The sequence below is a fragment of the Saccopteryx leptura genome, chromosome 1 (genome assembly GCF_036850995.1).
Source record: "Saccopteryx leptura isolate mSacLep1 chromosome 1, mSacLep1_pri_phased_curated, whole genome shotgun sequence".
Classification (NCBI taxonomy): domain Eukaryota; kingdom Metazoa; phylum Chordata; class Mammalia; order Chiroptera; family Emballonuridae; genus Saccopteryx; species Saccopteryx leptura.
Window position 1 is genome coordinate 228,421,685 of NC_089503.1, and position 144,179 is coordinate 228,565,863.

The 144,179-nt window shown below is 37.3% G+C and overlaps 1 protein-coding gene and 1 non-coding gene across 2 annotated transcripts; both read right to left on the reverse strand.

Moving 5' to 3' along the window:
* Window positions 1–4,836: 4,836 nt before the first annotated feature.
* Window positions 4,837–118,240, reverse strand: RXFP1 (relaxin family peptide receptor 1). The gene is made up of 18 exons (XM_066360180.1): window positions 118,192–118,240; window positions 79,891–80,028; window positions 51,559–51,657; window positions 46,469–46,574; window positions 41,893–41,964; window positions 39,144–39,215; window positions 34,976–35,047; window positions 34,815–34,886; window positions 34,163–34,237; window positions 25,065–25,136; window positions 22,341–22,412; window positions 18,701–18,772; window positions 13,866–13,937; window positions 12,935–13,006; window positions 10,969–11,198; window positions 8,882–9,292; window positions 7,569–7,787; window positions 4,837–5,193 (listed from the first exon to the last, which is right to left on the reverse strand). The coding sequence occupies exons 1-18, from the start codon at window positions 118,238–118,240 to the stop codon at window positions 4,892–4,894; spliced, it is 2,277 nt and encodes a 758-aa protein (XP_066216277.1). The 3' UTR covers window positions 4,837–4,891.
* On the reverse strand, window positions 83,673–83,802 carry LOC136389963 (U6atac minor spliceosomal RNA). Its single transcript, XR_010748503.1, has one exon. It is a non-coding gene; the product is annotated as a U6atac minor spliceosomal RNA (small nuclear RNA).
* Window positions 118,241–144,179: the final 25,939 nt, after the last annotated feature.

Consider the following 144,179-nt stretch of genomic DNA (forward strand, 5'->3'; position numbering starts at 1 on the left):
CCGCATGCGCCCGACCGGGATCCACCCGGCATGCCCACCAGGGGGCGATGCTCTGCCCATCCGGGGCGTCGCTCTGTTGCGACCAGAGAGCCACTCTAGCGCCTGAGGCAGAGGCCAAGGAGCCATCCCCAGCGCCGGGGCCATCTTTTTGCTCCAATGGAGCTTCGGCTGCGGGAGGGGAAGAGAGAGACAGAGAGGAAGGAGAGGGGGAGGGGTGGAGAAGCAGATGGGCGCCTCTCCTGTGTGCCCTGGCTGGAATTGAACCCAGGACTTCCACACGCCAGGCCGAAGCTCTACCACTGAGCCAACTGGCCAGGGCCTGATTGTTCTCTTTAAAGTGCCTTATCGGCCTGACCTGTGGTGGCGCAGTGGATAAAGTGTCAACCTGGAAACACTGAGGTGGCCGGTTCAAAACCCTGGGCTTGCCTGGTCAAGGCCCATATGGGAGTTGATGCTTCCTGCTCCTCCCTCCTTCTCCCTCTCTCCCTCTCTTCCCTCTCTATAATGAATAAATAAAATCTTAAAATAAATAAATAAATAAAGTGCCTTATCGGCCCTGGTTGGTTGGCTTAGTGAATAAAATGTCACCCTTGTGCACTAAAAGTCATGGATTCCAGTAAGAAGCAATGAGTGCACAACTAAGTGGAACAATGAGTTGATGCCTCTCTCTCTCCCTCTCCCCCCCTCCCCAACTTCCCCCTTACTCTCTCAAATCATTGGAAAAATAAAAAAAAGTGTCATCACAATTATGGCTCTGTACCATTACTTTTGGAGCTTTGTAAGGAATCATTCTAAATTCTAGACATAATTTTAAAGAAGTTGCTTTTTAATGTGTCAAATTTAAATGATGTGATTTTCATATTTGATTTTATTGACAGTGTTCTATTTTACTTGTCCTTTATCTCATGTTGCTTTCTCTCTCTGGTGGTTTGTGTCGTGTTTCAATGATTAAGCCCAATAATTCTCTACTACATAACTCTGGGCATCTTTGATATAGTATCTTAATTGTAGATATAGAGATGTATATAGAACTATATTCTAAAGCTCCACAATGGGGCTATGAAAGGGGACAAATGGATGGGCAATGTAAGTTTTGTTTAGCATATTAGGTCATACTTCTAAATTTTTTTAAGTTAAAGAAAACATATAGTATGTACCTGTACCATAGAGATGCATATTTTGATATTAGAAAAATATTTTCCTTATGTGTCATGAAGATTAAGGTTTTAAAACGTACAAAAATAAACTTGTTAAAAACAAATTTTATTTCCATATCTTTGGGCTCATTACTCTAAAATGTTTTATTGAAATATTTTAAACAAAACAGGAAAGGTGAATGATTTAAAGGACAACAGTGCGTTTCCACCAAGAAGATTTTATAAATGTTAGCACTTGGCTATATTTTCTTCAGATCTCTGTACATATAGAAGTTACTCTATTTGGAGAGGTAGAATGATGGAAGAGTGAGTAAACTGAATAGACTGGAAACCAAATAGCTCCAGAAAACCATTTGAAAATATTTTAGATGCTAGAAGGTAATTTCAGATGTATAATATATTTTGTAAACTCAGCATTTCCAAGTCTCTTAAACGCAGGTCAAAATTATAATTTTTATAGGAAAACATTTTATTCTGCCTTCATAGTTATTGCTTTTTATTTTATAATCTTTAAGAAAATAATTTTCCATTCTATTATTTCATATTAGTAATAATACTCCTTTAGTAATCCTAACATTTAAAATAATTCAAATGTACTTTTTACTTTTATAAGCTTTTAAAAAATAGTTTAATTATAATTATATAATTACATACAAATATAGTTGGAGAATTGAATATTATAAGCAGAATTCCAACTTTCTATTCTGGTTTTTATTGAAAGTATGCCACATTCCTCATGTAGAAGACTTCCTGGAACCATTCCAAGTAAGAGAAAGGACTCCAAATAATCCATAATTTTAATAGAATCAAATTTCAAGTAATTTATTTTCAAAAGAATGTATAGTTATACACTCAATAAATATTTTTATTTTATTTTTTTACAGAGACAGAGTCAGAGTGAGGGATAGACAGGGACAGACAGACAGGAACGGAGAGATGAGAAGCATCAATCATTAGTTTTTCGCTGAGCATTGCGACATCTTAGTTGTTCATTGATTGCTTTCTCATATGTGCCTTGACCACGGGCCTTCAGCAGACTGAGTAACCCCTCGCTTGAGCCAGAGACCTTCGGTCCAAGCTGGTGAGCTTTTTTTTTTTTTTTTCTCAAACCAGATGAGCCTGCGCTCAAGCTGGCGACATCGGGGTCTCGAACCTGGGTCCTCAGCATCCCAGTCTGACACTCTATCCACTGCGCCACCACCTGGTCAGGCAATAAATATATTTTTGATTCCAGTATTTTCATGTTTCAAACATTTTTTGGTGTACTTAAAACTACTTGAAAACATTTTTAAAGGTTTCAAATTATGAAAGCATAAATTTCCTATAGCTCCGAGACCAGAATAACAACTAGCAAAAACAACTTATGCTCTGGTTAGCCATCATACAGCAGGTAAACCCATCTCTTGACAACTACTTTCTGTTCAAAGCAAAACGGACATTCAGAACTTTCCTTCCTTCCTGAAGTTCCTGAATATGTGTATTCTAGCTCTTTTCCTCTTAACTGCTTTATTGAGATATAATTCATGTACCGTAAAAGTCAGCAATCTAAAGTGTATAATTCAGTGATTTTTTTAGCGCAGTTTATCTGTTACTATAATCAATTTAGAACTTTTTATTTTGCCCAAAGCTACTCTTCACTTAGGCATCGTTCTCCCAATCCTCCCACCCCCAGTAAACACTAATCTTTCTACTCAATGAATTTGTTTAGATATTTCATGAAAGAATTGAACAGTATGTGTCCTTTCGTGTCTGGTTTATCTCATATTCATCATGTAGCATGTGTCAGAACTTAATTTCTTTGTATGGTTGCATGTATATACTGCATTTTGTTTATCTGTTCATCAGGTGATAGCACTTGGGTTGCTTCCATCTTTTGACTACAGTGAATAATGCTGCAATGAGCATTTTCCATGCAAGTAACTAAGTCCCGTTTTCAACTTTTATTCATACCCAGGACTGAAATTGCTGGATCATACGATGACTCAATGATAAACTTTTGTGAAACTACTAAACTGTTTTCTATAGCAGCTGTACTACTTATATTCAAACCAGCAACATAGAGGGGGTTTCAATCTCCATATCCTTGTCAACATGTTTTTATTTTTAATTACAGCCCTCTTAGTAGGTGTGGTGTATTAATTCATTGTGGTTTTGATTTGCATTTTCCAAATGATTAGTCATGTTGAGTATCTTTTCATGTGCTTATTGGGCAATTGTGTATTTTTGGAGAAATGTCTGTTCAAGTTTTTTGCCCTTTTTGTAATTGGGCTTCCTTTTTTTTTGAGTTAAAGGAGTTCTTTAAAATTTTTGCATATTTAACCTCAGATATGTAATTTCAGATATTTTCTGTCATTCTGTAGATTGGCTTTTCACTTTTTTGATAATGTCCTTTGAAACACAAAGGTTTTTAATTTAAAATCCAAATTTTTTCCTTTTGTTGCTTATGCTTTTGTTGTCATGTCTAAGAATAGTTGGCAAGTCCACGGTCTTGGAGATTTAACCAAATGTTTTCTTTTAAGAGTTTTATGTCTTATATTTAGGTTGTTGATTCACGTTGAGTTAATTTCTTATATATGGTGTAAGGTAGGGGTCCAACCTTATTTTCCATGTGAGTTGTCCCAGCATCATGTATTGAAAAGACTTTTTTCTTCATTTGATTGTCTTAGCATTTTCACTGAAAATCAATTGACTATAAATGTGAGGATTTTATTTCTGGACTCAAATTCTTTTCCATTGATCCAAATGTATATCCTCATCCTAGCTTTTCTGATTCACTTCTTAGCCCGCCTTTCACTCTTCTTTTCCAATTCCATATTATGGTTCTCAAAGCAAAAGGACAACTGGGCAGGAAGTGACAAAAAAGTACTATTAGAGTTAATGTCAAATTTTTTCCATAGTAATAAATACATTTATTGGCTCTTAAGTGTATAGACTTGACAAGAGTTAACATGACTTCTTAAAACAAAATACCTGTATTTTGCAAACAATTAGACATTTTCTCTGATGCTATTATATCAGGGGTCCCCAAACTGCGGCCCCCTGAGGCCATTTATCCGGCCCCTGCCGCACTTCCGAAAGGGGCACCTCTTTCACTGGTGGTCAGTGAGAGGAGCATAGTTCCCATTGAAATACTGGTCAGTTTGTTAATTTAAATTTACTTGTTCTTTATTTTAAATATTGTATTTGTTCCCGTTTTGTTTTTTTACTTTAAAATAAGATATGTACAGTGTGCACAGGGATTTGTTCATAGTTTTTTATAGTACGGCCCTCCAACGGTCTGAGGGACAGTGAACTGGCCCCCTATGTAAAAACTTTGGGGACCCCTGTATTATATTGAGTGTACCAATACCTCTAACCCTTATTTGAAAGTGTCCATGATTATGTTTGTGGATATGCATGACAGACAAAGCTCTACTTTTACTTAGGCACTGCACATGGACTTTGTGTATTATGTTGTAAACACAATTTAACATTGAACATTGAAGTCTCCATACTGTCCGCTTCCAGGAATTTACTGTGGTGCCATGCACATGGTGGGTACTCAAGAAATCCAAGAGTGAATCTTCCTGAAGTAGATTTCCTATGCAAAATATGTGCTAGTACCTACACATTGTCAATATAATTTATTTCCCTAATTTATTTTTGCCATTAAGATAAATTATTAATTTTGTGGCAGACATTCATTTTATACTAATAAATTCATTTTGAAGCACCCCAGTGGGGTTCAGAGTCAGTTATGAATAGGAATTATGTCCAGTTGACTGAGAAATTAGTGACAATTCATAGGCGTCTGTGAAAAGAGCTGGCTTCATTAACGTAGGCGGCACCTCCTGCATCGGCCACATTTCTACCCAGATGAATGATGGAGCATATGTTTTCTGACGTCCTTTGCTGACAATAGATCTTCTTTGTTTGTAGTTACTCCAAAACTGATTGATCATTTCTTTGAAGGGTCTTGTGGTCAGCGTATAGAGAATTGGATTCAAAGCACTGTTGATAGGCAGAATAAAAATCACTACCCAAGAGGTTATGGTACCTGGAAGAGAAAAAGAAAATAGTTTTAGTATTTATGGATATTTGCATGTTACAAAAACCCCTTTTTCTTGTTTCTCAGCCCCTTTCGAGTCTTTAGTTTTTCTATTTGATGTCACATAATTAAATACCCAGTCTGTATGTGTTTCCAGGATGTCTTTCCAGGTGCCAGTGTTTGAAGGGAGTGCTGTTGCTGTAAAATAAAAGGGGTCACTGCTAAATAGCTTTTCGCAAACCCAGCAGAAAAGTATTCCATTAGGTAGAACTATATTTCCATCCAGTGATTACCTATTATTATAATATGATACCATCCTAAGAAAAACTATTATTTAGCATTAAATCATACCCTTTGAAATTGTTCATTTACTAGGTAGCACATATAGTATTGCTCAGAATATATTCTTATCTTTAATATTTTTATACTTTTCAACTATTTATTTGGTTTTAAAAAGTAGGTAAGCATTTTTAGGTTTTTCATTAGCCATTTCAGTAAATACACCTTTGACTAACCTTATCTTAGAAAATCACTGTAGTATATATGAAACTACCAATCACTCAGATTTTTATTAACATTTAATTAATTAATGCTATCTTCTCAGTTGCTTATAAAATGTAATGTACAATCACCACTGACTGTGGGATAAAACAAAATTTAAAATATGTTTATAAATTTTAAAAAATGTAAATACATATTGCGTTATACCTACAGTTAACAGGATTCAACACATTTCTAAAACTGGTAAAATATGCATAACATCAAAATTACCATTTTAATCATTTTTAAGTGTATTAAGTACATTTCATACTGTTGTGCAAACATCAATCACCACTATACATCTGAACTTTTTCATCTTGCCAAAATGAAACTTGGTACCTATAATAATTTCCCATCCCCTTTTCCTCCCAACCCTTAACAACACCATTTACAACCTTTCTGTTTCTATGAATGTAACTACTCTAGTAACCTCCTAGAATTGAAATCATAATATTAGTCCATTTGTGATTGGCTTATTTCACTTAGCATCATGTTTTCAAGGTCCATCCATGTTGTAGCTAGCATGTATCAGAATTTTCTCCCTTTATGAGTCTAAATGAAATTACATTTTGCATATGTAACACATTTTGTTCATCCATTCATCTACTGATGGGCCTTGGGTTGTTTCCAACTTTTGGCTGTTGTGATAATGCTGCTATGAAATGCGTGTATGAATGTCTGAGTTATACTGCTTTCAACTCTTTTGGGTATATACCCATTAGTGGAATTGCTGGATCATATGGTAACTCTATGTTTAATTTTTTGAGAAACCACCATGTTGTTTTCTACAGCAGCTGTGCCATTTTACATTCTTACCAGCAATGCACAAAAGTGCCACTTTTTCTACATCCTCACCAATACTTGTTCCTTTCTGTGTTTTGTATAACAGCCATCTTAATGAGTGTGATGCACATTATTTTTAAATATAAAGAGTTTTCTTCTATTATCTCTCATACTCTTGGATAATGTCTTTTGAATTGCTATGTATCCCAAGAAGAATTATTTATCTTTTGACATAATTATACAATAAGCATTTGACCTATGTTCCTTTCTGGTCGTTGTTAGTATGGGATTACCAGAATTTTTTTTTTAACTTAGTTTATTTATTTCATTTATTCATTTTGGTGGGGGGGGGGGGCAGGAAGCATTAACTCCCATATGTGCCTTGACCAGGCAAGTCCAAGGTTTCGAACTGGTGACCTCAGCTTTCCAGGTCCACACTTTATCCACTGCACCACCACAGGTCAGGCTGAGATGACCAGAATATCAACACCATGACTGTAATTATTCAAATCGTTGTTCCTTTGTTCCAATAGTAACTGTGGTTTTAGGCATTTATGAAAAGAACTCAACAGCTTCCTTGCCGTTAATTTTTTTTTAATTTTAATGGGGTGACAATAAATCAGGGTATATATGTTCAAAGAAACATCTCCAGGTTATCTTGGCATTCAATTATGTTGCATACCCGTCACCCAAAGTCAAATTGTCCTCCATCACCTTCTATCCGGTTTTCTTTGTGTCCCTCCTCCCCCCGTAACCACCACACTCTTGTCCATGTCTCTTAGTCTTGTTTTTATGTCCCACTTATGTACGGAATCATGCAGTTCTTAGTTTTTTCTGATTTACTTATTTCACCCTGTATAATGGTATCAAGATCCATCCATTTTGTTGTCAATGATCTGATGTCATCTTTTAAGAAATTTTTTATTAATGAAGAGAACCTGAAGTTCTCTGACTTATACTTCTTGAAACAAATTAATGTGAAGGACCTTAATTTTATTTCTTGGAGGAACACTACAGAAACAGAAACATTATTTCTTTACAGAAAAGGAAAAAAGTTGTACCTGGTATTTCTACCTGAAGCAGTGAAAGAAGTTTCAGTACAAAAATGGGTATCCAGCATAATGCATCAGTAAATACAATAAAGAAAAACCGTTTGGCAAGGACCATTTCCTTTTTAACTTGATTCTGTATTTCAGCCGCTGTTATGGCACTTTGATGAACGCTGTAAAACATGCTTCCATAGGAAAAAACTATGGTGATGAATGCCACCAAGTTAATACCTATTTAGAACACAAAGGTTATGATTAATGTATATAGAACATTCTTTCAAATCAAACATATCCTTAGCTGTTATTTTTAAGGAGAAGATACAAAGACCATGACATGTTTTTGTTCTTCATGAGAATTACTAGGGTACTCAGAAATCACTCATTTAAAAAAATTTGAAGTATGATTGACACAGCGAGGAATGATGAAATGTTTATTTTTTTATTTTTTGTGAGACAGACAATAGACAGGAACAGACAGACAGGAGGGGAGAGAGATGAGAAGCATCAGTTCTTTGTTGTGGCACCTTAGTTGTTCATTGATTGCTTTTTCATATGTGCTTTGACCATGGGGCTCCAGCCGAGCCAGTGACCCCTTGCTCAAAGCCAGCGACCTTGGGCTCAAGATAGCAACCTTGGGCTTTAAGCCAGTGACCTTTGGGCTCAAGCCAGCAACTGTGGTATCATGTCTATGATTCTACACTCAATCTGGCCACCCTCCTCTCAAGCTGGACGAGCCCACGTTCAAGCTGGCAACCACAGGGTTTCCAATCTGGGTCCTCAGCATCCCAGGCCAATGCTTTATCCACTGCCCCACCATCTGGTCAGGCAAAATGTTTAATTTTGAAATGGCGTATTAAAATGAGATAGTGATTCAATATATATCTTGGGCTTATTAAATTAATCTTTCCAAAATTATTTTTTCATAATTCAATTACGTTGCTATATTTTGAAAAAAAATTATAAGAGAAAACACTTGCATGTCTACTCAAGCCAAAGACTTCTCTGGCTACTTTGAATTTGTTCATATTATAAAGGCAAATAATTAAAATATATTTTGCTTAGAATTATTAGGGTGAATGCATGAAATACAAGTGTTTAATGTCTTGTTTTTTATTAAGGTGCATCATGTTGGAATTTCTATGATAAAAGAACACTAAAAAAATCCCTTTAGGGTATTCTCATAGATTCACCCCAATGCCAATGAGAAAAACTGGTTCGTAAACCTGAAATAAAAATTTTGTAAGCAATTAGAAGGTATAAATAGGTTTATGTTGTGATTTATTATAACATTTGCATGAAAGGGCTCATGATACAGAATTTCTTACCAAGAAAAATTGTCACTGAATAAATCTGGGCTCCAATACTTTCTGTATCTTCTGAATGAAGAGGAAAACAGACTCCATTGTTGCCATAGTAATTTTTGAAAATTTCCTTATTGCTCAATGGAACGAAAGCCACTATTACCCCAATAATCCAAATGAGAATCAGCACTGTAATTGTTCTGCGTTTTCTAGGTCTTAAACATCTAAATGGATACACGATACAGATATATTTTTCCAATGTCAGAAATGTTAGAAGTAATACTGATACTTCTGTAGACAGAATGGCCAAAGATCCCACAAGCTGACAATGAAAACTCTCTATCCACAGCTGTGCATGCTTATTGTATTCTCCACGAAACTTCAGGTCAAAGGCTCCAATCACAAACAAATATATTCCCATTAGGCAGTCGGCACCTAAGGGATCAGTAAATTTCACAAATTCAGAGAAATTAATAGGTATAATGAAATGATCAATAAGCATTAAATTTTAGTATATATTAATATCCTATATACATATAATATATTTAATATACATATTTTAGTAAAAAATAGCCAAGTTCCTTCTATCTTGGAGAAAGGGCTAATTTTTACTCTAAAAGATTTCATTTATAGGTAAGGACCTCTTCATCAACTTTATTTGAAAATCACTCTTGTATCACCCTTATTTCTCTGTTCTCCTTGAACATGCAAGTCTGTGAGTGTAGGGAACTTGTCTGTCTTGTTTTTCACTCTGGTCCCATCACCTCAAACTGTGTAATAAATGAATGAAATGCAATTATGTTGAGTACTAGATTAGGGACGAAGATGGGAGTGTTGTTTGGTTTACTTCTCCCACTGCAATTCTCTCAGCTTAGTAAGCTAAAGATATCAGCCAGAACCCCAGAGAAATAGTTCAGGAATTGCTTCGATAGAGTAAGGACTGTGAATTTTGAAGCCCACAATTTAGAAGACACGAATCATTATGACGTGCTTTGCAGTCAGTACAATTTTAAATTATTTACCCAGAACTGGCTTAATCAAGCCTGTTCTCTCTGATTTTTCAGTCCCCATTATTACATCTTTATCTGTTTCATTTTAGGCTCTCCTTAATTTGGGGAAGCAAATCAGCTGTCAATATGATGCCCTAATTACATATCTATAAAGAGATGAGATTCTTTATTGACTGCACAAGCAGGCTACACAAAGTTCTTAAAATCATACCACTGTAGAAATCATAAGGCTGACCCTAATCCTTAAGTACTGAAGTTACATTCTAGCCTTCACAAAGGAAATTGAGAGTCCTCAAAATTTTGTGACTAACAATACAGTGGTAAATAATTTTTGAGTTCTGTTTCTTAGGTTGCTTGCAATAAAGAAAAAATAGACATTAGACTTTGAATGAGGAAGGGAATTAGACATGAGACAGCACACAAAAAATACACTATCACGGAGATTGATGCTTGCTTGAGGGAATACAGACAAATTATAGGCCACTTTATTATACTATAAACACCTAATGACTAGTTTCTTGCTTATTTTTATTTGTAGTCCTCATTTAACATAATACCTTGCACTTATATTTCAAAAACTTTTTCAAAATTTCATATGAACTACAAAAATTTTCTTTAGCTATTTCAAATTATAACTGCAAAAGATTCTAGTAGCTCAGAGACCAGAAAGACAATTATCTACTAAGTCAATATTTATGTACTGGGCATTAAACAACAAAAAAAAGTAAATACAGCTCTGAATATAAAAATGTGACCACGAAAGGTTTTATTCATAGTGAAAGACTTTACAAGTTTCAGTACTATACTAAATTATGTCTCAGAGAAGAGAGTTATTGAATGAAGGCTTCATTATGAGACAAAGGTAACAAATGAAAGCTTCATTAATCTGTGTAAGGTGATTGAGTTTTTGTGTTTTAAAGCATTGTCTTTCTTATCACTAAAGTAATTTTATTTTCATTGTAGTGAATGTAAAAACACCATATAAGCAAAAGGGAGCCAATTTTAAAATCTCATAATTCTGTCCCTGTATACTTATTTTCTAATAGCAATGCTTTTCTATAGTTTGAAACTGTAGTTTCTTTTCAATCAGTAAATACTCACAGCAGAGAGATATGATTGGCATGGCATGCAGCTTGTTCTCAGACCTGATATAAGGTCGCATACAAATGACAAAGATGTTTCCCAAGCATGTGACCACAGACACGACCCAGACGAACACTCTCTGGACGATGTTTGCCAAGAGATTCTCTAGAGATGAGATTCCATCCGTGTTTGGTTTACAACTGCGAACGTGAGGTGCATATCCACAGTACTGGAATTTCTTAAAATAGCTGATGTGCAAAAAGAAGATTTTAAATTTAATTCAGCCTCACTATCCATTAATATTTAGTTTCTACATTTTCTCAGTAGAAAGAAAATGCCTTCCTATGAAATTCAGAGGAATGTAAAAACATTAGGAATACTCCTTTAAGCCTAAGTTTCTCACTACCTTGATTGTATTGTAAACATGTGTATGACAGCAGCAATTTGGCATAATGAATATCCAGGTGTCAGACATGTCTTAGGATATAGATAAGCTTAGTATGTGATCAAGAGATTCCATCAAGGAAAGTTTTATTGGGTCTTAGTGTCTAGTATTTGTAAGCGCACTGTTACATGTCTCCTAGTGTTGCTGCAACTAATACCTGCTTTTTAACCTTCGGGGAAGAGAGAGTGAAGTGCTTTCTTCTCTGAGCTCATGGCTTTCCTATTACAGAAGTCACATGTTCTATAGCTTCTTGCCAGCATGCCTGTCTCTCATACTTGCTTTTGGTACATATTTGTTGAGTGAATTCTTTCATCAATAGAGAGACCTCCGTTGTTGGTAAAGACATTACCTATATAATAAAAAATTATGGTGTTACCACCAACACCAACACTACTTATTGAGCAGTGCTCTTGCAGGCTTCAATTTCTCAAATGATCTCCATGAGGCAGACATTGGTATTATCAGGAGGAGGTGACTCTTCAATGGAAGCAAATTATTTGCTAGGAAATTTTCTAATAAATGTAGAAATTGGGATAAAATGAGAAACATTTTTGGCCTCAAAAGCCATGTACTCTGCAAAAAATGTAAATGATCCTTACAGTATAAAGAGTTGTGGTAATACAAGACAAAAACTTAACAATTACAGCATGCTGTTTTGTTTAACTCTTTCTGCCTCTCTCCCTAGATCTACCATGGTTTCTGCCCAATTCAAGTCAGTTCCTTGAGTTATTTCTTGGGTTTTGGTAGCTATACCATTCTCCTCTAAGAGACTCTGATTTGCTCATTTAGTCAGTATTTTACACTGTGTGGAACCAAGGAAACTTTTATAAGCATTATCTCTGAGGAATTGTGGAAAACAAAAACAGAGCGTCCTATGTTAGATTTAAAGTGTATGCAAGATTATAGAGTGGTGGGGGCTGATGTGACACTTTCTAAATTATTGAGAATTAATGATCATGACAAGGAGATCAGCTTAATACCTGTTGTAAGATTGCAGTCAATTAAAGAAAATGTTTCTAAAGTATATAATCAATGATACTCTAAGATACACTGTTTGAATAAAAGATTTTTCAGTTTACCGTTGAATCCACACACACTTGCTTCAGTCATGCCCTGACATTGTGGGCAATTTTAGCTTCCTCCATTTATAGCAATTATTTATTTATAATTATTACTTATGTTGCTTATATAAATTCCTACAACTTTATCTGGTATCACTCATACTATGTGTACACATTATTAGCTAATTGATCAAACATCAATATTTATGAATGGCATCAGAGCTGAGGACAACTTATAAGACTGAGTGGGTTCTGTCATGTTCTCTGACATTCAAAAATTTCCTTTGATCTACCAAACTATAGAAAGCTAAATATTGCCCTGCTCGATATTAACACTTAAGAGTTAATTATTGTTTAAGTAAATTAGTCACTAGAAAATAATAGATTTGATGCATTGAGTGTGGATGTATTAGCACAATGCATGTGGAAATATAAAAGATTAAAATCAAGGTGAAGAACAAGAAAAATAACTGCTTACATATGAGTGAGATTCATAAGTGGGCTGAACATTCTTTGTTGGATATTTGAAATTTCAATTCCTTCTAGGCTGCTAAAAAAAAGCAAATATATTATCAAAATAACATATGTTATACAGGGTATAATAAAATAAGTTTTTGTGGAAGACAATTTAATAAAATGCTGTTAGTTAACACATACTCTGAACCAAACATTCATACTCAGCCTGCCCTAGGCACTTCCCCAACTCCTCTTTGGTTCTGTTAGTTACATGCATCTACCCATATATATCTCCCTTATTTGAATTTTTTGAATGCCCATAGATCATGGCACAATGCTTTGTGCATAGAACTATTCAATAAATGTTTTTGGAATAAATGAGCAGGCATTATCTTTCAGACAATTTAAAAATAGCAGAGGAGTTTAACATTTTTGAAAATTTCCTAATAACTTAAAAATGTTTTTAATAAAACACTATTTTACTGAGGTAATACTTAAATTAAATGAATTTACGCTAATCTTTTAAGGCAATTCTCTGACCCTAACAAAATATTTCTTTATGCAAATAATTGTTTATATAATCTAGATATACTATCTTGAGATAAAGATGGGTAAACAAATTCCTAGAAATCCAGGGCTAATGGAGGAATGAATATGCATTGATATCTTCAGAGGACTGAAGCAACCAATCCAATATAAGCTCCTAGTGATTATAAAAAAATATAACTGATTCACCATCATCTAATTTTTCATTTACCAATATATAAGATATACCAATATTTATCAATTTATAGTCCTGTGAGTACTCACATGTTTTTGTGGAGCTAAATTGATATCCTGGGGAAAAGCTTCTGAATTTAAAGATTCTATAAATCTTATTTTACAGAATTTATTAGCTATTAGTATGACAACAAGAATTTTATCATAAAACATCCCCATAATCATTTACTTACAGAGACTTGAGTTTGACAAGAGAATCAAATTGGTTTGCTTGCATTTTCTGGATTGGGTTATAGGAAAGATTCCTGTTTTTTTAAAAAAAAGGCAGCAATAAGTCATTCCCAGAAAGGAGAGAGGAAAGTGTATCTGTTGACTTTGGATTATTTTTAAACACAAAAAAGTACAGTAATAGCACATGCCTCAGAGGGTGTATCAAACATTTAAATGAATCAATGGAGATAAAACATTTAAAAGAGTTCCTGGCTCGAAGTAAATACTCTGTGATTGGGTTAATGGTGTGTGTGTGTAGAGAGAGAGAGAGAGAGAGAGAGAGAGAGAGAGAAGGCTAAGGCATGATCATGGAGGTAGAGTTGTAAAGAAATAGCTCCCATCAAAAAGATGTGGTGCCTGACCAAGCAGTGGCACAGTGGATAAAGCATTGGATTGGGACGCGGAAGACCCAGGTTTGGACACCCTGAGGTCACCGGCTTGAGTGCAGGCTCATCTGGTTTGAGCAAGGCTCACCTGTTTGAGCCCAGGGTCGCTGACTCGAGCAAGGAGTCACTCAGTCTGCTGTAGCCCCCTCTGCCCCGCCCCCCGTCAGGGCGCATATGAGAAGACAGTCAATGAACAACTAAGGTGCTACAGCGAGGAGTTGATGCTTCTCATCTCTCTCCCTTCCTGTCTGTCTGTCCCTATCTGTCCCTATCTGTCCCTCTGTCGGATCAGGTGTGAAAAGAATCATCTTAGTCAAAATTTGAATTAATAAAATCACATAAAATATTTTTACATAAATTATATGTCAAAGAGAGGTATATTATATATATTATGTTAGCAATTTGTGAGGCATAAAATTAAAGTAAAAGGCTCTAGCTAAGAACAAAGGTAGATCAGAGTTATAGTACAGCAGAATCTAAATGTAGAAAATTTAAAAATCTTTGTAAAAATAACACCTTGAAACAAGAATAATTGATTAAAGGGAGGTTCTCAGGGCAAGTTTTTTAAAAAAACTATTAGTTAGGTGGCGGAGGGGGTGGCTACTGGGGGTGGGGCATTCCAGAAAGAAGGAAAGAGAGGAAGAATGACAACAAAAAATGAGTTGTATGAAAGAAACAAAAGTGAAGTCAGCAATTTAGTAATTGAATGACACTATCACAACATATGAAGGCTATATGTGAAAGCCCACAGTAACCATCATTCAGTGGTGAAAGGATGAAAACGTTTTCTCTAAAATTAGTAACAAGACAAGGATGTCCATTTTCACTTCTATTCAACATAGTACTGGAAGTCCTAGCCACTGTAATTAAGCAAGGAAAAGAAATAAAAAGCATCAAAATTGGAAAGGGAGAAGTGAAATAAGCTCTAGTCACAGATGAAATGACCTTTTCTTTCTCTCTTCCTTTTCAACTGAAAAGAGGGGAGATAGAGAAAGAGACTCCCACATGCACCCTAAACAGGATCCACCCAGCAACTCCCACCTGGGGCCAATGCTCTGCCCATCTGGGTCCATGCTCGCAACTGAGCTATTTTTAGCACCTGAGGCAGAAGCTCCACAAAGCTATCCTCAGTGCCTGGGACAGATGCATTCAAACCAATCGAGCTATGGCTGCAGGAGGGGAAAAAAAGAGAGAGAGAGAGAGAGAGAGAAGAAGAAGAAGAAGAAGAAGGAGGAGGAGGAAGAGGAGGAGAAGGAGGAGGAGGAGGAGGAGGAGGAGGAGGAGGAGGAGGAGGAGGAGGAGGAGGAGAAGGAGGGGTAGAGAAGCAAATGGTGGCTTCTCCTGTGTGTCCTGTCTGGGAATTGAACCTGGAACATCCACATGCTGACACTCTACCACTGAGCCAACTGGCCAGGGCCTGATGAAATGATCTTTTTTTTTTTAATGATCTTATGTGTAGAAAACCCTAAAGATTTTACACACACACACACACACACACACACACACACACACACTCACACACACACACACACACACACACACACACACTGTTATAACTACATAATAATAAAGAAATTCAGCAAAGTTCCTAAATTCAAAAACAATGCACAAAAATCAAATTCCATATACTTTCTATACATTAACAACAAACAATTTAAAAATAAAATTAGGAAAACAATTCTATTTACAACAGCATCAAAAAGATAAAATACTTAGAAAAAAACAATATATGTGAAAGACGTACTTTGAAAACAAAATGTTGCTGAAAGAAATTAAAGAGGACATCAGTAAATTCTGTGTTTATGAATTGGAAGGCTTAATATTGTTAAGCAGTCATTACCATCAAAGTATTCTACAGATTTAATGCAATTTCTATCAAAATCCCAATATCTATTGCAGAACTAGAAAAATGTACCCTAAAACCCATGTGGATTCTCAAGGGAGCTTGAATAGCTAAAATAATCTTGAAAAAGAAGAACAACATTGGAGATCTCACACTTCCTGATTTCAGAATGTGCTTCAAAGGTACAATAATCAAACCATGTGGTACTGGCATAAAAATGGGTATATGTATGGATATATGTATAGACCAATGGAATAGAATAGAGAGCCCAGAAATACACTTATGCGTATATGGTCAAAAGATTTTCAACATGAGTGTCAAATCTGTTCAGTGCGAAAAGGGAAGTCTTTTCAACAAATGGCACTAAGAAAACTAGATAGATATCCACATGCAAAAAAAAAAAGAACATAGACTAGGGGTCCCCAAACTATGACCCACAGGCCGCATGCGGCCCCCTGAGGCCATTTATCCGGCCCCCGCCGCACTTCCGGAAGGGGCACTTCTTTCATTGGTGGTCAGTGAGAGGACCACATTGACCATCTCATTAGCCAAAAGCAGGCCCATAGTTCCCATTGAAATACTGGTCAGTTTGTTGATTTAAATTTACTTGTTCTTTATTTTAAATATTGTATTTGTTCTTGTTTTGTTTCTTTTACCTTAAAATAAGATATGTGCAGTATATATAGGGATTTGTTCATAGTTTTTTTTTTATAGTCCGGCCCTCCAATGGTCTGAGGGACAGTGAACTGGCCCCCTGTGTAAAAAGTTTGGGGACCCCTGACATAGACCCTTAACTTACACCAGTGATTTTCAACCAAGTGCTGCGAAAAATTTTAAAACATTAAATACCGATTTAGTCAGGGACACTGACCTCTTTTCTTTTAGATTGTCAAATAAAATAACAAAATAGCCAACACAACAACTGCTGTCTGGTTGTGAATGAATAAAAAGTATACCTATTTTGTCATATCAGCAAAAAATATAAAATACTTTTCGATGTGCAGCAGAATTTTAGTAATTAGTTTATGTATGCCATGAGATGAAAAAAGTTGAAAATCGCCGGCTTACATCATTTACAAAATTAACTCAAAATAAATCAAAGACCTAAATATAAAAGCTAAAACTATAAACTTTTAAAGAAAATATAGAGGAAAAGACCCATGATGTTGGATTAGGCAATGGTTTCTTGTATATTACACCAAAAGCACAGTTAACAAAAGAAAAAATAGAAAATTGTACTACATCTAAATTAAAAATGTTTTCATCAAAAGATACTATCAACAGAGTGAAAGGCAACCTACAGAATGGGAGAAAATATTTGCAAATTATATCTGAAAAGGATTTAATATATAAAAAATATAAAGAACTCTTACAACTCAATAACAAAAAATATAAAAATGGGTAAAAGACTTGAACAAAAGTTTTCCAAAAAATATATACAAATAAATAAGTAGATTAAAAGATATTTAATATTGCCCTGGCCGGGTGGCTTCAGTGAACAGTCATGCTGGTGCACTGAGATTGTAGGTCCGATCCCTGGTCAGGGTACTTAGAAGAAGCAATAAATGAACGCACAAGTAAATGGAACAACTAAGTGGAACAACAAGTTGACCGTTCCTCTTTCTCTCTCACTCTCAAATCAATAGACAAATTAAAAAAAAAAAGATATTCAATATCATTAATCATTAAGGAAATGCAAATTAAAGCCACCATGAGATACCATTTCATATCTAATAGGATAACTATTATCAACGAAATAGAAAATAAAAAGAATTTTTGAAGTAGTGGAGAAATTGGAATATTATATACTGTGAGAATGTAAAATGATGTAGTGTTATGCAAAATAATATGGTGTGTCCTTGAAAAATTATAAATAGAATTACCATATGATCCAGGAATTCTACTTCTTAGGCTATATACTGAAAAGAATTAAAAGTTGAGGTCTTGAATTGGTATTTGTACACCCATGTTCATAACAGCATTACTTACAACAGCTAAAAGGTGGAAACACCCCAAATGTCCATCAGTGGATGAATGGATAAAGCCAATGTTTTATATACACACAGTGGATTATTACTGTGAACAATAATATAAATTTATTCATTATAAAATTAAATAAATACAATTAATGAATTCAGATTGTTATTTACAACAAAGTATTCAGAAATTCTGACACATACTACAATATGGGTAGGCCTTGAAGACATTATGTTAAATGACATAAGCCAGTCACAAAAGGATAAATGTTGTATGATTACCTATATGGGATACCTTGGGTAGTCAAATTTATAGAGACAGACATGGAGTGGTGGATGCTGGTGTGTGTGTGGGTGATAAAAAATTACTGTTTAACAAGTATGGACTTTCAGTTTGGAAAGTAAAAAATGTCCTAGAAATAGATGGTGGTGATGGTTGCCCAATAATGTAAATATAGTTAATGCCATTGCACTGTACACTTAAAATTAGTTAAAATGAAAAATTTTATGTTGTGCATATTTTTATCACCATTTAAAACATAAAACAAATTTAAAATAAAGAAATGAAGAGATAAAATTAATAGCAGTCTTACAATTTCGTGAGCTCCTTCAGATCCTTAAATACATGCGATGGAAGATTTTCAATCTTATTATTTCCTAAATCCCTAGGGAAATAATTGCAAAAATCATATTATATATTTTCTTAAGACTTTATTGTTCTATAATTGATTAAGAAATCATGATACTTCTTTTAATAACAATGCTATTAATGAGTTATATTAATTACGAGAAGTCTAAAAGTTTTAAAAAAGGGAGTGACATGGGAAAAGATAAAAACATTTTATCCCATTTCATCATTCCCTCAAAGATAAATACTTGGTGGCATTTGATCTGCTTCTAATAAGTACAATTTTCTAATTCAATCAATATGTGCTGTGCCCCTTCATCTTCCTTCCTCCCTTCATCTTCCATCCTCCCTCCCTCCCTCCTTCCCTTCCCCTTCCCCTTCCCCTTCCCCTTCCCTCCCTCCCTCCCTCCCTCCCTCCCTCCCTCCCTCCCTTTCCTTCCTTCCATCCTTCCATTCATCCATCTTTCCATCATCATTCCATGTCAGTAAGAATTTGGTTGGAAGCTTTAATTTTTCATTTTGTTTGGGTTTATTATGATTTTGAAATTGAAGTGAATATTCAGGAGCAAGTTTCTTTCACAGCTGATGCACACTGGATCATGCATATTCCTTGGGCAGGATATTTCGTGTGTTACCTCATGTATATATAGAGGTCAGATTGCCTAAATGTAAGAAGATTTTTGACTGTAGCAGTTCTTGTGCTAGTTTTGACAGTGGTAGCAATCATGAGAATGTCTTGAGATCCTTCTAAACAAGATATTTCAATAATCTTGAATTAATTCTCCAGTGTGATCAAGAGATACCGAGAAAGCTTATCCAGTTTCCATATTTACCACCAAATACTGTTAGTTGCCACAGAACATTTAGGAGAATAGATATTTTTGTTATGTAAATTAAGTTATTATAAATTAAAGTTAGGTTATTAATCTTTAAAGGGCAGGATAGTTTTAGATTGAGTTTTTAAAACTGAAAATAAAAAGCTGATATACTCTAATGAACACTGTAAGTACCTTTGCTGTAAATTTTCACACTTTGAACTGAACCTTGAGACTATTTTCATCATTTACATATTATGGGTGAATTGTCTATAAAGATACATTGTTCTGACTTGACAACCAAAGGAATCTTTCTTTTCATTCTTTTCTTAAAATCTTTCAATAATTCACGACTGTTTAAACTGCTTAAAGTGACATAACTAGCCTTCATTCTAAATACCTTGCCACTGTCCATCTTTCCAGCTTAGATTTCTACCACCCTCTATCCAGTTAAAATGACTTTCACCGTGGCCTGAATACATCTCAGTGTTCTAAACTTCATGATTTTGCATGGGTGCTTCCTTCCGCCTGTAACGAAGGAACTTTCCTCCTGGTCCTTCTGGTGAGCTACTCATTTTCCAAGATTCTGCTCCTAAGTCACTCCTTCGTAACCAGGGAGGTTGGGTGTTCTGTCCCCTGTTCTCCAGTATACTCCTTGTGTATACTTCTTTCATAGCACATGTAGTACATATAACACACAGTGTATATAACATTATATTAAAACATATGTTTCTGAACATATGTGTTCCTCTTCTGAAAGATGCAAGTTCTTTGAGTATAAGAACTATACTTATTCATCTTGGGTAATCCAAGTATCTAGTGTTAATTTTCAACCAGCCCTTCTTTTTTTTTTTTTAAACTTTATCAACATAGAGTTGGCATAAAATATTATATTAGTTTCAGATGTTCAGCATCATTGGACTTGTTATTCTCTCTATCCTCAGGTAGAAGACTATTAGTAGACTGAATCTGTCTGCTTTATGTATAAGTAAAATACATATATAAAAGTGGTGGCACAATTCCAGTTCCTTGTATGGGAAACCAAGTAAAATATAGATCATATTAGTAAGGTAATGTGAAAAAACAGATTTAGAGCTGTCCACTAGCATATGAAAACTCCATATATAATGTTCAACAGTTTCAGGTGGGACTGCTGGCTATCAGAGCAAATTCCAACATATAGTTCTTACATCATACATTATATAATAGCCTACATCATAAGTAACATGTAAAAGGGCCATTTTTTCAGTTTCAGCTTAGAAAAGTTGGTTTTAACTTAATTGGACTTGGGAACCATTTCTGAATAGGCTCCAGAAACACATTATCACTGAGAGTAGTTGGTTTTTAAAAGCACAAATTCAATCAGGCACATGGCAAATATTTTCTGCTACCAGAACTTCTTAAAGTCTACTGCAACATGTGAATCCCACCTGTTGCCAATTCATTTGCCATCATTAAGTCTGTTGGTGTGATCAGGCCTGGAGGGGCAGTGAGTGTAGTCTCCAACCCTCTCTGAAAAGGAGAGTCGTCTTCTTATTTTACATTTAGACCTGTTCATTTAAAGCTATTGCCATTTTCATCCTGTAAATCTCATTTTTCAGGCCAGTGTTTAACATGGGATTGGGCAGGCATTAGGCAGGACTAATTACTGGCTTTGGGAGCCCTTTCTGCGGCAATGGTTGCTCTTCCCTTTACCTCTGAACCTGAATCAGCACTGGTTATGGAGTAAGCTGTTCATGTTCCATGTTCACTGCTGGTTACCAAGACTCAGTAAAACCTTCCCCTTCCTGCCACCATGAAGGTTAGGGTTTAGAGGAACTTCCTTCTTCTATTCAGATAATGGTTACATGTAGGATAAAACCAGGAAAAGCATGAACCCCTTGGCTAACTTGTATTTGAATAGCTCAGTAATGCCTTTGTGTCCCTACACAAACCTCTCCCTACTACTGAGAATGAAATAATTTCCTGTGTTAGGAAGATGTGCTCTTTTGCCAGATATCAGGAGTTGTTATGACCCATGCTTGCTTCTAATATCTGTATTGAGATTTTCTTGCACATGTTGTGAATTATTGGTACTGTCTATCAAAAAGTGTTTCAAGCTTACAGTTATAAAAAAAATGTTGGGGTTTCAATGGCTTGTTTATTGATGTTTAGAGCAGAATTCAGGACTGTTTTCTGAGGAATGTTCCCTGCACTTGTCAGTTCATAAGTAAGGTGCTCAGAGACACACTCTAGTTATGTTCTTGACTTTTTATGAAAAAGTATTAATAAATCAATGTTCTGCCCAGTGAATGGCCAAAACTTATAGATCTGTTCACACCTCAGATTCTTTCCAAAAAACACAAAATCAAACTAGTTGCAAGCCCCAACTTTAGCAAAAACCCAACTGAAAAAATTATACTAAAAAAAATAAAAACTGTCTGAAGGACACGTACTTCATCTATTGTTCACGTATTGTATTCTGACAAGTAGGTGCTATGTGTCTGGATCACAAGGCTTTGGTTTATCAGAGAGTGCTTTAAAGCCCTTTGGAACTGCGGCATGGATTTTTAAAATGGGACATTATAAATAAATAGCTGTTTTAATTTATTTCTCTCCTCCATTATTATAGGTTGGGATGTTACTCAAGGCAGTGTCTCAATTCTTTATGAATCAAGAATTATCCTTTGGTTTCAGAATCAGCAAAGTAAAGTCTTTTTATCTTAATGGTCTCTGAATCCTAACTCCTTAGGAAACTTAAAGAGAAATTTGATGTTCTCCTAGCAGTGGAGCATATTTAATCAAACTTACAGTTCATCTAGTTTCTGAAGAGGTGTAAAAGTATTTTCCATTAGGTGATTAATTTTGTTTTTCCCCATTATCCTGAAAGTAAAAAGAAACATACATTGTAGCTTCTTGATGTAACTGATAAATGGGTTATTAGAGGAGATTAAAACCCTGCAAAAAAAAAATCAAAATATTTTGAAGTAGTACGGTAAATTACTCAATTTAATTTTAATCTTAAATTTCCAAATATTTTAATAATAATTAAAATAAAACATTCAAATTTTAAAATAGGGAAGAGTTTTGCAAGGGAAATAGTGGACATCTCAACTCTTGAGAACAGACTGAATATCATACAACAATCGACAAAGTATGTCTGTTTAACAAAATACCCGCCAAATGATAACACTCACACACATTTGGTAGTTGATGTGAATTAGGGTGAAGTTGCCTAAGGAAGTCCAACCTAAGCTGGACAAAGTTAGATTTCTAGTTTGGAACGTTGAATGAGTATATATCTTCCCAGTTCAACTCTACACAGATCTTACGTGTATGAACTGGCACAAAGGACGACTCATAGAAAATTCAAAGGATTCCCGATCCTTTTTTTTTTAATTTATTTTTTTTATTTATTCATTTTAGAGAGGAGAGGGAGAGACAGAGAGAGAGAGAGAGGAGAGACAGAGAGAGAAGGAGGGAGGAGCAGGAAGCAACAACTCCCATATGTGCCTTGACCAGGCAAGCCCAGGGTTTCGAACCGGCGACCTCAGCATTTCCAGGTTGACGCTTTATCCACTGCGCCACCATAGGTCAGGCGGATTCCCGATCCTTTAAACATTATGTGACATCCTTGGAAACTGGCCTTGTCCCACCCTTAAGTATCTATTTCGTCCCCACACTCCAAATCATAACCACCTCCTCCCAATATCTCTGGACCAGAAAAGCACAAGCACTTGCCAAGAGGAAACTCATAAATAATTTCTTCATGCAGAGGTTTCTTTAAAGACAAATACAAGTAGGCCCTGGCCGGTTGGCTCAGTGGTGGACCGTCGGCCTGGCGTGCAGGGGTCCCCGGTTCGATTCCCGGCCAGGGCACACAGGAGAGGTGCCCGACTACTTCTCCACCCCTCCCCCTCTCCTTCCTCTCTGTCTCTCTCTTCCCCTCCTGCGGTGAGGCTCCATTGGAGCAGAGATGGCTCGGGCGCTGGGGATGGCTCCTTGGCCTCTGCCCCAGGCGCTGGAGTGGCTCTGGTCCTAGTGGAGCGACGCCGGGAGGGGTAGAGCATCGCCCCCTGGTGGGCAGAGCGTCGCCCCCTGGTGGGCGTGCCCGGTGGATCCCGGTGGGGCGCATGCGGGAGTCTGTCTGACTGTCTCTCCCCGTTTCCAGCTTCAGAAAAATACAAAAAAACCCCAAAAAAACCCAACAACAACAAAAAAACAAATACAAGTAGAACAGAAAAGAAGTTCTAAGTTTTCAGATATATATTTGACGAATATGTTTTAGGTGAAATTTAATTTCCTTTGGGCAATTTAGCTGAACTATTTTGCATGATAATATAGAGAATCTGGCATCTAAAGACTGTTGAATTTACTGTAGAAGAGTTCAAATATTACAGTGACTTCAATCCATTGTAAGGGGAGGAATAATTGGAACAAAATTATTGTTGTTTCAGTGGTTGTTATTACATTGCCTAGACACAGGGGTCCTATTTATTCTATTGATAGTATGATGGTTTTCAACTTTTTCATGGTAACCTACAGTAAAAAATTAAGCATTTTACATTGGGACATAAAATACAACTACACAATCCAAGATTCTCAAAACAATACATTTAATTATCTGAATTGCACTCTGATATTTGTATTCAATTCAATTTTATGGAAAAAAATATGATCAGGGCATACAATATTGCTTTCATCACTCACTTGTGAATTGCAACCCATAGTTTGAAAAACACTGTCCTGGAAAAATAAACCATAAATTAGGCAGCTGTATTTTAATATTAAAGGAAGCCCCAGAATCCTTCACTTTCATGGGAGAAGCAATGCGAATTTAAAATAGGCCAGAGTGGCATAAATTATATTCAATAACATTCTAAGCTTTAGCTTGGTATCCATAATTATATACTCAGAGGTATAAACATTCTGCAATACTTTTAAATTTTTTAAATTGTAATTACTCCCCCCCCCCCACAGTCTTTGCAATAATAATTTGTAAAGAGCAAACATTCTTATAGATTAAAACTTTAGCCCTGGCCAGAGAGCTTAGTTGGTTAGAGCATCCTGACTTGCCAAGGTTGCAGGTTTGATCCCCGGTCAAGGCACATACAGGAACAAATCGACATTCCTGTCTCTCTCTCCCACTTCCTTTCTCAGTAAAAATCAATAAATAAAACACTTACCAAAAAAAGACTTTAACTTAGTGTTTCTCAAACTGAGGAGTTCCAAACAGATTCTAGTCTATGAGAATTACTTTCCATTAAAAAGGATATTAACTTAAGTTCGAGAAAAACATGCCTCAAATGATATACTACCATTGTGATGTTTTATGTATATTGTGACTCTGTAGTTACCCTTAATTTGAACTTAGTGATTCTGCCCATGTGTTTCAGTTTCAAAAAACAAGTCAAGAGTGAATATTTGCCATAATTACTATGCAGGATTCTGCTAGCTTCTGTTCAATACACAAAAAGATTCATGTTCTTTGTAAAGAGATATAGCATTATTTGGAAAAGATAAAATGTTACTTACAAAGCAGTTAAATCACTGCAGGAAATAAAAGTCAAATTACTTAAATTATGGACATGGTTGCCTTCAAAGTCCCTGAAACAGAAAAATAAAAGATGGTAATCAGAGACATAAATAAATTGGTTGAGAATTATTTGCTTTTTAATAAAATCATTTTTCACATGCTGTTTTTTTTAATAAATAAATTTTTATTTTAATGGGGTGACATCAGTAAATCAGGGTACATATATTCAAAGAAAACATGTCCAGGTTATCTTGTCATTCAATTCTGTTGCATACCCATCACCCAAAGTCAGATTGCCCTCCGTCACCTTCTATCTAGTTTTCTTTGTACCCCTCCCCTCCCCCTCCCCCTCTCCCTCCTTCCCTGCCCCGCCCCCTGTAACCACCACACTCTTGTCCATGTCTCTTAGTCTCGTTTTTATGTCCCACCAATGTATAGAATCCTGCAGTTCTTGTTTTTTTCTGATTTACTTATTTCACTCCGTATAATGTTATCAAGATCCCACCATTTTGTTGTAAGTGATCCGATGTCATCGTTTCTTTTGGCTGAATAGTATACCATGGTGTATATGTGCCCCATCTTCTTTATCCAGTCTTCTATTTTTTTTTACAGTGATTAAAGCCTTTAAGGAAACTCTTGGCCAATACAGCAAGAATCCATAAAAGAGTAGTGTCCTTAACATGTTCACCAAGTCCAAGTTGGCCCCATCACCATGCCAAGTCCCTGAAAAATGCAGCCCAACCACAGTTCAGTCTGTTAGGAGCTGTCACAGGGAGCCGGAGTCCAGGAAAAGTCCACATCCAGGAAAAGTCCGCAGGGCACTGGAGTTGTTGTCACCATTCTATACTTTGCAGCTCAAGTCCAAGTCCCAGTGACCGCTGCTTCTAGTTGGTAATGATTCAGGTAGACTGGAAAAGCCATCTGCAGCATGTGTGGAGATGGAGCTTCTGTTCTCCTCTGCCTGGAGAGATGAGACCAGGTTGCTTTTCCCTGGAGCTCTGTGACTGTGGCTTGGTAAAGAGAACCTTGGGATACACTAAGCAGTCTCGGTGTGCTTTCTTCAGTGTTCCTTGGTTGAAGAGTCCTCTTAGTTTAGTCCAAAGTTGGTTTTTCCAGATGATAGTTCTTAAAATTAGTTTGTAATCCACTTTGGTTCTGGGCCACATGCTGTTTATTTAATATAGATTCTTATATGTAGTGATATAATAGCTAAAAATAATATTTATGTATATTTAATGTTTTTTTCTGTGTTAATAGTAAAAATGGTTTGAATCACCATATCTGTATCTCATGATTATATGGGCACTTACCTTATCCTGAGAAACATGAAAAGAATGAGAAATCAAATAGAAAATTTTTGTTATGGTGAGCACTGACTAATAACAGAGATTTAACAATGGACTGCATTGGATATCTGTCCAGAGTTGCCAGTGGTGTTTCTCTAAATTGGTGTGACCCTATCTTGCTGCAGCCTGAAGAAGCTACTTCTGCCAAAACAATCTTCAGCCTCCATCTCCCTTGCCTAAACACTCCCCAGAAAACAATTTCAACAGCCGTGAGCACTGTAAATGACCTCGTCTGCTTTACTGTGTTGCCACCCAGGTCAGGGCAGAGGAAGACCCACAGGCTGCCCTTGGCGGTCCACTCCCAGTTCAGAGAGCTGCACAGAGGCCCTCCTTGAACTCTCCTGCTTGTGACTCTGTCACCACCAGGAGTCTGATCTGAGAAGCAAAATTTGTCAAAAATGTTATGCTTTATCATCCTTTTCTGGCAACCCCGAAGTTATTCTTTCAGTTCGCTCTTTTATTGTTAGGTTTTTAGTGAAAGTTTGTAGAGCAGATTAGCTGAAGTTAGGGATATACTTTCAAGAGTAAACGCTGATCCTTATATTTACTCAGTCTAAGCCAACACTTAGTTTACTGGTCACCATATAACAGAGCTATAGAAATAACTGTCACTCAAATATGAGCCGAACTGTGACACCGTTACTAAAATCTGTAAGGGAATCATGGGTAGCATTAATGAAAGTGTCCATATTCTGCTGGCTACACTGCATCTGGAATAGCCAGTTTTATTTTGGGCATTGCAATAAAAAATAGACATTGACAAATCAAACTATACTTGGAAGATCTGGACATGAGGAGTCTAGAAATCAAGTCAATTGGAGAAATGGGTGTATTTTTAACAGAGGAGATCAAACCAAGAGAGATATATTTGAAGTCAAGTTGTAGAAGATATCATTGGGCCTTTCAAAATTAGATTTACTGGTCGAAAGGCACAAAACATTTTAAATTTAAACTCACAATCTGTGGGGTCCAGAGAAGAGGCTTCTTGTCACTATAGATATTTAACAGAGGCAATACCGTAACTCAAGAATTTTGTAGAAAGGATTTCTATACTACATGGAATATTAAAATCTTGAACCTTGATTCTAGAACATCCTTTTAAAGAAAATTTTCAATTATTTTATTAAATTGGAAACTAAGCACTTCTAGTACTGCTGGTTTGGTCATGAGGTTTGGCCAAGGCTTTGGCCTCTCACGTATTAATGTCAGACAGTGTTTATTTCCTTTTCCTAATTGATTGCTGTTGCCATGAATCTACCACCAGGCGGTGATGCTCTCTTAAGCCTCACAAAAAATCCTTAGTGATCTTTTCTTGTTAGCAGCTACTTATGAAACGTTTTTTTCTTTTAAGTTAGTATTTATGTTTAAGTTAGTATTATTTACTAATTTGGAAAATCAGTAGGAGATACACATGGAGGCATAAATTGAGGAATTTTGATGACATTGTTAGCTTTATTTAATTTTAAAATGATTTGAACTTTGAGTTATAAGTTTGCTTTGGCTTTCTTCCTACAATTAGAGGCTCCAGGCCTGATAGCACAGATGTGTTTGCAGCATACATACGAGCGGAGGCATACACATCTGCTTCTCATTCCCAGCCCCAGCTCCCAGGGCGATAAAAAGGGTGGCTTTTGTTTGTTTGGTTTTCCTGTTTTTTTTTCATTATTTGTTTACTTTATGCCTGCATGACTTTTCCTACTTGATGAATGAACCTCTGAACCTAACCATTTTATTTTTCTCTCTGTGCATGGCAAAACTTGCCAAAAGTAAAAATTTGGTTCTTTGTAGAACAACAATAATGAAACAAAAACACCAATAATCTTGCCTGTTCCTTCTTAACTTTCTCTCTAATCACCTAGAGGTATTTTAACCATGCAACCTCCTTAATCTTTACTTCCTCTTTTAAACATTTCTGGCTCCTATTTTATAGAAAAATATTGAGGTGATCAAGGAAGAAAAAGCCCTTGACTTTCTGCCCGACTTCTAGACTTACCTGTAAATGCACCTGGTCTCCTTCTAGTCTCAAAGGAAGAGATGGCCCTTCTGCTTTAGGCTAATCCCTCTTTCTGCTTTCTTGGGTTTGCTTTGTGTATGTGTATGTCCTAAAATATATGGTCAATTTTGGTGAATGTTCTTTGGGCATTCTTTGTTTGCAGTTTTTTATCTATTGGGATTAGATGCAGATACATATAACAAAGACCCAAATATAACAGTATAACTACATAAGGAATTTTTTTTCAAGAAAAAAAATATCAAGAATTAGGCAGTCAAGGGCTAGTATGGTAGTTTATGAACTTGTTAGAAACCCAGACCTTTCACTTTCACTATTCACATGTCCTAGTCTTCATGGTTCAAGACAGTGCTAAAGCTTGGCCATAGCATCCATTGTTCAGAGTATCCATAAGGAAGAAAAAGAAGGGTGTGTGTGCCTTCTTCTCTTTAGGGAGATTTCCCAGCAATGCCACACTATATTTCTTTAACCTCTTCAGTTAGAGCTTAGTCACATGGCTAGATCTAGATGTAGGAAAGTTTCAGAAGATAGTGTTTTAGTTGGGGACATTGCTGTCCCAAATAAACAAATTCTATTATTGAGAAGAGACACTGATGTTGAATATACATCAATTAGGGTTAACTTATTAAGTATGTCATTTAGTTCTCCATATCCTTTTATGGTTTTACTTGATTTTTCATGTACTGAGAAAGTTGGATTATTATCTCTTACGGCTTATGTAGGTATATTTTGCTTATGTTTTGGTTGTTATATGAATCTATTTGGGGAATATATACTCATAATGTGACATCTTTTATTACATTGTAATATTGTAAATTGCAAACAATTATACTTAAATATCCTTCTGCCCTGGCCAGATAGCTTGGTTGGAGGGGCAGACTGATGTTCCTGTCTCTCTCTCCCTTCTTCTCTCCCTTAATCAATCAATAATTTTTTTTAAATTTAAATATCCTTCTTACTGTTGTTTAATGCAAACTGGCCAGATTTCTATTTAGATAAAAACTATGATGCCTGCTTTTTTTTCGTTGCATCTACATGCATGCTTTTGACCAAGCTTTTGTTTTTAATATATCTTAATTACCTAGTTATAGAAGAATTTTATTTTTGTAAATAGTACTGAGTTAGGTTTTATTTTGAGTCAATTTGAAAATCTTCTTTTTAATAGGTAAGTTTTGCCCACTTATGTTTACTAATATGTCTAATATATTTGATCTTAGCCTGCTATTTGAAAACATTATATGGTTTTATAGATTAAAAACAGTCAACAAATGGTTTGCTTTTAAAAAAATTATTTCTTCTAATATTAAGAAAGATTTGTGTAGTTTATGATTACCATAATAATTAAAACTTTACATAGTACACTATATTTTCTCATTCTCAGAGAATAACAATACTTATAATTCCCTATCACCAAAATGACTAAATTAGTGTATACTATCTTCCTTTCTGTTCTATCTCTCTTCTACCATATGATTTTGATCAATTATATGCCTTTTTATTAATGTCTATCTTAGAATAGTCAAATATCTACATATTGGTGGATTTATTGGCTTGAAATTACATCTCTTGTCTTTTAGGTATTTTCCTTTATAGTTCTCCGGTTTTTACTTTTTCACTTTAAAACTGCTTATGCATTTAAGATTATTATATCTTCTTGCTTAATTGTCCATTTTATCATTATGTGATATCCCTCTTTATTTCTGGTGATAGTCTTTGTTCTAGAGTCTATTTCTTTTTTAAGTATTAACCTTGCCCCTTCAGATTCTTAAAAAGTTAGTGTTGCATTTCTTACGTTTGTTTTATAATATGCAACTTTTCTATTTTCTCTAGTTGCCTTAAGGTTTTTTCTTTTTTTGGCTTTCAGCATTTTGACTATAATTTGTCTAGTTATTTTTTTACTATTTCTTGGGTGTCCATGAGATTCTAAGATTTCTGGTTTATTGTGCTATATTAATTTTGGAAGATTCTTGGCCATTACTTTTCAAATATTTCTTCTGTTCTCCCTCTCTTCTTTTTCTGTGACTCTACACAGTTTTAAGGCAATTTTATATCATCCCACAACTTTTGGATTATCTGTTCTGTCTTTATTTCACTCTCTTTCCTCTTTCTGATTCAAATGGAAAACTATCTATTGACCTGTCTTCAAGGTCCCGGATTCCTTCATCAGTTGTGTTCAGTCTGCGGCTAAGCCTGCTGAACTACAATAGTTACGTATCTGATTCTCTTTAACAGCTTCCACCCCTCTTTGCACACACGTCCCAGGTGTTCAGACGTATCGGCCACCATTTCTACTCTATCATTTAACTATGAAATTTTAATTTCCCTGTTTGGTGGTTGTAAAATCCGAGTTATCTCTGGGTCTGGTTCTGTTGATGGCTCTATAATTTGACATTGGATTTTGTTCTTGTTCTTTCAGGGGTGGGGCTAACTCAGCAGCACTGCTGGCCCCCCTGCCCCAGAATCCCCCACACATTTAAGCATTTTCCAGTGCTCTGCAGCAGCACAGATCCTGGGCTGGAGAGGTTCTTCTGCCCCTTCCCTGGAGCAGAGTGCTTTTGCTTCCACCTCTCCTTTGGAGGCAGCGAATCTATGCCTAGTCCCAGGCCACAGGAGGATTTTTCTGTCCTTTTCCCAGTGGCTTCAAGTTTTGCTTCATATAAGAAAAGTCTAGAGAAGAAGGTGGGGTTTGGTGCCTGTGTGCCACCAAGGAGGACTCTCTCTGGTTTCCTTACCTGCTCCCAGGTTTTCTTGTGAACTGGTGGAGGCCAGCAGAAAACATTCTGTTAGGAACAGCCGACTCCCCCGAGTGTGGGGTCCTCAGTTATACTAGCCCACACTTAACCTTTATGAGTTTATTAAAAGTTTAGCAGTTTTCTTTATACATGCTCGATGATAGTCAGTTCTTCTCCCTGTGCTTTGCCAAAGGTGTGATATTATATATATCTCATCTCTCCTGGTTATAATTTAGAACTCTGATGGGCTTGAAGAAATGATGGTTTTATAGATTGTAAAGTTCTTTCTCATCAGTAGGGAGGGAGCAGTATTGTCTCGTGGCTTTCTATAGCCTAAAGCACAATATTGTTGGAAAGGAACTGTAATATATTACATATATAGAAGACATATTCAGGGATTGGCAAAAGTAGGTTTACAGCTGTGAGTACATGAAACACAGAGTTTATTCTTGTATTATTAGTTATTAATTATTGTATTATATATTTGTATTATACCCTGCATATTTTCTTTATAATTTATATTATACTCTTGAAATTGAGCCAAGTTGAATGAAGTAAGGCTAGTTCATTCATTTTCATTGCTCTGTGTATTATATTTTATTTTTTCATCCTTTTCCATGTCTTCCAGTAACGTGCTCCATAATATATACTCACTGTTTTCTATAGATTCAAATTATTTGCTGGTTTCTTCTACTCATAAATAAACTTGCTAAGTCTTATTTAAAATTAAAAGTTTACTTTTCTGTCATGATCTTTTGTTTATCTTTGGCTATTGCCCATCTGTTCATATGCTTATTTATTACTTATATTTCTTTTTTTTTTTTTTTAAATTTTTTTCTGAAGCTGGAAACGGGGAGAGACAGTCAGACAGACTCCCGCATGTGCCCGACCAGGATCCACCCGGCACGCCCACCAGGGGGCGACGCCCTGCCCACCAGGGGGCGATGCTCTGGCCCTCCGGGGTCACTCTGCCGCAACCAGAGTCACTCCAGCGCCTGGGGCAGAGGCCAAGGAGCCATCCCCAGCGCCCGGGCCATCCCTGCTCCAATGGAGCCTTGGCTGCGGGAGGGGAAGAGAGAGACAGAGAGGAAGGAGAGGGGGAGGGGTGAAGCAGATGGGCGCCTCTCCTGTGTGCCCTGGCCGGGAATCAAACCGGGGACTTCTGCACGCCAGGCTGACGCTCCACCACTGAGCCAACCGGCCAGGGCCACTTATATTTCTTTTTATCAAAATTTTCCTACTTTTATTGTAGTATTTACAGTTTTAAATTTCTTTAGAAAATATAATAAAGGTTTTAATCTGTTGTCTGTTATATATTTTGCAAGCATATTATCCTTGGCTATCATATGTCTTTTTCATGTGCACTTTTCTGCTAAATCAGATTTAAAAAAATTTTTGGCCAAAACATCTTTCAGATTTTCTAGTTTATACTTGCTAAGTAAAAATTAATGGGTAAAGTAAAGATAATTACAGTTAGTTTTAAAATAAATAAATATTTATAATGCTAAAATTATTACTATTAGCATTAATATTGAGATAGTCACTATCAGAAATGCATATGGAAAGAGTTATTTTGGATAGCTAAAATTTAAAGATGGCAATTTTAATAATAAAACATTTAAAATTCTACTTCTTAAGTAATAAGTCTTAATCATTTTTAGTTTTATCAGAACTATATAAATGGCTGCCTTTTTAAAAGCAAAAGGAAAGTTTATTATTATATATGCACAATATCTTTCACATTTGCTTCTGGTCTCAATGCATGATTTTTTAATTGCTAATTTACTTATGTAAATATTAATTAATTTTACTTATGTAAATATTAATTTTTCTCTATGACTAAGTTTGGATTACTGAATAAGAACAACTATTAATGTTTCATCTGAATCAAAATTTAATTACAACACAGGATATTAAACTTAATCTGCCCTTTCCTTAATTACTTTAGCTTGTTATCAGTGAGGACACTGTGACAATACCAACATGCCCTCTGGACTAAATAATAATTTTTGGGATGTTTGGCTTCCCCTAACTAGTTCCAAACTGTATGTTTTGAATTATTGTCTGCCTTTTATAGCATTTCCCACTCCTACTTTATTATCAGGTTGATAATTGTCACTTCTTACAATATATATATATGTGTGTGTGTGTGTGTGTGTGTGTGTGTGTGTGTGTGTGTGTGTAAAGGGAAGCATTCATTCGTTGCCCACTAGTTGTGCATTCATTGGTTGCTTCCCATGTGTGCTCTGACTGGGGATGGAACCCTCAACCTTGTCATTTTGGGACGACCCTATTAACTGATGAGCTAATATGCCGGGGTCTCAGCATTTCTTACTTTAACTTTCCCCCTAGTTTTAATTTGGCATTTTAAATTTACTGTGGGCTTAAAAACTAAACAACAAAAGTTTTGAGAATTTCCTATACAATAAGAAACAGAAGGAATTTTCATATGATATTGCATATGCCACTTGTTGATCAAACATTTTAATAGTTATTTTGGTTACTTATTTCTTCATTTTACCTGTATTTAAAACAGGCAAGTTTGTGGGGTAATCGAGTTCCAAATAGGTGGAATAGTACTTATCCATAAGCAAAGCTATTCTGCAACAAATTCCATGGAATATATTCTATTGTGATTAGACTTCAAACATAAATTCTAAGCATCATATTTTTATTATGCAGAATTTAGAAACTTTAGTCTTTTTGTACCAAATTAATAAGTGAATAGGTCAGCAGGGGGAAAGGGAAAATGTTATATAGAAACCCTAACATCCCTTCTATCTTCTTTCTGCCTCCAAGTTTTATTTATTTTTGAGATGTTTATTTTTGTGAGAGTTTAGAGGAGTTAGTTTAGATAATAGGGATGTTAATACCAAAATCATGCTAAAGTAATGTGAGAAAATGTGATATGATATTAACAATTTATCATTTTACAAAACTGGATATCTAGATGAACTAGGCAAAAGAAAAGTTAATTGACTTCTTCAAGAAAAGATACAGCAACTTACAGCCAATTCAGTCTTGGTATGTGCTGACAAAGAGGGTTATTAGGCAAATGGGTGAGAACATTATTCGTCAGCAACCTGAAAAAAAAAAAAAAGAAATTTGAGAAGTCACATTTCTCTAGTTCTTTTTTTAACTTAAGTCAAACATGGCATTATCGTTATTCTCATGAAATCATGAAAATCTACTAAGTGTCTTCTCTAATTTTTTTCTGTAGGCGTTGTTATATGTAAGTGCTTGTTAGTAATAAAAATGCTATCTGATATGGAGGAAGCAGTAATGTCAGTAACTGAAAGAAAACCGGTGCCTTTCGATAGTGGGCAGTGAAAAGGAGTGATTTTAAATGAATGTTATTTTTCTTTACCTAGATTAATATAGGGTAGTAATGTTGTGCTTAAGAGTATTTTAATAAACTATCACCATGAGGCTGTGTTCAGTTTTGATGGGCTGACATTGTAGAAGACAGAGGATGTGATAAAAGTTGTGAGAACTACAAGACAGCCTCATTAACTATAATTAATTAAGAAATAGTTTTCAGTTGAAAAGCCTTTTTAGGGTTTAAACAATTCCAAGTTGAATGCTTTTAAACTAAAAGCAGTAATTTTCATTCATGTCTTTTCTCTTAATTAAAATATTTGCTTTAATTTTAGTACTTACAAGAGCATAAGAGAATTTAGTCCATAAAAAGTTAGTGGAGAAACTTGACTGAGGTGATTATCTTCAATTACCCTGCCAGCCAGAAGAAAAAAATAGATTCACTTATATATTTTTAAAACATAAAGACTAATACTATAAAATGCCACATAAAATAAACATACAGCCATTCTAGTTTGTGGAGATCTTCAAAAACACCTGGCTTCAAGAAGGTTATTCTGTTATGACTAAGAAACCTAAAAAAAAAGAGAGAGAAATGACTACAATAAATTTAATATTCCTGTTACTTTACTGTAAAGAAATGAAAAGCAATAATCATCCATCTTAAAATTTCTTATATACTCTTCTCATCATGCCATTTCCCAGCCTTTGAATCTCTAAAAGTTCTTCATCATTTAGATTTTTACGTCTAGTTTTTAATTCTCTCGTAATCAATCAATAAACCAATCAGTCACGTATTCAATTATCCATTTATTCTTCAAATTGTTTTGAGCACGTACTTTATGGCATTAGGTTAGATGTACCACCACTCATGTCTTTGAGGGGCTTTGAGTCTAGAGGGAAGACAGCGTGCGAACAGGTTACAGCAACACTGGGAAAAGAGAGAAGGGTACAATGTATGGCTGCTCGGACACTGCAGAGGAGGAAGCACCTGGCTTTGCTGGGATGAGGACTGCAGAGCATGAAGGAGTGAGCAAACAGTAAGGCTTCACTAAAGGAGGCACAATTGAGAAGAATCTTGGATGAAGACATGTCATTCACAATGCAAAGAATGGGTAGGGATTATTCTGGGGAGAGGAGATCACTTATGCAAATACGAGAGGTAGAGGGTGAGTTAAGGGATCACCAGGTAATTCAGTGTGGCTTCATTTTGGGGTTGTGAGGAGACACAAGAGATGAACCTGGGAGGCAGGCAGGAGCTTGGGTTCTGGATAACAGGACATTGCATGCTAAGGAGTTGTTTTTTTGTTTTTGTTTTTTTCCTGAAGTTGGAAACGGGGAGGCAGTCAGACAGACTCCCGCATGTGCCCGACCGGGATCCACCCAGCACGCCCACCAGGGGGCGATGCTCTGCTCATCTTGGGGCGTCACTCTGCCACAATCAGAGCCATTCCAGCACCTGAGGCAGAGGCCACAGAGCCATCCTCAGCACCCGGGCAAACTTTGCTCCAGTGGAGCCTCGGCTGCGGGAGGGGAAGAGAGAGACAGAGAGGAAGGAGAGGGGGAGGGGTGGAGAAGCAGATGGGTGCTTCTCCTGTGTGTCCTGGCCGGGAATCGAACCCGGGACTCCCTCACGCCAGGCCGATGCTCTACCACTGAGCCAACTGGCCAGGGCTGCATGCTAAGGAGTTTGACCCCTTCTTCCCTACCCAACTTCTTACTCTATTGCAGAGTAAACCCCTCTCTTCTATGTTGATCTCTTCCTTTGGGTTCCTCTTCATCTAGCTCAGTCTCTTTGGTGCAGCAATTCACTGCTCTGAATCTGCTGCCAGACAGTTTGATTCCTAGCTTTGTCCCTTATGTATAATATGACCTTAAGCAAGCAATTAACTTCTGAAAGTCTCCATTTCTCCAACTCTAAAATGGAAATATTACTTCCTCTTCCTTTAGGTTGTAATATTTGAGATGATGCATGTCATCAGCACTGGCCAGTCATACTCAGAACTCAGTGCGTATTTAATGAGCTTTCAGCTCATGCCTCCCACTCAGTGTTTTTGCTCTTCTTTCTCCTCTCTGCCTATGATTCATATACAAGTATTAGTTCAAATTTTACTTCCACTGATATATGGACCACACTGATTTCTTTCTTTTTTTTCTCCACTCTGACAGATCTTAATTTGACATCCTGTAACATTTCTCCTAAAGGAATCTCCCCTCCCCCTACCAAGTTTGACCTTTGCTTAGGGGTAGTAAGGGATGACGTCTCATATTAGAACTACTTCCTTCCCTCCTTTGCAAACATGGAGCCTCAAGTGGGCACAAAGAAGAGGTCAAGAATAGCTTCCACACTTCCCCTGAATACCATAGGGGGCTCCCTTTAAAGCCAATGGAAACCCTGTGGTAAAGATTTGACCCATCCATGCTCTGTGTTCAACTGAGCCGTTCTTCACTGCTCTGGACCCAAAATGGTCCCTCTTTCACTGAATCATAATAGCAGATTTGGTCTGAAAGACACAGGCTTAGGACTTAATTCATTAACCTCTTTTATCATTCTCTATTGTCGGGTATATGTTCTACCCAAGAGTATAATATAAGCTTCTGGAGAGCGAGAGGCATGCCTCTCCCCAGTGGCAGTGCAGGCTCTACCAGAAACACTGGTGGAAGAGCTGCTGGGAGGAAGCTAGTGTGACTTAACTTTCTATGCCCCGCACAGGGTCTGGCTGAAGGACATGCACACTTTAAGGGCTGATGAATATTTCTGGATGAAGGAAGAGCAGGTATCTAATGATTAACTATGAAAAACTAGAAGTCTGTGAAATCTTTAGTATCAAACAATATTCCAGTTCTATAAAAAACAACCATGGAGAGATAGCAGACACTTCCATTTACTCCCCAGGTCTGTATCACATTCTACATCCAGCTACACTCAACCAAGAAGATGATGTTTAGTAAGTTTTGAACAGTCATAGAAGGGTTGGAGAGAAAGATAGTGAGGAACTTAATGAGAATTAGTCTAATATCGACTTTGGCTAGTTTGCTAAGACACAAAAGAACAGGGATGGGGTAGAAGGGAAGAGAACAAGGTTAATGTGATTACTGTTAAGGCTCTGAGTCTACCACAGCTTCTTTCATTTTCCTTGTAAAATGATTAGGTGGCCTTCAATCCCAAACTCTGATATGGTAAGTTAGGTATCTGACTGGAAAGAGTTTCTTGGGTTAGGACAGAAAGCAAGGGGGCAGAAATTGAAATACAGGGAGTGGTTTATTCATGTCATTTCTTTTGGTTATATTTCCATTCCATAACTTCTTTGAGAATCTTAGTTTCAGCTGCTTGGTAAGACTCAATGAAATGGAACTTTGAGAAAGCCTATTTCAAAAAGCTTTTGTCTCAACCATGAGATACCAGTTCACGTCCATTAGGATAGTGGTTATTAAAAAACAACCCAAACATCAACAATACCACAGAAAATAATAAGCTAATGAAGATTTGGAGGAATTGAAATCTATATTCTTTGCTGGCAAGAATGTCAAATGGTGAAGGTGCAGTGGAAAACAGTATGGAAGTTCCTCAAAAAATCAAATATAGAATTACCTTATGATCCAGCAATTCCATTTTTGGGTATATATCCAAAAAAATTGAAAACAAGAACTAAAACAGATATTTGTATATCTATATTCACAGCAGCATTATTCACAATAGACAAAAGGTAGAAACAACCTAAATGTCTATTGAAGGATGATGGATAAACAAAATGTGGTCTACACATACAATGAAAGGAAGAAAATTCTGACACATGCTGCAACTTGGATGAACCTTGAAGACATTGTGCTATGCAAAATAAGCCTGACACAAAAGGACAAATAATTATGGTTCCACCTATACGGGCTACCTAGGGTAGTTAAATTCACAGAGACAGAAAGTAGAATGGTGGTTGTCAGGCTTCGGGGGAGAAGGAATGGTGAGTTATTATTGAATAGATTTGGGGTTTTAGTTGAAGAAGATGAGGAAGTTCTAGAGATGGATGGTGCTGATCATTGCATAACAACATGAATGTACTTAATGCCACTGAACCGCACACTTAACATCATTAAAATGGTAAATTTGATGTTAGTATATTTACCACAATTTTAAAAAAGCTTTACTCTTTAAACCTTACAGTGTTTTATATATTTATAAAAGTAGAATTAGTAGAAAAAGAATAACGGGGAAGTCTTTGGGTTTTCTCTTTCATAAATTTTAATTATCTTCAAGCTTTCTCATTTTGATTAAGTTCACCCAGTCATTATTCCTAATAATTAGTCGCCATGACTAATGTAGTATGCAATAATCACTATTATTATGTGCCAGGCACAGTGTGCCCCATTCTTCCCATGAATTTTCTCATTTGTTTCTCACAACAACCTAAGGTAGGTACTGCTGTAATCTGTATTTTACAGTACAGGAAATTAATGCTTAGAAAGGAAAGTAACTGCTAAGTTCACACACCTGAGTGAGAAGGCAGGACGAGAAAACCTGTGTGACCCAGGACCCCATGCTCTTAGCCCTAGTACTAGGTGCCCCTCTGCTCTTTGCCCGCCTCCTAGGCATTGCTGTGGCAGGAGGGCTGGTAGAGGGTGGAATGGGGCAGGCTGGCAGACCACTGCGGAATGGGCAAATTAATTAGTACTTACAGTTTAGTAAGATTGTACAGTCCTCTGAAAGAATAGATGGATATGTATCTAATCCTATTGTTTTGCAGGAACCTGTAAAAATGATCATTAAAAGGCAAATATAATGGAACAGCCTTTAAGTTTTGCAACATGAAAAGAGTTCAGTGGTTGGGTGAACTTTGTTAAAAAATAGTTAAACATACCTAAATAATTAGTGAAGCCGGATATCATACAACCGTGTTTTGCTATTATATTTGTGCATAAATAGGCTAGCTTTTTTTTTTTTTTAAGATTTACTTATTGAGTTTGTAGAGAGAGAGAGAAAGAGAGAAAGAGAGAAGGGAGGTAGAAAAGGAGAGGAAAGAACAGAAAACATCAATTCATAGTAGTTGTTTCCTGAATGTGCCTTGAGCAGGCAAGCCCAGGTTTTTGAACCAGCGACCTCAGCATCCCAGGTCGATGCTTTATCCACTGTGCCATCACAGGTCAGGGTTTATTTTTATTTTTTTAAAGAAATACTAGTTATAAAGCTAAACAGGTAGTAGTTCAAATTTAATATTTGAATTTTTCATGAATGAAACTTTAATGCACAGTAAGGCACTCACTAATAAAACAGAAGTCATACTTTATAGCATTTCCTGCTATAATTTTTTAAACTTGTTGTTTGACACAGTGCTGGCAAAAGTACAAGCATGTGATATTTTTAAGACCCCCAAATATATTCCATGTTAATCACAAATCTGCCAAGTAAGTCAACTTTTAATTTTATTAATTTGACACCCAAAGTCTTACCCCCCCAAAACATCTGAGGAAACTTAAGAGTATACATGACAAAGAGAAAAATGAAAATGAACAGAGTCAGGACTAAGAGAATACAAATTAGATAGGAATATCAAGACGAGCATATAGGCTTACACAGTTAATTAACTGAAGTCACACTGGAAGTTGGGCCGTGAGTCAACTGGAGGGCAAAGCAAACAGGTACCAGGGCACAAGCAATTGTATCATATTCAGCCAGTGAGGCTTTGCACTTCTATGGCCCTGGGTGGTGGGGGGTGAGCAAGTAAGGGCTCCAAGTATATTCTTACTCTGAGTGCCGGTTGCCATTTTCCTGTATGGTATTCTGAGTGTGTGTAGATCTACAGTATACATTTTAGGAACAATAAGGGAGAAACTGATATGAATGAACAATCAGTTAATTAAAAATTTTGACTAAACGAGATTCCCTATTTGTCCAACAAGCAAGAAAACCTAACTTTGATTGTAAAATGTTATTATTAAATTTATTAGGCAGTTAGCAATTTCACAGGACATGTTGTGGCCCAATCACACAGTAGGTAATGTATCTTTCTTACTAATACATAGAAAAACTTTAATATGTTATTTATTATTGGTTTCTAACTATTGTAATGAGCCAGCAATAGACTATACTTTGTGGAGGATGAGCCAAGCTACACATCTACTAACCAATTAGAATTTTTTAAAAATTAGGCTATTTTGATCTTATATTATTTGGAACAAATTGGCTGTTCACAAATTAATTGAGTGTTCATTGTTTAAAAAGCCTACACTATTGTGATACAGAAACCTAAATTTTGATATTTTAACTTGAAGTCCTAACTTCTTTTAAACATGTGAACATAAGGTGGTGCTACAGATCAGAAAAATTCTCCATATTACAGAAATCAGAAGATAGCATAAGGAAGTGTCATCTAGAAGTTTTTGCACCAGGCATAATTTTGAAAAGCTCTTTTTTGTTGATTGATAAATACCCAGAATAAAGTTCTAAAAAGTCATTTTTGTTGGAATTTTTATTTTCAGATATAAAATAAACTTTTTGTTGATTATCTGGTTTTTAAGAACATTTCCACTGGTTTTTAAGAACATAATCCACTGAAGTGGATTAATTTTGCTTCTTCTGATTCTGCTTTATTACTACTACCTGTTATTTTAAAGAAAAATGTATAGATATATACCTATGTTCTAAGTTTTTCTAGTGTAAAACCCAAACTAAAACCAATACAGGTATAAAAATGAAACTAGAAATTCTGTGATGAGTTCTAGATATTATGGCTCAGGCACAAAATATTTAAACTTAACAGTTTACGTATGTGACCATATGATTTAGTTACATGTTGACCCAAATAACAGGTTAACATCACCTGGGCCATTATGGATTTTGAGAGTCCATACCTCACCCCAAAGTCCACCTAAACTAAAGAGAAGCTAGCATGTCAGATACTACTTGAGGCCAAAATAAAACTCAACCTGCAAGGCAGATGTGAAAATGGAATTAAGTCCCCAAAACAACATGCTCAGTGGTTTCAAACCGCAACGACTTGCTGTGTTCAGTGGAGACTGAGTTCACAAACCTAGGGGGGAAAGCTTTTCACTTTCTAATCTTGACTGCAGATCTGGTAAGATGTCTTCACATCTTTCTTTGAGGTGTGTGTTGAGGTGGTCCACTGTAAAACAGTGCAGGGAGTAAAACCTGGTGGTCCTCGTTTTGGCAGAGTGTGGCAGGAGGATTTACAGCACACATTGTCTAGTTTCTTTGGAGACAGGTATCTACCATTTTTCTAGAATGGCCTCTGGAACTATTACTAAAAAAAAAAATGTTACCTGGTAGTCTCTAGATAACAGCTAAATAAGTCCCCAAAGAAGGCTCAGATGTAAGCAGTACAGTGTTGGTGTCCACAGAAGTGGGAAGAAACAGACATGCCAGAAAATGTTAATTAGTTTTAATTCCAAGAATTAAACTTTTTCTTACAGACTCCGAAGATCATGGTACTTCTCGAAACCATTAGGAGGAAGTTTTCTTATTAAGTTCCTCTGAAGTGACCTGAAATGAAGGTAAATTTTGATTTTTACTTGAAGTTTTTTTTGTTTTTAAACTACAACAATATGGATAATTATAAACTTTATTTACATTAGCAGCAGTTTTCAGGAAACATTTTATTTCATGATGTTGTGCTCATCATATTCATAGTATCATTTAAACTAGGTCTAACTGTCAATTTTATATTAAAGATGTTCTTGGCCCTGGCTGGTTGGCTCAGTGGTAGAGCATTGGCCCGGTGTATGGATGTGCAGGGTTCGATTCCTAGTCAGGACACACAGGAGAAGTGACCATCTGCTTCTCTACTCTCCCCCCTCTCCTTCTCTCTCTTTTTCTCTGTCTTTTTCTCTCTTCCCCTCCCACAGCCATGGCAGACTCGGTTCAAGGGAGTTGGCCTCGGGTGCTGAGGATTACTCTGTGGCCTTTACCTCAGACGCTAAAAAATGGCTCCATTGCTGAGCAAAGGAGCAACCGGCCCAGATGGGCAGATCATCGCCCCCTAGTGGGTTTGCCAGGTGGATCCCAGTCAGGGCATGTGTAGGAGTCTTTCTGCCTTCCCTCCTCTCACTAAAATAATAATAATAATAAATAGATGTAATTAGGTTATAGCACTATAATTCTGACACAAAAATTAAAAAATAATAAAACTGTGAAAACAATTTTTAGTTATGTCCTCCTTTTCTATATTTAGCTAACAAACATGAAAACACATCTCAGTTTTTGGGTGACAATAAAAATAGTGCTTCTCTTTAAAACACATTCAAGAACTTACATAACTATATATCCTTCAATATTTCATTGTTCAAATTCCACTACCTTTACTTCCTTCTAAAATTAGTTATGAAGTGTGGTGATGGCTGGGCTGGGGGAAGTGGAGGAGGGGATGGGGGGATAAATGGTGACAGACACAGACTTGACTTGGGGGGGTGAACACACAATACAGAGATGCTGTAGAACTGGGCACCTGACACCTGGCTAATTGTGTTAACCGGTGTCTCCCCAATAAAATTCAATTAAAAAATAAATAAAATTCATTATGAAGGAAACTGCCAAATGGGTACATACAAATGAACCATCTTTATTCAATAGGGTCAATTTTAATTTCTAATAAATTATATATAATATTTCCCCTTGTTTCACAATTTGAAAAGCAGCTTTACACAGACTAGGTTCACTTCATTGTGGTTTCATTGAAAAGGACATATTTTTTTTTTAAGAAAAGCAATGTAATGTAGTAGTAACAATATAAACAAGCAAAAAACCCTCAAACATTGCAGCGAGGATCCCTTGCACGAATCACACATAATCATTCCATGTTGGTCTCTTTCTTTAATTGTGGAAGAATGGATTTGGACTAGATTAGCTCTCATAATAGGATATTATTATTATTACTAACATTCTATAGGATGATGGGGTAGATATATGCTCATTGATAAATTATCTGGATGTTGACAACTGTGTTTAGATCTTATTATATTTATACTTTGTTAGACACTTTAGAGGATATATTGAAAAACCAAATTTTAGGTCTCCATGGAGTTTATGGCATTTCCTTTTTTTCTGGTATAGAAGATTAGGACCCCAATCACGATATTATAAGAAGAATGCTTGCTGTACTTAGAAGAGACAAGATTGAGGTCCTATGAGGGAACCCAAGAGGAGGACGTTAATTGCACCTGAGTAGGAAGGCTACTCTAGAGGAAGGAGGGATCAGTAAAGGTCTCTTAAATAATTTCTCAGAAATTTTGGGTTTTATTCATTGTGCCTAGGATTTATAGGCTCCTTTTTTCTAAAGGGTGGCAAATATTTTCACAAATAACATTCTCTGTGTTGGCGTAGTGCCCATTGAAATGGAAGGAGTAGGTATTATTATTCACACTGAACAGAACAAACCAAAATACTTTTTAATAGATTCTTGTATTTTAAAATTTAATATTCCAAGTTAGACTCTTCACAAAGTGAAGTGTGTGAGTGAAAGATAACAAATACTGTTTTTATTATTATTGTCAAAGTCAGCTCTCATTTTATAAAGAAAGCTCTTGTTGGATTATATAGTTTTAATGATTAAATTCCAGGACCTTCAAGTTAGCTTTCAAAGTTAATGTTCAGCAAGTTGGAACAATGCATAAATAACCATATTTCTCTGTTTGTCTCTTTTGCACATTAGCATTTATGTGAAACATCTTCAAAAAAAATCCCATCTTTAATAAGTATTACTTGGATTATTGGCTTCTTTAATACTTATTTAAGATTAAGTCCATTTCTATGATAGTTCCAACTGAAAATATGAAATGAGCTCAGTAATAAAATTTGATATTTACTCTTCTAATATATTTGCTCTAAAGCCTAGAGTTCCTTTTCTCTGTGGAACTGAACAAACACTGGGACGAGATGTGATGCTGAGTTGATGTTCTCCAGAGAAAAGTAGAAATGGACAACCTGAATCAAGCTGCTCAACCCAAAGTGCAAGAAAACGCTTAAAAAAAAACAGCACAAAATAAAATAAAGTGGTACAGCTATCAACTCCTAGGCTTCATTCTCACATTTCCAAATTCCTGTTGGAAATCTCCACTGAGTGACCTGTTAACCTCAAATTGAAAGCAGCATTTAAAATTGGAGTCTTAATTTTCCCCACTTACTATCAGCAGTCTCCCCGTTCCTGCAGTCATTTTGGACCCCTCCTTCACCATGTCATTCATGATCCCAGTTTGGTTCCTATACCAAGAGTTGAAAACTGGTGGTTTTCAGGTCTGCACACATCCCTTTATGTACGTTATGTATGTATGTATGTATGTATGAATGAATGAATATATGCACATATGTATGTGTGTACTGAGCCAGAAAAGCTTTTTATTCATTGAGTTAATAAGAATGCCTTTAGGTGGGACATGTACTTTCTAGTTAGTCATTGCCTTATCTTCTTCCATACCACCAGCTCTCTTCTTATGTTCTTCTTTTACAAAGGTTAACTGAATTGTTTAAGAATGAAATCAAATTTTATTTGTGAAAAAATAAAAAATGAGATTGGTAACATCAAGGTATTCTGTGGTAGGAATTTTCTAGTAATCTGATATAAGCCATGGGAATAATAATATTTTTCTTTGAAAATAGAGTAAAATCACCTGACCTGCGATGGCACAGTGGATAAAGCATCGACCTGGTAACGCTGAGGTCGCCAGTTCGAAGCCCTGGGCTTGCCTGATCAAGGCACATATAAGAGTTGATGCTTCCTGCTCCTCCCCCTTCTCTCTCTCTCTCTCTGCTCTCTAAAATGAATAAATAAAGTCTTAAAAAATAAAAATAAAAAACAACATAGAGTAAAATCATCATACATATAATCCAGCCACTGCAGTCAGAATTTAAATCATGGGAACTCTCTGTAGGACCTCAGACTTTGGTGGAAGGGGATTATTATTTTTCTTTCCCATAAGACTAATAACTATTAAAAAGAGCTTTGGTGAATTGAGGCTAGGATAGAATGCTATCCTTAGTTTTGGTGGGAATGTTGTGGTTTAACCTGCCTGGTGTTCTCAGTTCATTATCAATTTGGGTAAACTCCTTAGGTGACTATTAATTAGGTAAATTCCCCAGATCCTTTTAATTTGATGGTACCACTGACCTCACAGCTATTCCTCATCTCTTATTTGGGCCTAGCATACGAGTTGCTGTGTTAATGTGGTGTGGGCTGAAAAAGGCAGGACGTGCCAACATTTATAAATTTAACAATTACTCCTATTTTGTCCTCATAAACCCAAAAGTCAGAGCCATAAGTTACTAAAACATTGGATAAAACAAAACAAAACAAAACAAAACAAAAAAAACCTCAGCAAACATATTGGATTAAAATATCTATTTTATCACAGATTTCTTTGAAAGCTTCAGCCAAATATGTGTTATTTGTGTTGCTGAAGTTTGTTTAAATTAGTACTATAGTGACAAACCACTTATTATGAGGATTTACTTTTTTACATATGTAAGTATGAGTTACTTAGAAAAAAAATTCATCAAGATCTCTGAGTCAAATGGGATACAGAAAAATTAGATTTTAAATGTGAAGTTCTGGGAATATTTTATATTCAATTATTTTACTTGTTTCCTTTTTTAATTTATACATAAGAATATATTAAAATTTATGTTCAGTAAAGTCTAAAAGAGTTCTTTCAATACATCAAGTAAAAACTCAATAAAATAAGAAAGCTCTATATAATAGTTTAATTGGCAGCTTTTTTTTTAGTAACACATACAATTGATAGCATTTGTTTAGATGAGATATGGTGACACTACTTCATATTATTGTTAGGAGGGACTAAAGTTAGTAGGTGGAATAATTTAGACTGGGGGTAGCATTTAATAAATGCAAAATAAATATCAATAATCATAATCGACCGTGGAGCAAAGACATTATTTTTAAAGAAAAATGCATTATTAACAACGACAAGGCCTTGATTCCGATAGTTTTACAGGTGATATTATGGCTGTCAAGGTGAAGCCCTTCTTCTCTACTTACATTGAAACCACATTTGAAGAAACTGATGGGACAGCTCGCAATTCAGTCTCATCGCAGTTAAACTCCAAACCTCGACAAACACATTCCGTGGGCACCGAACTGAGCCCTGATCAAGAGGACGCAGTGAGGCGAGAGGACAGCGAGGGACCAGGAGAAGGAAGGTAGTGAAAAGAAAGACACGAAAATTATTTAGTACAAAATTATAGCATATCTTACCGGAGCAATGTGGGCAGTACTTTAAATTAAGGTTCCAAAGTTTGCTTTTAATTTAACATTAAAATGGTATTAGAACATTAAGGTATGAACATTTGCAAATTTAAATAGCAGACTGCAAGCCTCCATTTCTTTCTTCCTTTTTTTTTTTTTTTTTTTTTTTTGCAAATGCATGAAGTCATCTGCTCTTACCTTGGGAGAGAAACTATGTCTGAGGGTGATATGACAGTGTGTGACGGGTCTTACTGTCCACATTAAAGCTGCTGCTTAAGAATAAAGTATTTACTGATGGCATAATCATTACTTTAATGGAGAACTAAATCATTTTTAACTGTCAGGAAAGGGAAGAAGTAAATACTGAGCTATAGTATTGGTAGATTCTTTTATTCTGAAAAATTCAGGAGTTTCTCAAAGGATTTTTTTTTTCCAAAGGATTTTTAACCAACCTTTTGGCTTTTGCAGGGATGGAAGAATGTCTAAAACATCATTTACAGGAGCGAACATATTTTTATACAAAGCTATTCTATTTTCATTAGTTGGTGTTAGAAAGAGGGAGAATGGGATCTAGGCCTCTGGACTTCACGTGGGGCTAGAGTGATAACCTGAAAAATGTGACCCAATACTTCTAATGTCTATGACAGACTAGCAATAATGTGTTCATAAAGCTAAACAGTAAAATTGGATTATTATTAGGCATAATAAATCAAGTCTGATTCCTGCCTCTGTGGGGAGTTGACAACTATTGAGAGCATGGGGAGTGCTTCCTCATTACATTTACTTTGAAGCCCTGAACTGTATAGCAGAGATTACAGACTCAAATGTCTACAGAGAGCAGGCAAAGCAGGTGTGGAAAGTGACCAGATGTCCCCGTGGAACAGCGTCTCCTAACTGTTGCCATATTAGGATAGGAGCATATATAGCTAAGTCAACCAACTCCCTTGAAGATGCCAGAAATACAGTGTTTTCTATAAAATTATAGAAATTTAACTTTAAAAATTATAATAGCTAACATTTTAAAAGATCATAGGATGAACAAGACTTTCTATGAGAATTTCCTGCTTGCAGGTTTCCAGGTTTGACTTTTACAATAAAGTGTCGGGCCTGGTTAGTACTTGGATGGGAGACTTTTACAATAAAGCTTCCAGCGCGTAGACATGTGCCTTACTGGCAAAGTAGAGTTTCCTGTGATGACGCTGGTGGATGACTGCTCACGGCACAATTGGCCACAGCCTTTGAGACAGCAATGGTTTTCCTTTGCTCAGATATAGGGTGACAGGTATTCTTCCTCTCTTCCCAAATAACTATAGACAGACACCTTTACAAGATTGTGAGAGATCAAGTTAGTAACTTAGGTTTTGTGTTTTCTTGTAAACAGTGTCTCTGTCAAGAACTTTTATCATGGTAGTTTTATCATGGTAGTAAGCGTTTAGGTTATGGGCCTCTGAAAACGGATTCTGTCTCGAAGTAAAAGCTATCCTAACCTGAGGGTGTGTATGTTGTGGGGCAGTGAGGGTTTGGCAGGAAGATAAAGGTGCTGGGAGGGAGAGTAAGAAGGGCAGTGAAATTAGCATTTATTCCAAAGTGTTTTTTTTCTATTTTAATACTGAGTTAAAAAAATCCATACACACTGATTACAGGGATACCTACAATGGGAAAAAATAAAAAACAACACCTAAATATCTAACAACAAAAGAATGATTAAGCAAATTATGCCACTTAAAAACATGTTATAGGCCCTGGCCGGTTGGCTCAGTGGTAGAGCGTCGGCCTGGCGTGCAGGAGTCCCGGGTTCAATTCCCGGCCAGGGCACACAGGAGAAGTGCCCATTTGCTTCTCCACCCCTCCCCCTCTCCTTCCTCTCTGTCTCTCTCTTCCCCTCCCGCAGCCAGGGCTCCATTGGAGCAAAGATGGCCTGGGCGCTGGGGATGGCTCCTTGGCCTCTGCCCCAGGCGCTAGAGTGGCTCTGGTCGCGACAGAGCGACGCCCCGGAGGGGCAGAGCATCGCCCCCTGGTGGGCAGAGCATCGCCCCCTGGTGGGCAGAGCGTCGCCCCCTGGTGGGTGTGCCGGGTGGATCCCGGTCGGGCACATGCGGGATCTGTCTGACTGTCTCTCCCCGTTTCTAGCTTCAGAAAAATACAAAAAAAACCCCCCAAACCATATGTTATAGTATATTTTAAAAAGGTTTATAATAACAACCTATTATATACTTATAGGAATATAAGCATGTGTTGCTTTTAGGTTATGCTGAAATGCTAATTGAAAATATGATAATAATGGTTTGCACAGGAAATATCAACTATGTTAAAATAAAAAAGAATGACTTATGCATCTGCTCATTAATACTGGTAGCTTCTGAGTAGTGAAATTATGAATAATTCTTTCTAATAAAGAATTCTTTCCAAATCTCTGTACTTTCCAAATCCCTCAAATTTAAACTTTATGAATATATTAGTTAATGGTAGGTATACTTTCTGTGATACTGTTCTTGAGAGGTGACTATAAATGGGAATTTCTCACATTCATTTCTTCAGCTACAAAAGATTACAATCCATTCTCAGATTAATTTCTAATACATCCTTATAATAATCTCATTCAGATAAAGTGGCACAATAGGAACCTTCATTCAAGTACCACTCCCAGATTTTACACTACACTTGCTATCCCATTTTTATGTTGCTTTTAAGTTTCAGAAAGATATTTAATTTTTACCACCTCTCCTTGAATTGTAATTGTCTCTAAAAAACTAATTAAAAATTATATATTTGTTATTTACTAAGTATGATATAAAACTGTATTTTTGATACATCATTTATTGCATAGCTCAATTCCTGTTGTGTAATTATACTTGTGACAAATTTCTCTCAGAGTTCAGAATTAGGCAAAAATTTATTTCTCTTGCTGACTTAATCTGTTTTCCTCCCATTTGTTTTTACTTTATAATCTAGACTATGAAAGTTACACAGCCCATTTTTCCTATTTTTTTTTTAATTTAGAAAATTAAAGTTAACAGGGTGACATTGATCATCAAAAGTACACAGATTTTGGGCAAACATCTCCACATCATTTGGACAGTTGATTATGTTGTATACCCATCACCCAAAGTCAGATCACCCTCAGTCATCTTATATTTGTCCCTCTTTATACTCTTCCCAATATTTCCCCATCTTTGACCTAAAACCTATAAAATTAAGAACTAAGCCTTGAATGCAGCTACCGAACTTTTTCTCAGTGAAGATTTCCTTACTTTTCATTTTTATTCCCTTTCCTATTCACCACTGAATTTTTGCCTTTTTTGTTGTTAAATGTTATAAGTCTGTTAGTAGTCATACTTTTTAATTTTAAAAAATTTATTTATTTATTTATTTATTTTACAGGGACAGAGAGAAAGTCAGATAGAGGGATAGATAGGAACAGACAGACAGGAATGGAGAGAGATAAGAAGCATCAATTATCAGTTTTTCATTGCGACACCTTAGTTGTTCATCGACTGCTTTCTCATATGTGCCTTGACCGCAGGCCTTCAGCAGACTGAGTGACCCCTTGCTCAAGCCAGCGACCTTGGGTCCAAGCTGGTGAGCTTTTTGCTCAAACCAGATGAGCCCGCGCTCAAGCTGGCGACCTCGGGGTCTTGAACCTGGGTCCTCCGCATCCCAGTCCGATGCTCTATCCACTGCGCCACCGCCTGGTCAGGCTGTTAGTAGCCATATTTTTAATATGAACTGTCTAAAATCCTTTTGAAAATAGGTGAGATATAAAAAGATTTAATTAGAATTTAAGGAATGAAAAGTATTATATATCTGGAGCATTTCCTCAATCTGTTGAGATTTTGCTGCTGTCAATTGTCATGAGTTTGGCTCAACTAAACTCATAAAAAAACTTTTTTAATGAAAAGTATATATAATAAAAAGAAAATAAAAACTATGCTTTGAGATAATGTGGCTTAATCCATTAATTGTTTTCATCATGTTAGCAGTTAAATTATACCTGTTAACTTTTTTCTTTCCCCAAAGCTTTTAGCTTTTCAATGATCAAGTAATTTGGTCTTCATACTCTGGGAAAAGTGAGGCTGAGACAGATTGCGGAGTAACCTGTGAGACTTATAGGAACAATGTACAGCCCCTTAAACTTGGGATTATTAGTAGTTTTTATTAATCTTATTTGAGTACTAAAAATATTAAAAACTAAAACAAAATCTATAATTTACAATTTGTGATAGAACATAACAAAAACAAATAAAGGACTCCACCCCTCTCCCCAACCCCTGCTTTTAAACTAAAGTTTTGAAAAGCTAGGATCAAAATGATAATTCCAAAGCACAAATTTACATTTGCACAATTTATTAGAACAGACTAAATTTATTTAAAAGGAATTATTTACATAGATATTCCCAATCTAAAGTGTTATAGACTTAATGGTTAGGGTTATACCCTCCGACACCCCTCCAGTGTTTATGTAAGTATTTGATATATCACTAAACATAGTAGGTTATAACTAATAAGGCTTTTTTTGGTAGCTCTAAAGTATAGTTTATCCCTCAGAAGATCTTTCAAAATCCATACATTTTGTATGCTCTTCAATTTCACAATTTTCTTTGTATCAGAGTTTATAGTGACTGTAAAAAGGAGACATATAAAATGGAAACCTTCATGGACAGTAATTTTGTTTACAATAATACCTAACATGATTTATTACGTTTACACTTAAGATCCCTGAGTCATTTTTAAATAAAATTCTCACACTAAGACTGTATGTCTAATAGAGCTTGCAACAGGAAAACTATAACTAACTTTTTTTAAATGTTGGATTCAATTTTTAAAGACACAGTGTTCTCTTATAAACTCATAGAAACAGAGACTCAACCCCTTTGAGTACTCACTGCATTTCGGTGTTTCTAACTCAAAGAGATACGGGAAAGTCGTTCTGTTGTAATTGAAAACATGTTTCTCAAATTGCACAGGCCATCCACTGGTGTCTTCTAAAATAAAGTCAGAGAGTAGAAAAGTTCAAGAAAACAAAAATTCTGGTGTGTTGGGGAAAACAGGTTTTCACTTTAAAATAAATGAATGATTCTCAAACTTAGTGAGATAAACATTATCTGGGAGCTTGTTACAAAGAGAGTTTCTGGGGCCCCCTTCTACAGATACTGATTTCATATGTCTGAGATGGGTCTCCTAGACTCCACTCTTCACAGGCACTCTAGGTGAAAGTAGTGTTTGGCAACTATTGTTTGGACTATAGTTTAACAAACAGCACTTTTAATGTATTAAAACATAACACATAACACTGTTCTTGGCATATTAATTATAATCCCTCTATCTTCTTCAATATAAAAACTGATGTTGGAGATTATTAACCTGGATACATGGTCATGACAGTTAAATTTAAAATGAAGGAAAACTATATGAGTTGTCGAGAGGCAAATGCATGTGGATATGGACTCATCAAAAGGATAGATGATGAGAGACACGACAGTTGTATATACAGCTGATTGTACTGCTGGAACAGACCTGTGGTGGGTACTAGAGATTCACTCACTCAGCTTCCATTCAACTCCCCCTTCCCTGGTGTGCACCTGTAGAGCAAAGACTAAAAAGCTTACGACTTTCATATCTGTATAAACAGGATTTGGGGTGTATGCACATGTGTTTTGGTTGGGAGAAGAGAAAAAGAAGTCCTTTTCCTTTATGTAAGTATTTGATATATCACTAAACATAGTAGGTTATAACTAATAAGGCTTTTTTTTGTAGCTCTAAAGTATAGTTTATCCCTCAGGGGTTGGAAAAAAAGACATTGTGTAAGATGCAGTTGTAGCCCAGCAGGGAAGTTCAGGTGTTGCCAGCATTGTGTGTGTCAAGAGGCAGTGGTGTTGGTGGGAGGGGCAGAGGATGAGTGCTGTCTCAGATTCTGGATTGCAGCTATGGTGGCATGCTCTTGGATTTAATGGCACCAATGAGGCCTTGCTGATTCTCAACTTTCCAGCCCTTATGAAAATGTAACTAATTTCTGTTTGATATAGGTAATATGGGCTCTGTTTTTTACATTAAACTCTGATAGATGGAGTGACGTCACGGAAATGGCGCCGTGAGCAGCGCGTCCGACAGATCTCCCCAAAATCACAACAAATTTATCAACTAGAAAAAGGAAAATTTATCTTCGGAGCAAACTGAAAGCAATAGGACTGTTATCACTCGAATCTGAAAGACGAGGGTGTGGAGGAAGCTACCCCAGGGACGTTCACTCAAGCCGCGAGAAAGTGCGCCTGGGGTAAGTCATCCCGCACTCGGAAGCCGCCGCCGCCGCCGCCGCCACCGCCGCTGCCGCCGCCGCCAGCCCGGGTCGGTTGCAGAACGAGCGGTGAGCAGCTGCTGGCGTGCTCCCGGTCTGGTTGCAGACCGAGCATTGCAGACCGAGCACCGCTAACGTTCCCAGCGGCCCGCGCACTGGGAGCGGGAGAGGCCCCAGGGCGGTATTCCCTACTTGGGAGATTCTCTCCGCGGGCGGGGCACCTCACCCAGCCATTCAAGCTAACAATCAAGCGTTGGGGGAGGGGCGCGCGCAGGCAGCCTGAAATACCTTCGGGAGCACAGCTGCGACCCAATTACTAAAATTAACTTAACCCGTGAAATCTGCGCACCCTCGGTTCTAATTGATAAGATCTCTCTCAGTTCACCGACCCAAGACAAGAGGCTTGATATTTTTTGGTGCCTCTCGCTAAAGGGGCGGGGGCAACTTCTGATTGATAGAGCCTCCATATTCAGGGATAAACGCTAACAAGAAGGACTTGGCAGATAATAAGATCTATAGCACAGTAGTCGCAAACAGAGGCTAGTGCCTCTTCTTACCGGCCAAAACAGGCTACAAAGTGTGGAAAGCCTGGGTTGAGAGGTCCAACGGAATGCTAGGCGCTGAACAATCACCTTGACAACAATTGACTCCCACCCCCGCCTGATTACACTGGAGGCCCTGACTGTCAGAGCCCTTCCCAGAGCCTTGCACTGAGTGGGGATAGAGTGGGGATTTCCCAGCTCGTTGAGCCTCTTACTCCCCAGACAGAAGCAGTGGCAGCCTTGTGGCTGGATCGCCAGGCTGCTGGTTCGGGAAGGGGGGACTGGGAGAGAGAATCCACGAAGGCGAACTCTCTCGTCGGTAGACCCTGCAGACGCCGGCAGGCCTTGACTACCAGCAAGACTAAAGCCAATTGTGTGACATTGCCGTAGAACCCCATCAATTGCAAGTCCCTGCCTGGGTGTGGCGCAGGGGCAGGGCCTGGGGTGCAGAGTCGCCGACCGGGAAGAGGGAGAGAGGAGAAGGAGGAAGAGGTTGACATCTCAAAATCAGGAAAAATCCACAGACTTTGCAGCTTGTTCCACTGTTTGTTTTTTTTTTTTTTTTTTTTTTTTTTTGTTGTTGTTGTTGTTTGCTCCTTCTATCTTATTGCCTTTATTTCCTCCACCTCAGTCCTTCTATTCTCTGCCCATCTTATGCTTCCCTTTTCTTGAACTACACTACCCATAAGTGTTACATTTTATTTCTCTTCTTCATCCTCACCCTCCTTTGGGGTTATACTCCAGGACACTTAATTCTCACTCTCTCCTCTTTTGTTTTTTTTTGCCTTATTTTGTTTTTTTCTCTTCCTTTTTTATTTCTTCCTTCGTTTTTCTCTTTTTCTTATTTTTTCCTTTCTATTCGTTTTTTCTTTTCTCGTTTTACTTTCCTCCCATTTAATCCTCAATCACGAACAAATTAGTTAATTTGGGACTCAAGGTTTTTTTTGGCTTTGTTTTTCTTTTTCGGTTTTGTTTTTGTTTTTTTCTGGTTGGTTTGTTTTTGTGGCATTTTGGGTCCTCCCAACCCAAGGTCTCCATTGTATTTGGTCTTTGCTCCACTTAATACAACGTATTTTTACTTATTATTTTTATTTTTTCTTCTTGATTATTCCTTTTTTTGTCCTTTTTTCTGGTTCCCTCTTGTCCCTCTCATTATATCTCTTGGTTGACCGTCACCCGCAGGCAGATCAACTTATGCTTGTCTAAGATTTTCTTCTTTTTTTTTTTTTTATTTATTTTTTATTTTTTTTATTTTTTGCCCCCTTGAACTCTACACCGCAAACCAGGCCCTCCATTATAGGCACGATATTTCCCTGAGGAGGGGAGAGGAGGGAAGGAGAACAAAGAAAAAAAAAAGGGGGAAATAATAAATTATTACTGCTTTTTTTGTGGGGTGTTTTACCCTTTGTTTTTTGGGTTTTTTTTTTGTTTTTGTTTTTGTTTTTTTTGTTTTTTTGTTTTTTTGTTTTTTACTTTTTACTCTTTATTAATTCTAATTAGTGCTATTAACAAGACCACCCTCAGATGCCAATAAGAAAGAGGAAATCGAATATTATGGATACAAAAGAAAGAGAGGTAACACAAATAGATGTAGAAAAATCTATGGAGAAAAGACTTAACATATTGGAAGCCTTGGAGCTAAATGACAGAGAATTTAAAATAGAAATCTTAAAAATACTCAGAGATATACAAGAAAACACGGAAAGGCAATATAGGGAGATCAGAAAACAACTCAATGAACACAAAGAATATATTACCAAGGAAATTGAAACTATAAAAACAAATCAAACAGAAATGAAAAACTCAATTCACGAGCTGAAAAACGAGGTAACAAGCTTAGCTAGCAGAACAACCCAGATTGAAGATAGGATTAGTGAAATAGAAGACAAACAACTTGAGGCACAACAGAGAGAAGAAGAAAGAGACTCAAAAATAATAAAAAACGAGAAAGCCCTACAGGAATTATCTGACTCCATCAGAAAGAATAACATAAGAATAATAGGTATATCAGAGGGAGAAGAGAAAGAAAATGGAATGGAGAATATACTCAAACAAATAATAGACGAGAACTTCCCAAGCCTGTGGAAAGAACTAAAGCCTCAAATTCAAGAAGCAAACAGAACACCGAGTTTTCTTAACCCCAACAAACCCACTCCAAGGCACATCATAATAAAGATGACACAAACCAATGACAAAGAAAAAATTCTCAAGGCAGCCAGGGAAAAGAAGAGTACAACATATAAAGGAAGGCCTATTAGATTATCATCAGATTTCTCAGCAGAAACTCTACAAGCTAGAAGAGAGTGGACCCCAATATTTAGAGCCCTGAAAGAGAGGAACTTTCAGCCAAGAATACTATACCCATCAAAGCTATCCTTCAAGTATGAAGGAGATATAAAAACATTCACAAATACAGAAAAGATGAGAGAATTTATCACGAGAAAGCCCCCACTCCAGGAAATACTAAAGGGGGTTTTCCAACCAGATTCAAAGAACAAAAGAAAACAACACCACAAGTAACAGCTCCACCAAGAACACAATAAAACCAAACTTAAACTGTGACAACAAAGGAAAAAAAAGGGGGGAGAGAATGGAGATTAACAGTAGCAAAGGACGATGAAGTGCAGAAATACTTATAAGATAGGGTACTACAATGAATATGGTAGGTACCCTTTTCATTACTTAATGGTAACCACCCTAGAAAAAACCACCACAAAAACACATGACTTAAAAAAGGTAGCAACAGAGGAAAGAAGTATGGAACACAAACAAACAGAAACAAATGATAGAAAAACAAAAGAGAAGAATCAAACTAGATACAAAACTAACAGAAAGCAATTTATAAAATGGCAGTAGGGAACCCACAAGTGTCAATAATTACACTAAATGTAAATGGATTAAACTTACCAATAAAAAGACACAGAGTAGCAGAATGGATTAAAAAAGAAAATCCAACTATATGCTGCCTACAAGAAACACATCTAAGCAACAAGGATAAATACAAATTCAAAGTGAAAGGCTGGAAAACAATACTCCAAGCAAACAACACCCAAAAAAAAGCAGGTGTAGCAATACTCATATCTGATAATGCTGACTACAAGACAGAAAAAGTACTCAAAGACAAAAATGGTCACTTCATAATGATTAAGGGGACACTGAATCAAGAAGACATAACAATCCTTAATATATATGCACCAAACCAAGGAGCACCAAAATATATAAGACAGCTACTTATTGACCTTAAAACAAAAACTAACAAAAATACAATCATACTTGGAGACCTCAATACTCCGCTGACGGCTCTAGATCGGTCATCCAAACAGAGAATCAATAAAGATATAGTGGCCTTGAACGAAATACTAGAACACCTGGATATGATAGACATCTACAGGACACTTCATCCCAAAGCGACAGAGTATACATTTTTCTCTAGTGTACATGGAACATTCTCAAGAATTGACCATATGTTGGGCCACAAAGACAATATCAGCAAATTTAGAAAAATTGAAATTGTACCAAGCATATTTTCTGATCATAAAGCCTTGAAACTAGAATTCAACTGTAAAAAAGAGGGGGAAAAACCCACAAAAATGTGGAAACTAAACAACATACTTCTAAAAAATGAATGGGTCAAAGAAGAAATAAGCGCAGAGATCAAAAGATACATACAGACAAATGAAAATGAAAATACGACATATCAGAATCTCTGGGATGCAGCAAAAGCAGTAATAAGAGGAAAGTTCATATCACTTCAGGCCTATATGAACAAACAAGAGAGAGCCGAAATAAACCACTTAACTTCACACCTTAAGGAACTAGAAAAAGAAGAACAAAGACAACCCAAAACCAGCCGAAGAAAGGAGATAATAAAAATCAGAGCAGAAATAAATGAAATAGAGAACAGAAAAACTATAGAAAAAATCAATAAAACAAGGAGCTGGTTCTTTGAAAAGATCAACAAAATTGACAAACCCTTAGCAAGACTCACCAAAGAAAAAAGGCACAGGACTCAAATAAATAAAATCCAAAATGAAAGAGGAGAGATCACCACAGACATCACAGATATACAAAGAATTATTGTAGAATACTATGAAAAATTATATGCCACCAAATACAACAATCTAGAAGAAATGGATAAATTCCTAGAACAATACAACCTTCTTAGACTGAGTCATGAAGAAGCAGAAAGCCTAAACAGACCAATCAGCAGGGAGGAAATAGAAAAAACTATTAAAAACCTCCCCAAAAATAAAAGTCCAGGCCCAGACGGTTATACTAGTGAATTCTATCAAACATTCAAAGAAGACTTGGTTCCTATTCTACTCAAAGTCTTCCAAAAAATTGAAGAAGAAGCAATACTTCCAAACACATTTTATGAGGCCAACATAACCCTCATACCAAAACCTGACAAGGATGGCACAAAGAAAGAAAACTACAGACCAATATCTCTAATGAATACAGATGCTAAAATTCTAAACAAAATACTGGCAAACCGAATACAACAACATATTAAAAAAATAATACATCATGATCAAGTGGGATTCATCCCAGAATCTCAAGGATGGTTCAACATACGCAAAACGGTTAACGTAATACACCATATCAACAAAACAAAGAACAAAAACCACATGATCTTATCAATAGATGCAGAAAAGGCTTTTGATAAAATACAACACAATTTTATGTTTAAGACTCTCAACAAAATGGGTATAGAAGGAAAATATCTCAACATGATAAAGGCCATATATGATAAACCATCAGCCAACATCATTTTAAACGGCAAAAAACTGAGGACTTTCTACCTTAAATCAGGAACAAGACAGGGTTGTCCACTCTCTCCACTCTTATTTAACGTGGTGCTAGAAGTTCTGGCAAGAGCAATCAGACAAGACAAAGAAATAAAAGGCATCCATATTGGAAAAGAAGAAGTAAAGGTATCACTTTTTGCTGATGATATGATCCTATACATCGAAAACCCGAAGGACTCCACAAAAAGATTATTAGAAACAATAAACCAATACAGTAAGGTCGCAGGATACAATATTAACATACAGAAGTCCATAGCCTTTCTCTATGCCAACAGTGAAATATTAGAAAACGAACTCAAAAAAATAATCCCCTTCACGATTGCAACAAAAAAAATAAAATACCTAGGAATAAACATAACAAAAAATGTAAAGGACCTATATAATGAAAATTACAAAGCATTGTTAAGGGAAATCGAAAAAGATACAATGAGATGGAAAAATATTCCTTGTTCTTGGATAGGAAGAATAAATATAATCAAAATGGCCATATTACCCAAAGCAATATACAAATTTAATGCAATTCCCATCAAAATCCCTAGGAGATTTTTTAAAGAAATGGAACAAAAAATCATCAGATTTATATGGAACTATAAAAAACCCCGAATAGCCAAAACAATCCTAAGGAAAAAGAATGAAGCTGGGGGCATTACAATACCTGACTTTAAACTATATTATAGGGCCACAATAATCAAAACTGCATGGTATTGGCAGAAAAATAGACACTCAGACCAATGGAACAGAATAGAAAGCCCAGAAATAAAACCACATATATATGGTCAAATAATCTTTGATAAAGGGGCCAACAACACACAATGGAGAAAAGAAAGCCTCTTCAACAAATGGTGTTGGGAAAACTGGAAAGCCACATGCAAAAGAATGAAACTCGACTACAGCCTGTCCCCGTGTACTAAAATTAATTCAAAATGGATCAAAGACCTAAATATAAGACCTGAAACAATAAAGTACATAGAAGAAGACATAGGTACTAAACTCATGGACCTGGGTTTTAAAGAACATTTTATGAACTTGACTCCAATGGCAAGAGAAGTGAAGGCAAAGATAAATGAATGGGACTACATCAGAATAAAAAGTTTTTGCTCAGCAAGAGAAACTGATATCAAAATAAACAGACAGCCAACTAAATGGGAAATGATATTTTCAAACAACAGCTCAGATAAGGGCCTAATTTCCAAAATTTACAAAGAACTCATAAAACTCAACAACAAACAAACAAACAATCCAATAAAAAAATGGGAAGAAGACATGAATAGACACTTCTCCCAGGAAGAGATACAAATGGCCAACAGATATATGAAAAAATGCTCAGCTTCATTAGTTATTAGGGAAATGCAAATCAAAACTACAATGAGATACCACCTCACCCCTGTTAGATTAGCTATGATCAACAAGACGGGTAATAGCAAATGTTGGAGAGGCTGTGGAGAAAAAGGAACTCTCATTCACTGTTGGTGGGACTGTAAAGTAGTACAACCATTATGGAGGAAAGTATGGTGGTTCCTCAAAAAACTGCAAATAGAACTACCTTATGACCCAGCAATCCCTCTACTGGGTATATACCCCAAAACCTCAGAAACATTGATACGTGAAGACACATGTAGCCCCATGTTCATTGCAGCACTGTTCACAGTGGCCAAGACATGGAAACAACCAAAAAGCCCTTCAATAGAAGACTGGATAAAGAAGATGTGGCACATATACACTATGGAATACTACTCAGCCATAAGAAACGATGACATCAGATCATTTACAGCAAAATGGTGGGATCTTGATAACATTATAAGGAGTGAAATAAGTAAATCAGAAAAAAACAAGAACTACATGATTCCATACATTGGTGGAACATAAAAATGAGACTAAGAGACATGGACAAGAGTGTGGTGGTTACCAGGGGTGGGGGGAGGGGGGACAGGGGGAGGGTTGGGGGGGGGGGGGAGGGGCACAGAGAACTAGATGGAGGGTGGCGAAGGACAATCTGACTTTGGGCGAGGGGTATGCAACATAGTTTAATGACAAGATAACCTGGACATGTTTTCTTTGAATATATGTACCCTGATTTATTAATGTCATCCCATTACCATTAATAAAAATTTATTTAAAAAAAAAAAAAAAAAAAAAAAACTCTGATAGATAATAGAGACTGACTGAATTACTGGATTAAAATATGACTTCAATGACAGTGTATATTTGGTTAGCTTGAGGAGCTCAAGTGGAATCTTGTGAATGAGAACAAAGTAATATATCTTTTCTGAATACATGAGTTTCAGTGGAGTTTAGTTTTGTGGTCTTGCTACAGGAATGTTGGCAATATTTTTCAGCATTTTTCCTACTTCTCCCTTATGGGCTTTGGGGAGAGTCAAGAGTCTCACAAAGTGTTTTGCTCTACTGGGCTCCAGAACCATCTACATATTTCCTCATATATAAGATGCTCCCATGTATAAGATGCACCTTAATTTTGGGGCCTGAATTTTGAAAAAAAATGTATTACATAAAGTTATTAAACTCAAGTTTTATTCATCATAAAATTCATACAATTCCTCATCACTGTGAAAACTCCTATCCATTAGCTTGTCATCATCTGTGTCTGATGACGAAACACTGTCTTCAACAATGAGCACCAAAACAAGCGCGAAAAAAGCAGGAAATGCAAGTAAAACATCTACAACCACTGTATAAGATGCACCCAGTTTTTAGACCTGAAAATTTTCGAAAAAAGGTGTGTCTTATACATGGAGAAATATGGTATTTGTTTCTATGCTCTCAGGTTTTGAAGTTTATGGCATTAAATTGTCTCCTTTTCATAGTTTGGCTGAGTTTGTTGAGTTTTTGGCAAGGTTTTACTTTTAAAAACTTGGTTCTTATCTTTACATATAGAAAAACAAAAATTTTGTGAGAGATTTTCAATCTCCCATTTTAATAGAGAAATTAAATATTAGCATTTGGTACTGAGAGAACTAATATTTAGCAAATACCTACTAACCTGTCCTGGGTACTTTATTTCATCCTTGTAATTACTCTATTTGGTCATCATTGTCATCTCCATTTAAAAATTAAAAAACTGATTCTGAGAAGTTTAAGTGATTCCCTAAAAAACAGAATTAGTTAAAATAACAAAATAATTAGAACAATTATATTATTTGTTTTCTAGGCCAAAGAAATTAGTTTATATTCTATCTCTAGAACATGTCCAACTTTTGTGTGACATTAGGTTTAAATATTTAATTACTACTATTTGTTTTCTATTTTCTTTTTTTTTTTATAATAATTTTATTTTTTTAATGGGGTGACATCAATAAATCAGGATACATATATTCAAAGATAACAAGTCCAGGTTATCTTGTCGTTCAATTATGTTGCATACCCACCACCCAAAGTCAGATTGTCCTCTGTCACCTTCTATCTTGTTTTCTTTGTGCCCCTCCCCACCCCCTTTCCCTCTCCCATTCCCCCCTCCCCCCCGTAACCACCACACTCTTATCAATGTCTCTTAGTTTCACTATTATGTCCCACCTACGTATGGAATAATACAGTTCCTGGTTTTTTCTGATTTACTTATTTCGCTTCGTATCATGTTATCAAGATCCCACCATTTTGCTGTAAATGTTCCGATGTCATCATTTCTTATGGCTGAGTAGTATTCCATAGTGTATATGTGCCACATCTTCTTTATCCAGTCATCTATTGATGGGCTTTTTGGTTGTTTCCATGTCCTGGCCACTGTGAACAATGCTGCAATAAACATGGGGCTGCATGTGTCTTTACGTATCAATGTTTCTGAGTTTTTGGGATATATACCCAGTAGAGGGATTGCTGGGTCATAAGGTAGTTCTATTTTCAGTTTTTTGAGGAACCACCATACTTTCTTCCATAATGGTTGTACTACTTTACATTCCCACCAACAGTGTATGAGGGTTCCTTTTTCTCCACAGCCTCTCCAACATTTGCTATTACCTGTCTTGCTAATAACAGCTAATCGAACAGGTGTGAGGTGGTTTGTTTTCTATTTTCCTCTTGTCTGTTTCATTTCTATTACTGAGGTTCTTACATCAGAATTATGTGACTTATACAAAAGTGCATTTAAACAACAAACAAGTGATTACAAACTGGAATTTAAGTTCATCATTATTGTTATTGATGGAATCATAATTGAAAGTATTGTAAGTCAGTAAGGTACTACTAAGAAAACAATTAAAAAAAAATTTTCAGTGCTGGCGAGTTGGCTTAGTGGTACAGCGTCAGCCCTGCGTGTGGAAGTCTTGGGTTCAATTCTGGCCATGGCACACAGGAGAAGCGCCCATCTGCTTCTCCACCCTTCCCCCTCTCCTTTCTTTCTCTCTCTCTCTCTCTCCCTCCTGCAGCCAAGGCTCCATTGGAGCATAGTTGGCCCAGACGCTGAGGATGGCTCCATGGCCTCCACCTCAGGTGCTAAAATGGCTTCAGTTGCATCGGAGCAAAGGGTCCAGATGGGCAGAGCATTGTCCCCTGGTGGGCATGCTGAGTGGATCCCGGCCAGGTGCATGCGGGAGTCTGTCTCTTTGCTTTCCTGCTTCTCACTTCAGAAAAAGTACAAAAAAATATATATACAAATAAATTAATCTTCATATTAATGTTATAAATATTTATACGTTGATAAATGTTTTAAAATAAAATATGTGGGTAAGATATGCGGTAGCATTTGGCTCTGGCTATGTCGAGGCATTGATTGTTTTTATAAATAATCTTTTTGCAAATCTACAGAATAAGGGTGAAAAGTGAGTTTGCAGGTGTCTGGGGCCTTAACCTTGCAGGTGGCTCTTTGTAGGAGTTGAAGGTGCTCATGTTCATGTTCATATTCCTGACACATAGGCCCAGACCTCAGGAAATAGCACACGGAATCAGGTGAGTTGATCGCATTCCATAGTCAGGGTTGTTTCTGTGGGTAGGGCTTCACAGCCGCTGTGAGATTCATAAGATGGGGAGGTTGGGTGACCGCCAGAGATGTTGATTTATCTCTCACTCTGTTTTTTTAACAGGACTGTATTTAACTAAACTTTTATGAATGAACTATTTCAATTTGCTGCATTTTTACCAGTAATGGCTAGTGTGGTGCTAAATTAAAATCATGGGCTTTATGTTCTTTTCTAACCCTTCTCACTTCAGAAAAACAATCAAACCCCTACCATCAACTAACTTTCTTGTCCTTCTATTTTAAGGTCTTCACTATATGTGGCCTTAGTTGAAACATTTTAGTCTGACAAATTCAAATGAGGTAGTAGTTATTTATATTGTTTTTCTTCTCTCTCTTAAGCCTCCTCTTTGTTCACCCTTTGTACCTCATTGGATCTTATGCTCTCTCCCCCCAATTAAAAAAGAGGGAAAGAGGAGAACAGAGGTGATGTCAGAGGGAAGTGGGGACGTACATTTAGAATGCAGAAACAGGACAAACCTGCTGATATTTCCCCAAGTCACAGCATATATTGTGTGTGGAGATCGCTTTTTAAAAGCAACGTCGTCAAACAAACAAGCTTTTTAGTATTAGCATTTACCTTCCTCTCTGCGTTCCCAAAACATTTTGTTCCTCCCACAAGAAGAAGGGAATATAGGACACAGGAAATGTAGCCAAAATTAAAAAAGTTGGAAGCCTAGTGTTTTTTAAGAAAACAGCTTTTGGTATATGTGGTTCTATATTTTAAATCCTGTATCCTTTATATTTTAAGAATGTATGGGGCAATGAGCAGAATGTTTTTTCACACTTTAGTAATAACCCCACTGAAATTTGATTCTTTGATTGTTTTTGAGACATCATAGATTGTTGTAAGGTGCCAAAAGCTACAGAATTAATATTAATATTTTAAGAAGTTTAAAGAACATTTTATTGGTTTAGGTTAGGCGTGCAGAAAGATTTTGTAAGTGTGATTTCTGTACTTGTGTGATTAGCATAAAACCAATATGGCCGATGGCACTGTGTTGTAAATGCAGAAGAGGAAGGAGACTTGGATTTTCTGATGTTCCACAATACCTATGGGAGGAGGGGTGAATAGCTAGCCAGGCACATGAAGAAAAAGATTAAATTAAAATCTTTTCTTATACTGATGAACCATTTACAGGTTTGTCCCTATGGAAACTACCCCTCCCCTCCTGAAAGCATATAGTTAATTTATGTATCTCTAAACAAAAGGTATAAACTTGTACTGTATGAATAGCTTTGTTAAAAATATATACATTTACTTAAGTTTTTTTTGTTTTTTTTTTTTAGCTAAAAATGAATGTAATGGATCTGTAACTAAAAACTGATGACATAGATCAAGAAAAATCTGGTCTTGCATGCTACATGAACTTAATAGATATTTGCTAATTGAATGAATGACTCAATGAATAGATGAATGATGAGGTTATGTCCTCAAAGATATGTTGAGAAAATTCAGTTTCTCTCATGCTACAATAAAATTTGGGAACCTGGCTACCTATCAAAAATACAGGTTTTCAGGCTCCTTTACTGGAGATTCTGACTTATGTGGTAAGTACAGAGCCGTGAGTATCTATTTTTCATAAGTGCCCCAGGTGAGTCTTAGAGATTTCAAAGAACTGCATTACGAGATTCACCCCAAGTCAGTCTTCTCATGTTGTAGTGGAGGAGAGCTAGCTTTAGAAATGGAAAAATTCTGCCAATCAGAAGAAACATATTTCTTTGCTTTAGCAGAGTTGCTGATTATTAACTGTAAGGTGGTCCAAATCACTCAAATAAAATGAACAGAAGTGGTCCCTAATTTAAAGGCACTTTGCTTATTCCTCTCTTAATACACTTACTGTAAAAGTTTCACACTATGCTCATTTATATTGTAGCCTATCTCCTTATGACAATATGGTAGGAAATAAACTTCTTAACCCATGTATTTTTTATATGTCTCAGTGACCTCTTAGGTACTTTCAATTTATTGTGAAAATGTGGCTCTTCCTGGCTCTCATGAAGTGTGTAAAGTATATGAAATACAAAAACATTATTTACACCAAGTATTAGTTATAATTTAGTTTTATGAAAAAAAGTGGGTTAGACTTTAGAATTTGAATTCTGGACAGTGCATCTCCCTCTCCTGTGTTCTCAGATTCGCCTCATGTTGTCATGGGAGGGGAGGCCAGTTCCAAGGGATGGAAATGGGAAAGTCCAAGTTTCCTGAATATACTGTTTTGTCGTGGTTCTATATTAGGCTTTTCTCAGATAGTTTCCCAGGATTCTCCTTGAGAAGAGAGTTCTGCAGTAAAATATGTTCAAAAAACACTGTATTTTATCCTGCCCACTTGGAATTAATAATACTTGCTAGTCGGATGATAGGAGAACTCAGGCAGTATAGAAATATCTCTAATTTTGTTTAATAAGGTGACCAATCGTCCTCCTTTAGGGAGGACAGTCCTTCTTCTGTAAGTTCCGTCCTCCCTTGAAAAGTTTCTCCTTTTTGATACTGGAAGACTAATCTGCAAATGTCTGTATTTGATCCATGCAGAGTCGATCCACTGCGTGTGATGTGAGATATTTGTATCTAAATGAGTACATTTTTCTTACAATTATTATTAAAAATTAATAGGTATGTAAGCATAATTACAATATAAAATATTAGAAATGTTTTTATTATGCATTTATCATATTATAGTGTATTATTTTATTTTTATTTTTTTTTACAGGGACAGAGAGAGAAAGTCAGAGAGAGGGATAGATAGGGACAGACAGACAGGAACGGAGAGAGATGAGAAGCATCAATCATTAGTTTTTTGTTGCGACACCTTAGTTGTTCATTGATTGCTTTCTCATATGTGCCTTGACTGTGGGCCTTCAGCAGACCAAGTAACTCCTTGCTTGAGCAGTAACGTTGGGTCCAAGCTGATGAGCTTTTTTTTTTGCTCAAACCAGATGAGCCCGCGCTCAAGCTGGCGACCTTGGGGTCTCGAACCTGGGTACTTGGCATCCCAGTCCGACGCTCTATCCACTGCGTCACAGCCTGGTCGGGCATATTATAGTGTATTATTGTTGCAGTGAATAAAATGTCTTTTATTTACGATATTGTTTTCTTCAATTTATTTTTGTCCTCCTTTTCATTGTAAAAAAGTTGGTCACCTTATTTTAATAGGACACCATGCAGGTTGAAAAGTGCTTGCTTTTTGCAAATTTCAATGCGTAATTTTCAATGCGTAGATTCTGGGCCAGCAGTATCAGCATTTCTTGCGAACTTCAAAGACAGACAAATTCTTGGACTCCCTTCTAGTAGCTCTGAATCAGAAACTGTGTAAATGGGGCTCAGCAGCCTGTATTTTACCAAGCCCTTCAGCTGACCTGATGCCTGCTAGTGTTTGAAAACCACTGCTGGACTAATGAATCAACTTTCTAGGTGTTCTGAATTAGGTGATAAAATTGTTTGCATTGCAAAGTGAATCACTTCCGAACTTTAACAGGTATGATATCCGTTTGGAGTGTCTATTAAAATGCAGGTTTCTGGGCTCTCATTTACCTACTAGATCAGCGTTTCCAAGGATGGGGCTCGTGAACCGGCACCTTCCACCAGCTCCCAGGGGACTCAGCTGCAGCTTATCCTCACAGTAAGTGTCCTAAATGCTCCATAGAGACTCAGAAGCCACTCCCAGTTTCCCTTGATGTTTAGATTTTGAATTAACAAAAGTGGAGCAACTTGTGCTTCTGTCAGATAGGAGGCCAGAACAAAGGAGGGTGAGATGATACTCTGTGCTAAATGGTCTTTTATTTAAATGAAGATATAAATGCTACCCTTACACTGTGTACATGCTTACTGATGGATGAATGAATGAAAAGGTGGTTAATCTACAAGTATGAGTTTATGAAAAGCAGAGCATTCCTGATTCTAAGATTTTACTCAATTCTCAGCATCCATTTTTGGGACACAGTGGAGCATCTTTCTCAGAAAGTAATAATCCCCAATGGCCTTGGGCCATTGGAATATACCTCTGGATGCAGCCTGACCAGGCAGAGCAATTCATCAAACTAGCGTGGAATGTCTTTGAATTGGAATGAAAACAGCAGTCTGCCAGACAGAATGCATTTGCCTCTTTTTGGACTCTTAATATCTTTGGCGATAACTCTTTGCAAAAATTAATGTTGTGACATTGTCCTGAGCCTATTTTAAAGAAAACTGAGGCCACTAAGAAACTATTTTGTGTCCTATCTAGTAAAAAGTACCTTGAGATGGAAAATCTTTGTGGAGTTAAACCAGACATCATTTAAGCTTTGTTAGATAAAAAATACTTGGCTTGTATTTATAGAAAAGTCAAGGGATCAGCTACTTAAATATTTCAATTGCTATTTTGAGAATAATAAGTAGAAAACCAATCATTTTTGAACATACTATTATTGTAAAGTACCCATATGTAAAGCCAGCAGTCAAGGCCAGGGCCACTATCACAGCAGCCTTCTGGCCTATGCAGGTTCGCATTGGATTCGGACAGTCGGTAAAGAAACAGTGGAGCCAAAAACTGATGGGCCATAGCCTTTAATCCTACCTTGCACCCGGCGGGCAAGTAAAAATACACACTGGGCTCCAAAACCCAGTCACACTCAGTGCTCACAAAGCCACTGACTTATCCGAGTTTCCTAGAATCAAAGGTTTCTAGCTCACCAGCCTTCTTCTCCTCAGTTCCCCATCTGCATCCTTATCCCAGATACAAACTCTACACAAACTGGCATCTCACTCAGCACTCCGCCATCTTGGCTGCTTCTCCTGGCCTCCTCCACGTGGCCTCCTTTAGCTGCTGGCTCTACTCTCTCCGCTCTCTCATGCTAACCTCAGGAGCCCAGAGCCCCAGCTCCCGTTCTACCCCTATTTTATAGTGTAGATTCAAAACCCTTAATCCAATATACAAAATAGGGAAGTCTCTAATACAAAGTCACTTTCTGAGGCATGATTGGATTGTACCACCCCACATCAAAAAGGGTAGGAAAGGCTTAATCCCAAAACCAAGCCCCAGGCTACAAGGATTCTACCTGCCTTTAGCCTGCCCCCAACACATTAATATCACCTGGGCAACGGCCTCCACGTGGGCAGCGGGCGCCATCTTTAACAAAGTGAGCATAATACATTTTATCCGCCCAACACCATACCTCAATTCTGCGGGTTTACGTAGAGACACCAAGTCCAGATGAATTTTAAGGAGTTTTATTAAAGGAGGAGATTTATTAAATATGCCGGTTACTAACATGGGGCATGTGTTGTAAGGCCCTCCTTGTCCGCAGATTCACTCCTCTGCTCTAGCAAGACAGAATGCTGATGGATAGAATCTGTTCAAGCCAGGATTTAGAAATATGTTGGCAATGAGATGAACAATGAGCAAAGGAAAAGTAGACAGAGACTCCTCTCAATGGTGTATTTGTGTGCTACGGTGATTTCTCATCTAAACACTGCATTTCTCTGTGCTTCTCACCCTCCTGTGGAGATGTAATCAGCCAGAAGGAAGAATGAGCTATTCTTTTTTTTTGACTATATGAATATCTGCACCCACTGCTTGATTTTTTTTTCTTCCATTCATATTACACTTACAGATTCTCTTTCTTAAAGCAGGGGCTGGGACTGAGACCTAGACTCAGGTGCAGGTAATTTATTTAGGAAGTGTAGTGTCTGGGCCCAGCCCTTGCGGCAGGTTATATACCTTTGTTCACACACACACAGGTTGGTGGGAAAAAGAGGAGGGGGACAGGACATAATTCATTAGCAAGCTTACAACATTTGTCTACAGGACTCATAAAAAACATTTCTACACATCAAAACCTACAAGGTAACACAATAACAAAAATGTTATTTCACATATTAAAAGATATTCCTAAATTTTCTAGTGTTCACTTGCCATTCATTTGTTTAGAGATATATATATACACATTAATTATATGCATTCAGGAGGGGAGGGGTAGTTTCCATGGCGCTAGGGGATAAATACCTGCAAATGGCTCATCAAACAAGAAAAGGTTTTTCCAATCTCTCCCTTCCTGCTCCTGGCTGCTATTTACCTGCTTCCTTACAGGCGTGTGGGGAAGGGAGGGAATCTAAATCTCCTTTCCCTCTTCATTTACAATACAATGCTATCGGCTATCCTGACTTGGTGCAAATTACACAAGCATAAAAACCATATCTACAAAATCTCTCTGCATGCCTAGCCCAAATTAATAAAATGTTCTTTAAGCTTCCTAGTAGAATGGAGCCTCCTACACAGTACGGTTCTGCAAGCCAGGAAACTTTCACATTTCTTTCCCTAAAATATTAATATTAGTTTTGTAGCTTTTTGGTACCTTACTACACTATGTGTGGTTGTTTATTACCACACATATTTATGACCCATGTCACTTTTCCTCCTGTGTTTTTAACCTTAAAAAAAAGACAAACCATCATCTTTAATGGAGTAGTCTAAAATGGGAACAGCTGGCTCTGGCTGGGACAAGAGATGTGGATCAGGGAGGGAAAGTGGAAGGGTTTTCTTTCCTTTTTTCTCCCTGGGCTGAATCTGGGGGAAACCAGAAACTCCTCCTAACCTCATTATACCTACAAGACCCATTTCCATAGAAGGTCATCTTCTGAGATTCTGGGTAGACGTTAACATTTAGTGGGTATTAACCAACTATACCACCGAAAATGTATGAAAAGAGGTTTCCAATTCCCCTAGGGATTACTGAAATACTAACACAGAAACAGAGTGACCAACATATTCAATCTTTTCCTGTAGACAAGGCTGCTAAAGTGCAGATCAGGTGAGGATGCTCAGAGTCTACAGATGGGAGGCATCAGAACTTAGGTCTTTATGGTGGAGTAAGGACTACAACCTGCCACCGGCAGAAATGAGGTTGGGTTGCTTGAACCGCAACAGGGAACACTCTTTTGTAAAGCCATCTGTTTATAATATAGAAGGAATGCTAGCATTTCACTCTGGAAATGCAGAGATCCTTTTAAAATAAAAATCAGGTACAGCGAATAGATTCCATAGCATCTGAAAATTTGATGCTATATTAAAATTTTATTTTTACTACTAAGTTGGCCCTGAGTTTAAAATGGACATAAATGATTCCTGAATGAGAGTCTTCACCTTTTGTAATCAGGTTCCTTTGGCATTTACCCAGATGTATTCTCTGAAGCAGCTGAGAATTTCAGCTGAAACTGTAAAAGGTCCCTCCTTTTTGATTTGTCACTGTTGCACCAACGACTGCTCTAATGACTCTTTAAGACTTTTTTGGCCTCTAATCTGCATCTGTGACAATTCTGAGTAGAGATGAAACATCAGTTAGTGATACATGACAGAAACATATGAATATTATATGAGAATTATATCAAATGGTATAACTTAGGGGAAAATTATACATTTCCATTTTGAAGTTTATCAGTAGAGATCAAAGTTATTATAAAAAGGGTACAATCAACTTTGACATATGTATGTCTCTATGTGTATATAAAATCTGTATTGCTCACATATTTTAGGAAGAAAGGAATTCCTGTGAATTCAACTGGAAACTTTAAATCTATTGCTTCTGCTTACATTGTGTCCTTGAAAAATGTTCAGTGACTTGATGTCTTATGCTTTTTGGAGTGAGATTTTTTTTTAAATATTCAGTAAAGTGTTTTGTTATAAAGAAATTATGAGTTTTCTAAGAAAGCTAGAAACTTAATACTATGAGTACTTGTTTAAGATGCCTGTGATAATATGAATTCTTTCTAAATATAATTACTTCATATTTAGCTCAATATATGGGGAGTCAATTTAATTTATCTAACTGTGTTTCACTTCTTTAATGCTTCCTTAAATTTTATTTCCATTATTTCCATTTGACTTATTTCTCCATTTTAATAATTATTATTGGTGTCAATGTTTAAATAGCTAAAGAGAAAAGGAGAAGTTTTTGAAGCTATGTTTTTGTTTGTTTGTTTGTTTTGTTTTGTTTTTGTATTTTTCTGAAGTGAGAAGCAGGGAGGCAGAGAGACAGACACCCACATGTGCCCGACCTGGATCCACCTGGCAAGCCCACTGGAGGACAATGCTCTGCCCATTTGGGGAGTTGCTCCACTGCAACTGGGGTCATTCTAGTGCCTGAGGCGGAGGCCATGGAGCCATCCTCAGTGCCCGGGGCCAACTTTGCTCCAATGGAGCCTTGGCTGTGGGAGGAGAAGAGAGAGAGAGAAAGGAAAGGGCAAAGGATGGAGAAGCAGATGGGCGCTTCTCCTGTGTGCCATGGCCAGAACACGCTGGGCTGATGCTCTACCACTGAGCCAACCAGCCATGGTTTGAAGCTATGTTTTAAGATATATTTTAAAACATTTATTTAAGGAAGAATCCTCCTATCCATTAGAAAAAGATTTTTTTTATTTCACAATATACTATTAAGTTATAAATGATCACTCTAAAGTGATTTTTAGCTGTGTTTTTAAAAAAATTATGTTAAGGTATTGCACTTTATGTGACTGTAAATATATTTAATGCTGCTTATTGAAAAAGCCTGAGAGACCCGTGGAGGCATAGTGGATAGAACGTTGACGTGGAACACTGAGGTCACTGGTTTAAAACCCTGGGCTTCCCTGGTCAACACACAAAAGATAAACAAAAAAGCCCGACTTATGTTAAAATCATAAAGCTCTCTTGAAATGCAACTAAATCAACTTTCTAAAAAGACAAACTTTCTGACAATTTAGTTAACATAAAGCAGAATTTAAATATAGATGTCTAAAAAATAAAAAGCTTGTGTAGCATAAGTTACTCAAATACTATAAAATGAAGGAAGAAAGCTCACAACTGAAGAAAATTAAAGCAACAAGAAGCAAGAAGAAATAACTACATCTCATCATTTTTAGTCCCTGCAACACTAAAGACAGTGGTGACACTCTTCCATTCTTCCTAGGATGCTCCAATCTAGCCATGCAAAGATAGTGGCAGCATGCTCGCTGACCATCTTCAAGGTTTTAAGCAGAGTTCAATTCTTTTTTATACTTTCTTTTATTTCTTTATTTTTAAAAATTATTATTAACTGAGAGGTGGGGAGGCAGATAAACTCCCGCATGTGCCTGGACTGGAATCTATCCAGCAAGCTCTCTACCAGACAATGCTCTGCCTGTCTGGGGCCACTGCTCCACTGCTTGGCAACCCAGCTATTTTAGCACCTGACTCAAGGCCAAGGAGCCATCCTCAGAGCCAATTTTGCTGGAACCATTCAAGCCATGGCTTTGAGAGGGGAAGAGAGAGAAAGAGAAGGAGAGAGATAAAAGGGGGAGGGGTGGAGAGGCAGATAGTTGCTTTTCCTCTGTGCCCTGACTGGGAATTGAACCTGGGACTTTCACACACTGGGCCAACACTCTACTGTTAAACCAGCTGCCAGGGCCTTTTTTTTTTTTTTGTATTTTCAAATGACTGTAACTAGTAGAGTTTCAGTTTTTCTTACAGAGACTAAAAATTTTCAGATAAATGGTAATAATAATTTAGTTTGTTAGCAAGTTCAAACACTTGCATACCAAATTGAAAACTTGATTCTAGTTTATTCCTGCTAGGATCATTTTGTATACATTCCTGATTTCTGCTCACTTGGTTCACTGTTCAGTGGTTCACTGAATCTACTGTGCTTCTAGATGACAGGAAGAGCTTATGGAAACATTGGCAAGTCCCCACAGAGTTTCTGATTCAGCAGGTCTAGGATAGGGCCCGAGAATCTTCATTTCTAACCAATTTGTGAATAATGCTGATGGGTTTTGTCCAGAACTACATTTGGAGATTCTTCGATTTAGTTGCATTTCAAGAGAGCTTTATGATTTTAACATAAGAAGACCAGGAACAGTTTAACATAGTATTTATTATATAGAAATGTCTTCAAAAGTGTGGTTAGCTTGCTTTAAGGTATAAAAGAATAGAGAAAAAGACAAGTATAAAATAGGGAAGTTGAGAGAGTAAAAAAAGGGGCGGAGAAATGAGGGACAGTTAGGCAGAATGGAAGTGGATAGACATGAAAACAGCGGGACAGAAAGAGAATGGCTCACAAACCTACAGAAAGTGGAAAAAGCTTAGTCAGTACTCACATGCTTGATCGGGGATTTTTGCCCACTAAGGGACTAGGGAAAGACCAGCGAGGAATTCTCACCCCCATAGAAATGGCACCCAATACCAGAAGGTGTGGATTAGGATATCAAAATTTAGCACAGGGGCCTTGGTAGCTCCTGCTACCCCAATAATGCATTGTGCAGACCCAATTACTTGGAAATTAGATAATCCTGTATGGGTAGATCAATGGCCCCTTTCTCAGGAGAAACTTAGGGCAGCTGCTCAATTGGTACAAGAGCAGCTACAGCTTGGGCACATTGAACCATCTAATAGCCCATGAAATACACTTCCATATTTTGATCTTGTTGCCTCCTTGATTATCAAGGGGCATAGGTGACCCTTACAGCTTATAGGTTTTGAGCCTCAAAATTATTGTTGTTCCTTTTTTCAAAGGATCAACAACAATGGCTCTGGGAAACTTCCACTAAATGGCAAATCGCTTTTGCAAATCAATGGACAACTTTATACTGAAATAGACAACTTAAAATCAGCTCAAAGATTAGAATTATATGCCATTATCATGGCTTTTCAGCATTTGTCATATTCCTCCTTTAATCTATATACAGACAGCAAATATTTACTTATGGTTTTTTCCACTATAAAGACTGCTGTTTTAGGGACAACTGCGGATGAACTATTTCAGCAGTTCCTCCTTCTTCAAAGACTTGTATGTCAACATAGAGCTCCATGTTTTATAGGACATACTCGAGCTCACTCCATGCTCCCTGGAGCTTTAGTACAGGGAATGCCCTTGTTGATCAAGCTACCCAAAAGAAAATTATTTGGAGCAACCATAACAGATCGAACAATTCAGTCTCATACTATTCATCACCAGAACGCTGCAGCCCTGTGTAAACAGCTTCAACTTTCTCGGGAAGCAGCATGGCAGATTGGTAAATCCTGTCCAAGGTGTCCTATACTACAGTCTGTCCCTTCATTTGGATTTAACCCTCAAGGACTCCTACCAGGACAACTTTGGCAAATAGAGGTTACTCACATACCTTCATTTGGCAAACAGCCCTATGTCCACGTTACAATGGATACTTATTCTGGATTTATATACAAAGTAACCTGTGCCAGAATAGGAGAGGCTGCTAAGCAGGTTATAGCTCATTGTCTGTATGCATTTTTCTATTATTGGATTTCCTAAACTGGTTAAAACTGACAATGCTCTTACATATGTAGCAAAAGCATTTACTGTATTTTGTCAAACCTTTCAAATTATGGATATTTCTTACAATCTTTAAAGTCAAGGCATTATTAAAGCATACCCAACAAATATTTTAAGGTCAATTTAAAAAAATTTAAAAGGGGGGAGTCATATCCTGGAACTCCTACGGGTATACCATATCATGCTTTTTACTTAAAAATTTTTAAATTTCTTTTGAATGCTGATGAACAGGAGACACCAAATCTTCAAAAGTTCTGCAAACTTCTACCTTCTTTTATTTGATCCAGCTAATAACACTGTTTTGTCTTTTTCCAAATAGCTCCAGATATACAGAAAAGGTTTATATAGGCAGATGGGGATCCTCAAACCCCTCAGTGAGATCTTCTGAGCATGGCTTTTAAGGTACCAAGAGGCAGATAAAGCCCAATAGAGATTAGGGGAACTACCAGCTTCTAGGATACACCCTTAAAGGCTCCAACGCCCCAAAGGGGTCTCATAGGATGCCATCTGGGTCCTGCTTCAATAGTGAAAAGGAAGGTCATTGAGCTAAAGCCTGCCAGGCTTACATGCCTCTGCTGTGAGGAAAAAGGGACACTGGAAGGTAGGCTTCCCCCTCGCTCCTCTAAGGGAGGGTTCAGTCTCTTCCAGCCCTGCTCCAGCCACCCATGACCTAACCCTGCCTAGAATGCTGGGGTTTGCCACTGAAGGCTGAAGGTGCCCAGGGCCGTCGGCCCCATCTACGACACTGTGGATGAGCCTAGGGTATTTATTCCAAGAAGCAGGTAAACTGATCTCATTTGCACAAGGGCCACTTAACTATGTCTTGCCTGAATAGTCAAGGTTTTTTATTCTTCCCTCAAAGATCTCTGTTGTGGGTGTTGACAGTCCTATTTTCTGCTGCTTTGTTTAATATATAGTGTTTCCTTTATTCCTCCTACCTCAATGCCCCACTCATATTTCAGGCTGGGACCTACTCCTAATTTCGAGCTCTTTCTCCCCCTTTTGCCAAGTTCTATTGTGAAGTTACCTTTGCCACCCAGCTTAGTGTATCCCAAGGTTCTCTTTACCAAGCCACAATTGCAGAGCTCCAGGGAAAAGCACCCTGGTCTCATCTCTCCAGGCAGAGGAGAACAGAGGTTCCATCTCCACACATGCTGCAGATGGCTTTTCCAGTCTACCTGAATCATTACCAGCTAGAAGCAGCTGTCATTGGGACTTGGATGTGAGCTGCAAAGTATAGAATTGTGACAATTCCAGTGCCATGAGGACTTTTCCTGGATGTGGACTTTTTCTGGGCTCCTGCTCCTTGTGATAGCTCCTAATGGACTGAACTGGGGTTGAGTTGCATTCGCAGGGATTTGGAATGGTGTTGGTGCCAACTGGGACTTGGTGAGCATGTTAAGGACACTACTCTTTTATGGATTCTTGCTGTATTGGCCAAGAGTTTGCTTAAAGGCTTTAATTGCTGTAAAAAAAAAAGTATATATATATATATAGAAGACTAGATAAAGAAGATGTGGCACATATACACTATGGTATACCATTTAGCCATAAGAAATGATGACATCGGATCATTTACAACAAAATGGTGGGATCTTGATAACATTATATGGAGTGAAATAAGTAAATCAGAAAAAACCAAGAAGTGCATGATTCCATACATTGGTGGGACATAAAAATGAGACTAAGAGACATGGACAAGAGTGTGGTGGCTATGGGGTGGGGGAGGGAAGGAGGGAGAGGGGAAGGGGAGGGGGAGGGACACAAAGAAACTAGATACAAGGTGACAGAGGACAATCTGACTTTGGGTGATAGGTATGCAACATAATTGAATGACAAGATAACCTGGACATGTTTTCTTTGAATATATGTACCCTGATTTATTGATGTCACCCCATTAAAATTAATAAAAATTTATGTATAAAAAAAAAGAAAGTGGAGAAAGCATTGGGAGAAAGAGAAAGTCAGGGAGATGGGGGGAGGAGCCATTATGGATAGATACAATTCTAATCTGATTTTTGTTCTGATTAAGTATTGTTTTAAGAAAAGTTAAGCCCATGCTTGTCATCAGAATTTAATTCTAAGTACCTGTATAAAGAAATAGGCCTTAATGCTGTTTTCTAGTGTTATAGTCCATTAAAATTCACCAGGATTCAGAATAAATGAATATAATTAAGGGCCAAGTATACAAGTCTACATAATTTATCTTGCCTCAAAATCAACTATAATTCAGATGTGGAAAAGCTTACTCACCTAAGTATCCCAGATCAGTAGAAAATACACACACACACACACACACACACACACACACACACCTACATTTACATTCAACTACAAAATCAAGAATGTAGAAAAGTACTATTCCTTCAGATAGCAGCTACTATTTCAATGAGACATTAAATACACAAACTATGGTTATTCCCAAAAGTACTTAAATTGTTTAACAGACAGGAAAAAAGTCACGCAGGTGGAGAATGATTGCTGAGAATTAACATTACTGTTTGTAGGAAAAGCAATTATAATAGCAACTGTGGTAAAATCTACAAAAGTGGCTGCAATTGCTGCCCTCCCCCAATGCGAACCCCTTACAGTGTGACTGCAGCTTCTCTCAGTGGGAGGAGGGGTCAATCTCATTTCTGGAAACATGTCTGGCCTTCTGACTTGGTTTAGTAAGGACTGTGGTGGAAGTACCACATGCCATCCGTGAGCTGAGGCTTTACAAGGCCTTTCAGACTTCTACTTCACTGCTGGGTGCCATAAGTCTACCATGAGAACAAGCCCAGCTTAGTGGGCTGCAGGATCAGAGCTGAGTCACCGGTTTGTCTCAGCCAAGTCCCAGGGATGAACACAGAATCGATGTGCAGAAAAGCACATGGCTGATCTGAGACAAACCCAGCCTGAGCTGCTGACCCACAGAATTGCTAGCTATATAAGTGGGTACTTCTTATTAAGTCACTAAGTTGGTAATATAGTTATAGCTGACATTTTTTGAGCACTAATTATATTTTGGATATTTTGCTAAGCATCTTAGATACATTACCTTTACTGAATCTTTTTAACAACCATGGACACAGGTACTCTTATTGTTCCCACTCTGCATGAAGAAAATAGCCATTTTTACCCCTCTTATAAACAGAATTTATGCCCAGCCTTCCAACCCTGATCACTACACTCCAATGCCATATTGCCTTCATCGGAATTTGCTGGTTGGTGAATCCTGAGAAATGTATATAACTTTAAGGATTATTAGTTTATAATTTGTTATTTTGGTCACTTAGTCTCCTTAAACTTAGCATAAAGGCAAGGGTTCCTAAACCTTTATCATGTAGAAACTACTTCTGGAGGTGAATTTGCTGCTCTTAGCAAGTGCTCTTCCCTGTTTCCTCCACCATGTCAATGCGTGGGAAGTGCTCAGGCCATCTCCCTATCTGAACTGCTCCCCTCCTGAGGAGGACATGGTAGGCAGTGAGCAGAACAAATAAGTTAGTTCAAAACAAAACAAAACAAAACAAACCCTGGCCAGTTGGCTCAGTGGTAGAGCATCGGCCTGGTGTGTGGATGTCCCAGGTTCAATTCTCTGTCAGGGCACACAGGAAAAGCACCCATCTGCTTCTCCACCCTTCCCCTTCTCCTTTCTCTCTGTCTCTCTCTTCTCTTCTGCAGCTATAGCTCGATTAGAGCAAGTTGGCCCAGATGCTGAGGATGGCACCATGGCCTCCGCCTCAGGCGCTGGAATGGCTCCGGTTGCAACAGAGCAACACCCCAGATGGGCAGAGCATCACCCCCTAGTGGGCTTGCTGAGTGGATCCTTGTTGGGCACATGTGGGAGTCTGTCTCTCTGCCTCGCTGCTTTTCACTCCAGAAAAATACAAAAAAAAAAAACACCCCCAAAAACCCCCCCTTTTGTGTAGCATTCAGTTATTTTAACAAGATGATGTGTCTATGTATATTTAACGAAGAAAACACATGTATAGCCATTTAAATCAAAGGTAATTGTAGCTGAAACTGAGCAGTGCAGTGTGCTTGCTTACTCATGTTACTGCCTCTTACCCGCAGAGACAGTGTTCTGAGACGTTTCGTTCCTTCACGATGTGGTGCACTAAAACGTCTGTAATCCTTGCGGGAGTGATAACAGCCAGGCCTGTTCAGTGTAAGTTATTTATGCAGCTCTTAGAACTGTCGTGTATGTCTTTGACTCCCCAAATAGTACCTCATTTTCTCATGAGTGAGAAATCTCATTATTTTACGTGATTAACCAAAAGCTCATTTTGCCACTGAGTCACATCTAGCCAAACAAGTTCCTTTATAAATTTCTATTTCTGAGGCTTCACACATTTGAAAAAATCCTAACTTCCTAGTTTTCCCAGATATACACAGGCCAGGAGCTTTTAAGGGTCATAAATATGGTTGCTAGCTAAGTAGTAGGGAAGCTGGACTTAGCGTTTCCTTCTTTTTTTAGGTCTCATCTTTCCTCCCCAACAGCAGTAAGCAAATGATAAGAAAGCAATCACAGAGACTTCAACAGTGCCTGCTGCACAACTGTGCCCTTCCAATCCTTTACAGCTGTCCTCCCAAAGTCTTTCTGTGTGGGCACAATTCTCATACCCTTTTATGACATGAGGAAACTGAGGCAAAGAGAGGGTAAAAAACATTCTCAAGTATACGTAACTGGTCAATGTATAACTGGGTGATGAACTGTCAAACCAGGCAGTCTGGCTCCAGAGCCTGTGTCCTTAATGTTATAGCATTCTGCCTCTGAGGCATTAACTGTGCAGGCTGGTGCATTAAAATATTTACTACGTGCACAATCACTACTTTCCTGAAAGATTGCCTGTGATACTAATACATAGAAAAGAACGGCTATTTCAAGCTAATGAAATAAATGTAAGATTTCCTTAAGTCCATGGTCCCAACCTTTTTTGGGCCATGGACTGGTTTAATGTCAGAAAATATTTTCACGGACCGCCCTTTAGGGTGGGACAGATAAACGTATCACGTGACCGAGACAAGCGTCAAGAGTGAGTCTTAGACGGATGTAACAGAGGGAATCTGGTCATTGTCAAAAAATAAAACATCATTCAGACTTAAATATAAATAAAATGAAAATAATGTAAGTTATTTATTCTTTCTCTGTGGACCAGTACCAAATGGCCCACGGAGCAGTACCGGTCCACAGCCCGGGGGTTGGGGACCACTGCCTTAAGTGATATGTATATTGTATTCTAACATAGTTTTCTCTTTTCCCAGTTCTGTTTTTGCTACGAGAGGTCTCAGGGACTTCACTGTCAATCCTCTCGCCCTGGTTCTTGTGGTGACTACGGCGCATCACTTACTACAGTGGTCCTCGTCAGCCTGGTTCCCACAGTCATCCACGCCGTTACAGTGAAGGTACTGTGGCAAGCACTTGGTGATATTCCCGCAGGGGAAATAGCCGAGGGAGCACTTGACTTCCTGTCCACTCCCATGAGCAACTGTGAGGAAGAGAGGGAACAAAAGGTTAATAGAAAGGCATTACCAAAAGTGGTCCACCGAAATATTTTATAACCATTTGGTCTTCCCATGCTGGCATGGACCCTCCATTGCCTACTAGCCTGACAGCAACTATTTTCCAAGAACCTTCACTTCAGTAGAACATTCTTTTCCAGGCCCCCAGAAGATGCCAGAATTCGCTTCTCACCTTTTTGCTGTTTTCCACCTGGAATGCCCTTCCCAACTCTTTTTCTATGAAATGCCTGCCAGTATTTTACAGTTTAGCTCAAGTCCTCTTTCTCTTTCAAAATTGTTTTAGTGAATCAGGAATTTACTGTATTCTATTATGAGCTCAGAATCAAGCTGATCTGGTAGCGGAGGAGGAAGACGTGGGGGATGTCAGGCGTGCACATGCCATGTGCTCACTCGTACGAATAGTTTCCGTGTGTGAGGCCCCATGCAGACGGCACTGAATAAAACAGAGAGAGCTCCTGCTCTTTTCCAGTAGGCTTCTTTCACTTAGCAACCTGTATTTAAGGTTCCTCCATTTCCTTCATGGCTTACTACCTAATTTGTTTTTAATGCTGAATGTTTTGTTTTTGTCTGAATGTGCCATAGTGTATTTATCCATTTTCCTACTGAAGGACATCATGGTTGTGTTCAAGTTTTGGCCATTATGAATGAAGTCATTGTAAACACTTCTGTGCAGGTTTTCATGTGGACGTAAATTAACCAGGTCATTTTAAAAGGCTTATATAATTTCAAAAGTTATTGTAGACTCCAGTGTAATTCTGTTGCTTATTACCCTCACGAAGTTTGTGAATCTTTGACATTTCTTAGAATAATTTTCAATTATAAAGAGATAAAAGCAGAATAGTTTGAACAGTCAATAGAGCTTATTATGTAACAATGTATTTGTGGTTTATCATTAACACATGAAAAGAATTAAAGTGTCTACTTCCTTTGTACAGTGGGACATTTTAAATAATGAGGCAAATAGCATTCTTAAAGAGAAGCAATTTCTTTCAGGGTTTGACAGTACTTACCTGTTTTAGAAAACATAATTTGATGAAGGAAACAGTGAAATCTATATAATAATGGGCTGTGTTATAAATAGTCTTTTCATATGAGAAGTTATTTGGAAATTGTTAATCAATATTTTATCAACAAATTGACCAAAACAAAGAAGTTTTATATCACAGAACATCACTAGTAGAACACACATTTCAGAGACCCCGAGTGTACATACATATAGATAAATTGATCTGTGTCAACAGTGACTTTTTATTTTTTTTTTTATTTTTTTATTTTTTTATAGATTTTATTCATTTATTTTAGAGAGGGGGAAAGACAGAGAGAGAGAGAGAGAGAGAGTGTGTGAGAGAGAGAGAGAGAAGGGGGAGGAGCAGGAAGCATCAACTCCCACATGTGCTTTGACCAGGGAAGCCCAGGGTTTCAAACCGGTGACCTCAGTGTTCCAGGTCGACGCTTTATCCACTGCACCACCACAGGTCAGGCAACAGTGACTTTTTATATATTTATTAATATATGAAGATATAAATTATCAGGAAAATTCTTTGATGAATTGTCAAACTTCAGCCACATTTGCTGTTTGAAGATGTGTTAACTAGACACAACTGCCTGTGTTTTTATGCTGCTGTTTTGAAAATTCTTCTGAGTAACTTACTTTCATGAATATTATGCTTTTATGTCCTGTCTTTTAAATTTATATTTAGAAGCAGATCTAGCTCTTCAATGACTATGCTACAGAATTAGTCCTATTTTTATAACACTATGATTCAAAAGATATATTGGAAATCTTTAGGAGATTGTTAAAAAATAACTTTTTAATTTTCTGATGATCTCAAACAGACAAGTTACAAATACAGTATAAAAATGTTTTCCCCTCTGAACAATTTGAGAGTAAGTTCCAGATGCTCCATCACCCCTAAAAAGTGTGGTGTGTATTTCCTGTGAACAAGAACAGTTTCCTACATAACCATCAATATCAGGAAATTAACATTGATAATTTACTATCATTTAAACCTTAGAATCTATTCAAGTTTCACATATTGCCCCCTAAATATCCTTCCTGGTAAAAAGATCTAGTTCATAATCACTCCTTACATTTATTGTCATGTTTCTTCGGAATAGTTTCTCAGTCTATCCTTAACTTTCATGACATTGACACTTTTGAAAATTGCAGGTTAATTACTCTGTAGAATGTTCCTGAATTTTGGTTGCCTGATGTTGCGTCATAGTTAGATTGAGGTTATGCACTTCTGGCAGGAAATTCACAGTGATGTTCATTTTAACCTCTCAGGTAGTGCAATTTTTGTCCCATTACTGAGGGTGATCACTTTGGCCACGTGATTAAGGTGATGTGCCCCAAACCCCTCCACTGTAAAGCTAGCCTTTGTAATTAACACATTTTTAGTTAGCATTTCATAGAGGGTTAATTTAAAACTATATAAAAATCCATTCATCAAAATCTCAATTTATTCATTTATTTATTTCTATCAGATGGATTAATAGTTTTCTACTTTATTCAATGGGTTATAATTCACTAACTATCATAATTAATTGTGATGTCCAAATTGTCCAAGATTTGGCCAATGGAAACTCGTTCAACCTAGCTTTGGTGTCCTTTTGCTATTTATTGTTGCTTGAGTACTTCCTTGATTTGTGACACAATAAGATGTTTCAGGATCATCTTGACTTTCCCTGCCATGGCCTTCACATCAGCCATTCCTCTGAGGAGCTCTGGTTCCTTTAATAGTAGAATGATATTTAGAAGCCAAGATGTAGACTCTAGGTATGTTCATGGATATTGAGGTATCTTTGCTACCAGGCCCTCACAGTGGACAGACTACAAAACACATGCATAATTGTTCATACATACACACATTTACATATCTATTTATCTCTAGATATAAACACTATAATTTCATCTCCAATTCCTAGACAACACTATAAGGTTCGGTCTAGTTTTCTTCCTTCACATAGCAATAACTCTCTTCTCTTACAACGAGAAACCAACTTTTATTTTTCTTGTGGTTATTACCTGGACATATCCTCTTCCTGCATGGATGTCCTCCTCGATCCCATTCAACTCTGATTATTTTGCTGGGCATCTTACCCACATGAGCACTCTCCTTGCTCTGTTTGGGATCCGAGACACAGTGCCAGGCTCTCTCCGTGGACACCCTTTCCTCCCCAGTAGGCCTGCCAAATTCCTCTCTGGTCTACCACAGCTCACTTATCATCCCAGCACAGATAAATACCTTTTTCAGATTTGACAAATGGCTTTAAGACTCAACTGTTCAGTAAGAGAAGTGCTAGAGTAAGGGGCCTATAAGTGATGTTTATAAACAGCTTTGGAGAAGTTGAAGGGGAGAAGGATATGCCACCCCAAAATATGCCACTTTGGCATAAAGATTATTTTGAACTGAAGGCAACTGAGAAAAAGCAAACATTGGAAGAGCCCTCTGTTTTCCCTTTATCTGTTATTTAAATTAAATTTTTGTGAAAAACCATAACAAAATTTTAACACATTTTGCATACACACCTTAGTAGTATTAAGTAAATTTACCTTGTGCAACCATCACTACTATCCATTTCCAGAACTTTTACATCATCTTAAAATGAAGACAAAAAACTAGATGCCACAAAAACTGTGGCAATGCCTTAACCATATATGTATTGTATAAGTTGAGGGCCTCTTCCATCCCATCCTTGCCAAATGGAATGCTAGCTTCTCCCCTTTTATACAACACTAGACAAACTTTTTCAGTGATGTAATCCCTTGGATCTAAAGCTGCCATGATTACTACTAGTTCACTTTAAAAGAAGTATTCATACATTAAACAAACAGGAGTATAACTGTTTGACTGCCTTACTAAGCAAATTATATTTTGATGAGTTGTTACAGTTCTTTCACTTTATAAAAAAATCATATTTTATGGTAGTAATAAATCATAACATGAAATCTAGCCTCTTGACAAATTCTGTAAGTGTACAATACAGTATTGTTATCTACAGGCACACTGTTTCAGAGTAGCTCTCTAGAACGTATTACTTTTGCAGAACTGAAATTGCGTATTTGTTGATTAGCAACTTCCCATTTCCCTCAGCTCCCAGCCCCTGGAAACCACCATTCTAGTTTCTGCTTTTATGAGTTTAGACTATTTTCAGTACTGCACATAAGTAGATTTATGACGTACTGTCCTCCTGTGATTAACTTATTTCAGTTAGCATAATGTCCTCAAGGCTCACCCATGTTCTCCCTATGGCAGAATTTCCTTCACAGAAGGGTCTTGGTATTTGAAGGTGAGGGATCACTGGTTGTATTAGATAGGATCTTTTAAGTGTGGTTGAAACGTCAACTTTTGAATAGTTTTGTATTTGAACTGACATACATATGGGCCTATAAAGGCTAAAAATTGGATACACTAAAAACAAAATTGATAAAAATAGACCTAGACTTAGAGCATTGAATCTTGATAATTTAGTAACTGTATTTGATAATTAAAGTTGGAGCAGTGTGCAGTGATGAGAATATGTGTCATTGTTTACTGATCAGCCAGTATGTAGTGCTTAACAACACTTCGGAGAACCCATGTTCTGGTGTAAAATACTACACACACACACACACACACACACACACACACATACACCACACACACACACACACACACACTGGGAGTTGATTATATTACCAAGAATCACAAGGTGAAATAGGAAGAAGTTAAGCCCCCGAAGTTTCTGTGTTGTTCTTTGCATGTTTCCATGTTGCCAGTGTTGTGAGTGCAAGCAGAGTCAGAAGAAAGTCAGGAGGTAACTCAAAATACATTACAATATTTATTAGGATTGTGGCCCTATCAGAGGGGAGGAATAAGAAAAGAATAAGAATTTAATGCACGGTGAAGATTTAGTGAAGGAACTTGGCTACCACTTTGTGTGGGCACAGAACTCTGCCTACTCAAATTAGGTCATAAAATTAAAAAGTTATAGATAAAAGAAAAATTGTGAAGGAATTTGAAATGGGCAAAAAAGATAAGGTTCATTGGGCCAGGTTATTTCCACCATACATTGTCTTTGAGCTATTTTACAACTCTAAGAGCTGAAGAAAATTCGTGGTGATGCAAATGATTTTTGATCATAGGTAGGTTGTGTTGGACAGAAACAGATTGTGAAATACAATGATTACTGGATCTTGGTCATTTTTGCATGTATTAAGCAAATTTATTTCAGCATTCCTACTGGCATACATACATGTGTATATGTGTGTGTTTTCAATTCTGCTTTGAATTGATTGTAACATCTTAGTGGGTTCCTCATTAGCAAATTAGTCAAATAAAGTCTTTGAGACATTTTAATTTTATATTTGTAGAAGAGTCATAATTTTATCAGTTCCTCCATCAATCTCCATCCTCCTCCTTTTTCTGCTTTTTAAAAACATGTTGCTTAACAGCTGTGAGAACCTGTTTTGAACCCCAGTGTTGGGATGAAGGTTATTTTAAGCTGAAGACATTTGAGAATCAATAGATACAGAAAGAAGCATTCTGAGATCTTTGCTTACCTGACGAAAAGCAAAAACTTCTGGGGAATGAGGCTGCCCAAAATTCTCTTCTTGGGAAGGAACTATTCTCAGGAAAAAGACCAACTGAATACCTACCCTGAGTTTCATGGCCAAGAATAAGAGAGAAAGACTACTTGCATCTGCATAAAGAAACATAATCACAAACTTTCTCAGCTCATGTTTGCTCTAAACCTACTTGACTTTCCAAAGAAATTTACTTGTTTTACTCTGGAAGCCTTTTCTGGAAACCTTTCATCTCTCTAATTCAGGTATGTAAATTTCTCAGTTTAACCACAGTAAGCTAGCTTCTTTTGTTTGCTTCTGTTGGGATGCATACAGATAAACTTTTTCTTTTATTAATCTACTTTTTGTCACTTTAATTCACAGTCCCCAGGTGATACACCTAAAAGGGCAAAGGAAAAGATTTTCCTCCTCTATACAGATCTAATCTGAACATAGGAAATGTGGACTTCCAGACCAACTGTCACTGAGGGTGTTCCCTATTGTTAGAGCTTCAGGTAGAATCATCCTGGACATAAAAACCTCCTGCTAAAAAATTGTTGGCCCACAGTAACCTCAGGTTGTTTGAGATAAAAATCCCAGTTCATCTGGCATGGTACAATTTTCCTCTCAATGTATATGTGTATTTCAACCATGATAAATTTTAGAATTAAATATAGAGATAACAAAGTGAATAAAATGTATAGTATTTTACTGTATTTTAATGTAGGAGTAATCTGTGCTTATTGGCAACTTAGTGTTTTTAAGTGTTTAAATGCATAAGTATCATAAATTAGATAAAGAATAACTTCAACTAATTTTAAATGTTTAAACTTCAACTAATTTATATTTTTAATTTTATGTTATCAGAAAATCTGATTAATTTAATAAGCAGCATTAAAATATTTGAGAAAATTTAACATTTACTATATTTAAAAATATATTTCTTTGGATTTTCTAGAGTTTTAAGTAAGCATTTAAATAGTTACAATAAAATCAACCATTACATTTAAAATGCTGTTTAAAAATATTTCAATATATTTAACTAACTTAGTCTTGACTGGGACTCTGTTAAAAGAAGTTCAGTTTATTCAACTTGAGTTAAATATTAATAAAATAACAAGTGAGGATGATTATTTTTATTTTATAAGATTTATAATTAGAATAATGTTTATAAATTGAAGTTCAAGGCTTACAAAAACAAAGTTTTTGAATTTGTTGCTATGATAAACTGGTATTAGTTTAAATCCCAAGTATGGTAGACATTATTGGTCTGCTGATTCAACAGTAATCCCCAGACCTTGCTCTCTTGTTACCTTTCCATTATAGAGGCTGACAAAGTAAAATACGTTCTTTCTTAGTGCCCTTGCTTCTGGGTGGCTAAGGCGCAGTTCTTGCTAAGACCCATGGGTTGCAGCCTGCTGAGGAAGTCCCGGATGTGTTAGCTTTCCTGAAACAAGAGAAGGATGGAACTGTGTGCTTAAATACTTGCCTGGATCCTGCGTACATAAATTCTGTTGAAGCTAATATCACTACAGCTGTAATATTACACTCATAACTACTAGTCTGAAATTTTTTGTGTTCATCAACTTGACCTCATTATTCTCATTGATTTCTATAATAAGTACAATTTATTAAGAAGTTTTAAAATCAATGATCACTTACTGTGCTTCTTCAATTTTACTCTTTTATAACTATGGTCTCTCTGCACTCCAAAATTCATTTTTCTATACATGTCACACAGCAGTCTGTGGTACATTCATATAAATTCAAGATTTCTCACACTTTAAAAATGTATGTCCAGTTTCAATGATCAATGTATTATTTTACACACCTTTTCTGAGATTTTGATATTTCTCAGGGGTGAACATATACCTTGCCTAAGATTATATATGTTTTGTGGTTCCCCATCAACCAAGAAAATTTGGTCCAGCTCTATTTTTTTATAGTTATTAGTAAAGTAATAACATTTTTCTTACATTAAAATATTGCCTATGCTACGTTAAGCCAACATGCCTTACTCCATCCATTTTTCAATTCTGATAGGTGACCCTTCACTGAGAATCTCTGTTTAGATGTTTCTATGTAGTTTAGCTATAAATAATGAAGGTTTACCTGACCTGTGGTGGCACAGTGGATAAAGCGACCATCTGGAACAGTGTGGTCACCAGTTCAGAACCCTGGGCTTGACCAGTCAAGGCACATATGAGAGTTGATGCTTCTTGCTCCTCCCCCCTTCTCTTTCTTTCTCTCTTTTTTTCTCTCTCCCCTCTCTAAAATGGATAAAAATAAAATCTTTAAATAATTAAAGTTCAGTGATTTCTGGATGTGAAGCCTAATAGAGGAAACAATGCTATTTAATCTCTATGTATGTTCCTCTTGGGTGTGGGCGTGTGTATTTCGTTTGCAAACATGAACAACAAGCATTAAAGAAAAGGATGAGGATAGCAATGGGAAGAAAAGGGCTTCATTTGAATTCTCTTTTTGTTTACTTTCAAGTTAAATTTATTTAGTTCTAAAGGTGGCAGCAAGTTCTTTTTGAATAAAGAGTGAATAGATGAGAAAGAAAAGTTTAAGAAAATGAGAGGTAGTGCAAATGTTGCTAGGCTTATTTAACAGGGAAAATACGCAGCTTAGAAGTGGGTGTATTTCTAAATACAAGTTTGAAGACTTCCTGACCACAATGAATGAAATATTAAATATATGATTATATTTATGTACTGAGAATTAAAGAATGTACAAGAATCAGGAAATTAATAATTTCAACAAACAATCCAATTAAGTAAGCAGAGGACCTGAATAGACACTTCTCTAAAAAGGACATACAGATGGCCAACAGACATATGAAAAAGTGCTCAAAGTCACTAATCATCACTGAAATACAAATTAAAACCACAATGAGTTTCACCTCACACCTGTCAGAATGGCTATCATTAATAAATCAAAAAATAACAATCACTGGTGAAGATGTGGAGAAAAGGGAACCCTTGTGCACTGCTGGTGGGAATGCACATTGGTGCAGCCACTGGAAAACCATAAGGAGGTTCCTCAAAAACTTAAAAATGGAACTTCTTTATAACCCAACAATTATAATTCTGGACAGTTATTCAAAGAAACCCAAAACACTAATTTTAAAGAATATATGCACTCCTATGTTCACTGCAGTGTTATTTACAATAGCTGAGATATGTTAGCAATCCAAGTGCCCCACAGTAGGTGAGTGGATAAAAAAGCCATGGTACATATACACAATATAATATTACCTGCCTATGAAAAAGAATGAAATCTTGCCATTTGCAATAGCATGGATGGACCTAGAAGGGATTATGCTAAATTAATCAGAGGAAGACAAATACCATATGATTTCACTTACATGCAGAATATAAAGAACAGAATAAATGGACAAACAAAATTGAAACAGACTCCTAGATATAGAGGACAGATGGTGCCGGAGGGGAGAGAGTTGGGACAGGGGCTAGGTAAGAAAGGTGAAGGGATTAAGAAGTACGAATTGGCCTGACCTGCGGTGGCGCAGTGGGTAAAAGCATCGACCTGGAAAACTGAGATCGCTGGTTCGAAACCCAGGGCTTCCCTGGTCAAGGCACATATGGGAGTTGATACTTTCTGCTCCTCCTTTCTCTCTCTCTCTCTCTCTCTGCCTCCTCTCTCTAAAATGAATAAATAAAAGATCTAAAAAAATAAATAATAAAAAAAAGAAGTACGAATTGGCAGTTACAAACTAGGTACAGAGATATAAAGTACAGAAAATACAGTCAATAATATTGTAATAACTGTGCATGGTGGCAGATGGGTACTAGAAACATCAGGGCGAACATTTTGTAAAGTGTATGATTATTTAACCACGATTCTGTACATGAAACTAATACATATGAAACTAATACACATAAAACTAATATAAAATTATACTGAATGTAAACGGTAATTGAAAAAAAAAGTAAAAAAAATTTCAACTGACACTTGGTAGCAAAGTAGACTCAGCTGGACTAAAACTGCAGCGCTCTAGTGATATAGCAAACACTGATGACCAATTTGGCTCTGTTAGCATGGTATAAGTTAATACCTAATGTTGATATAAAAAATGCATCTTGCTTTTAGTGGTACTTGAAACTAAATTTTTGTGATTCCAGTTTATCAATTAATTTTTTAAAAAGAGCCCTAACTGAAAAATTAGTCCAATGCATAAGAACTCAAATAACTATTGCAGTCATAGTTGAAGCAAGTTGGGAAAAACGCTAAAAAATTTTAATAGCAACAGCAGAATCATTTTGATGAAGCACTTAAATGTCTTCCTACTCCTGAAAATCCTTTGAGATTAAGTGGATGGAAAAACAGAGGAACAGTCACATATGCTGATTGCCAAGTGAGACATAAGTTTTCAGTGAATATCAGTGACTTTCTTTTTTTTTTTCTGCCGGAGAATGAATTATTGGCATAACCCTACGACTAAAAAAATATGTACACACTTTGTATGTGTTTCAGGGGTCTATGTGAACTGTAGTATAGAGAGAAGAGAAAAATGGTCTAGACTTTAGGAAGATATTGTAGCTTTCTCTTTGACTTTATGGGGTACCAATGTAATTCAAGAGCCAAAGTCGGAGAACCAGTACACTGAAATGTTTTTATAATGTGGTTTAGAGGAAATTGCACCAGTTTCCAATATAGTAAGGTGATATTGCTGTGGCTGGCTATCATTTCTGGGGAACACATGATTTGACCTGGGTTATATCCAAATCTTGTGTCCTTCTCTGAAAAATAAAATCTAATAAACATTTCTTAGAAGCTGAGTTCCTAGTGACTTATCATTAATAAAATAAAACTTAGCTTTTATTGTTGACAGATCTTGACAGAAATGCAAAAGCACTTACAATTGTGTCTAGGGAACTCATAAAAACACCCACTTTGCAAAATGATAAACCTTATTCTGTAACAACATTAAATGTTAAAATGGAAAATTTTAACATGATTTCTCTGAAATCATAGCAGTCACTGCATTACAGGCAGCTCTGCTCACTTAAATTTAAAATAAAGTAGGTGAGTACATTGAATTAAAATGCTTATAGTGTTTCTGTATAGCTACGACTAGTGTAAGCACTAAGATAAGAGTTTCATTAGACTCTATCACATTTCCAGCATGTTTACAATCTACGGAAAATATGTTATATTTCTATTTTCTTAATTACTCACATCATCAAAAGTACAGAGGTAGTTTGCTAAAGTACTTTGTTAGAAATAAACCAAACCAAACCAAACCGAAAAACAGAGACAGACTTTCCCTACATTTAATCATTTACTTTTAAAGATAATTTCTTTCTTAAGTGATGACTCTGTTAATAACTATTTCAGATATCTAAAACAAAACAAATAAAAATATCAGTCATAATAGGACTGTTAAATTATATGGTATAATTACAAAACTATATACTTATAAACATAGTTCAACAATTTGAAAAGTAAGGTAGTATATATTTTCTGAGATAAGATATTCAAGGCATGTCATTAAGTACAAAACATATGTTGAACAATGGTCTCTACAGATTGATCTTATTTATATAAAATAAAGGATTATATAATACTTGTGTTTATAAAATTCTGATATATTAACAAGAAAGTGTTAACAGTGGTCATCTTTGGGAAGTGGAATTAATAATGTCAAGTGAAAGAAGAGATATTACTCTGCAGCTTATATCCTTAGAAAACTTTGGCCTATTTTTTTAAGTGAGTATTTCTTTAATAATGAAAAAGTAATCTGAAGCTATTTACAGATAATTCAAATATGTGAAAATTTGACTTAACTATAGATAAAAATACCCCAATTAAACTATAGATAAATACTCCCTGATACAGGGAGCCCTCAGGTTACAAAATATTTCCCTTCCTATGACAGTGATGTAACCTGAATTTTGGTGGAAGTTGAAACAGACCCCAGTCTAACACAAATGGAACATTTGTGCTTTTAGCAGTCCAAAATGGTGTAGGTAAGCATCCTGGGGGGCACCAGCTCCCTCACTTATATGCTGTGTTACTGCGTATTCTTCCACCACGTGCAATCAAACTAGTTCGTCCACGTAGTGCATCAGTACGATGCTAACGGTGTAAACTGAAACACGCCTCATTTTTTTTTAAGTTTTTTGAGACTGTTGTAACCCAAGGACCCCCTGTATTGTTTAGTTTTCTTTAGACCTTTTGAAACAAGGTTGAAAAAGGCCAGTGGCTCTCAATCAGGGATGGTTTTGCACCCCAGGCGACATCTGGAGAAGTCTAGAGACATTTCTTACTGTCACAACTTGGGGAATGCTTTTGGCACCTATTAGGTGGAATTCAGGAAGGCTGCTGAACATCCAACAATACACACAGGACAGCTCCTCAAAACAAAAATTTATCTGTCCTAAAATGTCAACTATGCCCAGGTAGAGAAACAAAACCCAAGACTAAGACATAGGTGAAGAATCAAAGTGAAAACATTCCCTACTGACAGACGGCTCACATGTGAGCTCATTTGTGGCACAGGCAATTATTTCAGCAGCTGCTTCTCTTCTAGTGGAGATTTTTTAATAGATTTAAAGAGATTTTACAAGTGGATAGACATTATCAGAGGGGACCAGTGCAGCTGTTGGAACTCTTGAAAGGTTGTGATTGATTGCTGTTGTTCTTGACAAGTCACTTGGGAAAGAGGTTACAGTTTGTTATGACCACTAATGCCAGGGAAGATACTCATGTTATTTATAAGAATTAATTTAAGTACAAGGATTTTTAAACAATACTTGGATTACCAAGACAATCTCTCTGGAGTTTTCAAAAAACTGGGTAGATAATTTAAATATATTTTGCCAAGAGTAAAGAAATCAAACACAAAATATTTTCAAGATGCTTGAATGAGTTCCCCAAATCAATGAGTAATGTAAGCAGATGTTTAAAAGAAGCTATCACTTCAAGGAACATTTTAGACTTTAAAATATGGGATTTGGAGATGTATGTACACACACACACACACACACACACACACCTGAAAAAATTCAACTGTCTACCTTAATAAGTTGAAAAAAAATAGCAAAAATATTCAATCTCACCTGACCAGGTGATGGCACAGTGGATAGAACATCGGACTGGGATACAGAGGACCCAGGTTCAAGACCCTGAGGTCGCCAGCTTGAGCGCGAGCTCATCTGGTTTGAGCAAAAGCCCAGAAGCTTGAACCCAAGGTCGCTGGCTCCAGCAAGGGGCTACTCAGTCTGCTGAAGGCCCGCGGTCAAGGCACATATGAGAAAGCAATCAATGAACAACTAAGGTGTTGCAACGTGCAATGAAAAACTAATGATTGATGCTTCTCATCTCTCTCCATTCCTGTCTGTCTGTCCCTGTCTATCCCTCTCTCTGACTCACTCTCTCTGTAAAAAAAAAAAAAAAAATTCAATCTCCTGACAAAATCCAGATTGGTTAATCAATCTCTCTTCATAATATTGCTTCAGTCAAGCTTGTCATCTTAAATCTTCTCCTATGTTATTTCACATAACTTATAGTATTAGCTCCAGATAAAGCAGATACTTTGTGTACTCAGAATTATGCCTTTCTCATTGCCTTTCCCAACCCAGCCTGACCCAGGGATAAGAACTATTTGCTGCCCCCAAATATGCCATGGGTGTTCAACTGTGGTTTTATTTACCTGTGATTATCCTATGCTTTTTTTAGAATTAGATACCCCCCCAAGCTTCTATTTCCTCCTCAGGCTGAATTATATGTCTTTTCTGTTTTCTTAGCATCCTGTGCTAATCACATTTCAACCCCTTGTTGCACTGAATATTGTAATTCTGTCCACATATGCCTCTTCAGTTAGCTTTCTGAGGACAGAGACCATGCTTCAAACCATGGTTGTATTGCTATTGCTTAGTATGATAGTTTAAGATGGCAAATATTTATGAATAACAAATGTGAAAATGTGCACTGAATTGAACTGAACAGAAATGGACTGATTTTTTTATTAGTGCAATCTATACATTGTTACCACGTAATAGTCCATGCCATATTCCACTTATATTCCCCTTATATTATTAGCCTAGGAGAACATAAGGACATGCCTGTTGCAAATAACTTCCCATGGAAATCATGAAACCTAGAAAAACTAGGCAGAAAGAGTCAGAGAGAGGGACAGACAGACAGGAATGGAGAGAGATGAGAAGCATCAATTATCAGTTTCTCATTGCGACACCTTAGTTGTTCATTGATTGCTTTCTCATTTGTGCCTTGACCGCGGGCCTTCAGCAGACTGAGTAACCCCTTGCTCAAGCCAGCGACCTTGGGTCCAAGCTGGCGAGCTTTTTTTTTTTTGCTCAAGCCAGATGAGCTCGCGCTCAAGCTGGCGACCTCGAGGTCTCGAACCTGGGTCTTCTGCATCCCAGTCTGATGCTCTATCCACTGTGCCACTGCCTGGTCAGGCTCTATCTATACATGTATATGCATATACACATACATATAAATATATGTGTAAATAATACAAACAAAATTACCTCTTATATGTGTGGGTATATATCATATATGCTGATCTATTTCATATATATATTTACTTCATATATGTGTATATATATATGTATGTATTTCCTACTGATTCTGTTCTTTCATAGCCTGGACTGATTCCCCACGAGTTTTGTGCCTTCCCCAAAGATATAAGAACCCCCCAGAAAGCAAGAGGAAATTGATTAGAGGGAAACTCCATTCTCCTGGGCTGAGACCAAACAGATAATCTAGAGCAGGGGTCCCCAAACTACGGCCCGCGGGCCACATGCGGCCCCCTGAGGCCATTTATCTGGCCCCCGCCGCACTTCCAGAAGAGGCACCTCTTTCATTGGTGGTCAGTGAGAGGAGCATAGTTCCCATTGAAATACTGGTCAGTTGGTTGATTTAAATTTACTTGTTCTTTATTTTAAATATTGTATTTGTTCCCGTTTTGTTTTTTTACTTTAAAATAAGATCTGTGCAGTGTGCATAGGGATTTGTTCATAGTTTTTTTTTATAGTCCGGCCCTCCAATGGTCTGAGGGACAGTGAACTGGCCCCCTGTGTAAAAAGTTTGGGGACCCCTGATCTAGAGAGAGGTTGAAAAACTAGTAGGACACCATGCCCTAGGTGAGGAAAAAGAGGTTGCTAACCTCAATTGAACCTTCTCTATCCCTACCATAGTGTAGCCACAGCAGAACCTAAAAGGAGAGGTGGAGTGTGTGAGGACGGAGGCAAGGGCCCCTTTTTATACTCTCTCATTTTATGAAACCCTGGACTGGATGGAAGAATACCCAGAAGTTTGCCAGGCTCCCCTGTGGGGACAGAAGTAGCTCAGAATGAGTTAGCGGACCAGGCGAGCTCTCCTGAGTAGGAGAAGGAAGACGTAGTCTGACCTACACGATGTAGTCAGCAGGAGCGTGTGGGGGAGCTTCACTATGACAGGGACAGAGGACCAGGAACCAAGAATGGGTGGTGTGGTTTCCTGTGCAAATGACTCAGCAGTGGACACAAAGGACCAAAAGCAGACGCCCTCCCACCAAAGCCTAGATGACATAGAAAGCATGACTTAGAGCACTCCTGCAGAGGAGACCAAGGAGGTGGAGAGCCCCGGACAGGCAAAATATTAACCCAGAACATTGTGAAAGAAAAAGTAGGAAGAAAACAGAAGTGATGGGATTACCTGGAAGTAGATGAAGTTTTCTCGTATATGGAGAAGTAGGCATTCAAGTTTATTTTAGTTACAGAGAAATGCAGGAACCTCCATGATTCTGCCCCTAAGTCCCTAAAAGAAGTTTTACTATTTCTGTTGTACTTGTGTCTGAACTGTGTGTTTTTTCAGTGTGAATAGCTGCAGCCGCATTTAAAAAATGGCACATTCTATTCTGGGTACATATTTTTATTTTTATTTCATTAAAAAAAAAACTATTTATTGATTTTAGAGAGAGGAAGGGGGAGAGAGAGACAGAAACAGGATTGAGCCCACAACTTTTGCTTGTTGGGATGATGCTCTACTCAACCGAGCTATCTGGCCGGGGCTGTGGGTACATATTTTTAAAAATAGATTTAAAATCAAGCATTCTTGAGCTCCAAATGTATTAAATGGGTTCTTTCCATGCCAGATCACTAAGATGAATTCCATCCTTACCCATTCAAAGGCTAAGCGGCACCATGGAAATCCTCTGGAGCAAGGTCACTAACACTTGAAGGCAAGTACAGGAGTAGCTCGTCCGGCACCACTGGGCAACACCTGCTTGGTTTCTTCTATATGCTCAGGGGGCTTGTATCTGGGAAGCCTTCAGTAAATCTTTACCGAGTGAGTAAGCAGATCTCTAAGCAGAGTAGTTGAGATTCATGAATCTGAACTTTTAAAATTTGCAGCATTTAAAATTTTCCCCTTTTAGACCTAATTTTGCAGCAAAGCCACAGCCTCAGGAGCACTGAACTGTTTCTCCTGGACTGGCACTTGTATGGCTAAACTTGGCAGGAGAAAAGCACACGATCCACTTCAAATCTAGGACCCAAACCGAAGGGGGCCTTGAATGCTGATCAGCTGCTGTTCCCTTGTCCCTATAGGCTCAGTCTCCTAGATAACTATTTTATTCCTTCACTCCTCAAACCTTCAGCGCCTCCTCTCCTATGTCCCCACCTCAGTGATAAACGCAGGGCCATCAGCAGAGCCCCACTGCATGTCCCATGGACCACCCTCCTGTGCTCTGCCTCCTCGCCATTGCTATAGAAGAGCCATCTGTGCTCCTGCCTAATGTCAGTCCTTCAGCAGAGCTCCCGGATTCCATCTCCTCTCTCCTACTCAGGGCACATCCAGTGATTCTCTTTTCTCTTAGTGTCATCGATCTTTACCTCTTTCCTGAATCATTCCCAACAGCCTGAAAACAGGCTGTCATCCCCCCTCCCTAAAATCAAAACAAAAGAAAGTATAATTTCTCATGCCAGTTACATCCCCATTTCTTATCTCTCCTTTTTAGCAAAACTTGTCTGAAGTTGCTATACTGGTGTCTCTGACTCAACTTTTGCGTTTAGCTTTATTTCTAAAGTTTTGGAAATTAATTGACTACAATATTAACGTTCCCTTGTGAATTGGGGCTATCATGTTGGTGATGCCTTTAGGAAATTTTGAGGGGACTCGTGTCCTAAAAATTTAATCCTGTGCTTTTGGAGTTCTGCCAACTTTTTATAGTTTTTCTCCACAATTCTTCACTAGCTGTCGTCACTTCAACTGCCATTAATTTGTCTGCCTCTGTGGTCTCAGTACTCTAATCATCATTTCTAATTTATTGCTGGAATATGCTGTAGCTAAAAATGCAGATACTCAGACATGACAGACGTCTACGTAACCAGTGAGCCAATAAGCTATGAATGAGGGCCTGAAAAAGGATACAATTTTTTTCTCTTATTTTTTTAAATGTCTGGGTTTTCAAGAATCCAAGGGTTTTTTCGTTTTGTTTTGTTTTAGTGAAAGAGAGAGAGACACACACAGAGAGAGAGAGAGAGAGAGAGAGAGACAGATAGGAAGGGAGAGAGATGAGAAGTATCAACTCATAGTTGCAGCACCTTAGTTGTTCATTGATTGCTTTCTCATATGTGCCTTGACTGGGGGGCTCCAACTGAGCCAGTGACCCCTTGCTCAAGCCAGTGACTTTGGGCTTCAAGCCAGTGACCTTCGGGCTCAATATCTATGATCCCATTCTCAAGTCAGTGACTCTGAGCTCAAGCTGGTGAGCCCATACTCCGGCCGACTACCTTGCAGGTTTGGACCTTGACCTTCAGTGTCCCAGGCCGATGCTGTATCCACTGCACCACTGTCTGGTCAGGCAAGAATCCAAGGTTTGAGTTTCTAAGATAAGTAATACTCAGTTAGGTGAGATATTATAAATATTGCCTAGGGCTTAGTATTCTGCCATGATAAGCATTTAGTAAGCATTATTTAATAAATGCATACATTTCCCAACACATAGTCACAATTTCTAAACTTTTTATTTATATATTTCTAACATATTTCTCATACTATGAGAAATCTTTTTTCTTGACTCTCTCACCATCACATAGTATTTCTGCTCACTGATGTGATAGCAGGAGGTTTTATTGATTACCTAGTTGTGCAGCCAAGAAATAAAGATCGCAAATCAAGGGCAGTTGTATTTCTTTTTAATAGTTCTTCCATTCAGCATCTCATTTCCATTTCTACTGTCCCAACTGTGATTCCAATCTGTATTATCTCACGTCTGGGTAATAAATTTTTAATGGCTTCCTTTTGATTATACTTTAGACTTATAATCAGAGCATCCCCAAATGGCCACAACCTACATTTTTTAAACCTAAGAGTCCATTCATTAACCTTTCATGCAATAATTTTTTTTTCTTCCAGGCTTTTCACATTTACTGTATTTTAGCACTAGGCTAAGCACTTTATGTGCTTATTTTATTTCACCTTCATAACTCCATTAAATAATCATTAGTATTATGATGTTACAGTTTAAGAAGGTAAGGCATAGAGGAGTGAATTACTTGGGGATCACAGAACTAGTAAGTGGCAGAACTAAAATTCACATTCAGGTCTGTTTGATTTCAGAACACGTGTTCTGAACCACAGTGCCTCTACTTGTCCCCCATGTGGACCTGCTTATGACTCGCTGAAAAATCATTCACACTTTTGCTCCCTCTTTTTTTGGCCTATGACAGTGTCTTTTCATATCTACTCTTTCACCTAAGTCTTCTCCTTCATAATCAAGCTCAATTATACCTTTGAACTGACTTCTGTTTCTGCTTTGGGCAATCTTTCCCTCTTTCGAAATCTCTTTGTGTAAGGATAAGATGCTGCTTTCTTGGCGTATTTTATGTTTCTGTTGCCTGAGTGTTCCAAGACACTGACCCACAAGTTCAAAGACAAACACGATGCCTCTACATAGACATTTTCTTATTGTTTCTTGACAGAGGTATTGGAGATGACAGCTTTATAAATGCAGAGTCATGCTTCTTATGGAATGATGATTTTCAATAAAGACAATAGTTTATTATCTTAGCTCAGGGGTCCCCAAACTACAGCCCGCAGGCTGCATGTGGCCCCCTGAGGCCATTTATCTGACCCCCACTGCACTTCCGGAAGGGGCACCTCTTTCATTGGTGGTCAGTGAGAGCAGCATAGTTCCCATTGAAATACTGGTCAGTTTGTTGATTTAAATTTACTTGTTCTTTAATTTAAATATTGTATTTGTTCCCGTTTTGTTTTTTTACTTTAAAATAAGATATGTGCAGTGTGCACAGGGATTTGTTCATAGGTTTTTTTATAGTCTGGCCCTTCAACGGTCTGAGGGACAGTGAACTGGCCCCTTGTGTAAAAAGTTTGGGGACCCGTCTTAGCTTCTCCTTCCTTCAGTTAGAAAATAAATTTCAAAAAAATTAAAAATGGGCAGATACAGGTCTCTCATTAATTTTCCTCTTTAGAAAAGTTAAAGACGATGGTTTATTACCTTAGCTTCTCCTTCCTTCAGTTAGAAAGTTTCAAAAAAATTAAAAATGGGCAGATACAGTTTACTCATTATTTTTCCTCTTTAGAAAAGTTTCCAGAAATAAGTGAGTGAATAGATGAAATCTCATTGAGAACTTTCTATTTAAATTCCCAAGGTATGGGCAAGAGGGACCAAACAGAGCAGAGTTAAAAAAATATGTACTATGTATTCTGAGTAGCAGATGCTACGATACTGATTTAGTAGTAATGCTCTATTCTTAGGTGTGCCTCTGAATTGATGGGTAAATTTGGGCCAGTCACTTCATCTTCCTAGGTTTCAGATTTCCTTACATGTCCAAGGAGGAGATAGTACCACCTATTGTAATATTATTTGATTCTAGGTAGAAGATGAAATGTTAATAAAAATGTTTGAAAGTTCATTTTTGAGGGGAAGGGCAGGGAGAGAAGATCAATAAAAGAAATTGAGAAGAAACAGACAATGGAATGGAGAAGCAGGGAATGAAGAGATCCACACAGACGGGGGAGACTCAGAGAAACTCTTGGTTGCCTGCCCATTATCCATTTCCCCGCTCCCCTCTAACAATGGATTTCCGTACTGTTTGTGGTGGCAATGTGCTCAACACCAGGAGATGAGATGACTAAGCTTAACGTCAATGGTACTGCTGTTTCCCACTTTCTCTGCTGCCTTGCTAGTTAGGTTTGGTGTGAGACCAAATTCTCACCAATAAGATCTAAGAAGTAGGAGTCTTCTTGGGGAAATTTCTGGAAAAGCTATTGCTCTCCTGATAAAAGGGCAAAGATGAAACTCATGCCACTCTTCCCTTTCTTACTGCTTTGAGCATGGACTTAATGTCTGGTATTATAGTAGCCATCTTTTTATGCACCAGATGGTGATTGTTGAACATAATAAGCAATGCACAAAAGTTAGTGGAGGAAAGACAGATAGAGCCTAGGACCCTCATGACATGGCTGGACCACTGCTCCAAGGCCATCAAATGCTTACTCTGGACTGTGTTTTGTGAATTATTGTTTGCTAAGGTCACTTATTTAGGTCTTCCTCTTGGTTTCATCCAGAATGTGTTTCTCATAAAGAGGGGACTGAGGAAAATAGTAATACAGACTCTACCCTGAAGAGAAGCATGAGAGCTATGAGGGTATCTTGGTACAGAAACCGTGAAAATGACAGCCAACAGGTTAAGGCAAGGTGTGTCTTTAGGTTCAAAGTTTCAGAAGTAACTGAAAGTTGATAGATAAATGTGATGTCTTTCTGGCTGAGAATAATTAAAAGAATAAGTGATATATAAAAACATAAAGTCCTGTGAGTCATAATTTTAAAGAAAAAATGATGCAAATGTGAAGAGACACATTAATAAGAGATCAGTCCCCCAAATAGCATGTTACTGGGACACTTCCGTGACAACATTTTTAACAGTCTTATGTTTGCAAAAGCTGTACTTGTAGATAAAATAAAAGAGTATTGGATCAGACAAACCCAAATTGAGGACTGTTCTATCCCACTGGCTACAGTAAAAATTTATGTCATTGTCTTCAGATTAAAGGAGACCACCTAGTTGTGGCTGACGAATGCAAGGCGCGATCCTGGGTTGGAGCTGGAATTAGAAAAAATATAATTTATTTCTATAAAGGTCATAGTTAAGACACACTGATGAAATATGAATATGGGCTTTATGTTAGATAGTTTTGTTTTAGCAATGTTAGACTTCCTGAACTTAGTAAGAGTATGGGGGCTTAGAAAATGTAATTCTTACGATGTGCAGGCTGAAGTAGTTAGGATGGCAGGGTCAGACATTGGCAACTTATTCTTAAATCATTCAGAAAGAAGTAAATATGTATGCACACATATTTGGTGAGAGACAGCAAATGTGGGAAAATGTTGGCAGTTGCTGACTGAAAGGGAAAAGGTATATGGTTGTTCTTTGTAATACTTCTCTAGTATTTTTGTAGGTTTGAAATTTTTCAGAGTAAAATTTATAAAATTTAGTAAATATTTTAAATTTATTTTAGCTGAAACAGTTGGTAAAGTTTCTAGGTTTAAAAATTTGCATTTGTAAAATATTTAACTTTGTTTTTTGCCTGGCATTTGGGCATATACCCACACAATTTTTGAGTAAATGTGAAATTACCTAGACACATACACATCTGCATGTGTGTGTGATGTATGTGTGCTTTAAGATTCCTGAGGATTATTGGTGTGAGACACAAAGAATTTTAATGCCTGGAATTTTTTATAAAATACGTTATTCCATATCATCTGTGTGTTTCTGACTTGGAGTCTATAATATTTCTACCCCATTTTTAACACAACGAAAAATTTCAAAGGCATTTACAGGCTATGAAAGTTGAAAGTTTTAGTGATATAAATGTTTATGATGCAGAGTTAGGAGGATATTAACTTCTCTGAAGGGGAAATACAATAAGCAGAATTCTGACTGCTGTTAAGGGGCAGCTTGGGGCAGGTCTGCAGCCTACAGGTTAAATCATCAAATAATGGTAAAAATTCTAAAGAGAGGTTGGATTTTAGTTTTAGATAGAATATACATTTGTATTAATCAAGTGAGTGAAAATATAGTTTCTATAAATGGATAAATTGGCATGGCATTTACTTTTTTTGGGAAACAATAAACAAAGCTGTGCATTTTATATGCATGGACTTCTTTCAGTATACTCACTATTGCAAATCCAGAATGTATGTGATTTTCTGACTGTGTTATTTTTAAAGAGTTAACATGGCTTCCAAATGCACATTTTATTTACACTAGAAAGCAATTTACCCAGTGGAAGAACATGACTTTGTCCAGCTACAGGTGAGTCACTTTTCTTTTCATAAATGTACTAAAACTATTTTTTAGTTTTCTATGACTTACAGTTATAACATTTCTAGCCATATTAAAAGTTATTAGCCTTGTTTTTTTCCATTTTTTACATAATGTTTACAATGTTAGCAAAAAGAACTCATCTTCAGTCATGTGTCTCTCTTAGTTCAATACTTGAGTTAATAATTACCTGCAAGAATGATATAATGCATTCTGATTTTAAAGATATTCGGGGCAACCTATTTCCCTAGATGGCATGTCCATGGTTCTACAATTTTTGTGGACATTAGAGATGTGCTGAGGGTTGAAGCTATTCCTGATGCATTTTCAATGATGTGCATTAAACTTTGAATATCATTTTATCCTATTCTTACTGTTATTTTTATAAAGAAAAATCCAAGAATAATGAATGTACATCTGTGCATAAAACTTTATCATGGATAGTGATTTTGATTAAAATGTAAATTTATTAAAATGGAGGGAAGTAAAACATTTCTATACATATTAGGCTTTGGCTCTATGAAAATAATATTTTAAATTATTTATATAGGTGTTATTTTTCCACTTCTGGGAAGTTACAGTGGCCAAGTAGAATCTCTTAAATTTGTTGGCTGATACTTTCTTAGTAAGACTTTTGTGTTTCAAAGTTACTTGATGAAATAGTACAGTCGTACTTTTAGATAGTCAATGCCTTCTGTTTGATTCAAATGACTGTATAAACAACTTGTCCACCTACTGTCCATCAATTATATGTAGCTTTGTTAACAATGTTTTCTAGTATGTTTTACCAATTGCCCCATTTTCAAATTGGAGCCAAAAGCTCTATGCAGTTAAAGAAAGCAGAGAGAGAATAACACAAGTCAAATAGGAGGGGTGGTAAGCACAGGCACAGAGTAGATCGAACAACTCTTTTGGGAACAAGAAGTAGAGCAGGGGTCGGAAACCTGTGGCTCACGAGCCAGATATGGCTCTTTTGATGGCTGCATCTCGCTCGCAGACAAATCTTTAATAAAAAAAATACTAATGTTAAAAATATAAAACATTCTCATGTATTACAATCCATTCATTTTCTACTGCTCATGTTCATGGTTGCAGGTGGCTGGAGCCAATCACAGCTGTCCTCTGGGACAACACCAAATTTTTATTGGATAATGCATAAGGTACACGGATGGTTGTATGGCTCTCACGGAATTACATTTTAAAATATGTGGTGTTTATGGCTCTCTCAGCCAAAAAGATTCCTGACCCCTGAAATAGAGTAATAGTTGGATGCTTGTAGAGTGCAATGTGAAAAAAAGCCAGTCTTAGCATATTTAGGATTTTAAATAAAAATTTTGTATTGTATTCAAAACATATTTTGTGTATTTTATAGGTACTGGTCAGGGAGAAAATATATTAGAAATGCTTTAAGGTCCTAGGAAAACAATGTAAAAACCAATAATGACTTGACTTGTCCTTAGCCTCTACTTGTCTAGTGGCTTGAATGCAATGGCCACACCTCCTTTAAGGACTGCTTTTCATTTTTCACATTCTAGTCCATTTTGGGTAAGTTGCCAGAGTTACTTCTTAAAGAATACATCCCTTTATATCATTCTGTGTAAAACCTCCATGCTAATTACTTATTTACAATAGTCCGAAGTACATTCTGGAGTGTGGCTTACAAAGACATCATGATATAGTTCCAACAATTGTCTCTAACTTTATCTGTAATGCTTTGCTCCCACTCTAATCCCCAAATTTCTCATCATTTCCTTGACCTGCCAGGCCCTGTGCATTCTTTACAGCCTTTTCATACTCGACCTGTTCCTATGGTGCCTTCTCCTCTTGCCCTGGGAAGCAGAAAGTGGTAGATCTGATCTGCAAATGGAAATGAGAATACTCATCCTATAAAATGGGAGGTAATGTACATAATTATGTATTATAATTTGGTCTTTGTATGGTGAATGGAAAGAAGTCAGACTTCATTGTCAGATAAACCTGAGTTCACATTCTTCATTAAGCAATTACAAGCCTGTGATTGTGGTAGATTCCTAAATCTGAGACTTAGTCTTGCATTTAGACAGATGAGGAAAACTTTCTCTTCAGAGTTGAGAATTTAATTAAACTACACTCATAAGTGTATATCATTTAACCAGAACTTCAGTAAAGTACTGACTCTACAACTATAGTAATGTAAATAATTCATGTTAATAATAAAAGCAGTATCTAAGTATATAGAATAAAGCACATTATAATATATATTAACACTCTGTAACAGTTCCCCAGAATAAATTTAAGAGGAGTATAAATTCCTGGGGACTAACTAGAGGAGATTGTGATAGTGTAACTTCTAGGGAGAAGATGTGCATCACGTCAGACTATTGATCACAAATGCTGTTGTTTTTTACCTTCCATCAGAAAGGATTTGTGGAAGCAAGTTCAAAAAAACCCATAAGGATCTGGTTTGTTTTTTTTTAATTTCAAAAACAATTTCATATTTGGATGTTTTTGTCTATAATATTGTGATTAGACTTGGTTAGAACAACAGGAAAAGAAAGCATGTAGTAAAATGTAGGGGAAAGAAATTAAAAGTAAAAATAACACAAATGGTAGGAGTAAGTGGAATAAGAGTAATCGGCTTGGGCAACAGAATGGGAGAGTGGGAGGAAATAGTCCCAGAAAGAGTAATTATAGGCTTTTGAGTCATAATCTTTGAGTTAGAATCCAAACAGGGTGGGCACATTTTTGTGTGACTTAAAATATACTACCAAATTAAGACACCCCTTTGATAAAGTGAATAACCCTATCCACCATTATGGAAGTTTTGAAAATTCTGATATTCCTTTAGAAGTTGTTTGAAAGTGAAGTTGAACAGGTATACTCACTTGTGTCCACTTTATACTATTAGGAAACACAGCAAAAATATTTGATAATAAACATTTTGCAAATTCTCAAGTTCATATTTTACTAAGGTGTTTTGTTATAATCATTTCAAATTATTGTGGCTTCATGTTGATAATTCTTGCTTAGCAAATGCTCTGAGGCAGGAACAGAATAAACAACCCCCAAACGCACTACTTTGGTTTTGAGTTGAAAGCACCCAGCAGACTCAGGAAGAACTTTTTGTTACTCCTTTAGCTCCTAGAAGGATTTAGATAAGCTGCCTGTACCAGGAAGAGAGCTTATCAGAGATAACTTTTTATATCAGAAAGACGTACCTGCAAGGCAGGGCAAACCCATCTGGGTTTTTTTTTGTTTGTTTGTTTTGTTTTTTTTCAGGAGGGGGACAGATAGGGACAGACAGATAGGAAGGGAAAGAGATGAGAAGCATCAACTCATAGTTGCAGTACCTTAGTTATTCATTGATTGCTTTCTTATATGTGCCTTGACCAGTTGAGCCAATGACTCCTTGATTAAGCCAGTGACCTTGGGCTCAAGCCAGCAACCTTGGGCTCCCAGCCAGCAACCCCTGGGCTCAAGCCAGTGACCATGGGGTCATGTCTATGATCTCATGCTCAAGCTGGCAACCCTGCGCTAAAGCTGGTGAGCCCGTGCTCAAGCAGATGAGCCTGCGCTCAAGCCAGTGACCTTGGGGTTTCGAGCCTGAGAATTCTGTATCCCAGGTTGATGTTCTATCCACTACACCACCACCTGGTCAGGTAGGGCAAACATCTGTTTAACTAGGATTTGCTTTTCTCATCTTCCTGCAAATTGTCTTCTTCCCTTTTGAAGCTCCAGACCCTTCTCCACTTCTCTTTAGCTCAGGATGGTCTATGAGCCTCAATTACCTGATGGCTAGGGGAGGGTGAAGGTAGTGTCTCATGTCTTTGGGGTTTCTGTACACATGAGATTTGTTTTTTCCTGTTAATCTTTCTTAGTCAATGTAATGATTAGACTGCTCGAAGAACCTAGGAGGGAAGAAAGGAAATGTTTTCAGCCCCTACAGTTTCATGCTTTTATGATATATCCAAATATGTTTCTTTCTTGGTCATTCCTCTCTTATCCTTCCACCACTAATACTAGGCAGTTAGATTGTACTCGTGGCCCAGGGAAGGCACAGCATCAAAGAACCTTCCTATAATACTGAAATTCTTGCTTAAGTTCCAAAGCTTTCAACTGCAAAAGAACAGGTGCTTGAGAGAGAATATTTTTTCTTTTTATTTATTTTTTGAATTTTACCACCTTAGGTTTGAATATCAAGGCCAAAGACTACAGCTCACAGAGCACTGCATCTTTCCACAACCTGTAGAGAGGATGAAGCATGTGTGATGCGCTTGAAGCTGTTTTCCTGAACTTGATGAGAGCGAAATGTGAGAACAAATGTTATCTCCCTTTTTTAAACCTGCAGGGAAAAGGAGGAGGTGAAAAGCACCAGGAAAGTCTGGGGAATTACCCAAGCACAGGTGAGTCTTATCTCAAATCCTAATATGCAACCCAAGGACAGGGCAAGGCTCCAGCAGAAGTCATATGCCCTGTTCGGTGAGAGCGGAACAGGTAGCTATGGTGGAAGGGTAAGCTAGAGGGTATGAGTCAGTTCCAAATTTCCCTTGACTCCCAACAGATGACAAAGGATATCTGAGGGTTTCCTATGCTTTCCTTAGAAGCCTGGCTCTCAGCAGTCAAGAGGAAGTAGTGTTATTTGGGTGAGAAGCATCTGGATGATCTGGCCCTGGTAACTGGAGGATATGGAAGTGTTTGCATGCTTTGTAGGTGCTGATGCCAACACGGAGCTGGACGAGTTACTAAATCTCACAGGAAATGAACTACATTACTGTAGACATTCAGCTCCCTGCCTGCCTTCCACTTTGATATTTCAGAAGCTGCCCCTGAACCTAGATTCTATTGGGCAGAAGGGGAAAAGAGTGGAGTGGGTAAAAAGTCTTAAATGATTTAGGCCACATTTTTATAAAAGTGTCTGATTTTTAGGCCAAGCTACTTTTTTTTTGAGAGGAGGGAAGATAGATGGACTCCCACATGTGTCCCGACTGGGATCCACCAAACTCTTAGGGTTGACACTTGAAAAAACCGAACCACTGGTTGCAAGAGGGGATGAGAGGGAAGATAAGAGAACCAGATGGTCGCTTTTGAAGTGTGCCCTGACTGGGGATCAAACCCAGGACGTCTGCTCGCCAGGCTAACGCTCTACCCACTGAGCCAACTGGCTAGGGCCAGCCAAGCTACTTTGAATTAGCAAATTTAAATCTCTGTCATGTTATGTAGGAGTCATGAAGTCTGAGTTAAGTCACAGAAACATAAAATTTTATTTCTGCACATCTGAAATTTGTTTTCTAAAAATATGAAAATTTTTTTAACCATATACTGTACCTGGTTTTGATTTACTTAATATTAATGATGCTATAAAACTATTAAAGATTAAAGTGTGTGTGTGTAATAGTTTATAACATTTCCCTCCACCCTCAAATTTAATGACAGAAAATGCTGGCATTGCATTTTTAACCTTCTCTGAACAATTCCTCACTCTGTCCTTTATGGGGGGGGGGGGAGACAAAAGCTGAGAGGCAAATTCTCCTAACAGAATTATTCCGAATAAAAAACAAATTTTGTACCCAAGAAGACTGTGCAGCAGAGGGGCGGGTGGAGTGGGAAGTGCATCAGGAGTGAGACTGAGTGATGGGGAAACGAGAGGCAGATGGGGCATCCATGGCTTTGGATCAAAGAGAGAAATACTGTGCGAAAAGCCGAAGGCTCTTGGGGAGTGGAGAACAATGAGATGAGGAGAGGGCGTGGAACCTGAGTAAGACTTGTGTAAACCATTTATAATGGACTATTTATTCTTTAAATCTTTTCAGAAGCATGAGTAAAGGTAAATACCCTCATTCTAGACAAGTTTTTTTCTCTTTTTTTTTTAGTGAGAGAGAGAGAGAAGGAAAGGGAGAGAGATGAGAAATATCAACTCATAGTTGCATCACCTTAGTTGTTCTTGATTGCTTCTCATATGTGCCTTGACAGGGCAGGGGAGGCACCAGTTGAACCAGTGACCTCTAGGTCAAGCCAATGACCTTGGGCTCAAGCCAGTGACCTTGTTCTCAAGCCAGCAATCTTTGGGCTCAAGCTAGTGACCATGGGGACAAATTTATGATCCCACATCAAGCCAGAGACCCAGTGCTAATAAAGCTGGCTACCTCAGGTCCTCAAACATGGGTCCCCAGTCCCAGTAGATGCTCTATCCAATGTGCCACCACCTGGTCGGACTAGATGAGCTTACCTGTGAACCCATTTTATGACTCGATCACCTACAATAGCTTTATAAAGATTACACTAACATCATCACCAACACATATAAACCTTAGCTTACTCCTTACCCTGCATCTATATTATGGGTGGCTGGTGATCTCACTGAATTCTTCTTTTATCTCTGAAGGCTCACTCTCTGTTTACAAACACTATTTTTATTTCACACCATTTAGTATCATTCTTTCTTTGACTCCTCCATAACATATTGCCTTGTTAAGTTCCATCCTTCTTGATCAGTACCACATTTGTTTTTCTTTCTTCATTTATCTATTCATTATAACAATACCATAGGCAAGGTGTTGAGGGGCTATAATAATAATGAAATGTTTAACTTTGATTTATCTGTTCACATTTTAATTTAATTATAGCCTGTGTCTATTTGTGTCTATCTATCTTAAACTGTGAACAACTAGAGAGAAGGGAATAAATCTATTTAATTTTTTTGTGCAGCTCCTCCTTGGTAATAGACCATGAAGATAATATTGAACCTGCTATAGAGACTTACATAGAAACTTTGAAAAGGATGCCTAAGACTCAGCAGTGCTACAAAAAGATTTGTCCAGTATAGAAATATTTTTGGCATTGAAATAGATTTGATGGATAAAAGATCTGTCATATTATTTCAGGTCAATACTAGGGATAAATGCTCAGTTGCTGAGAAAAAAATTGCCTTTCAACAAGCAAACATAGTTCTTCTTTCCAGGGAGCATAAATGGCGCTGTGAGATAAAGATCAGGGTTCAGGACTACAATCAGAGAGCAAAAATAAAAATCTAAATTTAACTTAGCCAAACCAGCCACCTTTCTTGATCTTAACACAAAGAAGGAGGTTAAGTAGAGGTTAAGAGAACCTAATAGCAAGCTTGCCTGATGATGTCCTCTCTTCTAAGTTTGAAACGTGTGAGAAAGTAGGAACATTTATAAAACCATGAAGTAGTTTTACGGTTTCCAACAAATCAGACACAACTAGGAAAGTAAAAATGGCAAATTTTCCTATTGAAAATGAGTCAAATATGTCTAGTCTGCTCTGGGAAAAACCTATTAAAATATCAAAAGGCTGGGATGAGCTACAGAATATGAGAGAAGAGGATTAGGAGGAAGATAAGAATAAGAGGTTGGGGAGTGGATTTAACAGCAGCCTGGATTGCGTCCCACCTCCGAAGCCAGTGCCTGATGTATCTGGGAACTTAATCAGTTATTTTCATAATTTATATTTGCAATATAGGGCCTGGATAAAAGCTTCCTAAAACCTTTTTTGGAGCAGCTTATCTGATTTCCTTTAGTAAATCCAGGCATACACATTTATAAACTTTCCTAATAATTTATCAATTCATGTTCATGTGCATGCCTGAATCTATAACACTAATTTCAAGTCTGTAAAGTAAGATTTATCTGTTTGTATGGCTACAACTACAGAAAAGTGCAGGGTTATGATTTCGTTACCCTGTAAAGACCCAACGTTGAAACGATCTTACTAACTATACTAACTACTGCAAAAAATAGCCAGAATGTCCCTGGATCCTGGTAACCACACAATGGGTGTTTATGTGCAATCTGCATATAATATGTTTAATAGGCAACTATCTAGTATGGAAGTCTTAATTCATCAGGTGGGAATATTAGGGATAAGTGGTGGTAGAAATAAGAATTCTCATTGCAAGTTTTGGACCAGGAGAGGACAGCTTCTCTTTGTGTATATTTTGTCAGGAGGTATGGTGAGATAAAGGAATAAAGTGAATGGTTAAGATAAAAAAGGAGAAATTGAGTACTGGGGAGAAAGAGAAACTGGTTGATTAGAATTGGAAATCAGTATCTGGGCCATTGGAGGTCAGGAAAGGAAATTTTCCTGGGAAAAGGACACGAGTCTCACTGGGCACTAAATTGTCCGCATGTGGGAGAGCTGAACAGGAGAAATGGAACCCAGAGCAGGATTAAAACTCGAAGGTGGTGGGACAGTGGCCAGGGAGACCACAATTTTCATAGTACTCACTTCATCTCAAAGCCTGAACAAAAATGCAGATAGTCCCATCCCACATGATAAAATGGAAATCAGACTGAATGGTAATGGATAGTTACTACCAGTGTGGGATTTATTCGCTACCAAATCATGCATTGTTAATAACTTCAGGTCGCTTTACTCAATGGCAAAGAGACACTGCATTGCTTCTCTAAGTGCCTCTCCATCTCTACAAAGTCAGAAAACATGTTACTCCATCTCAGGAAATTGTGTGTGTGCTGAGTTGGGGGGGCGTGGAGAGCGAGTTCGGGGTGACTATTCAACGTGAACGGTCTCAGCTGCACCTGGTCTCCCTGGTACTGGCCTCAGCATAGGCAGAAACATAGAAGACATGGCATTCTTTTTTGGGGGGAGGAATGGGGGGTTAGAGGTGAGCTTAAGCACCTAGGTATTTGATGCCCAATCTATTTTGGGGGGTCTCTGGAAGAGACAGCATCTGTCTTGAAACTAGAAGCAGAGAGTTTCTGATAGTCTACAAATTACCACTGAAAAAGTGGCGAAGTTTCTTCTACTGTAGCTTCACCAGACATTCATATAGTAATGCTCATTCCCATTTTTTTCAACCTGCAGCACCTAAAGACCCCCCTCACTTCAGAGAGATGGTCCTAAGGGCCAGATTCATGATCTGCATGGCTGTGATAGAAAGGGCTGTATCTTTAAAGACAGTTCAGCTGTCTGGGGAATAGCATAGGAACATGGGCTGGAGAGGGAGAGAGAGCGGAGATCATGAATACCACCACTGGGTCTTAATCTTCTTTGAAAAATTTAAAAGCCCCTTTCAGTCAAGTTCTCCAGGCCTGACTGGAAGCCTGGACTTGGGAAGCTGTATTCAGAACCCTTCTTTCCTCTGACCATTCTCTCTTTGCTTGTGGGAATGATTTAAAATGGTTATCTGCCAGGCAGGTATGTGAGAAATGATTATACTAGTTTAGTGTGTTGGCAAAGTCTTAATCTTGAGGCGAGGGTTTTGGTGGGTAATAAATTTATTTTTATAACTTCAGTGTAGATCCTTTCTATTTTAAGGTGATATTTTACCCTTCTGAAATTTCCTGCCCTTCTTATCCTAAATATGAAATTTGGAGACCCATATTTAAAAAGGAGTGAAGGAAGCCCTGGCCAGTTGGCTTGGTAGTAGAGCATCGGCCTGGCGTGTGGATGTCCTGGGTTCGATTCCTGGTCAGAGCACACAGAAGAGGTGGCTATCTGCTTCTCCATCCCTCTCCCTTCCTTTCTCTCTCTCTTCCCCTCCCATAGCCATGGCTTGATTGGTTAAAGTGCATCAGCCCCAAGCACTGAGGATGGCTCTGTGGAGACTCCACCTCAGGCACTAAAAATAGCTCAGTTGCAAGCATGACCCAAGACAGCGTTGCCCAAGACAGTGGTTGCCAGGTAGATCCTGGTCGAGGTTCATAGGGAATCTGTCTCTCTATCTCCCCTCCTCTCACTTGGAAAAAGAAGAAAAATAAATAAATAAAAATAAAAGTGAGAGAAGGATGAGAGAGCTGAAAATAAAGAGGAACAAAGCTATACAACTTCAGTTTCTTCTTATGTAAAAATGAGGGCATTATTTTCTGTAAGCGTTAAGTTTCCCTTGAAAGCAAAAAAGTCTAATTTTATGAAACTTAAATTTATAAAGTACTTGAGAGACTAGAGGAAATGAACTAACTAGATAGCAATTCACTTGGGACTTAGTGTGCTGGAGGTGGAAAAACTCTGTATTATTTTTCTTTAAATGAATTAGATAAAAGTCAAAGAAAAAAATCATTGGGATGGGGGTGAGGGTTGAGAAGATATATTCAGTGAGATATTTGAATCTATGTAAACACAGTAAATTTAAAAAAAAGAAAGAAAAGATGATTGGGAGACAATGGCACCACTAAATGTTTTAATCAGTGAAAAAGCTCATGTAATTGTATGGCCTCTCTGTTTAATACCATGCTCAACCCTCTAACAAAAACAAAAAAAAATATTTAAAATTTCAACTTCCTTTAAAGAAAGGGTGACTCTTTTATTAAAGAATATATAAAGATGACCTGCTGTCCTTTTTTGTAGCTAATCACAATTAGGGTGAATTTTGGTTCAACTGAGCACTTTGACTAAAGGCAGACCTAGAATTAAGTTTGGAGACAGGGGCTAAGGAGAGAAAGCTGTGTTGTTCTTCATTGTAGAATGAGAACTTGACTTCCTGGGGCAATGGGGGAGGGGAAGTTGAGGAAGAATAATGGAGGAGAGCGGTGGAGAGAGGAGCTGGCACAGTGACCAGAGGCAAGGGCCCTATGTGGCCGAAAGCAGCCGGGGAAAGAGTCCCCAAAGTCCCCCTCCCTAAGAACAATTCTTAGAAATTTTTTGAGAGCACTGATTATTTTTAAAAGTTATATTCATTATTACAAAATATTTGAGAAATAAAGTGACTCTAGTTAATTTAGGTAGTATTTAAATAGTTACACAATGAAATCTATGTAATAAAAAAAATCAAATATCCAAATTACTATACAACTATTTAACAAGATAATATTAATTTCTAACACAAGTAGCAGGAGATCTTACTTTATACTGTCCTTTTCCCACTTCTCCATTATCTTTTGTTGTGATAGACAACAAAACTTATATTTGAAACAATCACAACTTGCCCCTGCTTATCTCCAAAGAAGGAAAGAGCTTTTGGCTTCCGAGATGGACTCTTGTCCTTCCGGTCAGGGTGATGGGTGAAGGTACGGAATTGAAGACGAGAGAGTGCTGGATCACTATACATAAGACAGAAAATACAGCTGCTGGTGTTGTGGTGACTAGAGGGGAAGATAGCCAAGAGGAAGGAGAGGTAACGAGTACAGGTTTAAGCTCTTATTTATTGGTACTTCCTACGTGTATGCTCTGTCCTGTGTGCTGTAAACAAATATGCTTTCTAAGCAAAATCCTAGGCTTGAGTCTAACTTTCTATACATTCAAATTACTTCCAGGTGCACCCTAATTCATCAGTTTGGTGTGCACTGAGAAATGTAAGTAAAGCAGGTGGTGCTAACTCACAGGAGGAGATTCATCAACACCGAGCATGGATTTCTCAAACTTCCCTGGGATGGGAAGGGCCTCACTCTATGCTGTAGAAACTATTTTGTTTGGATTTACCAGTTTTGTGATCTTGAGCTCGTCACTCATTTTTTAATTGCTTAATCAGTAAAATAGAGAAATACCTATCTTGTCCAACCAGTGGCCTAGCCAAGCAGGTCCCCTGTAATTCTAAGATAATAATAGCTTTAGAAAGTATGAGAACTGAATCATGTTTTACTAGTAGAGGCCTTTTGAAGACACAGACTTGGATGGAAATCTCTTTTGCAACACTTAACTTGGGGGTGATGCCAGATATGCTATGTAATATTTTATTTTGTTTCCTATTTTGTAAAGTGAGAAAACCTCTTAGGGTTGTCATAGGCATAAAATCAGATAACATTTATAAAGCATTGACACACAGTTCATGGTCCATGGAAAGTTCTCAATAAAAAGCATATATAAAACAATCACACCCACTACAATCTTAGGGCTGGAAATCAAAATGGTATAAGTGTCTACAGTTTTTTTCAGGCAAAAATTACATTTAATTAGAATAGCCAGCTCCAGGCATTTCAGTTTAACAATTTTTTCCTAATGTGTGAAATTATGCATGCAAAACTATTTAGTTCACAAGTGTAATAATTTGTTTTTCTTTGTACAAATCATGATGCACAGATTTGTTCATTTTCTTTCTATTTGAAACTTAAAAATGACTCTAAATTCGTAGTAACAATGCAAAATTGTTAGCAACCTTCAAAAATATAAGGTGGAATATTAAACACTTCTGTAGTCTGCATATTGGAAAGTTTATTCTCCTATCTTTTGGAGGTGGGTAAATATATCAGTATTCTCTTCAATGTACTAATGGTCTGTTTCTCATGTACTAATGGGCTGTTTCATTCCTGTTCTTCATGGTTAGAGAAAATTATTGCTGGAAGATGTGTCAACACCAGGACTCAAGGCAAAGACCAAGTGGTGTTGTAAGTGAGGACCTCATCATCTAGGTCAGTCCTTGGCAAAACAGTGAAGTGGATCAAGTTAATATCTGACCCCTTCTATTTCCGGTCTCATCACTGTGCCTTTCCTGTCCTGAGTGTTCAGTAAAGTGGTTATTTTTCCTCAGTGACATGTTTAGTAATGAGTGGACATCTGCTGATAAGGATTTATGATATCACTCTTCCTAGGGGTTGTTTTTTAACTTTCCACTTTGCAGTAATTCTAGACTCCTAAATAGTTGCAAAAACAGAACAGAGAGGTTCCATATACCCTTCACCCAGTTTCTCCTGATGCTAAAATCTTACACAACCACAGTACATTTTCTTTTTTCTTTCTTTATTATTAAGTGAGGCGAGGAGGCAGAGAGACAGACTCCTGCATGCACCCCAACTGGGATCCACCCGGCAAGCCCCTTACTAGACGATGCTCTGCACTGCTGAGCAACTGAGCTATTTTAGCACCTGAGGTGAAGCCATGGAGCCATCCTCAGTGCCTAGGGCCAACTTTGCTCTAACCATTCAAGCCATGGCTGCAGGAGGAGAAGAGAGAGAGAGAGAGAGAGAGAGAGAGAGAGAGAGAGAGAGAGAGAAGAAGAAGAAGAAGAAGAAGGAGGAGGAGGAGGAGGAGGAGGAGGAGGAGAAGGAGGAGGAGGAGGAGGAGGGAGAAAGGTTTAGAAGTAGATGAGTGCTTTTCCTGTGTGCCCTGACTGGGATTCTAACCTGGGACTTCCACATGCTGGGCCGACGCTCTACCACTGAGCTAACCGGCCAGGGCCCATAGTACATTTTCAAAACAAAGAAATCAACAGTATAGCTAACTAGACTATAGACAGAGAAATTTTTTAAGAATGAAAAATTTTCAAGGTTTCTAGGAAACCTTTACTGAATCTCAGAGTTGCTCTCTTCTGTGTGCACCTGTCTCACTGGTAATTCTAGATTAGCTTTCTGTCTTCTCCACTCTAGCCCTTCAGAGCAGGAATCATGGCACAGTCACCCTCCAATCCTGTTGCTTATTAGAGTAACTGGCATTCAATAAGTAATTTTGGTTAAAATGGGGACTAATACTTGCTTAAGTCTCTAAAGGGCTTTACATTTTTAAAGCCCTTTTGTATATGTTATTTCTACTGAGATGTTCATGGGCTAGGGGAAAAGCATAGACTTTGACAGCATTCAAGTCTTTTTTTGGGGGGGGCTCAGGCATCAATATTTTTATTTATTTATTTCTGTTTTGGTGGCAGAGACAGAGAGAGTCAGAGAGAGGGATAGATAGGGACAGACAGACAGGAAGGGAGATGAGAAACATCAGTTCTTTGTTGCAGTTCCTTAGTTGTTCAATGATTCATTTCTCATATGTGCCTTAACTGGGGGGCTACAGCAGACCGAGTGACCCCTTGCTCGAGCCAGCGACCTTGGGCTCAAGCTGGTGAACTTTGCTCAAACCAGATGAGCCTGCGCTCAAGCTGTCAACCTCGGAGTCTCGAACCTGGGTCTTTCACATCCCAGTCTGATGCTCTATTCACTGCGCCACCTCCTGGCCAAGTGACAGCATTCAAATCTTGGCATTTATTACCTTGAGTCTTCTGACAAGGTACTAGATATCCCTGGGGTTGCCTTCCTTGTGGAAGAACATAACATAACAACATAACAGAGTTGTTCTGAAGATTCAGAGAGGTAATTTATGTTATTAAAAAATAAATATAGGGGATGTGGGAGGCATATAGGGTTAAAGTTTTTATTGTCATTTTCTAAAATAAGGCTCAGAGTGGGTAAGTCATTGTCAAAAATCACAGAGCTAGTAATGATAGTCCTGCTAAGCACCTTAGGTCATCTGTCTTCCATCACAACTGTTCCCAAGCAACAAAAAAGTGGATTAACAAACAAACAACCAACCAAACAGAAACATGGGGTTATAGAGACTTAAAACTTTGTCCTTACGTCACTGTTGACTTCTTTTGCTATATATACAAGGAATCCTCTCTTGGGTGGGGCTGGGTGATAAGAAAAACTAAAAGGTGAGTCATAGGTGTGAATTACTATTTATGAGTCCCTGTCAAATGTCCCTCCACTCCACCGGCTCAACTGACACCAATATAGCCAGGAATTTTGCTTGCCAAACTGGGCATCAGATGCTAACGCTCTCATTCTCCATGGAAGGCACAGACAAATGACTGCTTAGAGTTCTCCAGTATTCATACTGCATTATAAAACCATTTTAAATAAAAAAAAACACCTTAAATTTAAAAACTTTTGACATTATCATCATTAACTGTTTTCTATTTCTGGTCATAAAAGTAATTAACATTTTTATTAGCAAAAGAGAACATGTAAGCATGGAACTACTAATCTGAAATGACTGGTAGCACATTAGCCAAAGTTGCTCGTCAACCTGCCCCAAACATCTTTCAATACACAGCTTTGAATTTCTCCAGCTAGTATTCTTATTTTGAAAATATTCTTTTGATCTATGAATTTTATTGAAATGAAACAGGAGATAACAGAATATTTTATTGATTCATGAGGATGTTAGTGGCAAATCTCAAAAAAACTTGAGAGCTTAAACACTTGGATTATATCGAGAAACATTCGATTTCTGGTGGGTGCTTGTAATTTGACCCTCCTCCCCTCAGTTACAAAATAGGAATGCCAGTAATCAAGATTAAAGATGCAGAAAGCTAGGAGCTAGAATGTTTCTTCAGGATTCCGAATAATTGTTTTTGTTTTGTTTTCTTTTTGCTCCCACCTTGAGCATTAACGTGAGATACACTAGAGGTCAGGAGGAGAGGTAGAAAAAGAATCACTTTTGTGTGCACAGGCCATCAATCAGATTTGGCAGGCAGAGTTTACATTAAAATTTACTCTGAGCCATTCTTCAAGAGAATCTCTTTGTGTAAACAAACTATTTTAATTTTAAAAATTATTCATTTTAGAGAGAGTGAGAAAGAAAGAGAAAGAGAAAAACATTGATTTGTTGTTCCACTTATTGATGCATTCATTGGTTGACTCCTGTGTGTGCCCTGACTGGGGATGGAACCCTCAATTTTGGCATATTGGGACGCTGCTCTAACCAAAGAGCCACCGGCCAGGGCTTAAACAAACTTCTAAGAGATAAGAAAATATAAACTTGCTTGTGAATTCTAAACTTGTTAAAGCTTCATCATTTTTAGCATCACATAGTATTAAAAGTACCCAGAAAGTTTATTGATTCATTTTGACTTTATCATCATTTATTACCCACGAAATAAAACATTTCATTTCTATTTACATAATATAACTTAAATAGCCTTTAGTGCAGAATGACTCTTTCCCCTGATTAAAAAGATATTCTGAAAAGTAAACTGGCACACCCAGAGAAAGTGAAAATTGTCATTATACCAAAAGTAAAATGTCCATTGGGGCTCTTTGTATGTCTGTAGTTTTCATTGCTTTGTGTTTTCCTGTGTGTGTGTGTGTGTGTGTTTTAAGAAACAGTGAAAGACCTTGTGATTTAAAAAAGAAGTTTTATGAATGCATTTTCCTCTGAGGAGGTACACTTATGAGATCAAATCACAAAGGATCAGGACATGAAACATTACGACTACACAGTAACTGGAACAAATGTGAAAACTTCCCAGGATATTTCAGTAGGTATATTCCTTGAACCCAAACACTTTTTGAGGATTATTCTTCTTGAAATATCAATAAAATTACCTATAAAATAACTGTTAATATTAATTAGACAAATTGACTGTTATGTAGCATAGGTTTTATGACATGCTAGTCTTGCCTAACTACTGACTATGACAACATATTCCAGTTTTTAATAGCAATATCAGAAATGTATTAAGAATAATAATTCTGAAGGAATTACAATTTTGTCAGGGATAGCATTTTTATCTTAAAAGCATAAATGTAAGTAAAAATCATTTGTACTTGTGATAATTCCATCAAATACTAAGGTATACAAAATTAAATACTGAGCATACTTACAATATTTTCCAAAAATCAAGATGTAGAAGAAGACAGGACCAGAAGTCATCTCTTTCTTTCTGAGCAACTGATTAAGAAAAGTGAATACAATTTAGTCTTGGTTTCTGAGTCGCACACAGCTCACGGTGGTTGTGTGCTATTTCTGCCTGAAATCTTAGCAGCTATAAAGCCGTCCTCTCTCCTTTCTCTCTCATTTCCTCTCTCTCCCTTTCCATTTCCTCTTCTTTCCTTTTTTCCTTTCTCTCTCCCTCCCTCTCAGAATCTCTTCTTTCCACCCTCCTTCTCTAAAAGTCTTAATATCCTTCACACACACACACACACACACACACACACACACACTCGCACACCCCACACCCACACGAACACGGACAGAGCTGAGCAGCAAGAAAAAGTTTCAGGCTTTTCTTGACGCTAAACATCTTGTTTCTATGTCCTGCGACGTCTACAGATGAGGGTGTGTATGAACTCTGACAAATGCTGGAACTGATCAAAGTCACACTACTGTAAAGAAATTGAACTAGAGATACATTGCAAACAACAACAAAAAAATTCCCTTCTATAACTTGAGACTAGGAAAAGAACAGAACAAAAGAACAGGGTAAAATGCCTTTGTGGAATTAACTACAGGGCAAGAATTAAAAGTGTAACTACATCAATCTTTTATGGTCTGTCTGAGTTTAGTCCTTTGAATGGTAAGATGTTCTTTGAATAAAATACAAAGGAATAAAAAAACCCAAATCTTAAATTTTCTTGAGCTCATGAGTTTTATTACAGTGGAGACCAGGACCTGTCATTGGTTGTGGAGGAAAGCTTTCCTGGGTTTGAATCATAGCCTGTTAACTTTGGAGTTGTGTGGTTGTTTACTCTTGGCTGAGCTCTGGCTTTCTCGAGGAAAATATCTACCCACCCAGATAGCTGTGACCATCAGTGTAATGTGTACTGAATGTGTGGAATAAGTCCTAGCACATAATAGGTGATTACTAAATAGCAGCCATTCGTACGATGATGATTTTTATTATTTTTAGCAGCGGGTAAAAGAGCACACAAAGGCAAACAGCATTTCCACGGAATGCATTTTCCTGTAACTAGGATACATCATCCTCATTTTGAGAAATTTGTTTTTGAAGCTAATATCTCCTAACCACTCCACATGTAGAATCTATTTAAATTACATGTCCTTAAAACATCGACTTCAACATAAGAAGCCTATTTCTAAATGGTTGCTTAAAGGTTATATGAACATTGCTTTTATTTTTCTTTTTTGTCCTGCAGAAGCAATTAATAGCATGAAGAGAGAAATGATATATAGGGATCTTCACAAGGTCTTATTCATTCACCAGTAGATTTATTTAGTGATGACACCGTTCTTTTGGCAGAAATGTTTATGGTTAGCTGAATTCAAATGCTCATTTAATGTTTCTAATAAGCGTTCATTAAGTGTTTATTATTTATGATCGTATTTGAGATGTTTTAAGTGGTTAGCCACTTTTTTATTTATTTCAGAAATAGGGTTTCCTGGAAGAATACTAGGAGACATATCAAGGGCAGTACCTGAAGGGAGACGCTAAAGAAGCTTCTCAACAAGGAAGCTGAGGGGCTCGCTTTGGGAATCTTCTGGCGTAAAGCAAGCTGCTGAGACACAGTTTTCAAAGTAATCCCGATGCTATTTTGTTAGTTTTCAACATTTTGCCTGAGCTGATATCACAGTATAGAGTTAATGGGCCAGACGCCAGGAAGTGCTCTTTAACAATATATACATGCAGTGTATTTTTATCTCAAAATTATCAGTGCAAAGTTTCAAAATAATTTCTCATTTCACTAAAGCTGCATTAGATTTTGCTAAAATAGGTATTTACTTGAGGAAAGAATTTTAGACCTTTTTTTTTGAACATCACTTCTTTATTTTGGCAAATACAATGAGGCTGGAATATTAGTTTTATATAGGTATATTGATGGAAAAAACCCAGGAGTGAATATAAAGTACCCCTATATTATATCATAGCAGGCACATTGGATAAGAGGATTTTTTTAAAAATAGTTTTTATTTTCCAATTACAGTCGACATATAATATTATGTTCATTTTGGATGTACAACATAGTGGTTAGACATTTATATAACTTCTGAAGTGATCATCCTAATAAATCTGGAACTCATTTGACACCAAAATGGACTTTTTTACTGTGTGAGGCGCTGTCCTTTGCACTGTAGGATATTCAGTAGCATTGCTGGCTTCTACCACTAGATGTCGATAGCACTCTCTAGCTACCATTAAAAAAAGGTCTTCAAATTTTGGTAAATGTCTCGTGGGAGGCAAACTTGCTCCTGGTTGAGAACAACTGCATTGCAATGAAAGGCTTCCCTGAACAATGTTTAAGCACTGATTTTCAGCAGATAATTAAGATAGGATTCTCCTAAAATTTGAACTAAAGTGTTTTCTCATTTTCTTGTTCTGCAGTTTGAAGACATACATTAAAGAGTTTTAGAAACAAACAGATGGCACATGATCTTAGCTTTCTCTTCCTGCCCACATTATTCAATTATAAACTTGCACTCTGGGCCTGATACAATCTGTGATGTCATTGCCTCTGTTTGGCTGAGCACCTTGGGACTTTCTACCCTATATTTGGTGCTGACTCAGGCTAATAGAGATTAACACTGTTTCTTATCTTGGAAACTCTTCTAAAAACTTGTTGGAGCTGTCTAAATAATAACAAAACCTTCCATTTGAAATTGTTTCTCAGAACAATCTAGTGAGTTAAGCCAGACAAGCATTATTAACCTGTTTGCAGTATCTAGATTCAACTTTCTATTTTGATTTTACCATCCCACTGCCACTGAAAAACACTACTACATTCTTTATTATCATATTTTAAAATTAGATAACGACACTTAAGGGCTTTGGTCATGTTCTGAACCTACTTGCCACCATCATTATCAACAATAGAAACAGCTATTTTATTAAATGTTTATTTGATTGTAGACCTGGAAAAATCTCAGCGAAAGAGGTTGGTAAAATCTTTGTCACAGTCTCATGATGTAGAGATAGTCATAAATTAAACCAATTCATAAATTAAGAATAAATTCAATTTAAGAGCTAAAATGTATGCTGTCAAGTTACTCATTCTATGGACCCATTTCTAATCGACAGCTGTCAGTCAGGCTCATCAATCTCTAAGCCATACCAAAACATGATGGTAGTTGTTTTAATTTAGCATTAATTAAAAATTTATGAAATGACTTCTTGGGGATGGTATCAATCAAAATGTGTAACTGGAACACAGCAATGAATAAGTAGAGGTATTTCAAAAGATATTTTGTACAAAATCTAAACAATTTCACCCTAGGTAGAAGTGATCAGAAGATATTATATCATTTTAGCAAAAAATCAACCATTAAATGGTCAACTAAGTCTCATGGGGAGAGACTTAGTTGCCTTTGAGGTATATTATAGAGACATAACAGAATTGTGATCCTCTCAAAATTCATAGTGTAAAATGGGACAGGGTTTACAAGCTCAATTCTATCTATCTATCTATCTATCTATCTATCTATCTATCTATCTATCTATCTATCATCTTCATCATTATCATCTATCTATCTATCTACCTGCCTACTATCTAATCATGTTATGCAGTAAACCCAGTTGACTGCATTTGTTAAGTGCAAACTGTGCAGAGTTTAGCATTATTAACCTTGCTTTACTTGTTTCCTCAAACTGCTGTAATTGAAGACATTCAAGTTTCAGGCTCATTCTATTTAGATTGAGACTACCTATTTCAAGACTGACACTATCAGAAGAGTAATATAGTAAGTTGCTTGAGCCAATGGATGGGATTTGGAAACTAAACCTGCTGTTTCATGTCTATCAAGGTGTGCACTCTCTCAGGAGCCGCCTGCCTTCCCCCCTCCCTCCCTCCCTTCCTCCTTTCCTTTCTTCCTTCTCTCCTTTCCTTCCTCCCTGCCTTCCTTCCCCACAAACCCACTGAGCATGCTCAGTCAGTATAGTTAGGCTTCAGCTCCTGCAGGTGTCTAGATTGTACAGCAGCTCCCCTGCTGCGCTAGGAGCCTTGCCTCTGACCCCAGCCCACATGCCTATGATTTAGCTTGCTCTTCACTCCATAAAGTCAATTTATAAGAGATTTAGGGCTCTTAGCTCCTGCCTAATAATTCCAGTGGCCTTCCCTTTAGGCACTATCAGTCTGTTGTTGATGCCTCTGCATGGCTCAATCGAGACTACCTGATTTGTGCAAGGGACATCATCTACATATTGGAAGGGAGAATAAAAGTCAAGATAGCTTTTTCCAGAAGTACCAGTAGACAATGGGGAGTTTAATCCCTGCTTTGCCACTGATTACACATGTAGCCTCTGTTAAATCACTTATATGCACTGGTCCTTAGCTTAGCTGCCTCACTTGTAAAACAAATAGTTGACCTTTTAGATGCACTATAACTCTGTCATTTTATAAAATATAATACTCTGCTTCAAAGTAATTAATGAATTAGTACGAAGACAGAATGCATGCATATGAATTGCATAAACTATATTTTAATGAAATTTCTCGATAATTGCAAATTCATGCCATGAACAAAACGTAGTAAAGGAGCAGGAGAGGACATCAAGGAGATGTACGGATACTATGTGGGATCAACTATGGAAAATTATTTTAAGGGAGAAAATCTGTATAGAGAATGTGAAAGACAGAGAAGAACAATAGAAACAACATTGCACTTTAAAAACAAGCGAGTGCCAAAGATAAGCATATGCAAATAGCAAGTCAGGATGAGTCTAGGACAGAAAATAAAAATAAATGGTAATGAGGAACTATGGGGCAATCAGTTGTTGGAAAACATCAGACATTAGGCTGATTCGTGTATATATAAAAGTTGATATTAATTTCTGAGCAATGGGTTGATATAATCAAAAGGAGGCTAATAAAAAACGCTAGTCTCTTGACCATGTGCTGCAAATATGAGAAACAGCAGACACTTAGGGAGATGAGGCTGTTGTGTAACGGATGTAAATCAGCCATTAAGGTCTGGTATGACTACAAAGGCATGCAAACACAAGCCATTGCCAGAAGGAACACAATCTTAATCATGGTTAATCATGAACACACTTTGACTTTAGAACAGTGATGTCCAAAAGAAATACAACGTAAGCCACACATGCAATTTAAAATTTTCTAGTGGCCACATTAAAAAAAGTAAAAAGAAACTGGAAAAATTATTTTTTTTTGAAAAATTAATTTTAATAGTACATTTTATTTAACTTAATATATCCAAATCCTAAAAATTATTAAGGAGATACTTAATCCTTTTCTTTACTATCTTTGAAACATGGTGTGTATTTTATATATGCAGCAGCACATCTTAATTGGGACTAGCTCCATTTCAAATGCTCAGTAGCCACAATATTGGACAGTGCAGCTTGAGAATACTGCAAAAGCTTTCTTTAAGATTCCATTAGATTGCAACCTACTATATTAAAATCAGTAACAGGACATTAAACTGTTCAGTAGTTTTTAGATCTAATGATCAAACAAAACAAATTGTTTTATAATTAAGTAGAATTTTAATTAACAAGGGGGACAGCATAAGGTTACCAAACTTAATTTTGTCAAGTTAAAGATTCTTTAAGGTGTGACAAAGGTAACATGGCAAATTTCACTCTAGTTCTTAAAGATTCTACTTGGAAGTGACATACACCATGTCTGCTCACATCTCACTGGCCTAACTTCAACGTGGTAAGGGAAAGGCAATCCAACCCCATGGCTGGGAGGAGGAGAGCAGAAATACGTGGATGAACAGCTCTAATGACAACTTCAATCTGCCTTTCTGATCACCTGTAGGCATAATATACTAATATCTCTTTTCCAAAGGGAACACTCCAGAAGTTACATCTCTTACTTATGACAATCCACTTCCCATTTTTGTATTAGTCAGGACTCACTGAGGTGCAGGTGACAGAAATCCAACTCAGTTGAGGTCAAGTCTGTCTATTTCTGTCTTTTCTCTCTCCTGCTCTCTCATTCTCTTTTGTTTCTCCTCCCTGCTTTATTTCTTTAGATAGACTTTCTCTATATGGTTGACATAATGGCTGCTATTAACCTCTGGTTCTTACCTTTTCAGGTCCATGATCCTCAAAGAAAGGAAACAACTCCTAGTTTAATTAAGGAGCTGCTGGGGCTCTGGTTGGTTGGCTCAGTAGTAGAGCATCAGCCTGACATATATTTAGACACCCTGGTTCAATTCCCAGTCAGGGCACTCAGAAGAAGTGACCATCTGCTTCTCCACCCCTCTCCCTTTTTTTTCTCTCTCTTCTCCTGTCACAGCCATGGCTTGGTTGAAGCAAGGTGGCCCTGGGCACTGAGGATGGCTCCATGGCCTCACCTTAGGTGCTAAAATAGTGTGGTTGCTGAGCAACAGAGCAATGGCTCCAGATGGGCAGAGCATTACCTGGTAGGGGGCTTGCCGGGTGACTCTGGGTCAGGGCATATATGAGAGTCTGTCACTCTGCATCCCTGCTTCTCACTTAAGAAAAAGTTTAAAAAGAAAGCAAAAGGACTATTGGAGCCTGACCAGGTGGTGGCACAGTAAAGAGAGAATCTGAGATACTGAGGACCCAGGTTCGAAACCCCGAAGTCACCAGCTTGAAGGTGGAGGTGGGATCATCCAGCTTGAGCACTGGCTCACCAGCTTGAGCATGGGGTCACAGACATGACCCCATGGTTGCTGGCTTAAGCCCAAGGTTACTGACTTGAGCAAGGGTCACTGGCTTGGCTGGAGCCTCCTTCCATTAAGGCACATATGAGAAAGCAATCAGTGAACTAAGGTGCTGCAACTATGAGTTGATGCTTCTCATCTCTCTCCCTTCCTGTCTGTCTGTCCCTGTCTGTCCCCTCTCCCCCCACCTTATCTAAAAAAGAAGAGTTATTGGAGCAAGATTCTGATTTTAGGTTACATATTTGGCCCTGAACAAAGCACTGTGCCCAGGGAAATAGAAATAAATATCTGAGACTAGATTATGTATTTATCTAGATGCCTAGTAGCTCATATAAGATAAATCACCATAAGATGGAGAATGGGTATGATTGGTGGGCAGGTCCATAGTCTGTTACAATCCAGATGTTTACTATGCTAGTAAGTATAAAAGAAAATGGTTCCAAGGCTTCAAACGTTTAGGCAATGTTCAGAATTAGTGAGTAGAGAGGTAGGAGGAGAATGGGGCAGGGAACCAGGGTAAGGACTAAGGAAAAGAAAGACTGGCAAAGGGAAAAACAGATGATGAATAAATGGATCAGACTAATGTAAGCTGAATGAGAATATTGTCAGGCTTCATGAGTTGGTGTGTAGGGAACTTGTAAAATATATGGAAAGCAATTGTGATGATCACAATAGTCATAAATAAATGCAAATATTAAGAAGTGATATACAATTATGGAAGTATCATTTTGCTATGTGAAGACAGATCGATTTTGTCATACTATATACTTTCATTCTGGTGAGAGAACACTCTTCAGACTGTGCTACTGAAATCAGAAGGTGTTGGAAAAAGAAATTCTAGTTGTGAAAACAGAAATGTGTTTCTTGTTTCACATTTAATCTTCTTTTAGAATTGCTAGAGTCCAAATCTGAGTTTACAGGATTTCTGAATTGTGTCCCAGGTTACTGGCCATCGCACATGCTACATTTCATGAAAAAGCTATAAGGAATTTTTCAGCTTTTATGTTTTCCAGAGACTAAGCAAACATAATTGGGTTTGGGGATAAAAAACTTAAAAGACAGATTCTGGCAGCTTCTCATTTCTATCATGGTTATTGGCTGCTATTCCCCCTTTAGCGTGAAGTTGGTTTTTTTTTTATAACTTGTCAATCTGTAAACATACCAAACAGTTGCATATTTTAAAGCGTCAAATACCTCACCAGATTTGATGTAGGGGGATGAGAAAGTTTCTGTGTGGAATACTGCCGGACATGTGTAAGTGTTAGAACCAAAGAGTGGTGAAGAGGAGATGCTAGAGAAACTGCAGCTTCAAGCAGGGCATAAATGGGCAAATTATGGGAGAAAGCCAAGTGGAATCATGAGAATTCAAACTGGAATCAGCAATAATCAAACAGGCACTTAACAAAAACTTAGTAAACTATCGGACACTAACAATCACTAAAGAGTAAAAAAAGAGCAGGTAGGAGGAGGATGGGGTTGGATCCTAAATGACCCAACTTATTTTTGTCTCTGAGGCTATTATTACCCAGGTGATGGGACACCTTAGACTTTGGTACCTGATACCTGGTGATTTCTTGGAAAAGGGAAGCCTGGAAAAATAGAGACGATTAACAAATTATGAAGAGTTGGGTTGGAGAGATCATGAATCCAGGTACATTATGTCATATTACTACATTAATAGCCAACTTTATCTACTTGCATATTCTTGGTGACTATGATTGGATTCAACTTCTTTTCCTTCTAGCATAAGTAGAGATTAACGCCAGTTATTTACTCTTTGTTTATTTTCCGAAAATTAACTTTATAAGTCAATTTAGAATTTAGACTTTATAAGTCTCCACATCATAAGAGTAGTTTATCTAGTTTTGAAAGGCTGGGAAAATTGGTGTTCTCAACATCATTAAAATGAGTTTCTGAGCAGGGTTGTTAAGACCATGCTTAATTATTAAACAACACAACAGGAAAAGCAATCCGAAGTCCTGAAAAGTCATTCTTTCTGAAGGTATCTCTGTCTTCACAGAATTCTCTACCTGCACTAGTCATGTACAGCAGAGAAGCTAGTTTCAGAGAGTTGAGCAGTAAATAAATGTCTGTTATTAATTTTTAAAAGTGCTTCAAATAAACATAAAAATATACAATGTCTGAAGTTAATTAAGTTTTGGGGCACATGAGGTGTGCCCCTGAGAGGCTTCTCTTACCTGTGGAAGCAGGACTTGCTTCTTGGTGACAGTGGCTCCTAAGAGCCACCAGGGACCTGGGAGCATATCCTTCCTCACTCCTGCTACTTCCACAGATTAGCTAACTGTTGACCCTGAAAATCAGGACACAGAAAGGATTTGAAAAATAAGGTGATTCATATTCTTTTTTATTTTCAACCCCTCCTCATTTTTCAGTAAGACTAAGGTAGATAGTATTGATAGAATGTGCTGTATTGAGAAATAAAATAAAAATTTAAAAAATAGCTTAGCTTTGTGCAGTATTTTCACTGTTTTGCTGTGTATTAATGCACAAGCTACAAAATGCAAATCACATAATTTTGGTGATTTTGCATGCGAGTTAAATGATCTTATATTTGCATTTAACACCAGCATTATTCATTATAAAGTTGGATGGCAAAATTCATGTTAATAATTGAAAATTTCTCTTTAGTTATAACAATATTAAGCAGCAAATGAAAAACACTGGGGCAGAGGAGAAAAAGAGGAAGGGGAGGAGGGGGAGGGGAGAGAGAGAGCAAGCTGCCACGGAAGAATAAAAGCCTTTATATTTTCATACCTTGAAGGGCACCTTTCCCCTGCTTTTTAACAAAGGAGTCCCGCATTTTCATTTGCACCAAGCCTTGTAAATTATGTAGCTGGCACCGTGCCTGTACCAACATGAAACTATGCACAGCTGTCAAATTTCCTTTTTCCTTTCTTCTCTGAGTCTGTTCCTGAATGGGGATATGGGAGCCACTTTGGAAATACTGCTGTCCCCCACAATGTACACTTAAGATGAGTCTTTAAAAAAATGCATGGGTTTACAAGGTGTTTGACTGCAGAAACCATCTTCTCTCTGCACTGTTTAATATATACAAATTCTTTTTTGTCAGATTAATATAATATTGTTGCATCTGCATCTCAAATGTTGTTATGCATATCTGAGAGAGGAAGTGAAATTCTTGCCCTCAGGTAGAATTATTTTTTTTTCTTATAGTTTATTTACAGCAAATATTAAGAGGACTTAAGATATCACAACTAAGAAGATGTCTATAATTTAATAATGTAATTTTCTACAATTCTAAGAAAAAATATATTTTATTGGAGGTGAGTGTGTAGCATCATGTTAAAATTGTTGAAATGACTTTTTATGTTGTTTAATGACTTTAATGTTGTTGTAACTCAAATTGCCTAGACAGCAGACTTTATTTTTCTTCAATAAACATTTATAGCTTAAATGCCTTAGGACTTTATGTTCCACAACATCTGGCTTATAATAAACACCTTTAGAATTGTCCAACTTGGTTGGCTGTTAACAGTTTTTGACAACTGCTGCATTACAAATTATAGAATAAAATAAAAGGTGTATATCACATAAATAAAAATTATTTTTATTACTGAAAAAACTTAATTAGTATAAATTGTAGAGATTAATCCTTTTAGTTATTTCATTATTTAGTTAACTGTTTTCTTTTTTCTCCTTTTCCTTTTCATCTGAATTCCACGATGGCACACTGATTGTATTGTTAGAAAACAAATGGAAAGATATTTGCTCACGTGTTCATTATTTAGTCAATCAAAAATGTTCCTGAACCACCTAAATCTAATCTGGTTTAGAACAAGGAAAGTTAAAAATTAAATTAAAAAAAATTGCAGATGTCTCCAAGACCACTCAGTAATATGTTTCTTATATTCCAGACACTGGAGGCTCAGGATTCCTGTCCACAGGAAATTTTCTTTTTATTGGTGAGGACCTCTTTACACACGTATTGTGGCCAGTGGCCAGAGGAGGCCTGGCTGAGAGCTGACATCAGAGCTGCACCCGAGCGACAGGATGGGGCATTCTCATACGTGGAGCCCTTCCTCTTCTTGGACGCAGCCCTGCATCTTTCGGCTTCTCGGCCGCCTGTCTTGCTGCCAGCACCTTCTTGGGCTCCATCGTGGCTCCTGGTTCTCCTTATGCAGATGAACATGATATTTTTCAGGGCACGCTAGAGACTTCCTAGAGACTGTCATTTCTCAATCTAGGCCTCTGGATCAATACCTTTTCGGGTAATGAATTTTTGAGAATCTAAAGAAAGACACAGAACTTGTTTCCAGATAAAATGAATATGCTCAGAAACTCTTACATTTTTAGGGGGTGAAAGGAACCTGCTGAAGACTATGCATGAAATTCACAGGCGTGCACAGACTCCAAGTTGAGGACCCCTTTTACTTGCTCTTCTTGGCCAATTTCAACCACACTTATGCACCCATGGCATTGGGCATGCTCTTGTGTTAGCTTCAACTCTATATGTCTGACTGCATTCTGGACATTCCACTGCATGTCCCCAAGTCACCTTGATTTAGTATGTTCAACAAGGAAGTAACACACATCCTGCATTCATCACCATTTCTCCCTTACCTCCCCACCCTCTGACTGCTCCTACATACTGTCTGCTTGGTGAACAGCACCGCCATTGACTAAGCTATGCATCAATCATCCTTGCCTTTTCTTAGGCGCTGCCACAGCTATCATGTTTCTCCTCATTCCCAACACCACATCTGTTTGTCATACTCCTACTGCCTTTATTTCCTTTATTTATGCCTTTTACTTTTTTCCTTGGATATTTTCAGAGTGGAGTGTTGTAGACATCTTGAAGAATGTGGGTTCTTGGAAAAGCCATTCAGAAAAATGGACGAGTTTGTTGATTTTGGACTGCTGAGTAAACGAGTGGTTCAGTCAGTTCTGATTAAGAATAAATTTTCTCCCTCTTTCCTAAAGTAACTTCCTCATGAAAATGCAATGGTTAAAATGTTACTAATGAATAATATTTTTTTGCCTAATCTGAAGAGAGTTATTAATTTTCTCATTGCCTTTTGCATTGGCCAGTTTACACAGGTTCACATCCTTTAATTTCCACATATTTTCATCAGTGTTTCTATTTTTGAATCTCTTCACTATTTTCCTCATACATATTAATGTTTAATTCAGAACTGGATGTTGGACTCTGGTCAATTCAACAATTATATATTCTTGTTCTCAAAAAAATTGGATATTCTATGGTAGAAGGTGGTGACAGAATGCTGATTATATTTACACATGAGATAATTAGGCAATGCAACTTAAGGCCATACAATACAGAATGTAATAAGAATGCTGAAAAACATAAACGATCAAGTCAACATGTCTAGCACTGAGATGGATAGAAAAAAGTGAGACCAATCATGAACCCAATTAAGGGTTGCCTATATGCAGGTCAGGGATTTTTGGTTTCAGGGAAGTCTTAATGGGAAATTATTGTGGCAGTTTAAAGAATGGCTGCCAAAGGAGACTCCTTCCTGTGGTCCTTCCACCTGCAGTTTTATCTTCTGCTGTGCTCGGAGGTGCCCCCTGCAGGGAGGAGCTGAGCTCTGATTCTCCCCCAAGTGGAACAAAGTCTGGTCTTCTACCTCTCTCTTCCAGAGGGAGCAGTTCTGGTCCTATTTCTTTTATATATTGTTTTCTATGAAAGATAAAATTTGAACACAGAGCTTCAGGAGAGAAAAAGAAGGAAAATCATGGTTATGGATAACGAATAAAGTTACTTTGTACATAAACTATTCCTTTTCATTGCATGGATTTTCTATCAAAAGTCAGAATGTTAAAATTTTATTATACACAGCATGTTTACTATATGAATATATGATGAGTCTATGTCAAGAGTTCCAAGGTTTGTAAGATTTTACTGTTTGGGTCTCAAGTGAAAATTTCTTTCATTTTTTTCTACTTGTAATTATGTAGAATTATAGAGTTTAGCCAAGAAAACTCAAGGCAAAGTCTGGGCCACCTTTCTGACTTTGGTGGGTAAGTTACCATTATTTACATTTGATAGATATTATATTCAAGGCTCAAAAAAGTGACTTGTCCAAGATGTGTTATGGATAATAAATGCCAGTGAAAATTAGATCTTTCATATAAATTTGTATAGATTTTGCATTAAATATGCTTGAGTATGCATATTTTGGACACTTTGCTGATTAATATCCAGCAAGATATAAAAAAAGTCAGTGGATTAAATTTCTACAATTTCAACATGGGGGTAATAAATTACTTCATTGCTAGCTATCATTCATTTTTTTTTAAAAAAATTCTTTCATGAATATTTTTCTTTCCTCTTTTTGGTAATCAAAACTGTCTCCCTTGCAGCAAAATTGCATTTTATTTTTCTAATGCCACTTATCATTAATACCTCCTGATTAAATCTTACCTTTGCTCTTCTGAGTCTTACCCTATCAGCTAGCCCTCTCTTTGCCCCTCTATGTTTACCTATCTGTTATTTCCTTTCCTTCATAAAACACTAACCAACTAGCTAGTTGTCTTCTTCTCTACCCAAGATGCCATTATCTTGAGTGACTTCCAGGTCCACAAGAACAACCCATACCATTTTCTAGAAGTTTCTTGACTTTTTCACCTCCCTGATCTTTCTTTCTACTTCATTTTAGCAGGCCTTCTGTGGATACATTGGGGACATGACTAAGAATGCCCCACCTCTGTTTAAAAACAAACAATTCCACTGAGGACCAACTCACCAATCCTTCTGAATACCTTAGGAATATGGTTCCAGTTTATACTCTTCAATCTTATAGGAAATGTGTCCAAGACAGCTAGCTATATATAAAAGATTCATGTTCTCCCTTAATGCAGAGCTTTTGCTAGGAAGTGGCTTTCCAGCCAAGTTATTATATTTCTCAGTTTATCTTGATTTTAGGTGTGGCTACTAATTCTTGCCAAGAACCTGAGTGTAAGTAATGTGTGGCAATTCCAAGTCTAGGTGGTTAAGAAGCAAATATACTTTCTCCAGTTTGCTGGCTGAATATCATGCCCAGCAGTGACCTTGTAAATCATATGTTGAAGATATTCGGTCATCATAACTTCTGTCCTTGCATATTGGAGCAGAACCCCTCATCTCTCCTAATTAGGAACAATCAAGTGAGTGATTATGTTAAGCCATTGGAATACTGGTCTTTGTTACAGCAGCTGGTATTGCCCTATTATTAACTAAATATCTATATCCTTGATATTCCCCAGCCAATCTTGACTTTTATCTCTATCCAATTTATTTATTTATTTATTTATTTAATTTTTTTTTTTTTTTTTTGCTTCTACCACCAAGATCTGCACCTGTGGCGGCTCCACCCGGGCCCGCTCCCTAGGTTTCAAGGATCACTGCAGTGGCCCTCCTACTCCCTGTGGCATAGCGCCCGCCTCTGAGTCCCTCTGGCGCGGGTCACCAACTGCCAGCGACGGCCAGGTATGGGCCCAACGCTCCAGCGCCATCCATTTTCAGGGCTAGCTGATTCGGCAGGTGAGTTGTTACACACTCCTTAGCGGATTCCGACTTCCATGGCCATGGTCCTGCTCTCTATTCAATTTAGATTCTTTGATTAACACTTGTTTTTGACAACCTTTAACCAGGCAAATCTTTGTCCTAATTTATCTCCTGCTGGGAAAATCCACAAACTTGGATCAGTCTAACAGTGATCTATTCTGTTTATATCTCTACTATTCTGTGCTGTTGGGGAATTTTGCGTAACTGTGTAGAGTTGGACCACTACGAATTCATGGTCTCCAACCTCATATGGATACTCAGTGTACCTCAATTATAATTATTTTTTATATTCCCACGTTAACTTGCTCTCAAATTCTCTTTAGTGGTTATTTCAAGTATCCATCTTCAATTCTTTCTGCAGCACACTGCAGTTTTTATTCAACTCCATAACCCCCTAAACCTTTGATCAGCACTGGCTGTATTGATGTCCTCCCTCTCTTTTATTGCATCATTCCCTTAGATTCTGTGACATCCATGACCCTGGTTTCTCTGTTTTTCTGGCTTATTATTCAAAGTCCCTTTGAGGATTTCTCTTTCTCCACCCATTCCTGATGGTTGGTGTTCCTTAAGGTTCTGTAAAAAACTCTTATGTAATAGAATTCTCATCTCTTCCCATCACTAAAAGTTTGTTCCACATACAGATAACTCCCAAAATTCTATCTTCAAGTCCTATCTTCCTTCTAAGCTTCAGAAACTTCTTTCTAACAGTCAGATAAATATTTACATTTCTATACCCACAGCACCTAAAAAAGTCACCATGTCGAAAAATGAGAACATTCTCTCCTGTGCAGCCTGATTCTTCTTGTGTAAAATATTGGAAATGGCATTGTCACCCACCTACTATCTATGTTGGATATTGGTGATTTGATTTATCCTTCCTTTGTCCAAGTTGTCACTTTTATATCTTACCAATATATTGAATCTATCAATTTCTCTTTACCCTATTGCTTCTTCCTTATTGAGAGTATCCTCACCCATTGTGTGGATTATTATGACAGTCTCCATATTGGTCCATGAGTTCAGTCTTGACTCCCTCAATCTATTCTTTACATTGCAGCCTAAATGGTTGTTCTTAAATGTTATTTTTTTCATTTCATTCTCTTGCTTAAAAGTTTTTAAGGAGCTATGACCCCAAATAGTCAAAGAAATCTTGAGAAGAACAAAGCTTGAATCATCATGCTTCCTGGTTTCAAATTATGTTTCAAAGCTATACTAATTAAAACAGTATGATAGTGGCACTAAGACAACAAAGATCAATGGAACAGAATAGAGAGCCCAGAAATAAACCCACGCATATGTGGTCAGTTAATTTATGACAGAGGAATCAAGATTGTACAATGGAGAAAGGACAGTCTCTTCAATAAATGGTACTGAGAAAACTGGACAACCACGTGCAAAAGAATGAAATTGGACCACTATCTTAAACCATATGCAAAGACAAATTCAAAATGAATTAAAAACTTGAACATAAGACATAAAATCATAAAAACTTCTAGAAGAAAAAATAAACAGTACAGTCCTTGACATTGGTCTTGGTCATTATATTTGACAACAAATGTGAAGGCAATAGAAGCAAAAAACAAACAAAAAACCATGCAGGACTACATCTAACTAAAAAGCTTTTTCACAGCAAAGGAAACCATCACCCAAATAAAAAGGCAACCTACTGAATAAGAGAAAATATTTGCAAATCATACATCTGATAAGGGGTTAATATAAAAAAAAATAAAGAACTCATACAACTCAACTGTAAGAAGCCCTCAAACAATCCAACTAAAAAACAGACAAAAGATCTGAATAGACATTTTTTTTCCAAAGACAACTTACACAGGGCCAACATGTACCTAAAAAGTGCTCAACATAACCAATCATCAAATCAAAGCCACAATGAGATATCACCTCACACCTGCTAGACTGGTTATCAAGAGATAAATGTTGGCAAAAGGATGTGGAGAAAAGGAAGTCCTTGTGCATTGTCGATGGGAATATAAATTGGTGTATTCACTATGGAAAACAGTATGGAGATTCTTAAAAATATTAGAAATACAACTACCATATGATCCATAATTCCACATCTGGGTATTTATCTGAATAAAATGTAAACACTAATTTGAAAGTATATATGCTCCCCCATGTTCACTGCAGCATTATTTATAACAGCCAAGGTATGGAAGCAACGTAAGTCCATCTATGAGTAAATGTTATATTTATACAATGAAATATTATTTAGCCACAAAAGGAAGGAAATCTTGCTATTTGCACAGCACAGATGGAATTTGAGGTTATTATGCTAAATGAAATACTGTATGTACATATAAAATCTAAAAAAAATACATACACAAACACCAAGCTTATAGATGAAGAGAACGGAATGGTGTTTGCTAGAGGTAGAATGGTGATTGGAGATGGGGTGGGTGACACTGATGAAGGGAGTCAAAAGGTATAAAATTCCAGTTATAAAATAACTGTCACAGGGATGTGATATACAGCATGGTGACTATAGTCAATAATATCGTGTTGTATATTCGAAAGGCTGCTAAGAGACTAAATCTTGAAAGTTTTAATCAAAGGGAAAAAAATTTGTAACATGTATGGTGATGGATATTAACCAGACTTATTGTGATAATCATTTGGCAGTATATACAAATATCAAATCATTTTGTTGTACACCTAAAATGAATATTATTGATACTTGTCAATTTTGTACCAATAAAATAATCTTTAATAGTTCTTTATTGCTTTAAAAATAAAGCAGCAGTAAGTAATTACTCATATTATAAGGGTAAGCACAGCCAATTATACACATCTATTGATCATTGGTAAATATTGTTCCATAGATTAATATTAGCAACAACATTGTTATAACTATATTTTTATTATCTAAGTCAGGTGTTAGCTTTTTTGCAAAAATCATATAATTTATTCTTGACTGAAAATATTTATGCCTCTATCAGTTGCTGAGAGAGTTTTAAAATCTCCATCTATGATTCTGGAGTCCACTGCTCCATTTTCATTTTTCTTCTTTTATTTAAAAGCTCAGTTATTAGGTGCATACATATTTATGATTATTATATATACTGCTCACAAAATTTAGGGGATATTTCAAAACGAATATGAAGTGATAAAGTATCCCCCAATTTTTGTGAGCAGTGTATTTCTGATATAGTGATCTTTTTATCATTATAAAATGCCCCTCTAGCTCTGATAATATTCTTTGTCTTGATAGCTACTTTATCTGATACTAATATATACTCTAGCCCTTCTCATGCTTATAGTTTTTTATTTAGAAAATTAAATTTATTGGGGTGGCATTGGTCAATAAGAGTACATAGGTTTCAGGTAAACCTTTCTATAGCTTTTGAACTGTTGATTATGTCATTACCCATCACCCAAAGTCAAATCATTTTCTGTCACTGTAAGTAGCATATTTTCTCCAACTATTTAATTTCAACTTATTTTCGTATTTATATTTAAGCTCTATCTCAAAACAGCATACATTAGGGTCTTTAAAAATTCACCCAATAATCTGTCTTATAACAATTCCAGTGCCATGCAGACTTTTCCTGGATGTGGACTTTTCCTGGACTCCTGTTCCTTGGGACAGCTCCTAACAGACTGAATTGGGGTTGGGTTGCATTTATCAGGGACTTGGCATGGTGTTGGGGCCAACTTGGACTTGGTGAACTTGTTAAGGACACTACTCTTTTATGGATTCTTGCTGTATTGGCCAAGAGTTTGCTTAAAGGCTTTAATCACTGTAAAAAAAAACCCCAGAAGACTGGATAAAGAAGATGTGGCACATATACACCATGGTATACTATTCAGCCATAAGAAATGATGACATTGGATCACTTACAACAAAATGGTGGGATCTTGATAACATTATACGAAGTGAAATAAGTAAATCAGAAAAAAACAAGAACTGCAGGATTCCACACATTGGTGGGACATAAAAACAAGACTAAGAGACATGGACAAGAGTGTGGTGGTTACGGGGGGCAGGGGGAGGGAAGGAGGGAGGGGGAGAGGGAGGGGGAGGGGTACAAAGAAAACTAGATAGAAGGTGACGGAGGACAATCTGACTTTGGGTGATGGGTATGCAACATAATTGAATGACAAGATAACCTGGACATGTTTTCTTTGAATATATGTACCCTGATTTATTGATGTCACCCTATTAAAATTAATAAAAATTTATTTATTAAAAAAAACATTTAATGCCATTTTGGTCTAATTAGATTTAGGTCTACCATTTTACTATTTGTTTTCTGTTTGTTATTGGGTTTGTTGTTGTTGTTCCTCCGCTCTTCCTATCTTGCTTCTGATTAGATTAACTGAACACATTTTTCAGAGTGAGCTCCATTTTGTTTATATATTGGGTTTACCTCTTTGTATCAGTTTTAGTAGTTGCTCTTCGGATTACTATATACTATACATCCTTAACTGTCAGTCTACTTAGAGCTAATATTGTATGACTTGATGTAAAATGGGGATACTTTACATCTCTATACTATTCATCTATTACCCTGTCCTGTTATAATTGTTATGTATTATACATCTAGTTATGCTATAAACCTCACAGAAGAGTGCTATAGTTTTTCCTTTAAAATCACATATATTTGAAAGAAATTAATTATCTATTATATTGATATGTTTACCATCTTTGATATTCTTTATTTTTCCTGAAGATTTCAATTTTCATCTGGTATTATTTCTCATCAGCTTAAAGAATCTCCTTTGACTTTTGTTTTAGTGCAGTTGCTGTTAATGACTTCTACTACTTAAAAAAAAATCTGGACATGTCTTTATTAAAGGATATTGTCACTGGATTTAGATGTTTGGGTTTTGTATTCTTTTTCCTTCAGCACTTTAGAGATGTTAATGTGTTCATTCTGATCTCTTTAATTTCTGATCAGAAGCCAGGAGTCAATTGAATCATTATTCAAATTATGTAATTTATTGGTTTCTTTTTCTGGATGCTTTTAAGCAGTGGTGAGATTCAGCTGGTTCACACCAGTTTGGCAGAACTGATACCTCATTTTTTTGTTGAGTTCAGTGAACTGATTGTTAAAATGGCACTTGTTATCAGGGTTTTCTCTAAGATGGGTGTCTGGGCAGCTGCCCAGTGTGAAAATCACATTTACATTCCTTACTCTTTTTTAATGTTTATCAGCACAGCAGTGTATTCTAAGCGCCCATAGTAATGTTCATTCTGTCCATAGGTGAAAAAATTGCAAGTGAGGATGCCAATCAAGAAGCAATATAGAAATATCTTAAATAACAGTTTTATTGTCCTATGTCAGGTATTATTTAATATTTTTTCATTAATATTTTAAAATTCTTTCTTAAAAATAATATATTTTATGTACCTTTTTATTGTTCTCATTTAAGTATTAAATGCATGAAATATTAAATTACTTTTCATATATCATTTTTTTGTACTTAAAAGAGTCATTAGGGCAGAGAACTAGTTGTTAAATTATTTGAATCTCACTATTGCTTTTAAGATTTTCTCTTTATTTTTAAATTCTGTAGTTTAACTATGGTATACTTAAGTGTGTTTATTTTGAATTTATTCTGTTGGAGTATTCTGAGTTTCTTGGATCTGTTAATTTTTTTAAAAAGATTTTTAAATTTTTATTTCTTTTAGAGAAGTGAGAGAAAGAAATGGGGAGGTGCAGGAAGCATCAACTCCCATATGAGCCTTGACCAGGAAGCCAGGGTTTCGAACTGGTGACCTCAGCGTTCCAGATCGACGCTTTATCCACTGCACCACCACAGGCAGGTGATGGGTCTATTAATTTATGTCTTCCATCAAATTTGGGAATTATTTGTTTAGTATTTTATCAAATATTTTTTCTGTTCCATTTTCTGCTTCTGGAATTGCAATTACCCATATATTAAACCTCTGAATGTCCCTCATTCTATTCAAAAGTTGTCTGGCAAGTCTGTCATTTCCAAATACTTTAAAATTAGATCATATCTAGAGATACAGGTTGATATTAAAGACTATTTCTCTCTTCAGTCTAAATATTGGGAAGAAAAAGAAAGCCCAACAAAGTTAAGGTTTAATCTTAGAAAACATGTTTTTCATATATGATTGCTTTGCACACTTAAAATTCAGTTTCTATTTCATTAACCTCCTTAAATATGTTACTATTTTATAAGCCATCTTTGATTTTTTTAAGAACCACAGTATACTACTTAAGCTACAGTAAACTTCTGTGAAAAAAAAGAAAAAGAGCTTTCCCCAAAACCTACATAAAACCTGTAATTACCCTATCTATAAAATCTGTGCAAATTGACTCACCAAAAGAAATGCAGTTTGTTATTCATCTAATGAGCATTTCAGTCGTCCCTCGCCATATCGTGGTTCACTTTTTGTGTTCTCAGTGTATTGCGGATTTTTAAATTGTATCTATCTAATTTTGTATCATGGATTTTTCACTATATCATGAGATTTTGCGGTATACTGTATAGGTATATATATATATTTATATTTATTATTTTAATTATTTCGTGGTAAAATAAGCAAAATAAGTGTGGGAAAGGTTAATAGCAGTGTGTAAAAGGTTTATAAGAGTGGGGGGAGGGTTTATAAAGCCTTAAAATATCTATAAATAATTAAATAAATATAAGGTTGCTACTTCACGGATTTTTGTCTATCGCAGGGGTTTTTTGAAACCTAACCCTCATGATAGACGAGGGGCACTGTATATGCAGGAAGGTATTCTATTTATTATGTTAAATAAGAGATGAGAACTACATATTCTTGGCCTTCAAGGAAGCTGTCCTTTGTCTGATTTTTGCTGGACCTACAGTAACTGATGCAGACACCTCCATATAAGTGGCTGGCCCTAATGCACTGAGGAAGTTACAGGTGTCACAACCACTCTCTACGTATATTGAATTTGGAGAGGGGGGTGGGAATTGTTATACACGTGTGAACTAGATTCTCCAGTGTTCTTGCATAATAATTATTTTCAAATATGAAAAAAAAAAAACCCGCAAAAACTGCAACAGTAAACATTTCAAAATTTTTTTATGTTCAGATACTGAGCCTTCATAAGGTTGACTTACCTCAGATTTGCCGCACTCATTGTGGACTTCATGTGGATCACATTTTCTGGGTAAGAAGGTTACAGCTATTAAGTGTTGACGTGAGACTTGAAACCAGCTCTACTGGGTAACAATCAGAACTCCTGTAGAAAGTCAGCCATCTGGGTTCCGATATGCTGTAAAAGATGAAGATTTACGTGATCCTTAGTTAACCTGTCCTATGCCCCTCCCTTAAGGAATACTCTGTCGTAGTCTGTGGCTGTATTAGGCTTCCCGGAACATGCCGTTCTCAAAAAACCTGATGTGTTCCAATGTTCTGTGTAGGGCTGTGATTTACAATTTAAACTTTGAGTTGTACTCTGAGTTAACCACAAATTCCACAAAACTTGGGTCCACCAAATGGGGTTGGGGTGTGGGAGGAAATAATCTTCTTTCGGTAATTTTTTATTTGGGCAGTGCTTTCTCTATGTTTCATATTAAAGCCTTTATTTGCTTTGACTTGGAAGGAGTTTTCTGACAGAGCATATTGCTTGGTCAAGCAAGTGACCTGAAATATGCATTAGAATTGTGAAATGTCTTGTGAAATGGCCGATCCCTAGAGTGGAACCAGTTAGTCTTTGATGTAAATGGCAGTGGATGCAAGGATGCAGGGGCTCTACTTCAGGTGTTGCTAAAGCCTCCTCAAATAGGATCAAACTTGGAAAGTTAATTGCAATGCAAAGAGTACCGTTTCTGCTCATGCCAAGGGAGTCACTGAACTGATTTTATAAATTTAAAGAACGTGAGCAGTGCCTCAGCCTAAAACCCACTCAGGTTTCATGGATCTTGCATGATCTTTGACAATTCCAGATACACCTGTATCCAAATTTTAAGTTATTGTATTTTCTATAGATGCAGTGATTGTCCCGGGGTAGCTCTGTTATCAACCTTCTGGTGTGTTTTATGTTGTTCATTTGGAAAGTCGAATCAAAGAAAGGTGATATAGCACTTTTGCTTTTAACAGTTACAGTTAAACTATCCTGTAACTTTTAGTGCTTAAAGGGAACCTCAGGGAGATACCCAGGATTACTGAAAAGTTTCCTTCCATCTACAGGCAGTCCCTAGGTTACAAACAAGACAGGTTCTCTGGATTTGTTAAGCTGAATTTGTATGTAAATTGACACAGGTATAGTTACCTATTAAACACAACTTAGACAGATGTTTGTCTTAACGTAGTATTTATTTTTACTTTCTGTGCCTATAAATACTTAAACATTTTCAAACCTACAGAACCTATCTCGATTGTAACCTGGGAGCTGCCTGTAATGAGATATAGTAGTCTGGTAATTCCCTAGCTTTGTATCTTTGGTTCAATAGAAATATTTCACAGTGATAGATGACCATTGATGCAGAGTCTGGGTTTCTCTGTAATAAATCCCTTTGCCAAGTGACAGGGGTTGCAGACTTGCTACTGGCAAGAGTGAAGCAAATGGGTGAGTAAAACTACCCTATGTGCATATCTCTGTGGAAGTTTAGTCTTGATAAAGGTCTTAACACAGGAATCAGACTCCTGGCAGGCGGTGGTGGTGGGGGGGCGGCATACAGGACCTCCTGACAGAACCTGCTAACCATTCCTGGGCAATAATATTATTTGAGTTGGCAGGCAAGATGCTTGCCTTCTGATATGTTTGAGTAAGTTGCCTAGCAAGCCAAGGAGGGGTTGAATGATTAAACAAAGAACAAAGGATTCTTGGTTAAACTGAAGACTTCATTTGGGAACCAGAACTTTTAACAAAACTCTTGGGCCTTGAGCCACACATTTTCCCTGAAAAGTATGCATTTTTTCCAGTAGAATTTTGTTGAGGGTTATGTTATCGAGGAATGAACTGAGATAGATATGTGGAACTTATTTAATGGCATATGGTATTAGAAATATGAAGACCTGCAGGAGATTTAAAACCAACTCTTATTACAACTTTTTTAAAAATGGAGAAATTATTAAAAAGCATACAAATCATGTTTTAATAGGCTGTCCATTGTACCATTTCTTTCTTTAAATTCTCAGGCATGGTTTGGTGGTGCAAGAACTTTGCAACACTAACAAATTTAATGAAAAGTAAATACGTGGGGAAAAATAAACGAGTCACATGGTTAACATGTGAAGGTAGCAGAATCTAAAGATTGGGGTTGCAGTTACAAGCAAGAAGACCAGGCAAGTTCTACTGGCAACATAAATGGTATTCCAGGAGGACTGGATCTTCGCCGGCACCACACAGTGCTACTTTACAATACATCTAAGGAAAAGTGTCTGAGCAATTTCTGTTGGATAGTTAATTTTTATTGCAACTAGGTTTTATGTAAGAAAGAGAGGGAGAAGGAAAGAGAAAGAGAGGAAGAAAGAGATAAAAAATAGAAAAAAGTTGATTGGAAGTAGAATTTTATACATCTCAATACATTTGTAAAAAATATTTTTAATTTTTTTTATCCAAAATAAAACATGAATGTATGGCCAGGGGGCTGCTGCCATTATGGCCATTCACATGCAGGTTCTCACTGAATTTGGAAAGACGGTAAAGAAATAGTGGAGCCAAAAAATGGTGGGCCATTCCTTTATTAAAGTCTCGCACTGGCCGAGGAGCAAACACACAGGGCTCCCAAAGCCCTGACACATTCTCTGGTTCCACAACCAGGAGAATCTTCTCCGGTTCCTCCTGGAATTAAAGGCCCCACAAGCCTAAGAAGGGCTCCCAAAGCCCCTCAGCTCTGGTTCCCCACCTGCACACCTTCTCTCTCTCTGCCAACATGGATTCTCCTTCAGCGCTCTGCATTCTCTCTGCTCTCCTTGCAAAAACTGGCTGAGGCCACAAATCCCCCTTCTCCAGCAAACATTAGCAAAACAATGCCCCTCTCAAGCAGGGAGGTAATTTGCAATTTCACAGACCATATGTATCTGGCGCTGCCCAGCACCATTTTTTTTAACAATAAAAGCGAGCAAACTCAAAAAATATAAATTTTACAGACTCATTTGCTCAACATTTCACCCCTTTTGCTCACTTTGCAATCCACACCACAGGCAATCCTGTGCAGGGAATGAGGTACATTGTACAAACAAATTATAGCAATAGCACAAGTCATACAATTTCAACAATTATCAATACAAAGGTACCCTTCACCAGTCTCCCTGAGCACTTTGCCTAAAGTGCAAAATGTCTTTGAAGCTTCTCTTCAACTGGATGAAAAGCTTCCTGGTGCAGGAGGGCCTCTACCAGAGCTGCCCTCTACCCCATCAGGGTTTCTTACATTATCCAAAAGCCGCATGTCCATTCAACAAGGGAGCTGCTACCTCCTCTGGTCAGTCCACGAGTCAGTCCACGCACATGGGACTTCAGGCCTCCCCCTTCATCCCTGCCATCATGGCGGCTCTGAAGATGCTGCCCCAAGGAGGAGCACGTGGCAATGGTGGTCCACATTTCCACCTCTGCTCCAGAGCCATCCACCCCTATGTCCCATAATCGCAGCCAGCAAACCTACCAGGGGCGTAGTAGGTACTCTTTGCTGCTGGGCTTTTATGTTCTGGAGGCTGTGGACGGCAGCTTCAGCCACAGCCTCCTCACCCTCAGAAGAGGAGCTGGAAATGCCTGCTCCCACCGACTCAAAGCCAGTCCGCCGGCATGGCTCCATCTTAGGCTCCTGCGGCTGCTGGCTTTCGTAAAGCCGAACCCACAGTTGTTTCTCCAACAACTGCTTTTGTCAATGTTCAACTTCCAGGGCAAACTGCAGCTAACAAATGCATGCAGCCTCCTTCTCCAGAGCCAGCTCCAGCTCCAGGTGCCACTGGTTCTCAGCTTGCCTCGGTTTGCAACTCATCCTGGAGCTTCCGACATCTGGCAGTCTCTTGCCCAGAGCTCTCGGTTTCCTCTCACAGGGCTGTAAAAAACAGCCAGTCCACGGTCCCCAAAAGAGCAGCCATGGGGAACCACAATAACCAGTCCTCTACCACCCCCATCAAGGGTGGTGGCGGCTCCATAGTGATCTGATCCAAATCGTGCCACAAACTACGCCAGATGCAAGGCCAACAGCTGCCGTCGTCATGCCCGTGCACATATAGGTTCTCACTGGATTCAGGCAGATGGTAAAGAAACAGTGGAGCCAAAAACTGGTGGGCCATTCCTTTATTAAATCTCACACCAGCAGACGAGCAAACACACAGGGCTCCCAAAACCCTGCCACATTCTCTGGTTCCACAACCAGGAGAATCTTCTCTGGTTCCCTCTGGAATCAAACCCTCCCACAAGCCTAAGTAGGGCTCCCAAATCCCCTCAGCTCTGGTTCCCCATCTGAAATGAACATCAACCATTTTCAACCTGTGTGCCACAAGAATCTTCAAAACATGCAATACCTGACTATTTAGTCAGGGGCACTGACTTCTTTTCCCTTACACTGTCAAATAAAAAAAATGACAACAGCCAACACAACAAGAGCCCTCCAGTGTGAATGGAAAAAAATTACACTTTTTTTTGGTTGATTGGTAAAAAATATAATGTTTTTGATGTGCTGCAGAATTTAATAATTAGTTTATGTGTGCTATGAGATGAAAAGGTTGAACATTGCTGATGTGCATGGTTGAGTTGATAATCAGTGTAATTAATGATTAGTAATGAAAAACTCTCAGTCATA

Excerpts from the sequence above, each read along its gene's own strand:
- RXFP1 (XM_066360180.1), bottom strand. The coding sequence starts at position 118,240 with ATGACTTCTGGTCCTGTCTTCTTCTACATCTTGATTTTTGGAAAATAT. Across the intron at positions 46,575-51,558 it reads GTTAGAAACACCGAAATGCA|GGCTCAGTTCGGTGCCCACG; the intron begins GTGAGTACTCAA and ends CCTCTTGATCAG. Across the intron at positions 18,773-22,340 it reads CTTCAGAAACTAGATGAACT|GGATTTAGGAAATAATAAGA; the intron begins GTAAGTTTGATT and ends TTATTTCCCTAG.